The sequence below is a fragment of the Orcinus orca genome, chromosome 10 (assembly GCF_937001465.1).
Source record: "Orcinus orca chromosome 10, mOrcOrc1.1, whole genome shotgun sequence".
Classification (NCBI taxonomy): Eukaryota; Metazoa; Chordata; class Mammalia; order Artiodactyla; family Delphinidae; genus Orcinus; species Orcinus orca.
This window is the reverse complement of record NC_064568.1, coordinates 80,741,791-80,857,225: the sequence shown is the minus strand read 5'-3', so window position 1 is coordinate 80,857,225 and position 115,435 is coordinate 80,741,791. Positions and strand designations below refer to the sequence as shown.

The 115,435-nt window shown below is 44.9% G+C and overlaps 3 protein-coding genes and 1 long non-coding RNA gene across 4 annotated transcripts; 2 read left to right on the top strand and 2 right to left on the bottom strand.

Annotated features, from left to right (window-relative positions):
• Positions 1–46,289: 46,289 nt before the first annotated feature.
• Positions 46,290–52,550, bottom strand: LOC125965632 (basic proline-rich protein-like; the record flags this gene model as incomplete). Its single annotated transcript, XM_049716156.1, is given in 10 exon segments — positions 46,290–46,320; positions 46,464–46,639; positions 46,642–46,696; positions 46,756–46,978; positions 47,101–47,142; positions 47,310–47,366; positions 47,497–47,941; positions 48,492–48,746; positions 52,166–52,249; positions 52,500–52,550. Coding segments are annotated over 10 exon segments (1,419 nt in total), but the record flags the coding sequence as incomplete, so codon positions are not given.
• Positions 52,551–56,221: 3,671 nt separating this feature from the next.
• On the bottom strand, positions 56,222–70,342 carry LOC117198701 (uncharacterized). Its single transcript, XR_004479920.2, has 3 exons — positions 69,990–70,342; positions 58,004–58,699; positions 56,222–57,244 (listed from the first exon to the last, which is right to left on the bottom strand). It is a non-coding gene; the product is annotated as an uncharacterized LOC117198701 (long non-coding RNA).
• Positions 70,343–70,604: 262 nt separating this feature from the next.
• On the top strand, positions 70,605–88,303 carry MCM3 (minichromosome maintenance complex component 3). The gene is made up of 17 exons (XM_004285606.4): positions 70,605–70,853; positions 71,853–71,965; positions 72,391–72,599; positions 73,070–73,200; positions 75,383–75,621; positions 76,085–76,193; positions 76,881–77,034; positions 77,374–77,505; positions 78,108–78,316; positions 80,307–80,481; positions 80,823–80,949; positions 81,753–81,903; positions 84,341–84,481; positions 84,973–85,076; positions 85,583–85,668; positions 86,098–86,167; positions 87,550–88,303. The coding sequence occupies exons 1-17, from the start codon at positions 70,776–70,778 to the stop codon at positions 87,746–87,748; spliced, it is 2,427 nt and encodes an 808-aa protein (XP_004285654.1). The 5' UTR covers positions 70,605–70,775; the 3' UTR covers positions 87,749–88,303.
• A 4,341-nt stretch (positions 88,304–92,644) lies between these two features.
• IL17F (interleukin 17F) lies at positions 92,645–109,941 on the top strand. The gene is made up of 6 exons (XM_033416254.2): positions 92,645–97,821; positions 101,340–101,405; positions 103,057–103,159; positions 103,339–103,595; positions 107,729–107,934; positions 109,119–109,941. The coding sequence occupies exons 4-6, from the start codon at positions 103,569–103,571 to the stop codon at positions 109,381–109,383; spliced, it is 498 nt and encodes a 165-aa protein (XP_033272145.1). The 5' UTR covers positions 92,645–97,821; positions 101,340–101,405; positions 103,057–103,159; positions 103,339–103,568; the 3' UTR covers positions 109,384–109,941.
• Positions 109,942–115,435: the final 5,494 nt, after the last annotated feature.

Here is a 115,435-nt window from a genome sequence, read left to right as displayed (position 1 = left end):
ACTGGGATGGGACAGATAAGTGTTGGAATCTTCTCCAGTTCATATTTATGCCTCTCTGAATGAGCTCAGGGACTTGGGTGATGAGACATAGCATCTTTTTTTTTTTTTTTTGAGACATAGCATCCCGAGCTGACTTCTCTTACATCGTTACATCGTTTTGTAATTCCCCATTTACTTCTTTAGCTCCTCCATTGGACTGTACGCTTCTAGAGAGCAAGGTTTATGTACATGCTATTAATTGCCAAATCCATGTGACCTAACACATAGTACACGCTGGAAAAATATTGTTGAATGAATGAACCAAATAACATGAATGCTTAGCATATTTGGAATTCAGTTAGACGAGGAGTCCACGATCATTTACCCCAGAACTCTTAGAGGATGCTAGAACGATCTAGAAATGGACTAGAAGGGGATGTGTCCTAGGGGTGGAAACGACGACAAGAAAAACAATTGAGGTGAAATGCTTTCCCATCTGGGAGAAGGGGAGAGAGAAGGACAAGTAATGAACAGGGTTAATTCTGGGTCCCTAGTAGGATGTGCTGCAGAAAAGACCACTCAATTTTTTTTTTTTTTTAAAGTAACGAACTGAACTGAAGTAAACTGAGTTGTAGGCATGCAGCCTACAGAAGGGGCATCCAGAAGAGTTCCAACTAAAGCAAAAATCTCCTTCTTTGTCGAGTTGAATTTCTCTATTTCTCTGATTACCCTTCCCACTAAGCTGGGATCCTTCAGCCCTGAGGACAACAGGGAGGAACCTGAAAGCCACTCATGTGTGGGACCCAACTTCACTAGGTCTTTCTCCCCAGATGTTCCTGAGAGACTCCAAGAATGATGTGACAGCCTGGGGGTCTGTACCAGAGCCTTAGAATCCTGGCAATGCCAACCAAAATTTCTAGCAGGAAGCTTACAAGGCAAGTAGTCCCTGGGATAAGATATAACCACTGAGGGAGGCCTGACCAAATTAACTAGGGTCCGTGCATGAGACGGAATGCTGTACAGTCTTCAAAAATTGTAGGGACTATATGGCACAGAGAAACACGCTCCTGCAGTTCTGTGGTTTGGTAAAACAAAGCAGGTTATAGTGAAGTGTGATCCAATTTTTTTAAAGACATATATGCGCTACAAAAAAAAAAAAGAAAAAAGGTTGTATCCTCATAATGATTATTTCTAAATGGTGATATTCCCAGAAAACTTAATTTTCTTTTTTATAATTTTCAATATTTTTCAAAAATAGCCTTAATAAAATAATACACAAATGAATGGCTGTTGTTCATAGTTCTGTACCAAAGTATACTTCTCATGGACTATAATTAAGTGTAGATTATTACAGGACAGAAATATAATAAAGTTAATTATAGCAATTGTAGGGTGCTTTGTGGGCACTGTGCTTCTGAGCTCATAACAACAACAAACGAGAATCTTTATTCTCTTTTTTAAATAGATGTTAAAAGAGGTAACCTTCTCAAGGCAGCAATGAACTGTGTCAGTCACTTCATCATCAGTGGTACCACAGGAGCAGGTGGCAGGGAGGTCAGCCTCAGCGCGCTCAGATTCCAGGATCCCGAGGCTCTTGGAGGGGACATGCGTGCAATAGGCAATGTGTCCCTTCTCTTCACAGCCACTAATGGGCATGATTTTCTCCTTTGACCTGCTCCTTTGGATCCCTTCCTCCCACATACCCTGTTTTTGTTTTGTTTTGTTTGCGGTACGCGGGCCTTTCACTGTTGTGACCTCTCCCGTTGCGGAGCACAGGCTCCGGACGCACAGGCTCAGCGGCCATGGCTCACCGGCCCAGCCACTCCGCGGCATGTGGGATCTTCCCAGACCAGGGCACGAACCCGTGTCCCCTGCGTCGGCAGGCGGACTCTCAACCACTGCGCCATCAGGGAAGCCCCACATACCCTTTTAATGGTGCATTCAACACTCGTCCCTCTATTAAATCAGGGCTGGAGGACAACTGTGCCAGCTGATCCAATTTTATTGAGACTGAGTCCAGTAAACTCTGCAGCAAGATGAGGCTTGGCTGCTTTAAGTCTCTCCCCCTCATCATTCTCTTCCCTCTCTCTCTCTTTTTCCTCCTGTCTTCTGTTTAGACAAATCCAATTAGCCCTGACCCTTCTACATTTCTAATAAGGGGGTCAGCAAATTGTTTCGGTGAGAAGGGAAGCTCCTTATTAGGATGCTGTGAGGATACTAAATAAGATTTAGTCTGGTAACAAAGGGATATGTGGCAATCATTCAATATGCAGTATTCTGTTCTTAATTATTTCATCTCTTCAGAAACTATTTATTGAAAATGACCTAGGTTGCTAAGAGCACTTTGCTAAGACCTAAAGATAAAGAGATGAACATGATACAACCCCTCAACGTCCATCTAGTGGAGAGGACACACAAACGAATAATTACAATACAGTGTTACAAGGGCTGTAAGAGAGGCACACTGGATGTTACGGAAAAAGCAGAATAGGTGCTAGTCACCTAGCTTTTTAGTGTTAAGAGGGTCAGCAAAAGCTCCAAGGTGAGCCATGAAGGATGAGGTCGAATAAGCAGATAAGATGGGAGGGGAGCATTCCAAGCTGAGGGAACAGCTGGTGCGAGAGCACAGAGGCACACAACAGCCCGGTTTACAGGGAATGGCGATGACTAGAGTGTAGGCACATATGGGTGCAACCCCTGCTCACACCCCTCAATGGAAGGAATGTGATGGTACGTACTGTCCACAACCAAGTAGTTTTAGTGTTCCTAAAACACTAAACTAACACTATCAACACACATGGATCATAAAAGAAAGTCAAAGCAGTTCTTTGCTTTGGGCATGTTCCAACTTGTATAAAATCCTCAAGAGAAGAGATGTTTTGGGGGCAGCTCTTCTTACCCAACCAGTTCCTCTAAATTGCATCAGGACTCAGTGTCAACATGCCCAGTGGCCACACGGTCCACACCCAGAGGAAGCAAGGGCAGGGAGCCATCTCTCCTCTTCCGGTTCTCTCTGTCTCCTCTCTCCTGCCTCCTTTCCTTGGTCCATTTAAACTCTTTTGTTTCTTCCTCTCCCTGCACTGCCCAGTGTCCCTCCTCTTCTTGAGCTGAGTCTTACGGAGGTAGTCAATCACTCAGTCCCATCCACTTCTGCTGCTGGACTGGATGGGGGCTTCAATCAAGTGGATGGCGGATAGAGACCATGAACTGGTCCCAGGGTCAAATATCTGAAAGCTTTTCAGAATTTTAATGTGGCCTTAGTTCAGCTACCTGGCAACAAAGAATTGATGAATTTTTATAATAAGTCTATCAGTGTCTCTGCCTCAGGGAGCATTCTCAACTTGGTGATGAGTAGACTATGGGGATTGGGAGAAACTGGAGAAAGAAAATCCATCCTCCAACCACATGGGAGGAGCCATGGTAGTGAGATTGGAGAGATAAGCAAGAGTCACCTTATGAAGTACATGGCATGTCCTGGGAAGGAATCTGAACTACACAGTGATTCTCCACCAGAGTTGAGGAAGAGGGTCAACCCTCTTCATGTCATACGTCACTCTAGCCTTTGCTCTGATGGGAGCATTTTAGAGCCTTCAGGTGTGTTGGGTCACTATAGGAGATAGAATATTATAAATAAGGAAATTTCATGAGAAGGTGTTTTGTTTTTGAATGATCTTTCTGGCAGCAGGGCGGGAGAAGGATTTGAGACCAGCAAGGCTGGAGGCATGAGAAACTAGGACAAGGAGACCAGTTAGAAAGCAGCTGTGGTCATGTAGACCGCTGATGAGGCCTTGAAGGAAGGCAAGGCTGCTTTGAATGAGGAGCAAACACCAGATTCAAGAGGTACTTAGAAGGCAAAATCAATAGAATTTGGTGAGTAATTAGGGGTAGGAGTCAGCTCCCTGTACCCCCGGGCCATTGTTCTCATCTCACTGTGATTAGTCTCCCCAGGGTCCTCCACAAGGGCCAGAACTATGTGTGTCTCATTCCCAGCTATGTGTCCAGCACAGAGCCCTGTGCCTGATATGTGACAGGTCTTTTTAAAAGATTTGCTGAATTGATACACAAATGATTGAATAAGGAATGACTCACACATGGATGGCTTAAATGACAGGATGGTCAGGGGAGCTATCAACTGAGGGAGGAAATACAGGAGGAAAAGGAGGTTAGGGTCCAACACTGGAATTTTATTTTCATCAGGTTGGGTTTGAGGTGCCTATGGGATCGCTAGGAAGGTGTCAGCTGCAGCAGATTAGGGAGCTGTCAGTGAATAAACAGACATCCACACACAGGTGTAGGTAGGACAAGTATAGCAAATGAAGCAAAGAACAGAAAGAAGCTTTTTCTAATCAGAAGGCTGGTGTTTTTTAAAATTTGTCCTTGTATTGTTTTTGTTTTATTGAGATATAATTCACATACCATAAAATCCACCAATTTGAAGTATACAGTTAAATTTTTTTGTATGTTCGCAAGGTTGTACAATAGTCACGACTAATTCCAGAACATTTTCATCATCCTCAAAAGAAATCCTGTACCTGTTAGGAGTTACTCCCCGTTCCCTGTTCCCTCCAGCCCCTGGCAACCACAAATTATCCTTCTGTTTCTATGGATTTGCCTATCATGGTTATTTCATGTTAGTGGAAACATACAGTATGTGGCTTTTGTGCCTAGCTTCTTTCATGCAGCATAATGTTTTCAAGGTTCATCCACGTTGTAGCATGCATCAGTACTTCATTCTGAAGGCTGGTGTTTCATCTTGAGAAAGGTTCCAGCGCAGTCCCACCTTTCACTTACAAAAAGCTCTCTCGGACCTTTTGAATATAACCTTCAAAGTCCAGATGGGGGGACTTCCCTGGTGGCGCGGTCGTTAAGAATCCGCCTGCCAATGCAGGGGACACAGTGTCAAGCCCTGGTCCAGGAAGATCCCACATGCCGCGGAACAACTAAGCCTGTGCACCACAACTACTGAAGTCTGCGCCCCATGGAACCTGTGCTCTGCAACAAGAGAAGCCACTGCAATGAGAAGCCCGCGCACCGCAACAAAGAGTAGCTCCCATTTGCCACAACTAGAGGAAGCCCATGCGCAGCAACGAAGACACAACGCAGCCAAAAAAATGGGGTCCCTTCATTAATCTATAGAATCTGGAAAATCTTTGTGCTGAAAGGTGACATCGAAAGCATCCTCAGCAACTCCCCGATGGTGTCCCTGACTCTCTGGTCCACAGGGAGCTCTCCTCTCTCTGATTCCCAGGGCGCTCACTGTGCGCCCTGTACAATTAATGCCTGGTTCTGTAAATTTTTCGTGTCTAGAATGAAAGCTCCTGAAGGCAAGAGGGTAGGGAGTGTCCTGTGCTGTATTTTTCCTTCATTGTTTGCAACACTTCGCACACCGTTGTGCTAAATGGCACTTAAATAATCCCTCTACTTGCTAAAAAAAAAAAAAAAAAAATTCCAGGAACACTATTACTTTGTTTTTAACATGGGCTTGAATATTTTTTTCATAGACTCTGGACAGACCACTCTTGGATTAACAGCCCAGTTCATGATTATTTTTCATTTGCTGGGAACTTGTCCTCTTCTTTCCCCATCCCAGGCTAGACTGGTCCAGCTGCACTGACTCTTTATGGCTGGTGTCCATTCTCAATGACTGAAGCCCATCTCACACCAATTGTTAAGTATTTTCAATATTGTTCCTGTGCTATCATCCACATTGTAAGAGCAACAGGCTCCCAGTGGCTATTTTTTTCCCAATATGATGAAACCATCCTGGTCACAGGTATATAGTCCAGGAAAAGGAACCCGACCCAAGCTTTGCCAGTTAGACCCCTTTCAAGAGGAATTTGGATTTGGTTCATCCCTAGTCTACGTGATATTTAGAACATATTTATTTGTTGGGTCTTCGCTGCTACATGCGGGCTTTCTCTAGTTGCTGCGAGTGGGGGCTACTCTTCGTTGCGGTGCCCGGGCTTCTCATTGCGGTGGCTTCTCTCGTCGTGGAGCATGGGCTTTAGGAGCGCGGGCTTCAGTAGCTGTGGCTCACGGGCTCTAGAGTGCAGGCTCAGTAGCTGTGGCGCACAGGCTTAGTTGCTCCACAACATGTGGGATCTTCCCGGACCAGGGCTCGAACCCGTGTCCCCTGCATTGGCAGGCGGATTCTTAACCACCGCGCCACCAAGGAGGCCTCTGTACATTTCTTAAAGGCAAATACTATCAAATATATACTGTATACTATATATACTGTGTATCAAATATATTTCTGTATACTGCCAGGATAAAAGCATTTAAAAATCCATTAAAACCTTGAGTAGAACTTCTTAATGATACCTCAATTCAATTTAGCAGCAGTGTACCAACTCCCTTCTGTAGTGGTGGTAGGTTTCTACTTGGCATCTTTTCCTTTAGAAGCTCAACCTCCCTCGCATGGCAGTGCTGACAACCACATTCTCCACTTTCCCTGGCCTGTGGGTCAGGAACGGATCCGGGCTGGCCAGAGTTTCCTAACCCTTGGCAGCAGGGATGAATACGGAACCCAAACTGGACCATTTGGTGTTTTCTCTGGGACTAGCAGGACTCACTAGTAAAGAGACACACTTTTTCTCTGCATCATCTGCTTAGCAAGGACCATGTAAACTCAATGCTGCCTTTGGGATAATGACTGCCATTTTGAGAGAATCTGCCTGAGAATGAAACCATGTACCTCGTTCTGGCCTATGCAACTTAAAGAAAATCTGCTAGACTTGGCTCTGGAAAAATTTCTGTTAGTAAAGGAGACGGTCATGGTCCCTTTTAGTTTTCTCTTCTGACCTGAATGCATATGTTATGACTGGAGCTGAAGCAGCCACCTTGAGACCATGAGGGAAAGACAAAGGTCATCACAATGACATCAGTCCTGACATCTTCAAGCCACCCAAACAGTAACTAGCAACTACCTTACTCTAGTCAGGGGTTGGCAGACTACAGCCCTCAGGCCAACTTTGTGTTCCTATGCCTCAGAGGTACCGTAAGCTGTGGAGACCAAGTCGGGGCCTCGTCCTCTGCCCCTACTCCCCCATCTGCCCTCCTCACGGCACAGAACATCTTGAACCCCCTGTATCTACAGCGACTGCAGCTCAGAGCGGCAAAGCAATCTCATTTCTCACTCTTGTGAAGAGAGAAGCTTTTTGACTACAACCAGCATTTTTTAAAAGAATGAATGTTGTAAATCAACTATATGCCAGTAAAGATTTAAAATGAAATAAAATAAAATAAAAAGAATGAATGGAACAAAAAAAAGATAGCGTATTACACATAGTAAGGGTACGTATTGTTTTGTAAAACTTATCTTCTAGTTTTATGTGTGTATGTACATATATATAGGGTCATAATGTAAAAAATACACATATATTACATATATACATTTTAATTATAAATTATATATATATTACTTTATACATATAATATATATTTTATAATATATAGTGTATAATTTTATAGTGCATATATATTAGATATAATATATAGTTAAACATTATATGATATATAAATATATGCATATTATGTGCATTTTTAACATTTTGACTATATATATAAACACACATGTAACTAAAACAAATGATTTACAAAGCAATGTTTACCCTTACTATATATAATACACAATCTTTTATCCTTTTTATATATTCTATATTTTATATATAATTTATAGTATTATATATTATGTTATAATATTTCTTATTGTGGGTTATGATAAAGTGAAGAGTTTCAGAAACTCTGTAATAGAAGATGGTGAAAAGGTAGACTGGGGCTAGATTGTAAATGTGAGTCTGAGGAGTTCTGGCTTAAAGCTGCCTTCCATGAGGTGCCCTGGGGGCTTTTCAGGAAGGAGATGGTGTAACCAGATACACAGAAGCAAGAGATTGAGGGGGAGAGAGACCTACTAGTGGGCAGTAAATTCCGCAAGGGTACTGCAGGTACTAGAGGGCTGAAAAGAGAGTGTAGAATTTGAGGTTCTTTCTGTGAAAGTGATAGAAATTCAACTCAGACCCAGGGAAGCAAGAGTTGATTTATTGCTGGCACAGCTGAGAAGAACATGCTGGTATTCCAGAGAATCAGATGGTATGAGCTGCAGGAAAGCAGAGCTTTGGTGACAGTATGGGGACTCCTTGCTGCTGAGTCTCTCCTTCTCTCTCTGAGTTTGGCCTTGCTCTTTCCTCATTCTCCTTTTCTCTATGAGTTTGGTACAGAAGCCCTCCGAATGTGGTGGTAAAGACTGTTTCCCCGGCTTAGCAAGCCTACAGGACTTTGTCCAGAATCGGGACGTCAATCCCAGTAAATGACTCTGAGAGGCCCTGCTTTGGTCGCATGCCCATCCCTTGTTCTGAACGTTTTACAAGGTTTCAGTTAGAGTGTTTTGGGCTGGAAGCTGTAGAACATCCATTTTAAAGTGATTTAAATATGAGGATAACATCATTATTTTACTTACAAGAAATTCTGAGGCAGGTTACTGTTTGTTAAAATAGCGGTTCTATGATGTCAGGGTCCCAGGTGGGCTTCTCTGCTGTTCTTTTGACTTTCCCTCGAGGGCAAGACAGGTTGCTGCATTTCCAAGAATCATCTCCTTGTATAACAGGTCCAGGGCAGGAAGAAGCAAGTCCTTGACTTGCATCTATATTTAGGATGAAGAAAGCTTCCCAGGAAGAACCCTCTTCAGTTTTGTTTGTTAGAATTGTGTCATAGACCCGTGTTAAACCAATCAATCATTGGTGAGGCAAATGGAATAAATGAGACCGGTTTAGACCAATCAACCTATACCCCATAGGGTTGGAGAGGGACCCATAAAGCACATGGTGCTCAAACCCGAAACACAGTTAGTGTCTGACAGAAAGAACATAGGGGAAAAGGGCTGATAACCAACTCACATATTTGCCATGCAACAGGGAACGGGATACTGCATTAGTTTTCTATGGCTGCATAAAAATTTACCACCCATTTAGTGGCTTAAAACAAGACACATGTCTTATCTCGCAGTTTCTATAGGTCAAGAATTTGGGCAAAACATCACTGGGTTCTTTGCGAAGCTGCAGTCAAGGGGTCAGACAGCACTAGGTTTTCATCTAGAGCCTAAACTTGGGCAAGGTCTGCTTCACTCAGGTAGTTGGCAGAATTAACCATCTTGCTACTGTGGGATTGAGGTCCCCGGTTTCTGGCTGGCTATTGGCTGGAGGCCACCCTAAGCTCCTAGAGGCCACCCACAATTCCCTGTCACTGGGCTTCCCCAACACGGCCACTTACTCATCAAACCTGCCAGAAGAATCTCTACAGCAAGTCTTCTAGCAAGACAAGTCTTATATAACACAATGTAAACATGGGAGTGACAGCTCATAGCCTTTTGCCATAGTCTGTTGGGTAAAAGCAAGTCACAGGTTCCACCCACACTCAAAGAGAGGAGAACACACAGGGGCATGAGCCCAAAGAAGTGGAGACCATGAGGGGTCACGCTAGCATCTGTCTGCCACAGACATCATGAGTAGCCATGCCTGGGTCATATACCCGCTCAGTTACCAGAAGAAGACGGATGGGAAAGCTTTCTGGGAAATAAAAAAATATGGCTCCTTCAGTTCACATGACAATGAATGAGATATTCTGAAAATGGAATTGCTGAGACTTGGCAACCATCGAGTATGGCACAGTGGTGTAGGAAATGGAAGACAGAAAGGTGACTCAGGGCTTTAGAGCCCGTGACTGGAAAGAGGACAGCGCTATGACTGAACCTGGGGATTCGAGCAGAACGAGAGAGAAGGAAGATGAAGAGATTCATCTGATGTTCCCATAGGATATCCCCATGGAGTTGTGTATCTGGAGCTCAGGACAGAGGCCTGAGACTTAGATTTGGATATCATCAACCTAGAAGAAGAAGACATGTACAGTTGTGGGAATGGATGAGACATTTGTGTACACAGCAGTGGGTGACCATGTCCACACACTCCCCTGCTAAAAGCCTTTCATATTTCCACTCACACTCCTTAAGCTTGCAAGATCCTTCGTGGTTTAGCTCTTGCTTATCTCTCTCCACTTTTTTTTTTTTTTTTTTCTGCGGTACGCGGGCCTCTCACTGTTGTGGCCTCTCCCGTCGCGGAGCACAGGCTCCGGATGCGCAGGCTCAGCGGCCATGGCTCACGGGCCCAGCCGCTCCGCGGTATGTGGGACCTTCCCGGACCGGGGCACGAACCCGTGTCCCCTGCATCGGCAGACGGACTGTCAACCACTGCGCCAACAGGGAAGCCCCCTCTCTCCACTTTTGATAGACCCTCTCCCTAGAACTCTATTGCACTCCCTACAAGTCTCCAAAATGGCCTGCTACTTTCCCTGAGCTTTGCTTACCATTTTCCCACTGCAGGAAATACTCTTCATCCCTCCCCCCTCTCATTGCCTCGCTATGTATCCTTTGAGTCTCCATGTAGATTATACCCCCAGAAAGCCTCCCATGATTCCCTGAGGCAGTTTACCTGTTCCCTCTTTGTGCTTCCATAACATGCTGTACAAACCCCTTCTGGAGTACTAATGGCAACTATCTTGTCATTATCTATTTACTTGTCTCTTACTAGCTTCCAGGCTTCTTGAAAGCAGAGATAGGGTGTAGCTTACAATGGCCTCCAGGTCCTAGCTCAGTCCTTAGCACAAAGAAGATACTTGATGAGTATTTGTGGTTGACCGGGAAGTGAACGTTAATGTACCTCTCTCTCAGTTAAAATTCATTTGCTTCTATGTATCAGAAAACTCAATCCAAAAGGGGATTAATGCTTAAGCAGAAAGGGGACTTAATGGCTCATGGAAGCAAGGAAGTTCAAGAGTTATGTTGCTTTCAGGTGTGAGCTGATGCAGAGGCCCAAATAATGCCACCAGAACCCAGGTTTTCTTTCACTATATTTTGGCTCTGCTTTCTCTGGTTATAGCTCCATTCATTGGCTAGGTCTCCCTCTTGGGAGCAGGATGGCTGCATTTGTATCTGGTCTTAAATCTTCAGGCTTTCAAGCCCAGTGGGAAAAAAGGGCCTCACTCCCAGAAGTCTCAGTAGATATCTCAAGGACTGCAATGATGCTGTGGAGTCTCCAGGCCATTTCTGAACCAAACACTATTTGTCCAGGAAGCTGCAAGACTCAACTTGCCATGCCCAGATCTGCTCCATCAAAACTCGCAAGGGCTTCCCTGGTGGCGCAGCGGTTGAGAGTCTGCCTGCCGATGCAGGGGATGCAGGTTCGTGCCCCGGTCCGGGAGGATCCCACATGCCGCGGAGAGGCTGGGCCCGTAAGCCATGGCCACTGAGCCTGTGCGTCCGGAGCCTGTGCTCCGCAACTGGAGAGGACACAACAGTGAGAGGCCCGTGTACCACAAAAAACAAAACAAAACAAAAAAAACACAACCACTCACAAAAGAGTGGGGGATAGGAGGAGGTCAGGCAGGGGGGAGGTTGGCAAGGGAGAGACTCTCCAGGCAGAAATCTTGGACTTGCCCTGGATTTTTGGTGAGGGGACCCCCCCCCAAAAGCTAATTTCCACTAAGCAATGCCTGCAATTCAGGAGGATTGGGAGGATAAAGATCCTGCAAAGAAATTCTAAGAGAGATTAAAAAAAAAAAACTAAGAAGACTGTGTAGTGTCATCAAAGGAAAAGAGACTAATATTTGTTTAGCATCTACCATGTGACAGGAACTTTTCACACAATATCTCATTTAATCCTCACAATAACCCTGATGCATAGAATTTTCAAATTCCCAGTCAACAGAGTCTCAGGGTAAACATCCCACAAGAGGGCTGGGACAAGTGAGCACAAAGGTGAGGACTGGACATTTGGAAATAGGAAGTCCCAGCTGATGTTCCCGATGGTTATTTCTGAAGAGCTAGGAGGGGGCCACAGGGCGTGAGTAATGAACAGGTGGTTATTCTTCCAGGGAGTTCGACAATGAAAAGAAGGATAAAGATGGCACCAAAATACACAGGTTTAGATGTGCTTCCTTGGGGCTTCCCTGGTGGTGCAGTGGTTAAGAATCCGCCTGCCATTGCAGGGGACACGGCAGGGGACAAGCCTGTGCACCACAACTACTGAGCCTGCGCTCTAGAGCCCTAGAGCCACAACTGCTGAGCCCGCGTGCCACAGCTACTGAAGCCCATGCACTTAGAGCCCGCGTTCTGCAACAAGAGAAGCCACCACGAGAAGCCCACGCACTGCAAGGAAGAGTAGCCCCCGCTCGCTGCGACTAGAGAAAGCCCATGTACAGCAATGAAGACCCAATGCAGACAAAAATAAGTTAAAATAAATAAATAAATAAATAAATAAATAAATGTGTCTCCTCGACCACAAAGTGGGCTTCTTAAAAGTCAAGGGCCTTGGGCTTCCCTGGTGGCGCACTGGTTGAGAGTCCGCCTGCCGATGGGATCCCACGTGCCGTGAAGCGGCTGAGCCCGTGAGCCATGGCCGCTGAGCCTGCGCGTCCGGAGTCTATTGTCAGCAATGGGAGAGGCCGCAACAGTGAGAGCCCAGCGTACTGCAAAAAAAAAAAAAAAAAAAAGGACCTTATCTGTTCCTATGTCTCCAGTCTAGGAGAGGGCCTTGCCCACAGTGTCCATCACTATGTATTTGTTAAATTAATGAATAAATGAGTGAATGAATGGAAGAAGAAAAACAGTATCCCAAGAGGAAAGGAAGAAAGAGAAAGAAATGTAGAGATAGGTTAGATTTAAACATGTTTCTAGAGCAAGTGCAAAGAGGTTGACAATGAAAGAGAAAGTGGATGAATGAAGCAAAATCCCCTGTGAGGTTCAAATCCCATGGAGGCATAATTCTCAGATAAAGATTTCCATTTTCTTCCCCCAAGGCAAGAGGGAGGGCTATGATCTTCAGAAAGTCTAGGGTGGAGGGGACAAAACCCAAATGTACTTGTGTCTACTGCCCTCAGTCTTCACTGTGAAATAGTAAAGGTGCTTATTTTTCTAACTCTGTTGAAGGTACTTTCAAGGCAGCCCTAATATTTTAATTCATGTCTCACTCCCACAGTGCCGGGCATAGAATAGATGCTACAATAAATGTATCAACTCAGTGAGTTGAGTTGAATAAAACTAAATTATCTTTTATAAAAGTTTGAATAGAGCCTGCAGACAGGACAGCCACAATATAATCTTGATTTGGTGGCTTGTAGGGACTTTGTAGATGTGGGAAGAGGGAGGCAGGCAGCGCAACGTGTACATGTGATCTGCTCTCCAGAATGTCTCTGATGGGCAAATAGCTCCTTATCGTTGTGTTTTTTGTTTTTTTTTAGTACAAGCTTACACCCCATTTCTTCAGAACATTTGGGCTTTAGCTGTGATTATGAGGTTGAACATTTGTAATCACAGGTCTGTCTTGGGAAATTATAGGATGTGAGATCTCAGAGGTTCGCAATCAGGCGGGATTTACTAAGCTTCTTCTGGGACAATGCCAGGGCCATCCCTCTTAACAGACTGACTCAGCCATCATTGCCACCTATTCAGCAGGTGGCAGAGTTGGTCACACCGCCCACATGCCCATTCTGCTCATCCCCTCAGGGTCTCCGACACCAGCCAAGTGAGTAAAGCCTAGGGCTGCAGGGTACCTCCAGCCGCAGGGGGCAGCTTCACCTTGAACTCTAACACAGCTTTAAATGTTTCACCTCATACAATGAGGTGACCGGGAAGATGGATGATTGCTGATTAAAACAATAGTGAATTGAAAAAATAAAATAATCCACAGTGAAAAATTCACTCTCCCGGCTGTATTTAGTCTCTAACAGGTACAAGGATAAAGTAAATGGATGGAGTGGGGGTGGGCTACAAGGTGGGGTGGTGACATCAGGAGGCCCCCTTTGGTGTGGGCGCCTTTATGGATGTGTTCCTGGGAGGAGAAACAAGGAAAGGAGGCTGAAGAGAGTGGAGCTTAAGTCCACCCCTTTGCGGTCGTGAATGGTCAAGAACAGGCTGGGCTGGGCAGGGAAGCAGGAAGTCTCTTGCCCACCTCCAGGGATTTCTGCTCTTCTCTGTACGAGCAGGTGGTTTACTTCCATGTAAGCTATTTTGAATTTTTACTTTGTACAGAGTTGGTGTGTCTTTTCTGCAGAGGCCCAGAAAGAGGCAGGGAGGGGAGGGAAGTCTGGCATTGAACCCAACCAGGATGGGGTTCTGGATGTATGACTCTTTCACCTAATTTCAAGTAAATATATCTGCTCCCTTTACTGTTCCACTTACCCAGCTCTACCAGGCAGGGTTCCCATCTGTACCAACAGGTGTACGTTCATCAGTTGCCCATTTATGGGGGAGAGTCTATTATCAAAACAGGGGCCAGTCCTCGGAAAAACTGTACAATGATTGAAATCCACCTCAGTTCCTCCCTCTCCTGGCCCTGCCCTCCCCACCAACGCCCTAGCACAGTCTAGTTGTCAAGGAACTCAGTCAATTCCTGGTTGAAGAGGTGACCTTTCTCATTGTCTATATTCGTTCTAATAATAGACCTTATACTTTGCTTTCCTGTACATTATCTCATTTGGCAGCAACCCTGTGAGGAAGGCAGTCATGGTCATTATTTCCCACAAGGTATTTCTGACCACTTATGAAATGAACTGTCATTTACTCAGTACTTTTTGCTCGCCAGACCCTGTGCCAAATGCCTTACATACCTCGATTAACCATCATAACCGCTCTCGGAGGTTGACAATATTATCCCTATTTTACAGAGGAGAAAGCTAAGGATAAGCAACTTGCCAAAGGCCATGAAGCCAACTAGTGGCAAAACCAGGATTAAGGCCTGAGTCTGGCCAAGTCCGAATCCTGTGCTTTTATCTCCTATGCCATTCTGCCTGTGCAGGAGGCAGGCTAGATATTAGTACATCCCATTTTAAGGGATCTTTTTCTCTTTTAAAAATGGAAGTTCAGAGAATTGTTTTATAGAACCTGGTAGAGCTGGGGCTAGAGCCCCCTCGAATAAATGATACCAGAAGACAAATTACTCCATCTAGAGGGATTGGACTGCCGTGTTGGATTTCACAGTAATAAGCAAGGAATAGGGACTTCCCTGGTGGCACAGTGGTTAAGAATCCACCTGCCAATACAGGGGACACGGGTTTGAGCCCTAGTCCGGGAAGATCCCGCATGCCGCGGAGCAACTAAGCCCGTGCACCACAACTACTGAGCCCGCGCTCTAGAGTCGCGAGTCACAACTACTGAGCCCGCGTGCCACAGCTACTGAAGCCCTCGCACTTAGAGCCCGTGCTCTGCAACAAGAGAAGCCTCCGCAGTGAGAAGCCCACGCATCGCAACGAAAACCCCGCTTGCCGCAACTAGAGAAAGCTTGCACGCAGCAACGAAGACCCAACACAGCCAAAAATAAATAAATAAATAAATTTATACGAAAAAAATAAGCAAGGAATAATCTTCCTTGTACCTCTCAAATCATACAGTAATGCCTGACTATAATACCTTCCTCTTGCTTCGTAAGTTGAGTCCAAATAAAATAGAAGAATTTCCTAAACCTCCTGCAACTGGCTTCCTTCCCTACTATGCTCCACTGAAATTGCTCCTGTCAGGATCACCTGTGACCATCTGGCTGTGTTATTCTACCTCACATGTGTATCTCTCTTGGCCTCTCTGCAGCATCTAACTGCTGACCACTTATTGAAATTCTCCTCTCCCTTGATTTGGGGGCAGCAGTCTGTTCTGGTTTTAGTGCTATTTCTCCGGCCTTTCCTTCTCAGCCCCTTTCAAAGGCTAAGGTTTCTGTGACCATACCCGTGATGGTTTAGGTGCAAAGGGCAGAACCCACCCTGGCTAGTTTAAGCTGAAAGGGATCATTACAAGGTATTCATTGGCTTATAGAATCCATGGGCGGCTGAAGACCCTAAGTTGAGTTACTAGGAACAAAGATGTTAGGACCGAGTTGCCAAGGGAATTGCAGCTCCTGGCACAACTGGGAAGTGCCTGCTGAACCAGGAGACTGCTGGGATGGTCGCCCACCTGAGAACTAGGGCCGCGCCCCCAGCACCAGCAAAACGGGTGCCTCTGCCCTGCCTGGCCCCACTCATTCCACTTGGCAGTTGGAGTCTTACATGAGGGCGTCTAATTGGCAGAACCTAAATCACATCCTTGGAAACCCTAGCTGCCAGGAGTCTGGGAAATAACGTTTTAAGCTTTCCAACTTTGCTGTACAGGAAGGCACGCTAAAAGGAGATCCAAATAGGCATTGAGTCACATAGTCCCTTATATTTTGGTATTCTTCAGACTTATGTTCTTGTCCTTTTCTTTTCTGGTGCTGAGACGTGTCAATTCATGGCGTCAACCACCAGCTGGGTTATCTCTAACCCTGGGCTCCAGATCTGAATGTGTAGCTGGCTACCAGATAGCTCCTCTTCCTCTGAAGTCAGTGTTTTCCATCTCAACAAGTGGTACCACCATCTATACAGTAATCCAAGCTAGAAACTGGGGACTTTGCTCTGCCTCTCTGCCTTGTGAAAAAGGTTTTTGGGGTATGCAGTTGGTCTGTGTTTTCCAGTCTTCCTGCAGTTAGGTGGAGCCATGTGTCTGCATCCTGGCCAATGTAGTCTGCACATAGGTAGTCTGAGCAAAGTCCAGGTGAAACCCATGGAAAGCTTTCACGCAGTATCTGCCAACTGAATGGAGAGATCTTTAGAAACCCGGAGGAGGGCAGAGCCATACAAATAAGGAGCCTGGGTCCCTGAATGACTTGATGGAAATCTGCAACTCCCAGAACTGATCCACATGAGACCAATGATGAGGTGGGTGTGGGGTCATGAAAGCATGCTGTTCAGATCTCCTGCTGGGGGGAACAAGATGTACTATGGCTTCAGCTCTGCCCCACTGGATCTATCACTGTGTTTGTGCCAAGCCTATACTTTCCGTGGGCTGGTCTCTGCCAATGACAGCCTAGTAGGAGTACAGATTTGGACCCATTCCTGCAAGACCTGGGATCCTCCAGCAGGTGACTTTGACTATGGATTCTCCATCAGCCTGGCTGAGTCTTTCTTGGGACTACACTGAAGTCCAGAACACTTCCTACCCATCCTCCTTTCTTGGCTTTCTCCTTCGCAGGTGTCAGAGCTTCACTGTGGTTTGAAAGCTCTCCTTGCCTCCCCTGGCATCCTCCTATTTATCCTTCACAGGCATTTCCCCCAGTAAATCTCTTGCATGTCTAATCTCATCCTGGCATCTGCTCTCAGAAGATCCGAACTAACACAGAGTGAGAAATAAAAACTTTATTATATTATACGATAGAGATTTGGGGGTTGACAATAGTTAGGTTACCCTAATGTAATCACCAAGTTTTGAATATTTCTAAAAGGTATTCTCTTTCCTCTTTGCAACTGCCTCCTGAGCTAACTGCTCCTATTATTAGTAAGTCTTCTGTATCTAATCTTGGTAAGCAACCCAACTTCAGAATCCACATCCGAATCACCTTCACAGTGATCTTTCTATTAACCACCCCTTTTTTGTTTGCTTATTTGTTTTCTCTTTTTTTTGTTTTGTTTGTTGTTTTTAAATTATTTATTTATTATTAATTTTTACTTATTTCTTTTTAGTTTTTTCTGTGTTTGTTTGTTTAACCGCTACTTTTGGAACACCTATACAAGGCTCTGAATACATGTTCTTTCACTTACCTCAACAATCTTGCAAGGAAATTATTATTAGCTCTATTTTACATAAAGGGAACAAAGATTTAGAGAGGTTAAGTATCTTGCCCGATGTTATATCTCTGGTAACTAACAGAATTGGTTCTTGAACCCAAATCTGTCTGTTGCCAAAATTTGTCTTTTTCTTACTACCCCATCAGTGCTTGGATTTAAATGTTTTTTCCTGTTGCAATATACCATAACAAATGACATTCGCAGGCATTATCTACTCCTTTGAGTTGACCTAAATTCTGACGCAAATTTAGCTGGAAAGTAAAGCAAATAGACCACAGGCTAATCAGGGAAGGGGCATTATATTCATAAAAGCATATTATAAATACGTGAGTAAATAAAGTATCCATTTAAGGATATTGATGCTCTAGGCGTGTTTTCTTCATTAAAATTTTCTCTCTGTTTTAAACTAAAAATATAATCATTAATAAAACTAAAAAGAAAGTGGGAAAAATGTAAAATGAAAAACAATCCCAATATTTGAATCTCCGCTGGTATTAGGGGTTGCATTAGGTGCCAACTTGAAACATTGATAAGCTGGATGTGAGGTATGCATGCTACACCCACGGCTCTGGAGTTCTTTTGAACTCCATTCAAAAGAACATTTAAAAGCAAGCAGCTCAGAGTGCTGTTATGTAAAGGTACAACCAAGTACCTATTTGAATGCATTAAAAGCAAGTCATTTATCATTTCCATTCATTATTATTGTTTTCAGGGTTTAAAAGCGTCTGATAGAGAAGCAATCTCTACGCATAGGCGTGAGTACTAAAACACACTGCCAAGCCACATGCAAATTTGATGACAACATGCCCTGATAAATAGCTTTCAGAGGCTCCACATCCCACTGAGCTTAAGGAGTAAATTCCTGAGACCAGCACTGCAGGCCCTCTGCGAACTGACCCTTACTTCACCTCTCGCGACAGTCTCCATGGCCACGCTCCACTCCAGCCCAAACACAGCAGTGACAAGCTCTCCTGTGCTTCCTCCTGCCTCTGGGTCTTTGAGAATGCTATCCCCTCTGGAGGGAAGATCCTTCTCCCACTCTTGTCATCTGAAAACTCCAACAATTCCCTAAGATACAGTTCATGTGCCTCCTTGTCCAAAAAGCTCTCCCTGAAACCACTCTCAGCCATATCCAACTCCCAGGCTGAATTCGGTGCCCTCGCCACCGACACCTCCCCTCACCCCTTTCTTTCCTGCTCCTCCAGGGTCCCTGTCACAGCATACAATTGTAATTGTCTATTCAAACATCAGTCCTACCCATTAACTGCCTTGATTCTTGAAGTTGGAGATTGATTTTACATAAAGGTGTTACTCCAAAATGGTAAGTGCTTAGCAAGCAAATGTTTGTGAAATGAATGAGTGACTAACAGAGGGAGGAAGGAAGGAATAGAAATGTTGGCTTCTTTGGTACACAATTCATATATGCTTTATGCAATGTATAAGGGCAATTCATTTGCCAATAACCAAAAAGAATGGATCTTTTATCTTGTCGTGGGCATCCAACTGTATTTTAGTTTGGCTAAAATTTGGGGATCAGAATTTTAGGAACTGAGAGTTCGGCAAAGAAAGTAATTAAGTGGTTATTAACAGGGATTTATTCAGGGGTCCTGAACTCACTGAAGTTATATGAAAAATTGTGTTTGTGTGTATATGCATGATGGAATAAAAATTCATATTTTAAGACAAGAAAATTTTGTTTATTTATTTATTTATTCTGGCTGCACTGGGTCTTAGCTGCCGTACGCGGGATCTTCGTTGCAGCATGCGGGATCTTTTAGTTGCGGCATGCGAACTCTTAGTTGCGGCATGAATGCGGGATCTAGTTCCCCGACCAGGGATTGAACCTGGGCCGCCTGCACTGAGAGCATGGAGTCTTACCCACTGGACCACGAGGCAAGTCCCAAGACAGGAAAAATTTAAACATAAACTTTTCTTTGCTCTTTGGCCTCCTCCCTCCCCTCTACCATGCATTGTACATCTGCATTATGCATTAACCAGACTCCCCAATGGCAGAAATACCTGCTCAAACATAAAGATCGGTTGTTCTTCTGACGCTAGCCACATAATTCCTCAGAAGATAACATTCACTTGTCAATTCTTAAGGGGTCACCATGACCCACCACTCACCTTGTACCTGCAGACTTCCTGGGTGAACTTTATGTACAATAACAATGTATCATTTCCCTTAAAGATAGCAATTGGTGCAAAACAGATAGGTCAGATGACCTGGGGAGATACTGGGCCACACCTAATGGAAGCTCTTCACTTAAATACTTACTTATGACCTTGTGAATGCTACTAGCTATATTACTTGTATTCTGCCTATTGTACAAGATTATTGTTTCTTGCATTATCAAATGTGTGACTGGCCTCCGATAAAATTAATGATGATTGGGCGACTTGAAATGATTTACCAAATATATGGTTCTATAAGATCAATGATTGTCATAGTGTAACTCCAGGTATGGGAAGAAACGACAAGAGGGAACCATTTCCTGGACCATAACGGAATGTAAGACAGGTGATCCAGAGGCTTTTGGCCACTGGTAACAGGGCCTAGTCCAGTAATAGCACACTGAGTAGCTTATCAACCAAATCCTCGCCTGACCTGGGAATGAGCATTCCTAGCGCTGTGGGACAAAGTGCTCACGAAATGCCTCCTAAACCTTGGTCAAAATTAAGACTAAAAGGGAAGGGAGCGTAAGACGAAGAATGTTGCCCACCATCCATTTCTACAAGGAACAAGTCATTGGCCACTGCAGTCGCTGACCTATGCAGAACACTCTGAAAGGAATTCAGGGCGAAGATCAGGATGAAGCCTTTTGTGCTGAGGGAAAACTGACAGAACTGGCCCTCAGGTAGTTAGATATTTTCGGGAGAAAATTTTATGAATCCAGTGTTTTGCATCTTCCCATACTTAGAGGAGCACTAAAACCATTAACTAAGGTACCTGTTCCTCGCAAATAGCAGTCACCTCTACCAAGATGCGTGCTTGGTTGCACGTACCCCCTTCTCCAAAATCACACCTATACTGGCCTCCCCCTTTACCTCTTTGGAACAGTCATCAGAGCTCTCTGAGAGACTGTCTCTGGCTTATAATCCTCAGGTTGGCTCAAATAAAGATTTCCATTTCTTTCTTAGATTGACTATGGATTAATTTTTTTTGTAGACAGTGCTGTTGAAACAGGATTTTTAGGAACTATAATTTTTTAAGGAAGTATGATAAAACGTCCTTGCACACTTTCACCAGGCTTCAGTGAAGACATAAATAATTTTTCAAGGTCTAGCGTGTCAGATTTATGCTTCTTTTATTGTGGGTGCCACTTCTCCTTCTCCAAGCAGAAGCTCTCAGGCCTCCATGTGTCTGTTCTGGTCACACAGGTTTGCCTGCTTGTCCAGCTACGGAGCAGCCTGGTGTCCACGCCCAATGCACCTGTTTCGGGTCTGGGTTGGGTAGATTAGGGGCAGGTGAGTCATGCCAGGCTAACTGACCCCTTATCACAGTTTCACTGACCAGGCCTCTCCCAAGTTTCTATTTATTTTATGGGACGTCTGGACCATTCTTTAGGTGGGGAAACTTCCCCAGGACAAACCATGAAGTCTCTGTGGACAAAATAACTCAAAGGATGTCACCATTTTTCTCCTGAGCATTTTTTTATGACTTGATTTTTTTTTTTTACTACTAAAAGACAATTATAACAACTTAAAAAAATGTAGTAGTGGACACTGTAGTGTGCTGCCCAAATCCAGCTCCTCCTTTCACACCTCTTCCTCCAGCTGCTTGGAGGCGGAGGGTAGATGGCTGGCAGATCCCATCGAAGCCCCCCCCAACCCCGATCATCCTCTGCTGAAGTGAGCAGCTTCATCCACATCTATTTCTTCTTCCCAGGGACAGCCCATATCCAAAGCCTGGTCCACGTCCCCAGTTTGAGGACAGCTCTGTAGGACCCTCACAGAATCTGCTGAGCCCTCTGCAGTGACAGACTCACAGGTTTCCTTCTCTGCTCAATCCTGCTTCTTCACACCCCTACAGATGTTGCTCCCAGAGCACCCCCCAGATAAATCTCCTGCGTGCTGATCTCCACTACAGAGTCTGCCTCTCAGGAAACCTAGCTCGTGGCGGCAGGATTGCATGCAAGAAAGCAGATGCTAAAGCTGGGTCACCCACCAGATGGCTGGAAATAAGGATCCCGTGGTGGGCGGGTGGCAGAGCGTGGGTAAAGCCAGGCACGCAGCAGCAGTGAGATTGGTGGCGCTTTCTGGGAGGACATGCCTTTGGAAGGGCATGTTTCGGCTGGGGCAATGGAACCAGTATTTGAGAAGCGTGAGCAAGTTAGTAATTATAAGGATAATGGTATGGGATAGCTGTTGCTGGGGGCAAAAGAAATTTTGGAGAAAGACAAGGAAAGGCCGAGGATCGTGAATGAGCAATTAAAGGCCAAGATAAAAGCCAGAGGGCCTCCTTGGCAGACTGCAGTGGGACTGGCGTCTCATATAGCTGGAGGGCAGATGAAGCAGAAGCTCAGGCTCAGGATTCAAGCATAAAAGTAGCAGGCTCCAGAAAAGACTGGATTCCCCTTGGCAAGCCTGCTACACCTAAATCCAAGCTCTCATTGGGCAAGAGTGAGGCCCTGATTCAAGGGATGTGGATGTTTGGGTGGATGCAATGAAAGTCTTCAATTTGCATATTCCCTGAAGCCTCTTGGCCTCCAGAAACAGCCCACTTCTTCCTGTCAGAGGCTTGTGCTCCTCACTCACCTGAGAATGGTCTGGAGGTCTCTACACTGGAAGACAACATGTGGCCCCATCAGGATCTGCCACATTTCCCTTCCTGACACGAGACCCATCCTAACCCATCATAGCCAATAGCATAACCCTCTATTCAGAACGAATGCCATCAGGGATATACTGGGTCTGCTGAGGAGAAAAGGGACTGTTCCTTGAAGGAGCGGCAGGACATGGTCGATATGTACCAGCAGAGATAAGAGAGCAAGTGTGGGGTAAAGGGGAGGCAGAATATAAAGTTGGCTATGAGAGTGTTAATTGATATGGGAGCATTCTTTTAGGCGATGGGATTCTTCTTTTTTTCTTTTCTTGGCTACTCCGCACAGCTTGCGGGATCTTAGTTCCCCAATCAGGGATTGAACCCGGGTCCTCGGCAGTGACATCATGGAAAGCTAACCACTGGACCGCCAGAAGACTCCCTAGGTGATAGTATTATTAGAACCTGGCAGGACCCCAGCACACACTGCTAAGATGGCTCCTTGACACTTGGAGAAAATGATGCCCACACTCAATGAGTAATAAATGCCAAACTTCTCTTGCAGACAGTGGAAAAAGGAACCAAATGTCTCATAGGAGGGGGTATGCTTGTGTGGATTTATTAGTTGAGGCTGGAAAAAATTTTAAATTAATTAATTAATTAATTAGTTGAGGCTGCGTTGGGTCTTCGTTGCTGCGTGCGGGCTTTCTCTATTTGCGGTGAGTGGGGGTTACTCTTCCTTGCGGTGCATGGGCTTCTCGTTGCGGTGGCTTCTCTTGTTGCGGAGAACGGGCTCTAGGCGCGCGGGCGTCAGTAGTTGTGGCTCGTGGGCTCTAGAGCACAGGCTCAGGAGTTGCGGCGCAGGGGCTTAGTTGCTCCGTGGCATGTGGGATCTTCCCGGACCAGGACTCGAACCCGTGACCCTGCATTGGCAGGCGGATTCTTAACCACGTTGCCACCAGGGAAGCCCGAGGCTGGAAATTGAACCAGATGACTATTTACCATGTGAGGGCTAAGAGGACCCTCCATTTACCAAAGCATCAAGGCAGGATCTGGTAAGAGGGATATCAGATTCACTGAGAAACGTACTGGTGGCTCTCCTTTATAGTCCAGAGCTCATGGTAAGCGATGGCATTATAGAACTGGGCTCTTTGATGGGAATAATAATAGCCTGAGATATTAGAGATCACAGGAGTGCTTTAACCATTGGAAGCAAAGTGCGTTCAGTTGTTGCAGTGAGAGGCAAGGCTGGAGAGGCAGCAAGAAGGGCCTGACCCACAGAAAGCTGTGGAAATGGTTAATAGAACAGAGCATGCTTATGGGCAAGACAGATGGGCAGCCAACAAAAGTATTGTTCAATATTCCCAATCACAATAATCAAGGATGAATGATCAAGAGGCTAAGGGCAGCTGCCCCAATACAAACTCATAATCCCTCACAGTTTCCATATCTGAGTCAGTTTTCACACCCAGAACTCTTAACTAAACTACAAAAGAGCCTAAGCATTAAGTAGACAGAATGACTCAGCCAATTGACATCAGCCAGCCTCTTTGTTGAGCCTCATCTGTTGGCACAACAAAGTAGCCACAGTTTTAGGCTCAATAGCACCAGCTCCACTCAGCAAACCTGCTCTAGCTGCAGCTGCTACCAAAGTTCCAACCTGCCAGGGTAAAGACCAGCTCTATGTCCCTGATATAGTACCACCTCTTGGAGAAGACCTACCTGCCATTTAGTGGCAAATTAACTTCACTAAACTCCTACTCTGGAAGGGGCAATAATTCGTCTTGACTGGAATCAACAAATATTCCTTGGGGGGAGGGATGGATTTGGCGTCTGGGGTTAGCAGATATAAGCTATTATATATAGAATGGATAATAAACAAGTAAACAAAAACAATGGGTAAACAACAAGGTCCTACTGTACAGCACAGGGAACTATATTCAATATCCTGTGATAAACCATAATGGAAAAGAATATTAAAAAAGAATGTAGGGTTTCCCTGGTGGCGCAGTGGTTGAGAGTCCGCCTGCCGATGCAGGGGACACGGGTTCGTGCCCCGGTCCGGGAGGATCCCACATGCCACAGAGCAGCTGCGCCCGTGGGCCATGGTCGCTGAGCCTGCGCGTCTGGAGCCATTGCTCCGCAATGGGAGAGGCCGCAACAGTGAGAGGCCCACGTACCACCAAAAAAAAAAAAAAAAAAGAATGTATATATATGTATAACTGAATCACTTTGCTGTACAGCAGAAATTAACACAACATTGTAGACAACTATACTTCAATTAAAACATTTTTTTTTAAAACCTAAATATTACAGCTCTGAGTTTGCCTTTCCTATTTATAGGGCCTGTTGCCCTGAAACAAACAGACTGCCAGATATTTCTCCAGCAGATGTGTTGATTCAGATCAGCAGAGAACTGCACTTTGGGGTCCACATGGCAAGACACATGCAAGTCCCAGCACAGCAAGGGAAGGAGACCCCTTTTATAGATGGGGAAAAGGAAGTAAGGAGGGCTGTAGTAAACAAAGAGTCTGAGGCTTTTCATTGGCTGAGTCCTTGCCAGGAAAGAAGAGGAGTCTTGTCTTCTTCCTGTTGGGCTCTGCTATCATAGCAGGGTGTGAGAGCTCCCCCTTCTGGTCTCCCAACTCTACTTCACTGAGGTTTCTGTTTATTAAATTTTTACAGGCCTCAGCACTATTATCCAAGGGCTTACAGAATGTTTGATCTACTAAGAGGAGATCCCACAAAAGATCACATTTGAATAAGGGACACACTTTGTAGCAAACAAGGTGTGGTAGTGGATGCATGACCATGGGATCCGTGGCCCTATCCCGAACTGCACCACACAGAGCAATGGAATGGCTTGTTGAGATGCAACTGAGAGGCCAGCTGGGAGGTGGTACCTTAGAGTACATTCCCTAGATCAACCACCATTCAATGGTGCAGTGTCCCTAATAGTTAGAATACACGGGTCTGAGAACCAAGGGGTAGAGAGGAGTGGCCCTGCCTCCCCAAACTACCAGAGACCGACTGGGAGTACTTTTTCTCCTGTTCCTGAAACTCTGGGCTCTGAGAGTTTACAGATCTTGGGTCCCAGGAAGAGGATGTTCCACTAGGGTGCAGCGCACGAACCCCATTCAAGTTTTGTTTGATGCCCAGTCACTTCAGCTTCCTCATATCAAGAAATCATCAGGCTGGGAAAGAAATCACCTGCTGAAACAGGACCCTGTTCTGGAAGGACCCTGTTGTTTATCCATTTTTTTGTTTATTTGTTGATCCATTCTATATATAATAGCTTATATCTGCTCACCCCAGACTCCAAATCCATCCCTCCCCCAAGGAATATTTGCTGATTCCAGTCAAGACGAATTATTGCCCCTTCCAGAGTAGGACTTGGACCCTAATCGTCCGGAGGTAGGCACGTTGCTAGACTACATTTGACCTTAGATGATCCACTTGATGCTCCCTTGCAGCAGCCTTAGCCTGAGAAGGGCAAGGTGATCAGGAGCTCAGGCCCTGAAGGAACAAGAGTTCTGGTCAGCCCACTTAGGAAAGCCACCTAGACCCGCGAAAGTGCTAGCTGGCGGGGAGGGGACTCCATCATGGATAGAAGAAGAGGGACATAATTGACTACGACGTGGGTCTCGAGACCAGCTGCAGCGGTGGAGACTCTAGTTTTTCCCATTAACCTTCCTCTTAGAAGTTTCCCCCAAGGAAAGATGCCCACTGGGCTGGAGAGAGCTGCCTCACCCAAAGCCACTGCTGCTTCCCAGGGCCAGCCCAGCTTCTGAGCTCCTCCTGGAATTCCACTGCAGTCCAACTTCCCCTCCACCCTCTTCTGCTGCCATCATTCCCCCTCAGGTGCTGATCCTAAGGGATCAAGAGGTAAAAAACCTCTTGCATTAAAATTTCCATCTCTTCTTTCTCTCTCTCTCTCTCTCTCTATATATATATATATACACACACACATATATATATATATTTGGTTGTTTGTTATCTTTGTGTACATATACTTTTGTGTTTATTTCTTATTTTCTAACTTAACACTATGTCATAAAGCACTCTTTTCACATATTATTACATAGTATTTCTAATTACAACTTTAATGTTCATATAACATTCCTTCATTTGCTGTAGCACAATTTTTTAAAACCATCTTTCTATTGTTGGGCATTTAGGTTTATTTTTATTATAGAGTACATCTTACATAAAGTTAATATCTTCCTTAAGATGGCTATCTTCTTCAAATGACTTAACTCCTTATATAAATTCTGCATACTCAAGTGATCCAGTGGAAGGGTGTGAACCACCTATCGAGGCCCCGTGGTATCTGGTACCAAAGTGCTTTCCCCCAAAATGATAGCAATTTATCTTGCTGTCTCAAGGAGGATTTTGGCATAATCTTCCCATCATTAGAAATGATCACTATAGAATTTGCTGCTGGTTTCATAAATGTAAAATAGTACCTCATTATTGTATTACTTTGTTCTTGGTATCTTTTTGGCAAATTGTGGCTGAGATTATGTTTGCTGTTATTTGAATTTCCTCTTGTGTATTACTGTTCCCGGGAATACTGACATTTTTATAAATTGGAAGGCACACTGTCACCTCCATCGCCAACTTAGTGAAAGGGTTTCTGATGAGTAAAATTCAAGTAGAAGCAAATTCCCAATCGCCACATCGCCAACTTAGTGAAAGGGTTTCTGATGAGTAAAATTCAAGTAGAAGCAAATTCCCAATCTATTGGAAAGAGTGCTGGCCTTGGAGTCAGAGGATGTAGCCTCGAGTTCTGGCTGAGTCAGTTACTACTTGTGTTAATTTGAGAATGTTTTAGACCACCAATAAAATGGAGAGACCTCAAAGTAGGCCAGGCCCTATTTTGATTCCTTTTTTTTTCAAAGAAGGTTGGGAATGACAGAAAACAAAAATAGAAGCTGTTCAGAAGGATTTCAGTCTCCCTTTTTGCTCTGCAAAATGCTGTATCAAGCAATACCCAGAAGTACCCTCATTATTTCTGCCCCCTACCTGGAGGTTGGAGTTTTCAACTTTCCATGTTGTCCAGGGCCCTGGGGCTGACCAGCACAGCTCACTCAGTCTTAGGCAGATAGCGTTTGGTGATGGAGGGGTTGGTGGACACTTTGTTGGCAAAACAGAGGACTAAGCTAAGATGGGAAGGTGTTCTGACCTAAAAACATTATTTTATATTCCACGGTCTCAAAACATTTAAGAGAAATAGGGCTGGTTGACATTAATGTCAGTTGACATTAACAGATTTTGCAAATGACAGTTATTTTAGCCTACTTAGGATTAGAGTATTGGTTTTTAAAAAGTTTTCAACAAACATTTATTGAGGCACTAAGCTAAGTGCTAGCAATATAAAAAGGAATAAAACAGTCCTCTCCTCAAAGAGGATCATTAAGTAAACAGTGGAGACTACCACTCGAAAGATTATAACTACAGAGAACTCCCTGGCGGTCCCGTGATTAGGACCAGGCGCTTTCACTGCCGTGGCCCCGGGTTCAATCCCTGATCAAGGAACTAAGATCCCACAGGCTGAGCAGTGTGGCCAAAAAAAAAAAAAGATTATAACTACTACATGTAATTATAACTATAAGACAGTGTAGTAACCACAGCTGTCAAAGTATACTCAATGACTTTCTTGTTGTGAATTATATAGAGTTCTAGTGTTCTAAAATATCTTGTACTTTGGATTGTTAATCAAAATAAAGAAATCTGAGGCTGAAAAATTGGAAAAGAGGCCAAGATGTCGTGATCCGAAAGTGATAAAACTGCATATCTGAAAACCCTGAGAATCAACTAAAAAACTATTATAAGCAATAAGAGAATATAATAAGGTGGTTGCATTTAAAATTAATATACAGAAATAATTAACCTTCACATACACAAACAACCAGTCAGAAATACCCAGAAGAGACCCCACTTACAAAAAAAAATTTTTTTAAGATAAAATAGCTAGGTATAAATTTAACTATAGTTACATAAAACCTACATAAAGAAAACTTTAGAACACCACTGAGGAACACAAAAGATAATTTGAACAAATGGAAAGTCAAAGCACATTCTTGGAGAGGACGATGACTCTACATCATAAATATGTCTGTTCTCTCTAAATTAATCTCTGAATTTAATCCAGTCACCACCACCCCGATTTAATTAGCAAGCTGATCTACTAATGACATATGCCATTGGGAGACAAACTCAGAGTAGGTGGGGTGGGAGATGCATAGAGGCCCCTAAGATAGTGCTCAGTTTGTTAATTTCATTACAGTTGACCCTTGAACAATGTGGGCACCTACCCTACTGCAGTCAAAAATCTGCATGTAATTTATAGTTGACTCTCTACATCCATGGGTTCCACCAACCTCAGATTGTGTAGCACGGTAGCATTTACTATTGAAAAAAATCCATGTATACGTGGACCCACACATGGGTTCAAACCCATGTTGTTCAAGGGTCAACTGTATTCTGTGGCTGGTTCTGCGACGTGCTAGTAAGAACATAGAGGCTTGGCAGAGATCCACACTGATAACTATACTCCAAGGGCATTGCCATGGGACTAAGGTAAGAGAGAGAGGCATACAAGGGATTGGAGGGCATTGAGAGACTGAAGTCCTTTTTAGTAAAAGTGCTAAGAAGGAAAGAAAAGCCAGAATCCCACAGGAAAGGAGCAACGCAAGGCAGGCGGCTCCATCACAGGCTGGATTCTAAGCCCAGGCTCGCTCGCTCTCTATTCGTGTGTTTGTCCTTGAAGAAGTTGCACAAACTTTCAGATCTTCAGTTTCCTCATTTGTAAAACAGAGATGTAGCAGTGCCTTCTGCACAGAATTCTCACTGGGATGAAAGGTTATAAAGCATCTAAGTGTCTGGCCCAATCCCAGGCACATAGTGTCTGCTCAATAAGCGCTGGGATTTTGTATTACTATTACTTTTCTCTCTTGTTTTAAAAGTAGCGTGATGGTGCAATGGGGGACATTGGTGTCCTCTCTCACAAGCAGCAAATAACAGTGAAACCACACTTCAGGGGTAGACATTCCTCGCAGATATCCTGAGAAAATGGAAGTTAGACCCCAAGGCCGTGACCGAAACCAAGACTTGGGTGTCTGAAGACCATCTATTTCGCACCCTGTCTCTCTAATCTGAAGCCAGCAGAAGTGAAGGTATCTTAGTGACTTATAACAACCATCTGCATGGGGGACAAAGGTGCTTTCTGCTCTGGTGGGAGGAAGAATTAGTGAGCTATTTTGTATTGCAAACCTCGCAGTCAGAATGTCAGAACTGGCTCCTTGCCTTGTGCCTGAATGGCCACCAATAACCCATTTTAATGGATTAAATCCATTATATTTAATCCCCTTTAAATTCTTAAAAGCTGCTTCAATGCCGGTGAGGGTTTGGGGGGCAACTTTTGAGCCTTAAATATGCACAAATAAATTAGGTGGCTATTTAACATTGGGCTTGTTAGTCTGTATTTATAATACAACTGATAGAATAGATACATTATTTACAGTGTCCTGTGGATTCAATTTTGTAAGATTTATGAGATGGTGGATGTGTCTGTACTTGAGTTAAATTAGAAATAGTGGTCATCATCTATCATGTAAACGTAACTTAAATCTCAAGGCTGTGCTTTCCCATTTTTTATAGCCAAGTATGCCTTTATCCCTCAAGATTATGCCAAGGTCACCAAATTATGTCCTGGTTCAGCCAGGATATTTCACTTCCACTAGGTGGTCCACATGGTAGACTACTGAATCTAAATGTCATCAGGGATGTCTGTTCTGCAGTGTGGTTTCTTAGCCTGGTTTTTGTACTCTGGAAAATTCTATGAATTTCCCAATATTAAAAAAAATAAATCCCTTTTGTGCTTAAATTAGCCAGAGTTGGCTACTGTTGCTTACTACAGAGAATCCTGATACATAACTTCTCATCCATCAGGTTTTTTTCATGTAGAATGTGGGTAGTGTTAATTAAACATTACTAACCCTAAATTGGGTATTCAAATGTTAAGTAGGTTGTCTAATTATCTTTCTTGCAAATAATTACCAAGAAAATTACTGCACATTTAAAAATGAAATCAGGCCACTTTGCTTCTTTCTTCTTCTATTTTCTTTCAAAGAAATCTATAGGTATTAAAATAGGAAAAACTAATGTCTTTTTTTTTTTTTTTTGGCCGTGCCACGCGGCTTATGAGATCTTAGTTTCCCCAACCGGTGATTGAACCCAGGCCCTCCACAGTTAAAGTGCTGAGTCCTAACCACTGAACCAACCACTGGACCACCAGGGAATTCCCAAAATAATGTCTCTGAGTGAGCTGGAAAGTCACTGGTTTTTTACAAACAACTGTAAAGTATTTTGGTAATAAAAATATTACAATATCTTGAACACCATGGATGCTGAAATTCTGATTAATGAAAGAGGTATTATTTTTAAAAAACTTTTAAGAAGCTTTGATTTTCTAGGAAAAAGATGATAAAAAATATAAGCTATTCTTATGTAAAGATGTTACAATAGACATATAAAGGACTTAGACACATATCCGTACCCAGCTGCAAGAGAGAGCATGAAAAGCAGTCTTTATTCCTAGTGGCCATGTAATCAGTGATCACTGAGGGTTTGCTATATGGACCAAGGGGAGGATAGACATGTGGGTCTCTGCCGCATGGGTTTCTTCCACATCAAAAAATACAAACAACATTGTCATTTTTAACAAATGCATGGACATTGATATTTCACATTCTCCTTTAATTCAATGTCATTTTAGTATCAGCTTTATGTTTTACATGGAGTGAGAATTTTTCTCACCTCATTAAAGCTTTGTTTCAAAGAGAAACTTTTAAGGAACTAGACAAGATGAGGAAATATATGGAGATGCTCAGTCACAGAGGCCAGTGGTCAATCCAGCGGCTGCCAGAGCCTCTCTATAATTAGTGATTAGTGTCCAGTGGGCAGGTGATGCTGTATCAGGCAGCATGAGGCACGTGGCAGCAATATTTGGGCAAGAAACACAAAATACAGTCCTGACTCTCTCCCTTTATTTTCCATCTATGCAACAAGGATTGAGAAATTATCTCTTGATTTAGAGAGAAAAAATGTAAACTCATGCTCTAATTACCTCAGACACTTGATGATAAAAAAGATAAATCCATGGTTCAAATTGTGCTGAAGTTTCAAAGGAAATATGTGCTTGTTTTTTCACATTTTTTCCAGTTAAAGATTATTTAGTGTATTTATGTCAGAGTATCTGTGCTTTCTCATCTATGTCCGCTATGGTTCAAACCTTGAATGCTTAGAATTTAATAAGGTGTAGTGGTGGCTATAAAGGAATAAAAAATAGGATCCCTGCTGTTGAGGAGCCCTTAGAATGTCAGCCATGGAAAAGGGGTCTGTTAGCTGATCTCCTCAAACCTTGTCTCTGTTCTTTGCCCAGTTCACCATCGACCTTGCACTGCATCTCCCACTGCTTTCATCATGTTTTCTCTTAGAATGGCTTTCAAGCCCCTCCACAGTATGGTCTAAACCTTCCTACCCAAGTTGGCCTTTCACCATTTCCAAGGGAGAAACAGGCAGGCAGGCTAGTGTTTCAACTGTTCTGAGACCAGCAAACCTATCTTTACAGCCCAGGCTTCTCATGGTGCTGCCCCAACTCAGAATGCAGCCCCCTCCTCCATCTACCCAAATCCTGTCCATCTCTCCTCTTCCTTGAAACTCTCTCAACTCCTCCCTTATATATACATGTCTCTTTTCTGGTTTCCTTTTTTTTTTTTAAGACTTTAATTTTTTAGAACAGTTTCAGGTTCACAGCAAAATTGAGAAGAAGGTACAGAGATTTCTCATATACCTCCTACCTCCACTCATGCATAGCCTCCTCCATTACCAACATCCCCCACCAGAGTGGTACCTTTGTTACAAGTGATGAACTTATGTTGACACATCATAATCACATCATTCACAGTTTACATTAGGGTTCACTCCTGGTGTTGTACATTCTATGGGTTTAGAAAAAAATACAATGACATGCGTCCACCATTATAGTACCATACAGACTATATACAGAGTCTTGTTAGTTCCTTTTAATTCTAGGCATTTTTGCATTACCATTTAACTGCTTTAGGAGTATATGCCTTTCCACTCTCATTTATTAAACAAATGCTTAATGAACACTTATTGTCTGCCAGACACCATGACTGGAACTGGACATACAACAGTGAACAAAAGAGGGCCAGTCTCTACCCTCCTAGAGGTTAAAAGTCAATGAGGCAAGATAGACTATAAGTAAACAAGCAAACAAACAAAGATAAAGTAATTTCAAATAATAAGTGCTGCAAAGGCAAAACAAAAAATCCCCCAAACTTTAGGAAGTTATGAAAGAGTAATTGTGGGGGTGGGACCTAAATTAGATGGTGTGGAGGGTGAAGGCAGGGTGTGGCCAGAGAAGTTCTCTGAGGAAGTGACAGTTAAACAGGTAACTGAAGGGTGGATAGGAGTCAGGCAGCCAGAAGAAAGATGGCAGGAAGACTATTCTAAGGAACAGAATCTGCAAAGGTCCTAAGGTAGGAAAGAAGGAGCTCAGGGAATTTGAGGAACTGAAAGACGCTGGGGAGGCAAAGGAAAGATGGGAAAGATAAAGCCCACTTCCTACCAACTAGACCTTGAACACCATAAGCCAGGGGACCCCTTTTTATCTTTTGTCTATCACCCTTCACTCCACCCTGAGTACTGAGCACAGTACTTATCACACAGTAGGTACATCAACACATTGAAGGATTGGACTACCTATTGATTTATAGTCTTACTGAGACATCGAGAGTGACATAGGAAATTATAATAAAGTATGAACTAATGCATAATCAAGCAGAGTTGTTTTAAGACTCTGGTAGGTCCCAGGCACTCTTATTCTCAGAGGCCCTACTACCCTACATCACTCAAAACATGTTAAAATGAACCTACAATTTACATCAAACATTATTTATATGTTACCACCTAAGACTAGAGTTGAATTGAAGTTGCTTTTCATAATGTTAAATTTGTGGACATTTAAAGACACATATATTGATTTTGATTTTGCAAGTTTTTTTAAGTCAACTTTTTCCTGGTCTCAAACATTTCTTTAGACCCTAGAAAGAACTGCAGGTCTTGAGCACTTTGTGTAATAGGTTCCAGACCCTGTGATCAAGGGGTAGAACAAACAACAAATGCTACAGGGATTCAGGGAAAGGAGACATCAGTAGGAGCAGGAAGGCTCACATGCCGTAGGAGTGGGAGCAAAACAGGCTCATTACCTGTTTTGTTTCACTTTGATACATTTATATCTTGTAATTTGGTGGTTGTTGTAACGATATTTATCATATTATGTATTTATAGTATAATATTATTATCTATATTCAATACATTAGAGCTCTATGGCTTATTTAGGACTTGTTACACGTTTGTACCCTTAAACACCATCAATCTTATCTCCCCAACCCCCATTCCCTGATTACCACCATTTTATTCTGTTTTTGTTTCTGTTTTTACAGGTGTGACTTTTTTAGATTCCACATATAAGTGGTGTCATACTTGTTCTCTGTCTGACTTGTCACTTAGAACCATGCGCTCAGGGTCCCTATGCTGTCACAAACAGCAGGTAACCTGTGACTTGCCTCACTTACAGCTGTAGCTCCCAGGAGACAGAGGAAGTAAGAGGCACTGCTCATCTGGGCCCAACTTGGACCCCAAAGCAGATAAGTAGGTCAACTGGAAGCACTCAGAGTCTTGGTAAAAAGTAACCATGTCTTTTTAAAGTTTGAAGTACCCAAGAACAGACACAGATTTTTTTTTTTTTTTTGGCGGTACGCGGGCCTCTCACTGCTTTGGCCCCTCCCGCCGCGGAGCACAGGCTCCGGACGCGCAGGCCCAGCGGCCATGGCCCACGGGCCCAGCCGCTCCGCGGCACGCGGGATCCCCCCGGACCGGGGCACGAACACGCATCCCCTGCATCGGCAGGCGGACCCCCAACCACTGCGCCACCAGGGAAGGCCCAGACACAGATTTTATAAAGGCAAACGTCAAACCATTCAGGAAAAAAAACAAAGGTCTGATTAGCTGGCCAGAGACACTAAACAGGAGGATGTGTCCAGAGGGTAAGAGAACAGTCACAACCCAACATGAAGATACAGTGGACAATGGGAAGGACAGGAAGCTGCGAGCCGAGAGACTGACAGGCTGAAATGCAAGCTCTTGATTGAGGTCAGGTTTGAAAAAGGAGGGCATGAATGCAGCAAAAGTGTCTGAGTCTGTCTGGACTGTTCAGACTGTGCCAGAACAAAATACACAGACTGAGTGACTTAAACAACAGATATTTATCTCTTACATTCTGGACACTGAGAAGTCCAAGATCAGGGTGTCAGCAAAGGTAAGCTTCATTCTGAGACCTCCTTTCTTGACTTTTGACTTGTAGGTGAGCACCATCTCGCTGAGTGTTCACAGGACCTCTTCTTTGTGGACACGGGGCGGGGGGGAGGGGGAGGGGAGGGAGAGGGAGAGCTCTTTTGTGCCTCTCCTTTTTTTTTTGAATTTTATTTATTTTTTTATACAGCAGGTTCTTATTAGTCATCAATTTTATACACATCACTGTATACATATCAATTCCAATCTCCCAATTCATCACACCACCCCACCCCGCCCCCCGCCACTCTCCCTCCTTGGTGTCCATACGTTTGTTCTCTACATCTGTGTCTCTTATTTCTGCCCTGCAAACTGGCTCATCTGTACCATTTTTCTAGGTTCCACATATATGCGTTAATATATGATATTTGTTTTTCTCCTTCTGACTTACTTCACTCTGTATAAGTCTCTAGAACCATCCACATCTCTACAAATGACCCAATTTTATTCCTTTTTATGGCTGAGTAATATTCCATTGTATATATGTACCACATCTTCTTTATCTATTCATCTGTCAGTGGGCATTTAGGTTGCTTCCATAACCTGACTACTGTAAATATTGCTGCAGTGAACACTGGGGTGCATGTGTCTTTTTGAATTATGGTTTTCTCTGGGTATATGTCCAGTAGTGGGATTGCTGGGTCATAGAATAATTCTATTTTTAGTTTTTTAAGTAATCTCCATACTGTTCTCCACAGAGGCTGTATCAATTTACATTCCCACCAACAGTGCAAGAGGGTTTGCTTTTCTCCACACTCTCTCCAGCATTTGTTGTTTGTAGATTTTCTGATGATGGCCATTCTGACTGGTGTGAGGTGATACCTCATTGCAGTTTTGATTTGCATTTCTCTAATGATTAATGATGCTGAGCATCCTTTCATGTGTTTGTTGGCAATCTGTATATCTTCTTTGGAGAAATGTCTATTTAGGTCTTCTGCCCATCTTTGGATTGGGTTGTTTGTTTTTTTAATATTGAGCTGCATGAGCTGTTTATATATTTTGGAGATTAATCCTTTATCCGTTGATTCATTTGCAAATATTTTCTCCCCTTCTGAGGGTTGTCTTTTCATCTTGTTTGTAGTTTGCTTTGCAAAAGCTTTTAAGTTTCATTAGGTCCCATTTGTTTATTTTTGTTTTTATTTCCATTACTCTAGGAGGTGGATCAAAAAAGATCTTGCTGTGATTTATGTCAAAGAGTGTTCTTCCTCTGTTTTTCTCTGAGAGTTTTATAGTGTCCGGTCTTACATTTAGGTCTCTAATCCATTTTGAGTTTATTTTTGTGTATGGTGTTAGGGAGTAGTCTAATTTCATTCTTTTTTTTTTTTTTTTTTTTGCGGTACGTGGGCCTCTCACTGTTGTGGCCTCTCCCGTTGCGGAGCACAGGCTCTGGACGCGCAGGCCCAGCGGCCATGGCTCATAGGCCCAGCCGCTCCGCGGCATGTGGGATCTTCCTGGACTGGGGCACGAACCCGTGTCCCCTGCATCAGCAGGCGGACTCTCAACCGCTGTGCCACCAGGGAAGCCCTAATTTCATTCTTTTACATGTAGCTGTCCAGTTCCCCCAGCACCACTTATTGAAGAGACTGTCTTTTCTCTATTGTATATCCTTGCCTCCTTTGTCATAGATTAGTTGACCATAGGTTCATGGCTTTATCTCTGGGCTTTCTATCCTGTTCCATAGATCTATATTTCTGTTTTTGTGCCAGTACCATATTGTCTTGATTACTGTAGCTTTGTAGTATAGTCTGAAGTCAGGGTGTCTCCATTTTTTTCCCTCAAGACTGCTTTGGCTATTTGGGGTCTTTTGTGTCTCCATACAAATTTTAAGATTTTTTATTCTAGTTCTGTAAAAAATGCCATTGGTAATTTGATAGGGATTTCATTGAATCTGTAGATTGATTTGGGTAGTATAGTCATTTTCACAATATTGATTCTTCCAATCCAAGAACATTCTTCCAATCCGTTTATTTCTCCTCTGATCTTTATGATTTCTTTCCTTCTACTAACTTTAGGTTTTGTTTGTTCTTCTTTCCTTAGTTCCTTTAGGTGTAAGGTTAGATTGTTTATTTGAGATTTTTCTTGTTTCTTGAGGTAGGCTTGTATTGCTATAAATCTCCCTCTTAGAACTGCTTTTGCTGCATCCCATAGGTTTTGGATCATTGTGTTTCGTTGTCATTTGTCTCTAGGTATTTTTTGATTTCCTCTTTGATTTCTTCAGTGATCTCTTGGTTATTTAGTAATGTATTGTTTAGCCTCCATGTGTTTGTGTTTTTTACGTTTTTTTCCCTGTAATTGATTTCTAATCTCATAGCGTTGTGGTCAGAAAAGATGCTTGATATGATTTCAATTTTCTTAAATTTACTGAGGCTTGCTTTGTGACCCAAGAAGTGATCTTCTTGGGTCACAAAGAAGAATATTCTGGAGAATATTCTGTGTGCACTTGAGAAGAAAGTGTAATCTGCTGTTTTTGGATGGAATGTCCTATAAATATCAATTAAATCTATCTGGTCTACTGTGTTATTTAAAGCTTGTGTTTCCTTATTAATTTTCTGTTTGGATGATATGTCCATTTGTGTAAATGAGGTGTTAAAGTCCCCCACTATTATTGTGTTACTGTCAGTTTCCTCTTTTATAGCTGTTAGCAGTTGCCTTATATATTGGGGTGCTCCTGTGTTGGGTGCATATATATTTATAATTGTTATATCTTCTTCTTGGATTGATCCCTAGATCATTATATAGTGTCCTTCCTTGTCTCTTGTAACATTCTTTATTTTAAAGTCTATTTTACCTGATATGAGTATTGCTACTCCAGCTTTCTTTTGATTTCCATTTGCATGGAATCTCTTTTTCCATCCCCTCACTTTCAGTCTGTATGTGTCCCTAGGTCTGAAGTGGGTCTCTTGTAGACAGCATATGTATGGGTCTTGTTTTTGTATCCATTCAGCGAACCTGTGTCTTTTGGTTGGAGCATTTAATCCATTCACGTTTAAGGTAATTATTGATATATATGTTCCTATGACCATTTTCTTAATTGTTTTGGGTTTGTTTTTGTAGGTCCTTTTCTTCTCTTGTGTTTCCCACTTAGAGAAGTTCCTTTAGCATTTGTTGTAGAGCTGGTTTGGTGGTGCTGAGTTCTCTTAACTTTTGCTTGTCTGTAAAGCTTTTGATTTCCCAATCGAATCTGAATGAGATCCTTGCCTGGTAGAATAATCTTGGTTGTAGTTTCTTCCCTTTCATCACTTTAAGTATATCATGCCACTCCCTTCTGGCTTATAGAATTTCTGCTGAGAAATCAGCTGTTAACCTTATGGGAGTTCCCTTGTATGTTATTTGTCGTTTTTCCCTTGTTGCTTTCAATAATTCTTCTTTGTCTTTAATTTTTCTCAATTTGATTACTATGTGTCTCAGCGTGTTTCTCCTTGGGTTTATCCTGCCTGGGACTCTCTGCACTTCCTGGACTTGGGTGGCTATTTCCTTGCCCATGTTAGGGAAGTTTTCAACTATAATCACTTCAAATATTTTCTTGGGTACTTTCTCTCTCTCTTCTCCTTCTGGGACCCCTATAATGTGAATGTTGTTGTGTTTAATGTTGTCCCAGAGGTCTCTTAGGCTGTCTTCATTAGTTTTCATTCTTTTTTCTTTGTTCTGAAGCAGTGAATTCCACCATTCTGTCTTCCAGGTCACTTATCCGTTCTTCTGCCTCAGTTATTCTGCTATTGATTCCTTCTAGTGTAGTTTTCATTTCAGTTATTGTATTGTTTATCTGTTTGTTTGTTCTTTAATTCTTCTAGGTGTTTGTTCTTTAATTCTTTTGGGCCTGTGTTAAACATTTATTGCATCTTCTTGATCTTTGCCTCCATTCTTTTTTGAAGGTCCTGGATCATCTTCACTATCATTATTCTGAATACTTTTTCTGGAAGGTTTCCTATCTCCACTCATTTAGTTGTTTTTGTGGAGTTTTATCTTGTTCCTTCATCTGGTACACAGCCCTCTGCCTTTTCATCTTGTCTACCTTCCTGTGAATATGGTTTTTGTTTCACAGGCTGCAGGACTGCAGTTCTTCTTGCTTCTGCTGTCTGCCCTCTGGTGGATGAGGCTATCTTAAGAGGCTTGTGCAAGTTTCCTGATGGGAGGGACTGGTGGTGGGTAGAGCTGGGTGTTGCTCTGGTGGGCAGAGCTCAGTAAAACTTTAATCTGCTTGTCTGCTGATGGGTGGGGCTGGGTTCCCTCCCTGTTGGTTGTTTGGCCTGAAGCGACCCAACACTGGAGCCTACCTGGCTCTTTGGTGGGGCTAATGGCGGACTCTGGGAGGGCTCACGCCAAGGAGTACTTCCCAGAACTTCTGCTGCCAGTGTCCTTGTCCTCATGATGAGCCACAGCCACCCCCTGCCTCTGCAGCAGACCCTCCAACACTAGCAGGTAGGTCTGGTTCTGTCTCCTATGGGGTCACTGCTCCTTACCCTGGGTCCCGATGCTTTGTGTGTGCCCTCCAAGAGTGGAGTCTCTGTTTCCCCCAATCCTGTCAAAGTCCTACAATCAAGTCCCACTAGCCTTCAAAGTCTGATTCTCTAGGAATTCCTCCTCCCGTTGCCGGACCCCCAGGTTGGGAAGCCTGACGTGGGGCTCAGAACCTGCATTCCAGTGGGTGGACTTCTGTGGTACAATTGTTCTCCAGTTTGTGAGCCACCCACCCAGCAGTTATGGGATTTGATTTTATTGTGATTTTGCCCCTCCTACCGTCTCATGGTAGCTTCTCCTTTGTCTTTGGATGTGGGGTATCTTTTTTGGTGAGTTCCAGTGTCTTCCTATCAATGGTTGTTCATCAGTTAGTTGTGATTCTGGTGCTCTTGCAAGAGGGAGTGAGCGCACTTCCTTCTACTCCGCCATCTTGAAGCAATCTCTGTGCCTCTTCTGATAAGGGCACTAATCCTATTGTGAGGGCCCCACCCTCATGACCTCATCTAACCCTAAATACCACCCAAAGGCCCATCTCTATATACTATCATATTGTGGATTAAAGCTTCAACAAAAGAATTTGGGGGGGACATCATCCAGTTTATAGCAAAAGTATATACCTAAAAGAGGGATAAGACTTGAAAAAAATGTGTTGTTTTTTTTTTATCTCCTAAAGCAGTGTAATAGTGCAGAAAAGGGCAAGGGCTTCAGAGTCAGACAGACCTGGACTGAATCCCATTTACTAACCATGTAACCTTGGAGAAGTTACCTAACATCTCTAGGCCTCAGTTTCCATGGCTGTAAAATGGAGATAAGTGGGCATGCATTATAGGATTGTTGTAAGAATTAACGAGGTAGAGAATTTAGAGTACTTGGACCAGAGAAAAGGGCTTTTCCAGGTTTTGATGGAGCACGGAAGGTACAGATATGTTGCTCAAGTGCATAAGTTGTGATGGTAATGGGTGATGGAAAGCAGCCGTTTAATGCTGAAATGTTTCATGAATACTGGTCTCACTGAGTGGGAGGAAGGTCTGGGCAACTTCTCCAGAACCTTCCAGCTCTGAAGTCCCATGAATTCACATAAATTCACACATTGATGAGGAAGCAGATATATTCACCTCATCTGCTTTGTTGTTGCTATCCATTCTTACAAATACTTTCTCATTCATTCTTCACTGTTATCTGACAACCTAATAATAATAGCAGCTATTATTAGTTCTATTTTACAAATGGGCAAACTGAAGCTCAGAGAATTGGATCACTTAGCCCAAGATCGTATTGCTAGAAAATGACGGGATATGGATTTGCATCCAGCACCTCCTGGCTCCCACCTCAGAACACCAGCTTACCTGCTCTAACTTTTGTGATGTTGGATACACATCATACAGATATCAGTAGGAAGATACTGAAGCACGAAATGAATGGGATATTGTAAGAGAATGCATGCCTGCCTTTAAATGAGCTGTCTCCAAGCTTGGACCAATTTCAGCTGGGGTACCAATAGAATTTATATATGAGAAGATTGTTGGCAGGTGTCCAGGGACTATGGAGCCAGGGAGGGGTGCCAGAGGACTGTTGATGGGTACACACTGTTCCAGTTTGGGAAAAGGGGAAGAAAGTTGATTCTTCAGACTGTAGGAGCCAGTCCTGGCCAAAGTTCTTGAAGGGCAATATGTGGACATTAAAAGGGGGAAGGAAATCATTACTAGGTGCCAGCAAGTTTTCCCTGAGAAGACATTATTCCAGATGAATCTTGCTGGAATAGTTTTTTGATAGGGTAAAAGACTGGTATGTTTTTATTTAGACAATGCCTTTTGCTTATTATAATCAGCAAGTTAGAAATGTGTAGACTGGAGGACATGGATTCATAGCAAATTGAAAATCGATATTTTTCTAATTAATAAAGAATTTAAAATTTCCTCATTTCCAGGAAAAATATATTTTTTTTGGTTATCTACTTTAAAAAATTGAGACAATTGTAGATTTACATGCAGTTGTAAGAAATAAAACAGAGAGCTCCTCTGTACACTGTCCAATTTCCCCCAGTAGTTAAATTTTGCAAAATTATAGTACTATTTTACAATCAGATTATTGACACCGCTGATCTGATTCTGATTTCCCCAGTTTTACTTGTACTCATTTGTGTGTGTGTGTGTGTATTAAAATCTATACAATTTTATCACCCATGCAGTATTGCCTATCCACCACCACAATCAAGGTACTGAATAGCTCCATGTGAAAAATAATTTTTAATGGAGGAGATGGAATTTTAAGTAAGCCTTGAAGGACAAAGGAGAGAAAAGAATATTTCAGAAGAAAGAAGAGTGAAAAAAAAATCAGAGACATGGATGAATTTTGGATGTGGGGGAGGGCACTAGGTCTTTTAAAGGGAGGAATGGCTAATGAGAGAAGAGATAACCAGGTTAGTTACATAAGATGCATAGCTACATTATAAATGGCCTGAATATCAGGGATCATATCGCTTGTATTTAAAAACAGGGAATTCCCTGTTGTTCCAGTGGTTAGGACTTGGTGCTTTCAATGCCATGGTCTGGCTTCAATCCCTGGTCAGGGAACTAAGATCTTGCAAGCCACGTGGCGTGGCCCCAAAAAGTAAAAATAAAAATAGTATACCTGCTAATCAGTGTTTTTGCACTTGCTGTTCCCTTTGCACAAAACACTCTTCTCCACAGATACTCAGGTCTGGCTCCACCTCATTATTCAGGTCTCAGCTTAAAGGTCACCTCCACAGGGGAGGCTTCCCTGATCACCCATCCTAGAGTGCCCAGCCTGCTCACTCTGCTCCACCTCCCTGCTTTATTTCTTTCATAGAACCTACTATTTTAAAAAAATCTTATGTATGTGTTTAATTACTTGTTTATTATTTCTTTTCCCCCCATAGCATTTATGCTTTATGAGAGAAGAAATCTTGACTGTTTTGCTTACAGCTGTATCTGACTGCCAAGCACAGCATCACCACACAGTAGGTGCTTAATAGTTGTGGAATGAATAAACAGGCTGCCTGTAGAAGTTGTGGCATATACAGCTTTGAAGCTTCCTTGGCCTTGCATCCCTCTTCCTATTTTTCCTTCCTATTCTCTCTGACTTCGTGGGTTCTGAATGCACAAATATAAAATGGAGGCGACCATCATTACTCCTCTGTAGGCTTCCCAAATTTCACTTCAAACCATACAAAAAGCAGGTGCTGAGTAGTAAGAGGATAGAAGGGTGTTATTTGTTAATATGTGATCATGCCCCATAAAAGGCCATTCATTGATTTACAGATTTTGTGCCCATACTAAGTACTAGGCAGCAGCCAGAGAGACCCTACCTTCAAAGAGCTCAGAGCCTAGCATGGGAGAGAGGTGTGGAAAGGGAATGTTACCTGCCATTCCAGTAAACAATGAATGTTGCCCACAATCAAGCCATCAGCCACTGCAGCTGACCCTGAGGGTGTGTCCTTTAGGGATTTCAGCATGGAGAAAAACAGGATACTGGCCCTACAAAGTTAAGATGCATATCAAAGGAATAATTTCAATGAGCCCAGACTCTTGCATCTTCCCATATGTAGAAAAGCACTAAAATCATTAATTTGAGATTTCTGTTTTTCTGTATTTAGCAGTGATCTTTTGATGCTTTTTTTTTTTTTCAACAAAAACTATATATCCAGGCTCCTCCCTCACCTCTTTGGAGCAGATCCTCAGAGTATCTGAGAGGCTGTCTCCCAGGCTATAGTCCTCAGTCAGGTCCCTGAATAAAACTTAACTTGAAACTCTTAGGTTGTGTTTTTCTTCAGTCAACACAGGTATGTAAATTTACAGTAATCACGAAAAGTGCAACAATGGAGGCATGAACTAGGTGCAGCGCTGCAGCCACTTAACATCTGAGTCAGAAAAGGATTCATAGAGGAGGAACCACTGAGATTAGGACCGGAAATAAGAGTAGGTATTTACCAGGTAATCAATCAGAATGAGGGCAGCTTTACATATTCCTAAAGATAACTCTATCCCTCTCACCACCATTTTTCTTTTCTTTCTTTCTCCTTTTCTCTCCCCCCCACCCCCATTTCTCCTTTCCTTACTTCCTATCATTTAATAGTTTCTGAGCATCTATATCTCTCTGGAGAGATACAAACAGGCAGACTCAGTTCCCTGACCTCAGGATGTTCCAAGGCACAGACACTAGAGCTCCCAATCTGGAATCACACCCCAGGTTCAAATCCCAGCTCCACCAGTGCTCACTAGCTTTGTGACATATGAAAGGAACTTGACCTCTCTAGGCATCAGCTTCCTCATCCACAAAATGGGGATATTAACAGTACTAACCTCACTGTTCCTTGTGTATGGTAAATATTCAATAAATAGAGCTGTAATTATTATTATTATTTTCAATAAACTATTAAAAGTCATGGGACTAGAAGAGGGAAAGAATGAAGCACAGGATACCAATGTTAATCACAACCATATCCTCTCATATGTCTTCTGATAGTCTTTTATCAACTCCTTTTCGTCTATGTTGATGAAGTAAAATTTGTTTAACTGTCTATGACCATATTCACTTCCTTTTCTCATCACTCAGTTTCCATACATTTTATATCAACTGATGGCTTCAACCTGGCTTCCCAAAATATTTTCTCATGATTTGGGAGAGGCAGGTCAAGGTACCAAAGAGTCCCTGGGAGGTATGAGAGTAGGCTAAGTGCAGAAGATGAAGGTCAGCCTTCTGGGGAGGAGTGTTCCCAGGGAGCAAAGGAGTAGGGCAGAGGCCCACACTCAAATGCTCGCAGAGACCTGGCAGGAAGCAATGTGTGCATCTGGCTGCAGATGCAGTAAGGACTGCATCTAACGTATCTAATAACTGTCTTTTGCTAATATGTGGGGAATAAAGGTCCAGTGTTGATGGAAAGAATGAATCTTTCTTTCCCCCCAAAGTTGAACATCTAGATTTTTATAAGAAATCTAATATTTTAAGGTTAGCAACTAATTTTTAAAAATTAAAAGATGGGCTTCCCTGGTGGCGCAGTGGTTGAGAGTCCGCCTGCCGATGCAGGGGACACGGGTTCATGCCCTGGTCTGGGAAGATCCCACATGCCGCGGAGCGGCTGGGCCCGTGAGCCATGGCCACTGAGCCTGCGCGTCCAGAGCCTGTGCTCTGCAACGGGAGAGGCCACAACAGTGAGAGGCCCGCGTACCGCAAAAAAAAAAAAAAAAAGATTAAAAGAAAACAAGTCTACAGGCATGTTGGAGACAGGAGGTAAGAGGGCAGGGCACAACCTTTAAAAGAATGACATAGCTATTGAGGATATGACATAAAGTGGTTCGAACCCATTAGGCCCAAGATGGTGGCAAGATTCAACTTCCAGTAGACCTTGAGCCTCATTATACACTCGTAATATATTAACATGCTAAATGACACACCCACAGGCACCACGATGGTTCTGAGGCCAACCATAAAAGGCCAAAAAGTGGGTGGTGATCCAGTTCCTAGAAATCTCTACCCCTCCCTCCCAAATAGTTAGAATAATCCTCCTACTCATTAGCCTATGGACTAACTATCCTGTATTTCTTTGGGGTCGCTCTCGCCTTCTGAGAAGGACCACATTCTGTCTATAGAATGTGTATCTCTGATTTCACTTTACTGTGGCTCTGCTCTTGAATTCTTTCCTGCCTGAAGCCAAGGACCTCACTTGACGGCCTGTTCCAGGGACTCATCTGAGACCTGGGGCATGACCATCCTCTTGCACCCTATTTTCCTGCAACCTCTTTACAAAGGTTATTAATAAATTTATTTCTTACCTATCACTTTGCCTCTCACTGAATTCCTTCTGTGCCGAGACATGAAGAACCTGAGCTTCATTAAGTCCTGAGACAAGTTGTGTGGTTTCAGTTGGAAGACTGTGGGTTCGATTCCCAACCGAGGTGTGCGGTTTCAGGCTGAGCCCACCGGCCCATGAGCCTGGACTCTGAGACTGTTCAACGTCCCAGGTGCAGACAGCCTCCCAGTCGTCTACACTGGACTCTGGAAGCCACACAGCTGGTTGTAGAAGCAACAGAACTAGGACAGCGCTGACAAAGCCTGAGTAATTTTGTCGTTGCAGGTTGAATTTAAGCCTATGTTTCTCCGACAGTCTACGTCCCCCTGGTGGCCGACTTCTTGCACCAAGGACTATCACTTACGTGAATTTTGTTTAGTAGTCGCTCGCTCAGGGAAACCTTTACTGCAAAGATAGGAAGTGGGAAGCCAGAACGTGTAGGTTTTGGTTTTGTTTAGGTCTTGGTTTGTTCTTTCCTTGGAGAACTTATTTCTTTCTCTCTTCTCTCCCTGTTCTCTACTTTTTTCATTCTAGCTTTCCCTTGGTGAGCGCCAAGTTCCCAAACTGCAGAAGCCAATTCAGGTGGGTCCCTGACGGGCGACACCCTCGCCCTGGACCTGTCTCTGAGGATCAACTCTTCTTTGCACGAGGATCTGCTTTCAGCTAAGAGTCTGACTGGAGAAAAGCTGATAAACTCACTTCAAGTGTGAATAGCGGCAAAGTCAGCGGCCCAGGGTTTCGAGGTCTAAGAAGGTACTCGAAGTCATCTGTCCCCTCCTGAGGAGGATTTTGCTGTTCTTTAACTTCTTTAACGTCAAAGTCAACTTCCCATCCCTGGAATTGCAGGGCCCTCAGTGGGTGGCAGGGACAGACCTCCAGGTGGCCTGGTCAGGGAGAGAGGGCCCCTACTACTGAGGGTAAAGGCCAGCAAATGGGGCAAAAGGAGACAATTGGCGAATTTAGATAAACGGCAGGAGGGGGTTCCTCTGACTCCTTTTGAAACCTTCCCGTTAACTGGAAATTAAAAAAAGAAAAAAAGGTACTTTAAAAAAGTGACTCAGGTAGGCCTGGAGGAAGCGAGGAGGAGGGAAACAAAGAATGAGAGGGAGAGAAAAGAACCTGAGGAGGGTCGGAGATAGCGAGGCGGGGGGTGGGGGGGCTGGAGGGGGAGGGAGGAGGAGCGGGGGATGGGGGCGGGGGGAGGAGCGGGAGGGGATGGGGGCGGGGGGAGGAGGACGAGCGGTTGGTGGGGGGGTGGGGGAGGGGGGCGGGGAGAAGGGGTGGGGTGTGGGGGGGCAGGGGAGGAGGAGGACGAGGGGGCTGGGGGAGGAGGAGGAGCGGGGGGTGGGGGGTGGGGGAGGAGGAGAAGCAGGGGACGGGGCGGGGGGGAAGAGGAGTGGAGGTGGGGGGGTGGGGGGAGGAGGAGGAGTGGGGGGTGGGGGGCGGGGTGGGAGTTGGAGGAGCGGGGGTGGGGGTGCGGGGGGAGGAGGAGGAGCGGGGGGTGGGGGGGCGGGGTAGCGGGGGGGGTGGGGGTTGGGGGAGGAGGAGGAGTGGGGGGTGGGGGGCAGGGTGGGGGGTGGGGGCAGGGTGGGAGGTGGAGGAGCGGGAGTGGGGGATGGGGGAGGAGCAGAGGGCGGGGTGCGGGGGAGGAGGAGCGGGGTGCGGGGCTGCGGGTAGCGGGGGGGGTGGGGGGCTGGTGGGAGGAGGAGGAGGAGTGGGGTTGGGGGGCCGGGTGGGAGGTGGAGGAGCTGAGGGTGGGGGGCGGGGGGAGGAGGAGGAGCAGGGGTGGGGGCCGGGGGGAGGAGGAGGAGTGGAGGGTGGGGGGGCGGGATTAGGAGGAGCGGGAGGGCGGGGGGAGGAGGAGCGTAGGGCGGGGGCGCCGGGGGAGGACGTGGATCAGGGTGTGGGGGGGTGGGGGGCGGTGGGAGGAGGAGGGGGTTGCGGGGTGGGGGGTGGCGGGAGGAGGAGGGAGTTGGGGGGTGAGGGGTGGGGGGAGGAGGAGGGGGTTGGGGTGGGGGCGGGGGTAGGAGTAGGAGTGGAGGGTGGGGGGCGGGGGAGGAGGAGGAGCAGGGGGGCTGGGGGAGGAGGAGGAGCGCGGGTAGGTGGCGGGGAGGGAGGAGGAGCGGGGTTGGGGGCGGGGGGAGGAGGAGCGGGGGGGTGGAGGGCGGGATTAGGAGGAGGAGCAAGGGGTGGGGGGCGGGGGAGGAGGAGGAGCGGGGGTGGGGGGAGGAGGAGGAGGAGCGGGGGTCAGAGGAGGAGTGTGGGTAGGGGGCGGGGGGAGGAGGAGCGTGGGGGTGGGGGCGCGGGGGGGAGGACGTAGATCGGGGCGTGGGGGGTGGGGGGCGGTGGGAGGAGGAGGAGGGGGTTGGGGTGGTGGGAGGAGGAGGAGGGGGTTGGGGGTGGGGGGTGGGGGGAGGAGGAGGGGGTTGGGGGGCAGGGGGATGAGGAGGAGCGGGAGCGGGAGTGGGGGAAGGAGGAGGAGTGGGGGCGGTGGGAGGAGGAGGGGTTTGGGGGGTGGGAGGAGGAGGAGGAGCGGGATGTGGGGGGGCTGGGGGGAGGAGGAGGAGCGGGGGGTGGGGGCGGGGGGAGGAGGAGCGGGGGGTGGGGGCGGGGGGAGGAGGAGCGGGGGGCGGGGGGAGGAGGAGGAGCGTGGGTAGGTGGCGGGGGGAGGAGGAGCGTGGGGGTGGGGGCGCAGGGGGAGGACGTGGGTCAGGGCGTGGGGGGGTGGGGGCGGGGGGAGGAGGAGCGGGTTGGGGGGCGGGGGGAGGAGGAGCGGGAGTGGGGGGAGGAGGAGGAGCGGGAGCGGGGGCGGGGGGTGAGGGCTGGGGGAGAAGGAGGAGGAGTGGGGGGTGGAGGGCAGGGTGGGAAGTGGAGGAGCGGAAGGTGGGGGGCGGGGGGGAGGAGGAGTGGGGGGTGGGGGGTGGAGGAGGAGTGGAGGACGGGGGTGGGGGAGGAGGAGGAGTGGAGGACGGGGGTGGGGGGAGGAGGAGGAGCGGGGGGTGGGGGGCAGAGGGAGGAGGAGGAGCAGGGGTGGGGGGCAGAGGGAGGAGGAGTGGGGGTGGGGCCGGGGGGAGGAGAAGGAGCGGGGGGGCGGGGGAGGAGGAGGAACGGGAGTGGGGGGCGGGGGGAGGAGAAAGAGCAGGGGGTCGGGGGTCGGGGGAGGAGGAGCAGAGGGCGGGGGGCGGGGGGAGGAGGAGGTGCAGGGGGCTGGGGGGCTGGGGGAGGGGAAGGAGCGGGGGGGGGTGGGGGGTGAGGGGAAGAGTTGGAACGGCGGGGGGGGGGGTGGGGGAATAGGAGGAGCATGGGGCGGGGTAGTAGGGGTGTGGGAGGCTGGGGTAGTTGGAGGGGTGGGGAGGAGGCAAGGGGAGGAGCAAGGGGAGGAGAAGGAGCGGGGGGTGGGGGTGGAGAGGGAGGAGGAGGGGCGGAGGGTGGGGGGAGGAGGAGGAGCAGGGCAGTGGGGGGCCGGGGGAGTAGGAGGAGCACGTGGCGGGGGGCGGGGTGAGGAGGATGGGGGGGTGGGGTGGGAGGTGGAGGAGCGGAGGGTGGGGGGGCAAGGGGAGGAGGAGGAGCAGGGGGTGGGGGTGGAGGAGGAGAGGGAGGAGGAGGAGCGGGAGGTGGGGGCACGGGGGGAGGACGTGGATGGGGGGTTGGGGGGCGGGGGGAGGAGGAGGGGATTGGGGGTTGGGGGCAGGGGGAGGAGGATTGGCGGAGGGCGGGGGGTGGGGGGAGGAGGAGGAGTGGGGGTGGGGGGGCGGGATTAGGAGGAGGAGCGGGGGGGGTGGGGGGCTGTGGGAGGAGGAGCTGAGGGCGGGGGCGCGGGGGGGAGGACGTCGATCAGGGCGTGGGGGGGTGGGGAGCGGTGGGAGGAGGAGGGGGTTGGGGGGAGGAGGAGGAGTGGGGGCGGGGGTCGGGGGGAGGAGGAGCAGCAGGGGAAGGGGGTGGGGGGAGGAGGAGGAGTGGGGGTTGGGGGGTGGGATTAGGAGGAGGAGTGGGGGGTGGGATTAGGAGGAGGAGTGGGGGGTGGGGGGCGGGGGGAGGAGGAGGGGGTGGGGGGCGGGAGGTGGAGGAGCAGGGGGGTGTCGGGGGCTGGGGCAGGAGGAGGAGCGGAAGTCGGGGGGGTGGGGGGAGGAGGTGGATTGGGGCGTGGGGGGTGGGGGGTGGAGAAGGAGCGGGGGGTGGGGGGCGGGGGGCGGGGGGAGGAAGAGGAGCGGGATGTGGGGGGCTGGGGGAGGAGGAGGAGCGGGGGGGCATGGGGAGGAGGAGGAGCGGGGGGCATGGGGAGGAGGAGGAGGGGGTGGGGGGAGGAGGAGGAGCGGGGGGGCGGGGGAGGGGCGGGGGGAGGAGGAGCGGGGGGTGGGGGGCGGGATTAGGAGGAGGAGCGAGGGGTGGGGGGCGGGATTAGGAGGAGGAGCGAGGGGTGGGGGGCTAGGGGAGGAGAAGGAGCGGGGTTGGGGGGCGGGGGGAGGAGGAGGAGCGTGGGTGGGGGGAGGAGCGTGGGTAGGGGTGGGGGGAGGAGGAGGAGCGGGGGGTGGGAGTCGGGGGGAGGAGGAGGAGCAGAGGGCGGGGGGGGGAGTCGGGGGGAGGAGGAGGAGCGGAGGGCGGCGGGGCGGGGGTAGGAGTAGGAGTGGGGGGCGTGGGTTCGAGCCGAGGAGGAGGAGCGGGGTGAGGGGTACGGTGGGGGCGGGGAGGAAGAGGAGCGGGTGGTGGGCAGTTTGGGCTGCAGGGTGGGTGCGGGCTGCGGGTGGACACCTCTCGGACCACTGGCTTCCAGTGCCTTGGGGATGGGGGCGCTGTGGGCGGGGCGAGGACCGCGGGTTCTTACCTGCCTCCGCTTGGAGGCTGAAGCTCAAGTTCGGTGAACATTAAGTCCCTCTCGAGGTGAACCAGGGAGGAGGGAAAGCGAGGCATTTTAGGTCAGTCTTTTCTGTTCATCGGTGGCACCTGCATTGCAAAGACGTAGTGCAGGTTTTCAAGTTTAATAAAACACCTTTTCCTTTAGAAACTGTGGGCGGCGGGGTATGGGGAGGGAAAGGAAACCTTTGGCAGAACGGAGGGATTTGAGAAAGGGGATCTGGGGACCAGCTTCTGTGAGAGAAGTTTCAAACCTAAATGGGAAAATAAAGTTCTTAAACCGTCTTCATCCTTTTTTTTTTTTTTAAGGTGTGGGGCGGGGCCAGGTAGGAACCTTCATTTTCCTTTCTCTTTTCACCAACCAATTAGTAGAAAGCGGCTTATTAGCAGCTGCAGCAGAAGCACTTGCTTCGTATGTAGGCAATGGGATAGGGAGAAAATTAGCTGGAAACTCCCCTTCACCTACATCTCTCCTCATAGGGTCTAGTGAGATCAGTCTGGGACTGCTCAGAGGAAGTTTAAATGATTTGTGAAAAGCCCTGACATCTAGGATAATAAGGTGTTAGTAGTAAGTAAGGAGGAAGCCCGGAGTTGTGAACACGTTAGGAGCAGGTATTGCGGAAGATGGGTCATGAGGACGTCTCACACCAAAGGAAATCATAAGGCAAAGAAAGCGGAAGAGAAACTCACGTTTCCTCTTGATCAGTGGGGGTTAGGTACATTGTCATTTCCAAGTGGAAGATGCCAAAAGTTTAGTGAGAATAATTTTCCTGACAGTTGGGCAGGGAATATGCTATTACAATGAGACTACAGTCAGCTCCAAGGTTGTGACAGTGACCAATAAACTCTTCCCCAGATAGAGTTTTAGGAAATATGTTTAATTACTCCATAAAAGGAATCATCTAAATCATTAAAGACTTAAGTGCCAGAATATTCAGTCCTGCCCAAGTCAAAAATTAACAGCAAGCGACTTTTCAGTTACAAACAGCTACATAGAAGAGGATGACTAAATACTGCATATTCCTTCTCCAAGCTGCTGATCCAATAACCAACATGAAATTTAGTATCTATGATGGCTATTTCACTTTATCCTCTGTGCCTATTGTAATTTCTTAAACATAATAAGGCTCAGTAAATATTTGTGGAATGCACTGTTCAGTTAATCATGTTTACCATATTATATTTATTAAGCTACCTGGAGACAAGCTCTGAGATGTAGAATTTCAGCCACCTTCTCAGCTGACATCGTGTGGGATCTGGACTTTGAAACGAACCTGAGGATGTTAGCGCAGCAAGGAACTTTAGGGTTAGGTGAGTTAACCTATTTGTTTTCACTTGAAAAACAGAGAGGGATGGTAACTTTCCTAAGATCACACAGCCTGTAGAGCTAGGATACAAATGCATCATCTTCTGACTCCTAGTCCTGTCTAGGATGGACACTAGCTCTTAGAGAAAGAGCAGCCTAAAAGACACATAATATTATGGAAGTCGATTTTCATTAGGAGGAAAAGTATCAGGAGAGGCACTGCAGTGGTGTGAGCAGAAGTCCTTTGCAGCCTCTTAGCTCCAGCTCTAGGAGCTCATAAGGGCATTCCATGTGAGTTGGCAATGCCAGAACTCTCAGATCTAGAAATAGCCAGTGCTAATATTAAAGTCTGTTCTTCCTTGTGGTTGTTCATCCTGAAGGCTCTAAGGAATAATTCATCTGTCCTTTTTCTGCATTCCTGTGAAGCAGGCCCTTCTTCATAATAATGAAGTCAAAATCCAGAGTTAAAATTTTAACTAAAAGCCAGGAACCTGAGATTGAAAATGATCTTGTCTTTTTGTCCAAAAAAATACTATCTTTTCATGTGTTTCCTTGTGGGAGCACTGCATGATCAGGGCAAGTAAAACCTGTGAAATAGTCTGGTTTTTCAGGGCACTGTTTGATTTTAGTGTGTGGGAGGGGGCTTTCCATAGAATTTCACCAATGTGTTTGCTTGGAGAAGAGAGTCAGAAGGCCTGGTGAAATTTAAAGTCCTTTAGAAGGAGTCATTAAGGAGAGGAAGTCTGTGAAGAAAAGAAGACAGTCTGAAATCCCCACTAAGAACCTAGTTTTATTTGCTCTGAGCCATTTTATCCTGGCTCTTGTATTGCTGAGTCTGTAAGAAAATGGGCAGAGGATGCAGATGTGTGCTTTACACAGATGTAGTTACTTTCACACCCTTAGCAGGTTCATAATGGCAGGCCTGATATTCATCAGCTAACTCAGCCTTGAGCTTCCTGGTGCCCACACCCACCTGGGGGAGAAGAATGTCACTGACCATCATGAGGAAAAGCATACACACCCACACACCGCTGCTCAGCTCAGCTCAGCGATGGCCATAACTCCCAAGCACACTCGGTGATCCAGCTGGGGAGTGGCCGCATGGCTGCCACACTGTGGCTGACAGTGGGGAGGCTGACAGGTGGCTGCTCTGACCCAACTGAATCAAGCCATCCTCCATCCGTGGTCATCCACACCCTGCTCATAGAGCCACTGTATCCTACCTCCTTGGAAGAAGAGCCCCCAGGACCAGGGCTCTCTCCACACTGCCTCATCTTTGGCAGGGCCTCTGAGTGTGTAGACTAAGCCCCACAGATGGAAGCAAGCCTTCCGGATGTCTCAGGAGACATTTTACCGCATCTGCAAAAAGCTGGCCCCCCAGCTTCAAATGGAGCCCGCCCACATGAAATTGTCGCTCTCTGTGCCGCAGAAAGCAGCTATTGGACCGTATTGGCTGGCTTCCCCGGTGCCTCTGACCGTGTGGGTAGATCTAGGGCTTGGTGTGCCTTCCACAAAATCAGGGTTGCCATCTGTGCTACCTTTTGGCACCTCCAGAGAAGGTGGCTTGACCAAGGAGGTCATGGAGAGGTCCCGATGTGTGCTGGGGCTACTGGAAGCACATGTAAAAGAACCATCTGAACAGCTGTCAGTGCCTTTCAGTAATTCTTTATGTCGTGCTGGTCCTGACCTTCATTTCAGCCAAGTGTTTGTCAGCTGCCCGTGATCCAGCCATAATTCACATGTGTTGGAAGCAAGTCAGCTTTGCCATAGGGGAGATGCAGGCACTCTCTTATCCACTGTCCAAAAAAAGAAACGGGGGCGCCGCAAGGCTTGTCCCAGTGGGTGGTGGAGCGTGCCCTCTCCATCAGGGGCTGACAGCCTGGTTCCAGCAACCCATCACCCCCGAGGACCTGTGTTCCAACAGGCGCTCTTGGCTGGCTGGGGCACTGTGGAGCAGTGTGGCCAGGGTAAGGCATGGGGAAGCAGCGTGTTTCTGTGAGGTGGTCACTGGCTGCTCCTGGCTCCACAATCTGTGTATTGTCTGAGGAGAGGTCCAATGCCCAGAGCTGGACCAGAGCCTCCACCCTCACTATGGCATGGAGCAGAACCAGCCTGCAGAGTGGCAAAGGATGAGGCACAAAGGCAGCTCAGGTTCCAGGTGCATCAAGCCATCAGCTGGCACCTGGCATTCCAGGCCAGGCCAACTCGGGGTGATGACTATCCATCCTGCTTTTTCACTTGAATTCCACCTTCAGAACCTCTTTCTTCTTTCCATGTTAACCCTCCCTCCCTTTTCCATTCCTAAGAATTATTCTGTTGTTGATGTTTGTAACGCTCCAAGGTGTTGTATCTTTTTATAAAGTACCTGGAGAGGGCATGCAGGCTGGTCAGGGGCATGGCTGCTTTATAGCCCAAGCAGTTGATAGTGGCCCATCTATCAACTTTAACTTTCCTGAGCACTGCTTTTATCACCCATAAAGCCATAAACGTTTATCTATCATCTATCTATCTATCTATCTATCTACACTTACACTTGTGCATACAAACCTGCTCTTCTCTGAACCAACTCTGTTCAAAGAATAATCTTTATTGGTTTCCTGCTGCTGCTATGACAAATTGCCACAAACTTAGCCACTTAAAACACAAGTGGGACTTGCAGAAGGCACAGGGGTAACACACTGTGGTCCTCTGGGAGAATGGCAGTTCTGCAGGCTGGAGGGCATGGTGGGAGTGGGAGGGGACGTATGGGGCTGCAGGGGCAGGCAGGGGCCACAGGCCAAGCTAAGGAGGTAGAACGTATTCCTAAGAGCCAAAGGGAATCACTGATGGAATTTAATCAGGGGATGACCTGATCACTTTGGCCTTTAAAAAAGATAACCCTTAGTAGTAAAGAGGGATGAACTGGAGAGGAAGGAGAGGCAGCTGGGGGCAGCAGGACCAGCTAGGAGGTGAGCAGGAATATGCAGGAGGGCTGGAGACTCAACTGTACGGCCATGTGTGCAGAGGGTACTCGATCAGAACACACAGAAACTTCTTCCTTGTTAAGCACCCACCCTCTTCTGGTGGTGACTGGACATGAAATTGCCTCCCTCTGTGCCGCAGAAAGCAGCTGTTGGACCGTATTGGCTGGCTTCCCCGGTGCCTCTGACCATGTGGGCAGATCTAGGGCTTGGTGTGCCTTCCATGACATCGGGGTTTCCATCTGTGCTACCTTTTGGCACCTCCAGAAAAGGTGGCTTGACCTAGAGGAGGTCATGGAGAGGTCCCGATGTGTGCTGGGGCTACTGGAAGCACACGTAAAAGAACTATCTGAACAGCTGTCAGTGCCTTTCAGTAATTTTTTTTTTTTTTTTTTTTTTTTGCGGTACGCGGGCCCCCCACTGTTGTGGCCTCTCCGGTTGCGGAGCGCAGGCTCAGCGGCCATGGCTCACGGGCCCAGCCGCTCCGCGGCATGTGGGATCTTCCCAGACGGGGGCACGAAGCCGTGTCCCCTGCATCAGCAGGTGGACTCTCAACCACTGCGCCACCAGGGAAGCCCCTTTCAGTAATTCTTTATGTCGTGCTGGTCCTAGGACTGCAGCCCAGTAGTTCATTGGACGATGGGGCTGCCCGTTCTCCAGGTTGGGTTAACCTGAGGGATTACAGGGAGAGGTAGTTTCTGCGGCTGCCCTGCCCTTTCCAGCAGTTTTCAGAAGGCAGCCCTCCTCCTGGCCCACTGTCGCCCACCCAGTTGATGCTGAGCTGCAAGAATGAGAGGCAAACCGCGGGCTGGAGTTCTGCAGAGCTGGACAGGAGCCTCGGCTTCCCCATCTTCAGAAATGGAGCTGGACAACCCCCAGACGCAGCTGTAATTTGATTTTGCTGTGTTTACCGCGTGCCCCTCCCCTTTTCCAGTTTTCTCCTTTCCTCACACAACGTCCTAGAAGTGAAAAACCTCACTGGAGGGTGGGTGTGTGTGGAGGGAGGGTGGGAAAGTGGGTGGTGGGGTGTGGGGAGGATTACAGGGTGAAGACTATACCACAGTGAGAAAGCTCTAGGAGTTAAAAAGTGTAACTTAAAAAGAGTTTTCTTACTCTTTTTACCTCCTTTAAGGTTTATCGGTTGGGAGCGGTGGTGGTATGGTAATAGGTGGTTTTTAATATTAACAATGAAAATAAGGCAGAGAAGGAAGCCTTTGTTTTGCTTAGGGGACACTGCTGAGATGCGGCAGGTGTTTATTTACTAATCTGGGGCTCAGAAGGAAGAGGAACAAGCCTAGGCCTGAGCTGTTTCAGGCTTGAAGTGAGAGGAGGGCTGGTCTTGGGGCCCCAGAACCCTAAACAGCTGGAATCAGTGACCAGTGGGGAAGGGTGGCGCTCAAAGCTTGGATCGGGAGAGTAGAAGCACACCTCAGGCCCATGTTTCACTTGCACCTGCCCTCTGCCGAGAGAATACTGCTGGGAACATAGTAGTTGGGGGTCTGTTGAGATTAAGGTAAGCTTTGGGTGGACCCTCAACTTGGACAAGTTCTGAACTGGGAAGCCCATCTCCTAGGACCCCAAGGTCCTGGAATCTCTCCAGGCCTCGACTTCTCTCTCCGTAACATGAGGGAGCCCCACTGAGATCAGGGAGCTCTGGCACCGCCCCACTTCCCGTGTGAAAATGATGTCACTGTGCTTGCTCACTGCAGACCCAGCAGCGTTCTCTGGAGCCTCAGAGAGTCTGGCTGATGATCAGAATCAGTCCCAGGTCCTGGGTGGAGCTGGGTGGCAGGAGAAGGGAAGAGGGAAGGGGCCCTCCTTCTCCTGTCCCTGCCATTCTCAACCTTCTGGAACCACAGAAGGCAGGTGCCTACCTAGAGGTCTGGTCATGACCTCAGTGAGGCCTGGGCTGAGGGGGGAGTTGAACAATGGAGCCAGAGGTTGAGACAGTCAAAGGCACAGAAAGAGAGAAACTCTCCCATGGCTTTACCATCATTTGGTGATAGAGCATCACAGGTAACTGTCTTCCCTTCAGGGAGTTTGAAAATATCCACTAAAACACCTATCCCCATGGATTAGTAGTTGGAGGTGAGCATTATGAGTTATCTGTGTATTCTACTCTCTTTACTATATCACCCTAAATAAGACACCAAGGATGCTTTGAGACCTTAAGGCCTAAAATAGGCTGTATCTGTGCTTACAAAGACTAAAAAAGTTCATACACAAAATGCTTACCATAATATCACACAATTAAGAATGTTCTGGACTTCCCTGGTGGCACAGTGGATAAGAATCCACCTGCCAATGCAGAGGACATGGGTTCGATCCCCGGTCCGGGAAGATCCCACATGTGCGGAGCAACTAAGCCCATGCGCCACAACTACTGAGCCCACGCTCTACAGCACGCATGTCACAACTACTGAGCCCGCACGCCACAACTACGGAAGCCCACATGCCTAGAGCCTGTGCTCGGCAACAAGAGAAGCCACTGCAATGAGAAGCCCATGCACCGCAACAAAGAGTAGCCACCGCTCGCCACAACTAGAGAAAGCCCGCGTGCAGCAACGAAGACCCAACACAGCCAAAAATAAATAAAAATTATATCTTTTAAGAAAAAAAGAAAAGAGAGAATGTTCCAGTGTAGGTTCAGACAGTTAGTTGTCACCCTCAGCCCATTCTGTCCTGAAGAATGGCTACTGCCTCCTGGGGCTGGGTGTAGGTGGACCATTTGGACCAGGACGGCCATGTGGGAATTGTGCTGGTCTCAGTGGCCCTGCAGCCGGGCAGCTGATTCCCAGGCCAGTTCACTGGCCAGGCGCCTGTTCGCTGCCATATCAGTGGCAATCATGGCAACAACAGTCAGGTGGCACCTGAGGGTCAGGCTCTGGGCTGGAGCTGGCGCACTGGCTTACCTGTGCTCTAGGGGGCACTGTAGACACCCCAGGAGCTGATGACGAAGTTTCTCTCTGAGGCTGTTCTCTGTCTGGAGACTGGTCCCCTCTGGACTTCTGTTGGAGGAGAGAGAGAAATACTAGCTGTTCTCCTTATTCCATTTTTTCCAAGCCCCAGTTTTAAGACTGGAAGAGATTACCATGATGCCCCATTATAAAGTACATTGAAGGCAAGAGTCAGTTATAAGCCAGTGGAAGGATCATTGTACTGGGGTTCTAGTGTCAGCCTTAGCATTAACTTGTAGTGTCTGTCACCTTCTGCAAATTACTTTCCCCTGGCTTAGTTTTCTCATCTGTAAAATGTAAGAGTCAAAGATGGTCTCCCAGGGCTTCCCTGGTGGTACAGTGGTTGAGAAGCTGCCTGCTAATGCAGGGGACACGGGTTCGAGCCCTGGTTTGGGAGGATCCCACATGCCGCGGAGTAACTAGGCCCGTGAGCCACAACTACTGAGCCTGCGCGTCTGGAGCCTGTGCTCCGCAACAAGAGAGGCCGCAATAGTGAGAGGCCCCCGCTTGCCGCAACTGGAGAAAGCCCTCGCACAGAAACAAAGACCCAACACAGCAAAAATAAATTAATAAATTAATAAACTCCTACCCCCAACATCTAAAAAAAAAAAAAAAAAAGATGGTCTCCCAGTGTCCTTTCCAGCTTTAACAAGTAGGCTCCAACACCAGCAGTGAAACCATGCTTTCTTAAATTTTTAGGAGCTCCAGGTCCTTTGAGGGGATCTCAACCTGGGTTTTATCACTTGTGACTTCCCTCTCCACCCAGTCCCATGGCATTAGGGCTTTGGTAGAACCCACTTGGCCACTTACCTGGCCCAGTTTCTTAGGCATCCTGGCTAATCTCCATCTCGGTTGTCTTGTTGGTCTGGGTACCAGCCGGGCTTTCAAGTCGGAGGTCATGGGCAGCTCCAACACTTCCATTTCTAGCTTAAACTGATGCTCTGTCTCCATCTTCCACCTCTGGTTCTGGTGCCTCTGCTGCTGCTGCTGCTGAGGAGAGCACTCTTCTGGCCCATCTTTCTGCTAATGACTTTTTTTTTCTTTGCTGGGTCAGCTGGTTGTGGTGGTCAAGATCCCATGGCCGGGTCTGCTCCCTGAGGTGGGCTGGGCTGGTGCACCCAATCCATCTCTTGATCTGCAGCACCCAATCCATCTCTTCATGGAAGGGGCAGTCCTGAGGGGCTGGCCCAGAGCACAGAATAGCCATGTGGGCCTTCTTGTAGGCACCCTGAGGGCCTTGAACTTGATATGACAGTGGTGTGTATACGAGACATATTCCTGCACCGGAAGACACCCGGCCACATCTTCATAGACTGAAGTGTTGAGTTGAATCATCTTCAGGCGCCTCTTGACGGCAGGCTCCTCCATGATGGCAAGCAGGTGTCAGCTCTCTGCTGGGGCCCAGTGGACCCCAGATGGATCGTGCTGTGGTGCCTGGGATGTCCTGCTGGCTCCTGGCCTGGGGGTGTGAGGGCTGAAGCCATCAGTGGAAGTCCTGGACTGGCCCTGTTAAAGAGAAACAGCACCAGACACTTGTTGAAGGCGTAAGACAGATTTTATTCAGACTACTGCAGTAGGGAAGAGAGACCCAAAATAAACTGGGCTCAACTCCAACTAAGACAAAGGTGGCTGAAGTTTTAAAAGGGAGAACAGAGGTAACTAAATGCAGCTATAGGGAAGTGAAAGTGGAGAACAAAAAGAGGCTAGGGAAAACTGTGGGAGCTAAAAAGGGGGCTATGGGGAAATGGAAAATTACAGAAGGGGGTGTGAATGGAAAATAACTGAAAACAGTTTGGCAATGTAGGTTGGGACTATATATATCTTGTGGTTTGGCAGCACTGTATTTTCTTGAGCAAAGACAGCAAGAGGCTGGGGTCCCCTTTAGGGACACAGCCTAGTGCAGGCAGAAGCCAGGCTAAAATTGGTCAATTGCTGGCTGGCCAATGAGGAAGCAGGTGGGGCCAGTCACCCTCCATCACACCGTTTGCACAAACATCTTTGTTGGAAAATCCCTTCAATGGAAATCAAACAGAACAGATCAGCTCCCGCAGCACAGCTAACAGAAATATCTTGCTGGGCCAGACTGCTGTCTCTGCTAAGATACCTCCCACAGCTGTAAGCACCAGCTGACTCCTCTTGAAAAGAGAGGACTGTTAGGGCTGGCTTTGGAAGGCCAAGGCTGGGTGTGCGAAGGCTGTTGGGGGCTCCACACTTCAAGCGGGGACACAGGGGAGGAGGAGCATGAACCCTAGGTGTCAGGAACTGCCACATCCTTTTCTGCTAGCCTCTTGACCATGGCTCCCTGCCGTGGCTCCCACAGTGAGACAAGTCAGTTGCAGGATTCTGTGGTGCTTCTGGGGTCCCCCAAAAAGTTCCCATTTCCAGACTTTGTCCTTAGTCTGTCTCCCTTGTTTTCCTGACAAAGCTCCCCCAGAAGTTAGTTTGAGTGTCCCAGCTTAGGGCTGGAGGAAGAAAAGGCTTCAAGGTTTCAACTTTTTTTTTTTTGCCATTCCTCGCGGCATGCGGGCTCTTAGTTCCCCGACTAGGGATCGAACAGAGCCCCCTGCAGTGGAAGCGCGGAGTCCTAACCCTGACCGCCAGGGAAGTCCCCAAGGTTTCAATTTTTGAACGTCTCAGAGAGGACCCATGAAGGTGGTGAAGCAAGAGGGAAAGGCTTGGAGGGCTTAAACGAGAGGCCAGGAGATAATTTATATAAAAGGTACTGTACGTATCTTTCGCTACCTGAGTTTTTCACTCGGCATTCTCTTGATTAAACTTCTGTATTCCATTATAAGAATAAACCAATTCATTTCTTATTTATTCTATAATAGTTCTTATTCTTTCTATTTACCCAGCTTTTCTTTTTTCCCCCACCTCTTTTCCTGTCTTCTGTGTATCAACAGTGTTTTCTTTATTCCTCTTTTCCTTTTATTGCTTTGGCAGTGATAAATTTTATTTCAATTTTTCTAGTCTTTACCCTTAAATTTTTAACCTAACTGCTTTCAAAATGTCATTCTCCTTCCAAATAAATAAAGACCTTAAAATATTTAACTTTGATCAGCTCTAGCAATTTACCATGTTACTATACCTAAAGTTGTGCTGTATAATATGGTAACCACTAGCTACATGTGGCTACTTAAATTTAAATTAATTGGTGTTAAGTAAAGTTAACAATTCAGTTCCTTGGTTACATAGCCACATTTTAAGTGCTCAGTAGCCACATGTGGCTAATGGCTACCAAACTGAAGTGAGCAGATATAGAATATTTACATCATTGTAGAAGGTCCTATTGGACAATGCTAGTTATTTCCATCTAGTTTTTGCCCCCCTCCAAATTAGTCATTATTATCAGTATTGCTTTTATTTTTTTGTTTTTTTTAATGTATTTATTTTCAAAATTTTTATTGGAGTCTAGTTGATTTACAATGTTGTGTTAGTTTCAGGTGTACAGCAAAGTGAATCAGTTATACATATACATATACCCACTCTTTTTAGATTCTTTGCCCATATAGGCCATTACAGAGTACTGAGTAGAGTTCCCTGTGCTATACAGTAGGTCCTTATTAGTTATCTATTTTATATATAGTAGTGTGTATGTCAATCCCAATATCCCAATTTATCCCTCTCCCCAATACCCCCTGGTAACCATAAGCTTGTTTCCTACATCTGCAACTCTATTTCTATTTTGTAGATAAGTTCATTTGTACCCTTATTGCTTTTTAGATTTGACTTATTTAGATTTGTATTGACTTCTTTAGATTTACTTTTATGTTTACCAGTTTCTTCGCTCACTGTTGTTTTTGCATCCCATTCCTTACTTCTGTATTCAATTTCTTTCTTCCTGAAATGTATCCTTTGGAAGTTGGCTGTGGGCTGAACTGTGTCCCTCCAAAATTCATATCTTGAAGCCCTTGTCCCCAGTTTGACTGTATTTAAAGATAGGGTCTTTAGGAGATAATTATGGTTAAATGAGGTCATATGGGTGAGGCCCTAATCCACTAGGACTTGTGGCCTTATGAGAAGTGTAAGACAGAGAGCTCTTTCTCTCTCTGCACATGCTCAAAGGAAAGGCTATGTGAGGACTCAGCAAGAAGGTGGACATGTGCAAGAAGGTGGAATAGAAAGAATAGAGCTCTCACCAGAAAGCAAACCCTTCCAGATCTTGATCTGGGACTTCCAGCCTCCAGAACTGTGAGAATAAATTTCTGTTGTTTAAGGCATCCAGCCAGTGGTATTTTGCCATGGCAGTCCTAGCAGACAAATACACAGTCCATTCAACAAGGGCCCAAAGTGTTATTCTGAAAGTATTTTGCCTCTTTAGTAATAGTTTAACAAGGTATAGGGACTTCCCTGGTGGCGCAGTGGTTAAGAATCCACCTGCCAATGCAGGGGACACAGGTTCGAGCCCTGGTCTGGGAAGATCCCACATGCCGTGGAGCAACTAAGCCCGTGAGCCATAACTACCGAACCTGCGCTCTAGAGCCCGCACACCTAGAGCCTGTGCTTCATAACAAGAGAAGCCAATACAATTAGAAGCCTGCACACTGCAACAAAGAGTAGCCCCTGCTTGTTGCAACTAGAGAAAAGCCTGCGTGCAGCAACAAAGACACAATGCAGCCAAAAATAAATTAATTAATTAAAAAAAATTGTTTAACAAGGTATAGAATTCTAGGGTTTTTTTGGTTTTTTGTGTTTGGACCTTTGAAAATATTATTCCATTGTTTCTGGCCTTTGTTATTAAAGTTGAGAAATCTGCTGTCAGTCTAAAATGTTCCTCTTTTCTTTGAGATTGCTTTTAATATTTTCCCCATATTTCTGGGTTTCATTACAGTGTGTCTAAGTGAAGGTTTAATTTAATATTCCTTGCTTAGGATCCATTGTGATTTTTTAACCTGAGGATTCTTTGATCAATGTTGGAAAAATTTTAGCTATTATTTCCTTTGTTCTTCTCCATCTGAAATCCCCACTAGATATATTTGAACCTTTTCCTTCTATCATTCATTTCCCTTAACTTCTCTAATATTTTTCATTTTCCCCATTCTGCTGCATATGGCAATTTTCTTAGCTCCGTCTTCTAGTTTACTATTTCTCTTTTCGATGTGTCTCTTCTTTTAACCAGTCTTGATTTATTCTTTCAGTAACTATACTGTTCAATTCTAAATGTTTGATTTGCTCAAATCTACCTTTCCTTCAGGGTCTTGTTGTCTCCTGAGTATTTCTTTACCTTTAAAAAAAATCTCTACTTAATATATTGATTTTAGAATCTAACTGGATTTCTTTGGACTTCAGCTGTCTAGATTATAAAATGAGGCTTTAGACTAAATGACCTCTAAGTTGACTTCCTGCTCTGCAATTCTAGCATACACCCTGATATTCATTTATTTTTAATGAACATTGTTGGCACACTTTGCATTTCCATTAATGAAGGTGGCATTGGAAAGTGGCAGTGAATAAAGGATAATTATTTTAAAAGCCACCTTCCCCAGACCTCTACGGCTCCAAGCCAACACCTTCCATTTTCTCATATCCCCTTCCTGTATTAGCACAGAGAGAAACAGGTGGCTAACCAGATGAACACAGGCCAGGAAGAATATCCATCTGGGTTTGGTTTCAGATCAGAGATATTTTTTGGAGGCTTATCAAAGAATCCAATGAAAGGCTTGGGAAAGAAGTTAACACTAAACCTCTCACCTTCTCATAAATTTTTGTTTTGAGCATTGTAGCACTTAACATATAAAATTAGAGTGTTAATGGTTTTTCTACACTCCTAAAACCAACAGAATAGTGCACGGCTGGAAAAAGGATAACTAACGCTTGTATTTCTTTTTATCTAAAGATTCCCACAACTGAGCTAGAAGAATGTAGGAAGGTACTGGAAGTGAACTGTGGGTATGAGTTGGGGGATGGGGCATGGAGGAGGCGATCTTAGTATATTTCTGTAAAGGGCAGATGAGTGATCAGAACAACCATTTTTGAAGCTTGTATACCAGGGTGCTTCACAAACAGCTTTCAAATTCTGCTCCTATGTTGTCGAATGTTCAGTGAGTAGAGGATGCAATGAGATTCAGTCTTTCCAAACCCTGGCCTCTGGTCTATCAAACTGATTCTAAATGCTGTGGACTGGAACTGTGGGTTTTTAGGCAAATGGCATGGAGCCAATTAAAAGTAATACTTAGCTTGCTTCAAAGAGCACCGGCCCTTCTCCTGCCCACTAGCTGACCACACGCAGTCATGGTGCTTTAATGATTTATTTTCTTTGTTTAGATTTTTAGAATAAACTTGCTTGAGGCATAATTTATATATATTTCACTTTACTAAGGTATAGTTTATATATATCTTGTTTTAAAATTCAACAAGATATAAATTTCCTTCCTTTTCCATACTGTCCTAGAAAACGTTGTGGAACTAAATGTCAGTTGTATTCCTCTCCCAACTACTGGTGTTTTAAGGATACCTGCTTGTCTCTTAAGTTGGTTTTTCTGTGTCTTAACTGCAAAATAATTATTCACTCTAAATAAAGATCATTAGCAACTATATGCTTTTTGTAAGCCCTTGAGGCACTATGTGTGAGGCCTGTGTATGAGAATGTATTTATTCTACATATATGTAATTTCTCACTCTCTCTCCCCGTCATTCCCACTTCCATCCAAATAGCTTTTAGATCTGTCCATTTTTACTCTGGAATGTCTCACTCTCATCCTCTTCTTTCTGTCCCTTCTTTGAATACGCTTTCCAGGCCTCCTTTCTTTTTATCTTATTAAAATAATCATTTCTACACATTCTCTGTCTATAATCTTCCTGATGCACGACTTTAATATTGTCTCTCCTTTGCTCAAAAGCCATCCATGGCTCCCTTTTGCCTACTAGCTCCAGCACAGTCCTTTTACTCTGCTGGTGAGTGTCTTCTACCGTCAGGCCCGATACACCTGATTGCTTCCAGTGCTACCTTGCACCCACCTGTCCCACTGACCCTTCATTCCAGCCACCTCAGTCTCTCCCAAGGAGTTGGTCATTGTTGCCTTTACATTTTGCTTAGAATGTCACTGCTGTCACATTTCCCTAGAGGAAATACTGCCCACCTTTTTTTTTTTTTTTTGCGGTGCGCGGGCCTCTCACTGTTGTGGCCTCTCCCGTTGCGGAGCACAGGCTCCGGACACACAGACTCAGCGGCCATGGCTCACAGGCCCAGCCGCTCCGCGGCATGTGGGATCTTCCCGGACCGGGGCACGAACCCGTGTCCCCTACATCGGCAGGTGGACTCTCAACCACTGCGCTACCAGGGAAGCCCTTGCCCACCTTTTGATCCTCAAATCAAATACTACCCCCTTTCTTTAGCTTCCCCTCATCACTCCTGTGCAAATTTATGCCTGCAGCTTGTACCCCAAGGTGCCTCACAAACATACGCATAAAAATCTGCCATTTTTAATGCATATGGCACCTTGTACCACGCCTAGAACACATGTGCCTTTCCTCATGGTTATTTATGTTTGTGCCTTATTTTCCATACTGGATTGTAAACTTTTCATCTTATTCATCTCCGTATCCCCCTAAGTATCTTGCATACAATAAAATACCAGTAATATTATTTATAGTATGAATAAGTATCAGCATCTCAAAGCTCTGTTGGATGAATAAAGACAGGCATTTTAAATATTTTGAAACTTCAAAATAATGATGTACAGTTTAGTTGAAGGATAAGATAGAATACAAACTGATTATAAATAATATCTAATTCACTGTCTCATACATAGCTCACACATAATTGATTAAATGAATGAATAAACAAATGTTACAAGACACATACAGATGCTAGCCCAACTTTTTTTTTAAATTGAAGTATAGTTGATTTACAATGTAGTGTAATGCTATGCCATCTTAAACTATCCATCGTGTCCAGAGAAAGGTCCCTCTACACCTTAAACGGTAAAACGAAAAAGAAAAACTATAATGTACTAAGGTAAAAATAAAATCCACTGTCTTTTTAACTCAAGTAAAGTATTTTAAAATATAAAATATCTGTTTGCTTAATATTTAAGTAAATTCTACTGAGTCTTTTGGGTTAGATTCTGCATTTGGATCTTAACATACTCATTTGTTCTTAAATGCTATTTGATAAAGACATATAGATTGGGGCCAAATCCTGCCTCTGTCCATTACTGGTATGGGATTCTGGGATCTTCTAAGCTGTAGTCTCCTCACCTGTAAAATGAGGATTAAAAATAACCACATCACAAGGTATTGAAAAGATTAAATAAGATTACATAGTAAAGTACTTAGCATAGTGTCTGGCATAGAGTATATGTTCAATAAATTATTGCTATTATTTCAAGCTAAATCATAAGCTATTTTAAGAGATAGATTTTTATACTCTAAAGCTGTGCTGTCTGATATGGTAGCCACTAGCCACACGTGGTGATCGAGCCCTTGAAATGTAATCAATCTGAATTGGGATGTGGGTAAGTATAAAAATCACACTGAATTTTTAAAAGTCAGTATAAAAAATGCAAAACACCTTATTAATACTTTTAAAACATTGATTACATGTTAAAATGATATTTTAGGTATATTGGGTTAAATAACATATTGCCAAATTAATCTCACCTGTTTCTTTTTACTTTTTAAAATGCAGGTACTAGAAAATTTTAAATTATATATGTGTCTTGCATTATATTTCTGTTGGGCAGTGCTGACCTGAAGTCTCTGGTCAAGGACAGAATTAGGTATATAGGTGCTCAACTAATATTTGATTGGTTGATTTACATGGCTAAATCTCTTCATTTCATCACACTGGCACAGTTAAAAGCTTAAAGGACTATTTTTTTTAAAAACTGCACACAAATCTAGACAGATTTACAGAGTGGAGTTATTAATAGAGAATCTCATATGCTGTATTCACTCAGCAAGTTTTTGGTAATTTCTCCCTGTAAGTCTTTAAGGACTGAAGCAAACCTCTTCAAACAGAGCTTCTGTGAAATTTGTGCAATTAAGAATGGGGATGACCTTTTATTTCTCAATTATACCTCAATAAAACTGAAAAAAGAAAACCCCAAAAGAACGAAGATGACTTTTCAGGGACTAAGAAACCTGGCTGCTGAAATTAACCTTGGCAAATGACAATGAATCAACTATGTTGATTGGCAGGTCAACTATGTTGTCAAATCTAACGGGCAAATCGGATCACTGATGCTCTCTGGTTCCTGGCTTTTCCTGCTCTTTGTAGCATATCTAATCCAAAAGATTACAGGAAGCAAAAGATGGGGCAGAGGCTATGGGGCTCTCCTGTCTTTACCAGACACGCTGGCTAACTCCAGGGACCATTTGGTCTTCTTCCATAATGTTCCTTAAGCATGAAGTAAACGCCTCTGATGGCTTTCAACACTGGCAGAACCTGAGCCAACCAATACTCTATGAATACTCCTTTAGCCAATTTGCAGCAAAGACGGTCTCACTCAAAGAAGTGTGTGAACTGGTTCCGCTGTAAACTTTGGGTGGGAGTCGGAAGGGGGCTTGAATTTGGCTGTTTGAATTGTTCCAGAATGTGCTGGTGTGCTTCCCTCCTTTCTCCCCAACATCTCTTGACCCCTCTCCAAACACTAATTACCACCAACACCACCACTATCACCACCACCAATGGTTAACATTTATTTAGTGCTTACTATATGCCAGACATTTTTCTCAATATTTTCCATCTGCTATGACTTCACTGAATATTCAAACCATTCTTTGAGCTGGATGCTACTTCTGTTCTAATTTTGAAGGTGAGAAAACCGAGGTACAGAGTGGTTAAGAGGGCTTCCACAGTCACACAGCTAGTAAGTAGAGCAGTCAGAAAAAGAAATGGGTCTGCTTGTCTTGGTGCTGTTGACCCTAGCTACAGCATCGGGAGAAGCTTCTGATTGGTCCATATCACAGAAGAAAACAGATCTGCTTGGTCAGGGAAAGCCTGGACCTGTAGGTTATTCCTTAAGCTGCTCTGAAACCTAGAGGTGTAGTTTTTGACCTTCAAAATTTTGTGGTCTTTGAGTTTAATGTCAAAAAGCTATAATGGATTATGGCACTTCCGGAGTGCCTAAAGCTCGGGTTTTGTGTGTTCCAGATATTCCTTTTATTTTTACTTTTATTTATTTTTAAAATTGAAGTATAATTGACTTACAATATTATATTAGTTCAGGTGTACCCCATAGTGATCTGATCATTTTATACATTACAAAATGATCCCCAGGATAAGTCTAGTTACCATCTGTCACCATACAAAGTTATTACAGTATTATTGACTATATTCCCTGTGCTGTTAATACTAGTTATTAATCACAGGTGTTGTGTGAAAAGTTCTGCAACTTACAATATTGTTCATTGGTTTGAACAAAGATATATATCATTTGGTAAGTATAAATAATATTTATTATGGGTTTGTTCTGTGCCTTTGGGACTTTTTGGTCCTTGAGGACATGGAAAACTGTAAGTATTACATATACTCTGCAATCTGTTTTTCACCAGCTTCCTGCATACTTTTGCTCTACAAGGAGTGAGACTGGTTTAGGTCTAGGGTGGAATGAAAAGGGATGCAGAGGAAAAGCAAGAATGTAAGCAGATATGGAAACCATAGATGCCGTGCTTCATCAGGTGACACCTGCTTCTTCATTCTGGTAGAGGAGGGCATTGGCTCCACCGGACTCTATGACATACATATGAATGCCCCTAACTTTTTTCTTTTAGCAACCTGATTGATTGTCCTTTCTGAGCAGTTTTGAGGAGCAGGGAATAACGAAGGAAACACTTTCTCTGCTCAAAGATCTTACGCCCTAATGAAAGGGAGAAATACCAATTAAATATCTGAGTGTCACCAACAAGGACCTACTGTATAGCACAGGGAACTGTGCTCAGTACTCTGTAATAAGCTAAATGGGAAAAGAATTTGAAAAAGAATAGAAACATGTGTATGTATAACTGAATCACTTTGCTGTATACCTGAAACTAACACAACATTGTTAATCAACTATACTCCAATATAAAATAAAAATTTAAAATAAATCTGAATGTCCTTCACAGATGAAGATAAAGACATTAAGGGAAATCAAGTCTTTATCCAGAACCACGGCAGGATGGTTCCATGTGCTGAACTCCACAATTCTAAAAGGAATTGTTGGGAATTCCCTGGCCGTCCAGTGGTTAGGACTCTGTGATTTCACTGCCGGGGGGCCCGGGTTCAATCCCTGATCGGGGAACTAAGATCCTACAAGCCCCATGGCACGGGGTGGGGGGGGGAAGGAATTGTCTTTACAGTTTCCAAATTTGCCATAGGTTCATGGAATGTTACAGATTTTCTAATTTCCTCATCTTTTATATGAGAAAACTAAAGCCCACAGAAAAGTGTGTTAGAGTCAAAGGTTTGGTTTTTATATTTCTACTCCTTTGGACTTTCCATTGGAAATAATTTGATTTCTTGTTTGAACTAAGCTTCCAGGTTCTTTTAGTGTTAATTTCAAGTTGTTTTCAGAGAAGAGAATATTGTCAGCATTACCTTCAATATAGTCACAAAATGACAGTATGATCAAGTGATAATGGTACTCTCAAGTTAATGAGTAATTATCTCTTACTACATAATTGCAAACAGAATCTTCATCTAGAATTCCTTTCTTTCTTTTTTCTTTTTTTTGCCTGTTTATATATATATATATATATATATATATATATATATATATAAAGCAAGCAGGCAGATGACAGCCTTTTTCCTTTGACTAAGGATTGATGTATCTGCCCGCTAGGATGACACACAAAAAATGCTAACTATAAACTGTATAATAACTAAATATATATATACACATACAAATAGAAGGCATATATATTGATATTGTTTAGGCAGCTTATACTTAAAATACTTATCAGGGCACAATGAGTCCTGGAGACCCTCAAACATAATTTAATAATTAGTTGGCCTAAATTTCAAATATAGAATTACCAGGTGTCTAGTCCTGTTCAGTAAAATTAAAAATACATGCAGGGGGCTTCCCTGGTGGCGCAGTGGTTGAGAGTCCGCCTGCCGATGCAGGGGACGTGGGTTCGTGCCCCGGTCCGGGAAGATCCCACATGCCGCGGAGCGGCTGGGCCCGTGAGCCATGGCCGCTGAGGCTGCGCGTCCGGAGCCTGTGCTCCACAACGGGAGAGGCCACAGCAGTGAGAGGCCCGCGTACCGCAAAAAACCAAACAAACAAACAAAAAAACCATTTAGGGACGATGGGACTGCTCCTTACTGTGCACTGGGTGGTTACGGGGGCGTATACATAATAAAAATTCATTGAGCTGTATATGTAAGATTTGTGAATCTTACTGTATATAAATTACACCTCAAAAACAAAGCTAAAAAATCGAAACAGGGCTTCCCTGGTGGCGCAGTGGTTGAGAGTCCGCCTGCCGATGCAGGGGACACGGGTTCGTGCCCCGGTCCGGGAAGATCCCACATGCCGCGGAGCGGCTAGGCCCGTGAGCCAAGGCCTCTGAGCCTGCGCGTCCGGAGCCTGTGCTCCGCAATGGGAGAGGCCGCCAACAGTGTGAGGCCCGCGTACCGTACCGCAAAAAAAAAAAAAAAAGAAAAGAAAAGAAAAGAAAAAAATCGCAATATGCAATTGGTCTTTTATTTATCATTTCAGATTTGCTATATTTTAATTACTAATCGATACTTAAGAGTGGCTTGAAACACCTTTTTTGTTTCTCCTTGTGTTTAAATATCTTTCAATAAACTAAGTTTTTCAAAATGAACTTGTGATCTTCTCATAAGGCGAGAAAACCTTTAACTTACCCGTTGGCAAGTAGGATGGTGTAGTAATTACGTCCAGATTTTCGTTTTTTATGGGGTACTTCAAGCCACGGTATTCAGATGGCAAACGGGTCTCACTGAACCAAAGAACCTCTCCCAAAGATGCTGTGATTCTATTTTCCACCCACAGATTCTCGAAATTCACTTTTTCCCCCTGGATGCCACTAGAGGTTGGTGGTTTGAAAAACATACCTGATTTGAATATATTTTTAAAACGATTTGCCTTTATGTTTTTATTTCCCTGCGTTCTAAACCTCCATGCTCTGACTTCTAGTCTACTTTCAGCCCAATGTCCGGGCTGAGTTTCTTTACTCTGCAGCAGGTCAGGAAACCACAACTTGGAAAAAAAAAACCCTTATAAAACATCCGGAAATAAGGGGGAAGACTATGACTCCCAGAATGCAGTGCTCCCAGGTCTCGCCGGCCCTCCGGTTGCCCAATGAACGGGCTCCGCTAGCATCCTCTCGTCCTATTGGTCAGCTTTCCCGTCAGTAAGGGCGGAGCGGAGAGGGCCCCGGATGGCACTTTTCCCGCCACAGCGAGGCGCCGCGCGGAAAACTTGGAGAAGAAGCAGCTCTCGATTGGATACTCTCTATTCTTGCGTAAGAGGATTCAGCCAATCAGAATGTAAATACCCTACAAGCTACCCCGCCCCTTCCTTAAGGTTACTTTTGTTGGCGGGAAAAGTTGGGAAGTTTTAGCGCTGGGGCAGGGTCAGCCAGGGGCCCTCAGCACGGCTCCGGTGGCAGAAGTTTCCGTGCGGCGAGCATGGCGGGGACCGTGGTGCTGGACGATGTGGAGCTGAGAGAGGCGCAGAGAGACTACCTGGACTTCCTGGACGACGAGGTGAGAGAGGCGCCGGGTCGCGAGACTAGGGCGCTGGGAGCCTTAGGGCCGCGCACGGGCCGAGGGAGGCCGCGGGCCTCCAGGCGGCGGCTGCGGGGCAGCGGCTTGGGACCTTCCGCCCTTATCTCGTAGCTTTCCTAGAGGCGGAGTCAGTGGTTAAAAGCGATCCTGTGACTTTTTCCCAGGTACAAATGGTGGCCGTTCTCGCGAAAGGCAACAGGTTTCCTCCAAGTGCAAACCAGCTGCAAAGACCACGTTGATCACTCCCTGCTCTCTTAACTTGAGGGGAGGGTGAGGGGAAGGACGGCAGGAAAACGGTAGTGACCCGCCGCATTTTAGGGTCCCCAGGTTTTAGTGACCGACTTCCTAACCGGAGATTTGGCCGCAATCTTTTTCCATATCTAGTAGGTTGCGGAGAAAGAGTATTGGTATGCAGATAAAGGGGGTTTTACATGCAATTTAAGACTGACAGCCGTGGAACGTTGGTAAAAACATCTTGAAGTGTTGATAGTGCTGTTTGTAAATGTAGCTAAGGCTCCCTACTCCTAGGTCCGGATGTAGGAACTCTTTGTATATTATACAGATGATAGGGAAATGAAATATTTTCATTCCATACAAAATTCTGCAAGGAAAAGTCACTTTGATATGCATATTAAAAGTCCGTTTAATTTACACTTTGACAAAATTTTTATTTGTTGTCCTCGTAGACTTACGAGCTCGTTTTAATTCCCCATTAAAGGTTGAGAAATGACTGCACACAGAAGAGCTGTTGGTGATAATAGGAATAATATGGACCTTGAGGAAGTCATTATAATTCATACACTGGCCTCTTAGGGCGTATTTGGAATCCGAGGCTAGTGAGTGAAAACGTGGGAGAAATTGGGGTTCAGATGTGCCGCAGAGATGGATATATTTTTCTTGCTGTGAGAGCTGCCTCTGTTTAAAAACATCTGATTTTTGAATTTGTGGCTGCTGTGGCATGCGGTGGCTATTTTGCAGGAAGACCAGGGAATTTATCAAAGCAAAGTTCGGGAGCTGATCAGTGACAACCAGTACCGGTTGATTGTCAACGTGAATGACCTGCGTAGGAAAAACGAGAAAAGGGCTAACCGGTGAGTGGTTGGGGGTCTCCAAGGGCACATCCTGGCCCTGAGTGAGAATGGCTCCCCTCTCTTCCCTGGATTGGAGCAGGCTTCACAGGAGAGGACCTGGATGAAATGTTTTTGACCCTGAAGCCCTTAGTGTCTCACCAGCTCCTATGTTTTTTACCTCTCTTCCCAAAGTAGGTGGTGGACATTTTCTTCTCAAGAGCTCCTTGTTCCATGTTTAACTGAGTATCATTTCTCCATCGTTGAATTAGAAGTTGGCCCTCAGTTCTGATGTATTGTACTGGGCCTTGTAGGATGGCAGGAGAAAGTAGAAGCTAGATTTTGCCGTCAAAGCTTTGATGATCTAAGAATGTCCACTTCTGTTTTGTGGGTCATTTTTTGAGTTCTGCCCTGTCTGCCTAATGATTCTTTCTCTCGCCCGTCTGCAGCCTCCTGAGCAATGCCTTTGAGGAGCTGGTTGCCTTCCAGCGGGCACTGAAGGATTTTGTGGCCTCCATTGATGCTACATATGCCAAGCAGTATGAAGAGTTCTATATAGGCTTGGAGGGCAGCTTTGGCTCCAAGCATGTCTCTCCCCGGACTCTTACCTCCTGCTTCCTTAGCTGTGTCGTCTGTGTGGAGGGCATTGTCACTAAATGTGAGTGGGCTAAAGTGGGGGACTAACGGAATGGAGTTGGCATAGGCTTGGGGGGCTGGAAGGCAGGAGAGGTGGAGTAGAGTTGGGGAGCTAATGGCTTCAGAAAGGTGGAGCACTGAAATTACGGGGTGAAACTTGGAGGAGCTCAAGTATTGCACAGTAACTAGGGGGACTTTGAGTGACCACCTGTGCCAGCAGAATGATGAAGTTGGCTGAGAGTGGAGGAGTCGTGGCTCTTGGCAGTCTCCTCATTCTGACCGTGAACTCCTACTACTTCTCAGTCAGGATCAGCTGTACTTGAAGTTTTACTTGGATTATGGTGTTGTTCTAGGTATAAAGGTGAATTAATGACAAGTAGTATTGAAATTGCTCAACTAGTTGGAAGAACACAGTATTTGGAGTCATCGTGGGCTTGCCGGGGTTACATCCTCCTTCTCACTGTCTAGTTGGGTGACTTTCCATTCCTATAGGCTCTCTAGTTCGTCCCAAAGTCGTCCGCAGTGTTCACTACTGTCCTGCTACCAAGAAGACCATAGAGCGACATTATTCTGATCTCACCACCCTGGTGGCCTTTCCATCCAGCTCTGTCTATCCTACCAAGGTGAGGAGAATGAATTGATTGGACCTCTTTAGAGGTTGGGCTCAAAGATGTCTGTTTTAATGCAAGTAATTGGGTAATATCTGAAGTCTTTCTTCTAGATGTGAATAAGATGAAAAGTAAGGGTTAATTTGAAGGAAAGATTGATTGCTAGTCAGAGTTTAATATGGAAAGTCCACAATTCTTTTTTTTTTTTTAAAGAAAAAATATTCTCTTTAGAAAACTTGGAAAATTATGGAAGAATTGAAAGAAGGAACAAAAGTCATCTAATGTACGTTGATCTTTTAGCAAAGTTATAATATCATATGATTTTGTAATCTACTTAGAGTAATATGGAAAAATACTTATGCAGTAATGTTACTCTGAAATCTCTGCAAATATTTTACTGTGGATTTGAGAGAAGGTTGACATGGAGAATGGCTTTAGTCTTGGTGTTCAGATTGGTCTGCATTGAGGATGGTGCGAAGTCTTCTTACTTAGAGACAAGAGAAGATGACTAATACTGATTACTTGATGTCTGAACACATTTTATCTCTGCGTGTCCCTGCCGTCAAATTTTTTTTTTTTTTTTTTTTGCGGTACGCGGGCCTCTCACTGTTGTGGCCTCTCCCGTTGCGGAGCACAGGCTCCGGATGCGCAGGCTCAGTGGCCATGGCTCACGGGCCCAGCCGCTCCGCGGCATGTGGGATCCTCCCGGACCGGGGCACGAACCCGTGTCCCCTGCATCGGCAGGTGGACTCTCAACCACTGCGCCACCAGGAAGCCCCTGCCATCAAATTTTAATTGAGAGCGACTGTATCCAAAGGATTGTCAGGCACTGAGGAGGACACAGATGTAAAGAAGACCCAGTCCTTGTCTACAGTTTTATCAACTGGTGGAGGAATCGTAACATAAACAAGACTGAGTTTCTTAGAATTGTAACTGAGTCATACTTGAGAACCATTTAGTCTATCTCAGGTGAAATGTGAAGCTCAGCGAGCCTCCAGTTAGAACTACTTATGTTCCAGTTAGTGATGGCCCTGAGGACAGGAGCCTGTCTTTTTACTCTCAGGCCAGTTGCATTTCCTCAGTCACCTGGCTCTCTTGTTCATTAAGATCGCTACTTTCTAGAATTTATTCTCCAGGAATTACTCAGGGGTACTCTGCTGATTGCTGTGGCCAAGCTTCTTTGCTCAGGACCTGAAATACACCAGACCAGGTCTCCTGGAGGTTGTCTAGTGTGGTTCTTAAGAGCATGGGCTTTGGTGGACCGTGGAGAACTTCTTTATCCTCTCCCAGCCTCAGTTTCCTTGTTTGTAAAATGTGGAAAATACCAGCTTTTGGGACTGAGTTGTGATGATTACATGAGATAATTTTGTGAAGTTACAGCACAGTGCCTTGCACATAGTAGGCACTCCACAAGTGATAGCTGCTGTGTTTCTAGAAAATTCAAATGGCAAGGAAGTAAAACTTTGAAATGTTTTTATTGAAGTTTAATATACAGAAAAGCTTACATAAGTGTACAGCTCAGTGAAATTTTACAAGCTCTGTATAAAGTCAGCATCCAAACCAGGAAACGGCACCTTACTAGTGCTCAGAAGTCCCTCTTGAAGCCACACTGCTCTCGAGATCCTGACATCTAGCAGCTTCGAGTACTTTTCCCTGTTTTTATATTTTATCTAAATGCTCATCTGTGTTGGGCTTCTTTTGTTCAACATACGTTTTTGAGTTTCATCCATGTGTATAGGTGTACTCCATATATTTTCACTGCTGTGTAGTATTCACTCGTGTGGCTATACCACACTTATTTAACCGTTCTGTTGATGGCATTAGGATATTTTCTAGATTTTGGCTATTTGGAATAGTGCTGCTGTGAACATTGTAGTGTGTGGCTTTGGGTGAACGTTGGTGTTGGGTATTACCTAGGAGTAGAAATACCGAGTCATAGCATAGGGGAAGTAAGGATCTCAGTATAGATGTTAATGCAGCCATGGTCCCTTCTGGCTGTAGATCACCCCTTCCATTAGATGGTTTGTAACTAGAACAGACAGGAATGGAAAAAACTGGAGAAGATATTTGGCGTTTATTGTTCCTGGATACTAATCTCGTGCGGTTTATCTACAAATTATATTTGTTTCCTACAACAAACGAGTGTGGCATTCTAAGACATGGTCGAGATGACTGCCTCTCTGTGTGACTTTTCCAGGATGAGGAAAACAATCCCCTTGAGACAGAATATGGCCTTTCTGTCTACAAAGACCACCAGATCATCACCATCCAGGAGATGCCAGAGAAGGCTCCCGCTGGCCAGCTTCCCCGCTCCGTGGACGTCATACTGGATAATGACTTGGTGGACAGAGTGAAGCCCGGTGACCGGGTCCAGGTGGTGGGGACCTACCGCTGCCTTCCTGGAAAGAAGGGAGGCTACACCTCAGGGACCTTCAGGTAGATGGTTCGTCCTGAGGTGTTTGGAATGCTGCTGGCAGAGTACATTCTGGTAGCAGTCTTTCTACAGTTTGCCATCTTCCCCAGAGTTACATTGGACTGGTGAAACACTCTACCTGCCTGGGAGATAAAACTCGCCATACTGTCTTATGCTAGAAGTGGGAGTTACTGGTCACATATTACAGCCTCCTGGCTTACCTGGGGGTTTCTTGCATGTTCCCACCTCCCTCCCATACACTGTCCCAAGCTCTGTGGGTCAGCAGGAGGTAAATTCCCAGGGTGAGGCACCATCAACATATTTGTGTCATAGATGAAGAGAATCAGTGGTTGAATTCGGAACAGCTTTGCTTCTCTGTTTTTTCTTTTCTTTATTTTTTTCTGATTTGCTGTTCTAGGTTAGGAGCCTAAGAAGGCTTTGGTGTTAGGAATTGAAAATAGCCTGTTACTGTCCTCTCTGTCCCAGGACTGTCCTGATTGCCTGTAACGTGAAGCAGATGAGCAAGGACGTTCAGCCTTCCTTCTCTGCTGAGGACATAGCCAAGATCAAGAAGTTCAGTAAAACCCGTTCCAAGGTGTGGCGTCCTTTGAGGATTTGAGGGTGGAGATGAATTTGTTAGGGTTGTATTTGGGCATGGCCATCTTTGTACTGCATCAGGAGGAAGGTCAAGGCTTTTTCTCGGAAGTATTTGGTGCCAGCTTCTAGTTTTGAGTCAGTAAGCAAAAGGGTGTTTTTGCTGTTTTTCTTTAATATTTCTGTTGTGCTACCTGCTAAGTGAACCTAATACAAATATTAGGAGTTAGAATGTTAGTGTACCAAGGAGTCTATACGGAATACACCAGTGATACATGGTTACTTAAAGATAAAATATGTTATTTTTGTTTTAGTTCTCTAATTTATTTTTCTTTAAAAAATTTCTCCTTTTAAAGACAGAATGTTCTCATTCAGAATTGAACAAAATCTATGCATGTGTGACAGAGGTTACTGCTGAAGCACAATACATAGTCTTATTAAAACTAAAATGTTTTGAGCCTGGAAGCACTTTTTTTCCTAAAGATTAAAGCTCTGAGCAGGTTTTGGAATCCAGGCTTCCTCTGTGTCTGTTCTGATAATGCTCTGATCGGTGTGAAAGTCTTAGAGAAGAAGCTTTTACAGTTAAGAACAGTGTATTTCTTCAACCATCTTCTGTGGGCTGAAGTGAGTTCATCCAACCCCATGGAGGCTCCTTAGGCTTTTCACTCCGTGTTTGTTCTTCCTCCAGGATATCTTTGACCAGCTGGCCAGGTCGCTGGCCCCCAGCATCCATGGGCATGACTATGTCAAAAAGGCAATCCTCTGCTTGCTCTTGGGAGGAGTGGAACGAGACCTAGAGAATGGCAGCCACATCCGTGGGGACATCAATATCCTTCTAATAGGTACGGTGTTGGTTTAGTCTCCTGGTCTCCCCCTGTGGGGTGTGGTTGCAGGAATCTATCATCTGTCAAATTGTGTGTCTGTACCTGGCTGTGTTTCAGTCCCATCAAAGGGCAAAAGTCTAAAATGAATTTTTAAAATTATTTTTATTATTTCTGGGGTTCCTGATTTATAATGTCTAAAATATATTCTTCTGTGAATGGGAAAGGGAAAGGGAAAGAAATAATATTAACAACCTGTTACTATACATTTCTATTGTGTCAAGAGCTGTGCTAGAAAAGCAGCACTTGCTGGGGGGCAAGGGAGTTTCCAAGAGTCACTGCTGCCCCGTCCCATTACAGGAGACCCATCGGTCGCCAAGTCCCAGCTTCTGCGGTACGTACTGTGTACCGCACCTCGGGCCATCCCCACCACCGGCCGGGGCTCGTCTGGAGTGGGTCTCACGGCCGCTGTCACCACAGACCAGGAAACAGGTATGGGTGGAAGGGTCCTTGGCAGAGGTCCAGCAGTGAGATGAGCATAGATGGTTTGAGCTTGCTCCAGGCGCTGGCCTGTATTGGGAAGATACACTTGAGAGGTTAGTGTGGGCCAGATTGGAGAGGACCAAGTATCTGGCAACAATGGGTGAATTATTGAAATGTTTGGGTGGCCCTCTAGTGACAAGAATGTCTCCTGGAAGGCTGTTGGAAAGAGCTGTGAAGGAGCAACTTTTGACATTTGAAGGGAAATAAAAAAGAAGATTGTACTGCTTTCTACGTTAGAGGAAGGGATTTGAAGACCAGTGAAAAGAGAACAGAGATCTAGTTGGGAAATGGCTTGAAGATGAGGATAAAGAGAGGAAATCTGTGAAGGAAGTGTGTTGGAGGCTAGCTGCTTAGATATCAAAGTGGGACAAGGAATACTGTTCAGATACAAGCTTCCTCAGGGTTTCCTCTGAGTCTAGGTGCTGACACCTCTTAACTACACTCTCGTTCTCATGTATGGCAGTGCGAGGTGCTTAGGAAGGAGACTGACATCTAGTCCCGTCCCCTACAACCTGGATGGTAGTGTGTGTTTTTCCCTCCCCACCTCCCAGGGGAGCGGCGTCTGGAGGCGGGGGCCATGGTCCTGGCTGACCGAGGTGTGGTTTGCATCGATGAGTTTGACAAGATGTCTGACATGGACCGCACGGCCATCCATGAGGTGATGGAGCAGGGCCGAGTCACCATCGCCAAGGCCGGCATCCACGCTCGGCTCAATGCCCGCTGCAGTGTTCTGGCAGCCGCCAACCCTGTCTACGGCAGGGTGAGTGGAATCAGGCACTCAACTGTTGTCCTCACCTTCATTTGGTTTTGCTGAGTGACTAGGCTGCAAAGTTTATTCCAGGTGACCTGGGGAGCAACAGGCCACAGACCAAAGTAAGCTTGTCATCTTGTTACTGTCCCTGGTTTAGGGCAGTGGTTCCTCACCCGTTCATCCATGTCAGAATCCCCTGGAAAGTTATTTATTTAAAATAAGTTTTTAAAAATACAAAGAAGAAAACAAAAGTGACCTGCAGCCTCACAACCCAGGTAACCTACACTGACACTGAAATAAAAGTACTGCATGCAGATGGTCGGAGGATTTATGAACAGAGCAGAGAGATATAATAAGGAAATGAATAGCCTGCCTTCTCTCTCCTGTTCCTTTCCCAAGAGATGACCACTGACGGCTCTTGAGTGTTTCAGGAAACAAAAACTTTAGCATGAAAAGAAAAACAAAAAAACAAAACTTAGCATGTGCCAGTAAATACACTATCTCCTTGTTAAGAATTAATCTATTTATCTTTGTTTTTTAGTATGACTATGATGTGCTTAGGTGTAATCTTTTATATTTATCCAGCTTCGGGTTTGCTGAGTTTAGGGGTTTTGTTTTTGTTTTCTTTTAAGCAGCTGTCTAGTATTCCATTGTATGGACTTATAATAATTTGTTTAACCAGTCTCCAAATGATAGGCATTTGGTGTTTTCCCTTTCCCCTCTGCTATTATGAATGAAACTGTAGTGAACATCCCTTTATGTGCATTTTGTTAAGCATTTGGGAATGAATACTTAGCAATGGAATCATTGGATTAACAGTTACATGCATTTTTATGGTAGAGATTGCCAAATTGCCCTTTTAAAGATTGTACCATTATAATACTATTAACTAATACTTACAGATGCTTTATATTTATTAACTCCTTTCACTCTCACAATAACCTTGTGAGGTAGGTATTATCCTCATTTTACAGATGAGAAAATGAAGGCATAAAAGGTTAAGTAACTCGCTCAAGAGTCACAAGCTAGAAAATGGCAGAGAGGATTCGAACCCAGAGCCCGTGCTGTGCTCTGACAACTTATGATCCCGCAGTGAATGAGAATACCTGTTTTGCTGGCATTTTTTAAACATACGGGTGCCTAGTCCCCAGCCCAGAGTTTCTGAATCCAAATCTCTGGGTTGGGGCTCTTGGTAGCTATGGTTTAGAAAGGCTCCGTAGGTTAGTTCTAATGCATAGTGTGGGTTGAGAACCATACAGTTTTAGATTAATGGTAACACGTGTTACGTCATTCTGAAGAATTTCTCTGGGGAACATAGGGAGAAGATGGCAGGTCCTGGAATGTGAACGTGGCCAGAATCGTTAATGTTACCTACGAGGTTGTCAGGCCTCTGACTGACGTGGGGAGGCGTCAGCTCGTAGGCCTGGGAGTTGAAAGATAAGAGTATAGGCGTTCTTGAGTCCCAGGAAAACCTCCCTTGATCCTTAAGACATTATAGTTTATAGATTATCACGCGTTTTTGTTGAGACTTTACCCAGTACCTTCTGAGTAAGGAAGCCAGAGGCTCCAGGTGTTTCTGGCTTAGCCAGCTTGTCATGTCTTCATAATAAGTAGGGAAGAGGGACTCATCTTCCAGAGCTAGTCCTGCCTCTGATTGAGGAGCAGAGTGAAGCTTGGGGAGGAGAAGGCTGGTTTTGAGACCCACAGTCAGTTTGCTAGAGGCAATGGAGCGAGGAGGTGGGGCTCTGTTTACCTGGAAGGAAGGGCGTGGGGCTCTGAGCTTGCTCAGGTCAGCTGAGCATCAGAGGAGGGCTGCACATAGAGGAAATGAATTCAGTTTCTTAGTAGCCTAGAAATGCTTTACATCTTCACTGCTTATTCGCTTTGCGTTTGAAGGTCTGGTCTTCTGTTCTCACTCACCTAACCGATCCGGCCTCCTTGTTCTTTCTTCGCATTGATGTTGTCTCCACTCTCCTTTTTTCTCGTGTTCCCCACCCAGTACGATCAGTACAAGACCCCCATGGAGAACATCGGGCTGCAGGACTCACTGCTGTCCCGATTCGACCTCCTCTTCATCATGCTGGATCAGATGGATCCCGAGCACGATAGGGAGATCTCAGACCACGTCCTCAGAATGCACCGCTACCGGGCACCTGGCGAGCAGGACGGTGACGGTGAGGCCGGGGGAAGAGGAAACCTGACTGAGGGGAGGGCACCTAGACACAGGCCGCACTCTCAGACCCAGCCTGGCGTTGGTGGGCGTGGTAGCATCTGGGGTGATGTGGAAGGTGCCCTCGCCTCCCTGGTTCCTACGGTGTGTCTCTTGTCCATTTCAGGGTCTGGGAACACCTTTGAGCCTCTTCTGTGGGCCAGGTGGTTCTGCCTCCTTATTTGTGGGGCTCACGTGTCTGCTTCCTTCTGGGTCCTTGCTTTGAGAGTCTTGTATCTCTTCAGAAGAAGCGATTTCCCCTGGGTTCAGCTCTTTCTTATTCTTTCTCCTGACTTGATTTTCCAGCTATGCCTCTAGGGAGTGCCGTGGATATCCTGGCCACGGAGGATCCCAACTTTAGCCAGGAAGACCAGCAGGACACCCAGATCTACGAGAAGCATGATAGCCTTCTGCATGGGGCCAAGAAAAAGAAGTGAGCGTTCTTCACACCTCTTCCTGGAGGGAACCTGAGATTTGTGTAGAGCATGTTTATATGTGCTGCCCAGGCCAAGATCATGCTTGGGGTCGTAATCATGGGGGCCTGTTTTCTCTTCTGGATCCACAGATGCACCCTTTTTCATGGCCACTTGCCGTGTGAATGTTCGTGGGTGATCAAGCTTAGGTTCTGGTCTTTTCCTAAAATGGAAGGCTTTGACGCCCACCTAACTGATGGTGGGTGTGTCATGTTACCCGTGTACATGAAGTGTTGCACAAGTCTCGTGGCCATTCGTGGTGAGCTTTTGTTGAAGGGGCGGTAGATCGCAAGCACTGGAAATGTTGCAAGTGGATTTGGATAAAGGAGACTTGTGCTCAGTGCCTGACATGTGAGATCCCATTCCTCTATTTTTGGCCTTGGTGCAGTTGGAAGCATAGTGTAATCTTCAAACCTGTTGGTTTAAGAATGTGGAATTTGGAGTCAGAAAATGAAATTTGAGTCCACTTAAGATTCTCTGAGCCATAGTTTTCCCACTGATAAAATAGGACAGATAACACCTACACTTTGTACCTAAACTACCTACTTCACAAGTAATACCTAAGTAACACCATAGAATTAAATAAAAGTATGTGAGAGGGTCTTGTACATGCTGTGTATGAATGGGGTTTGTGACACTGGGTTCCAGGCTGTAGCTCTGCTCTGTCACGTGACCTTGACTTCCCTGAGGAGGGGCAAGGCTACGACCCCAGGCAGGTGCTGGGCTGTGGCAGGGGAGTGAAATTTGCCGTGTGCGGGTCCAGGGAGAAGATGGTGAGTGCAGCTTTCATGAGGAAATACATCCACGTTGCCAAAATCATCAAGCCCATCCTGACGCAGGAGTCGGCCGCCTACATCGCAGAGGAGTACTCATGCCTGCGCAGCCAGGACAGCATGAGCTCGGACACCGCCAGGGTGAGCCTGCCTGTGGGACAGTGACCGGAGGGTGACCGGAGCCCCTCAGGATGAGGCTGGGGAGGGAGTCCCTGCTCCCTGGGAGCACTGGAAGCATTTTAACTGAGTGATTTCTTACCTTTTTCTTTGTGGCCTGAAGGGCTTCCTGTTACACTACTGTAATCATTTCCTTTTACAAAGGAAAATGCAATGTGAACCCCAGAGCTAATGTGTTTCTCATGAGTTCAGATGACATTGGCCTCCAGAAGCTGTGATTTATTCAGCAAACATGTGGGACTTCCCTGGTGGTCCAGTGGTTAAGACTCCGCGCTTCCACTGCAGGGGGTACGGGTTCGATCCCTGGTTGGGGAACTAAGATCCTGCGAGCCGTGCCACACGGCCAAAAAAAGAAAAAAACATTCAGCAAACGTGAGCGACTTCTGGGAACTGAATGAGTCTCTGTTCTTACGTGCAGTCCCCCAAGAGCTCAGTCCTGGGCCCGGGAGGCAGAAAGTAGATGAAAAGGTCATATATACCTATAATTATATACCACAGTGTAGTACCCAAAGGGGAATGAATGTGAAAGACAGTTGGAGTGTAGATGCAGAAGCTGTTAATTTTTCCTTTAGACTTTCCAGAAGGGATATGAATGTCAGGGAAGGATTCCCAAAGGGTATGATATTTGGGCTGGACTTAGAAAAAAAATTAGGAGTTGCGTAGCCATGATGATCATCCAAGGCTATTTCTAGAAACCTAATACACCTGCCCGTGAATTTATCGAAGTCTTTTGGGGCAGTGTAGTTTATATAGGTAGGATTTCACAGCAGAAAGACCCAAGTCCCAAACCATCATGATGTGATAGAGACATAGACTCTTGGATTCAGACATGACCCCAGATCATCTATTCCAGACTTACACCCAGACAAGAATTCCATCTTCTGGAATTCCTGCTGGGACTTCCTTGACACCTCCAGTGACAGCATGCCTGCATTGAAATCACTGCATTGAATCACTACATTGAATCACTGCATTGAAATGTTAGAATATTCTTCTATTTATTGAGCTTAAACCTGCTTCTCCATGACTTCTACCCATGGGCCTTAATTTTGTTTTCTGGAGACTGTGTATGACTTATTTTCTTCAGATTGAACAGCCCCCTGTCTTTTTAATTGTTTTTCTTGTCACATGAACATGTTCCAGTGTGTCAAAGGCCCTCTCACTGAATACAATACACTATCTTAGTTGTGGTCTTAGTGGGATTGGTAAATCTCTCAGTTTGGACTCTGTAGTTCTGCTCGTGTAGGCTAGGATTTCATCAGCTTTAGGTTATTCAAGAATTGGAGTTTACGATGGAATGTATAAGCTACATACTCTGGTAGCTTTCTAAATCATTAAAAAAATTGGTGAATTTATTTAAATATGAATGTATTTGTTTTTGAATGTCAGATTGGCTGTAAGTGATCATTTAGAAAACTAGAAAGCAGAAGTGACCAGATACATCCCTGAAGCATCATAGGATGGGGGACGGGAGGTGTGGTGGAAAGACCAGCCCTGGGCTCTGACCCCAGGGCTTCAGTAACGTTTGCAACTTGTGCACATCCTTTCACCTCCCAGGTCGCAGTTTTTCAACCCATAAAATGAGAAGGTTGGATAATGTCAGGGCTGCTTACCTAGGAGGGCACATCAGAATCATCTGAAACTTTTTTTATTTTGGCTGCACTGCACGGCTTGTGGGATCTTAGTTCCCCGACCAGAGATTGAATCCGTGCCCTAGGCAGTGGAAGTGTGGAGTCCTAACCACTGTACCAACAGGGAATGAATTCTTAAACCAGACATTCTGATCCATTAGACCAGGGATGCCATTCAGACAATAGCATTTTAAAAAGATGAACCCTCCACCACCCCCCACCCCCCCATTTGGGATAACACCCACCCCTTTGGGAACCACTTGATAAGAACATGTCAGAATTGTGCTTCTCCTCTGGACCTAAGTGGGTTTACCCAACTTTAGAAAGTTTGTCCTCAGATAACCTCTCTCACACCCCCATGTAGTATGACATTAGACAAATTATTGGAAGCTCTTTGAGTCCCATTTTCCTCATCTCTAAAGCTGCTCCAGGTTATTAAGGCTGTTGACTGACACAGTGAACATAAAAGCAGGATCCTGGCACGTTGCAGGCCTGCGGCAAAGGTTCTTCCTCACTTTCCTCTCCAGCTGTAAGATGCTGGATGGTTTTCTTCCCTGTTCACCTCGTTCTCCCTCCCTCAGCCCTCAGTCATGTTTCCTTGGTTGTTTTTATCTTTCTGAATTTTACGTACTTTTTTCTGGCTCCATGGCTTGGTTTTTCCAGAGCTTTTCTGGTGGAGTCTTTCCCTCTCTGTGCGGTGGGAGTGACGGGCATGACCGGCATGCCGTGGGGGGACTTGGATGAGTGGGCCCCCTTGTCTTCTCCCCCAGACGTCTCCAGTGACAGCCCGGACACTGGAAACTCTGATTCGATTGGCCACGGCCCACGCCAAGGCCCGCATGAGCAAGACCGTGGACATGCAGGATGCAGAAGAGGCTGTGGAGCTGGTCCAGTACGCTTACTTCAAGAAGGTGAGCATCCAGGTGCTGGGCCTGAGGCTCCTCTGAATGAATTGTCGGAGCTCGTGCCTCACAGCTGTGCACGGTTGACACCTGTATCTGGGTTGTTGGCGGAAAGCAGCGTCTTTCCACTGGCCTTCCCCTGACTTAATCTCTTTGCTAGCATGGGGGTTGTCTTAAATTTAAACTAAACACCTGATCTATAAAGAAATGAATTGTTTTTCACTTAACCATTACGGGATAGACTTTTTTCCATTCATTTCTGTATTCAGTGAACGCTCCTTGAGCACATACTGTGAGAAGGGTATGGCACCCAGCTTCCAGCAGCTTCAAGCATGGGTCGCAGCCAACCCCTGCCCCTAGTCCTGGACTCAGGAATGAGAGAGTCCAGGTCATCAGACCCAGGGAGTCACTGCTATCGATGGTGCAGGAGGGACTGTTCTTTACTCAGTCCCTGGCATCTGTGACCCTCCTGCACACCCACGTGTGGCTTGGTGTCCTAGGTTCTCGAGAAGGAGAAGAAACGTAAGAAGCAAAGTGAGGATGAATCGGAGACAGAAGATGAAGTGGAGAAAAGCCAGGAGGACCAAGAGCAGAAGAGGAAGAGGTCGGATGAGGCACCGAGGAAGGAGATGAAAGACTTAGATTAGGGCTGGGGAGGGGCGGAGGGGGTCAAGGCTGCGGGGAGGGGTGACCAGACCTGTGCTGCAGTGAGTCAGAGTGTGAAGGTGACTCGAGCAGAGAGGGTGACAGCCCCTTTGTCCTCGGTGTGAAGCTTTTGGCCTCTTTCCTGCTAGGGAAGGGCTAAGTAGAGGAGCAGTAACCCGCGCGGAGGCTGTTGAGTCCACATTTCAGAAGTCTTTCCTCCAGGTTATCTTTTCCTCTCACACCTGTGGTTGAATTTATGAGGGTGGGCGACAGAGAAGAGCGTTGGGAAGCAGGGCCTGCTCGTGCTCTAGTCCAGAGACGTTTGGTCTCTTTCAGAAAAGGCAGCAGTTTGTACAGGCCTGGGCCTAGTGTTCCATTTGGACTGTATGTAGATGGTTCTCTGTGGTCAGAGGTGCAGGACGGAGCTCACCAAAGCCCGTCCCTTAACTGCTGTGGGCACTTTAGGAGGAAGACCCATCACTCGGATGCCAAGGATGGGGACTCCTATGACCCCTACGACTTCAGCGACACAGAGGAGGAGATGCCTCAGGGTAAGCGAGCAGCCCCTAGTGGTACGAGGTGGTCGCTGACTGCTGACCCTTCAGTGCTCTGCCTGTTGCGTTTGCTGGTGGGCTCCCAGTGGGCTCCCCACTTGGGACCCTGTGTCTAAGAGGTCTGTCCACGAGAATCCCAGGAAACTCAGTCAGAACTTTGGAAATAAGCTTTGCCCCCTTGTCTGCTTCCTCCCCGGTGAACTGTGCTCCTTGCCAAGCCTGGTGTGAGCGTCCCAGATCCCGTGTGCTGAGGGTCCCCCGTCTGACTTGAGGCCTTTCTCCCTGCCTGCCCTGGCTGGCCCCCGAGGGCCCCAGGAGTGAGTGTTGCAGGCTCATGAGGGCGGGGTTGGAGAGGGGCCTCTGGGCTCTGTGGACATGGCTTCACCTTGTCGTCCTCCCACTCTCTGCCACCCTTTCCCCCTCAAGTGCACACTCCAAAGGCGACAGACTCACAGGAGACCAAGGAGTCCCAGAAGGCGGAGTTGAGTGAATCCAGGTGAGGAGGGAAGACCTCTCCCCGGGATGGTAGGAAAAAAAGCTGTTATCAACGGAGCTCAGAACTAGAGGCCCGAGGGTTTTTAGAACAGTTTCTACTCTGATGACAATTTCAAACTTGAAAAAAGTTGCAAAAATAGTGTAAAGAATTCTTTACACTCTTTACTCAGAATCCCCAGTTGTTTATGTTTTACCATTTGCTTTATAAATAATTCTCTCTGGGAATTTTAAATCAATACCCTTGTGAGTTCAGGAAGAAGGGTTGTAGAGCAAGGACAAGTTGTGTCTCACTGTAACCTTGGGTTCCTCTCAGTAGGAGATATATATATATATATATTTTTTTTTTTTTTCTCCTCACTGAACTGTTGTCATTTGTTTTGAGATAAAGAATTTTTACCACTAGAGGTTCAGAAAGTTTTATCTATAAATTTTATGTTTCCTGGATTTCAAAGTAAGTCCACGGCTAAGGTTTGCTGTTTTCTTTTAATACCTTAACAGACTCAAACAGTGTCTTCACTGAAAAAAGTTTGAACAAATTGAAAAGTATTTAGGAAAAAACATTAAGATCAAGTATAATTCCATCCCCCAGGACAACCATTGAACTACATTTTTTTTTTTTCCTTTTTTTTTTTTGCGGTAAGCGGGCCCCTCACTGTTGTGGCCTCTCCCGTTGCGGAGCACAGGCTCCGGACGCGCAGGCTTAGCCGCCATGGCTCACGGGCCCAGCCGCTCCGCGGCATGTGGGATCTTCCCGGACTGGGGCACGAACCCGTGTCCCCTGCATCAGCAGGCGGACTCTCAACCACTGCGCCACCAGGGAAGCCCCATTGAACTATATCTTAAAGCACTTTCTGAATCAGCACATGGAGATCTCTTTTCAATGACTGCAGGGTTTCCATAGTATGGATGTGTAAATTTTTATTTTTGTTTTCTAATGGTGGACATTTACCCTTCATAAGACTGCTGTTGACAGTAAAACATTCTTAACATTTATCACTGTGCAGTGGTGGGGGAAGAGCTGTGGGGTTAGCTTCTAGGAATGGATTCCTGGGGTCAAAGGAGATGCACTTTAAAATTGTAGTACATGTGACTAACTCGCCTCCCAAAGATGCCATCCAAGTTTGCGTTTCTGCCGATGGTATATGGATGCCAGTTTCGCACATGCTCAGAGGCCTCTGGTTTTTAAAATGCTGTTATTTCTCACTGTGCAGGAAGCTCTGTACTACAACAGCTTAGCTTTAAGGGGGAAGCTTGGGCGTGGAGCAGCCGGGGCAGGCTGTGCAGTTGGAGGATGCCTGTGCTGATGGACCGCAGCATCGATCTGGCCTGAGAGCACGTGGGCCTCTTCCTGCTCCTTCACCCTGTCTCTCCTGTCCTGGGCAGGTTGAAGGCCTTCAAGGCAGCCCTCCTGGAGGTGTTCCAGGAAGCTCACGCACAGTCGGTGGGCATGAGTCGCCTCACAGAATCCATCAATCGGGACAACGAAGAGCCCTTCTCCTCTGCGGAGATCCAGGCTGCGCTGAGCAGGATGCAGGATGACAACCAGGTCATGGTCTCCGAGGGCATCGTCTTCCTCATCTGAGGGCCCTTGTCTGTGTACGGTGGGGTTCGGCCAAGAAAGTTTCTTCCCATTTCCTCCTCCCCCTCCCCCCAGCCTATGCGTTCATTCCCTGAATGTCAGTGTTGAATTGAACTGAAGTGGAGGACGGATGACCAAGCGGAGGCAGTGCTTGGTGGAAGCCTGGGGATGGGTCATGAAAGCTGCTTCAGGGTTAAGAGAAGCAGAAGGTGCGCAGGATGAAGACGATGCATCTTCACTGCAAAAGACTGGACCACACTCCTCACGGCCCCTCCCCAAACAAGCCACACCATTGTTAGCTGTAGGTAACATGACTTCTGAGTATTTTGGGGGGCACAGCTGGTTTCTGTTCATCCTTTCTGTGTTGGCTTTTTATCCCCCCACCCCCGAGCACTTTGGTCTAGAACAGACTTTGGGTGTTTCTGTGCTGATGGAGAGAAGCTCTGAGGCAAGTCCTAAGGCCAAGAAAGCTTGCTTTGCAGTAGCACTAGTTGACTTATACGTACTTTAGACTCAAATATCCAAGACGTTGAATAAACTTACCCATTGTGACCTTAATACTGTGTGATTTTATGGACATATTTAATTGTGGTTTTTTTCCTTGAAAGCTCCGCCCTGCGGGATGGGCTGCCCGCGTTTGGCCTGAGTCACCACAAGGTGGCAGCAGGCAACTGCACTCTGGGAGCTAGGCCTTCTCTGGGCAGATTTCTTCCTCAGGGATGCCAGCATTTATTGGTTAAAGCTGCAAACCCAAACAGCCGCAGGAGGCCAGTGAGTGAAAGTCCGGGAGAGTTGACCCTTTGCCAGGCTTTTCTGAGCAGGAATCAAAGCCCCTTCATGGAGAAATAATACCCAATACATCAGATGCCTCAAAATCATGTGAATTCTTGCCCGTTAAGAGATCCCCTTACAGGAGCGTTATGAAACGTTTCTGTTTTTAAAGGTTTTTTTTTGATGTGGACCATTTTTAAAGTCTTTATTGAATCTGTTACAGTGTTGCTTCAGTTTTATGTTTTGTTTTTTTGGCTGAGAGGCAGCTGGGATCTTAGCTCCCTGACCAGGGATGGAACCTGTACCCCCTGCCTTGGAAGGCGAAGTCTTAACCCCCAGACCGCCAAGGAAGTCCCTTTATGAAACCTCTTAACACCTGTTGTCCAGCCCTTAGGGTTTGTTAGTTTGTTTGCACAGAAGTTTGTGGAGGGGCCAGGGCGGGACTTCTATCCTCTGTATGGTTTAGGTAGCTTCTGAAGAACTTTTGAGGTTACTTAAATAAAAAGAAAAAAAAAGTGTGACTTGATGACGGGCCTGGGTCACCTGGATTGGAACTGCTCTGAGGAGAGGCTGTGCAGGTTCCCAGCCATAAGATCCGGGAGCTGCTTCCTTGTTGCTGAGGGCAGCCTGTTACCCTGAGGCCATGAGGCAGTAGGTGAGAGTTCAGGGTCATCTTCCTGGTTTTTCCACAGATGTGAAATCCAAGTCCTGTTGGGAGAGCTCTAGAGAGTACAGTCCAAGGAGCGGGCAGTGGTGCCAGCGGAGGAACTGGACGCAATTGCACACCGGCAGCGAGTCCTGCATTGTGCTGGGTGCAAATGGAGGATCTGATGCTCTGGAGACCTCCAGGCTGGGGGTATATATACGTCTAATGTGTCAGTGAAAAGTTGAAAACTACAAAATATGATTTATATGCCAAAGGAGAGTGCACACAGTGAGAGCAGAAGGAACTGAGGGGCCATGAGGGAGGCTATCAAGAAGAGGCGGGAGCTTCCGATGGGGTGCTGTAGGAAGAAGAGCTAGGGGCTTTTAAGGTCCCCTCAGATGAGCATTTCCTTATTGAAAGGCTAAACGCTTTGTCAATAGGACTTTTGTCCTCTCTCCTTCACACCTGAAGAAACTGAGGCACAGGGTGGGAGAGTAATTAGGTGCATACCGGATTCAGCAACAGCTGTAATGCCACGTTTAGCCACAAGAACGGAAGGTAGCACACTGTATTCAGTCGTCAAAAGGGATGTCAATTGTACTAAATAACCTGACTCTTAGGAACTCAGTGAATCTTCACGTTGACCTTCTAAAAACTTGTGTGTGTTGTTTCCCAACTTAAGCAACATAAGAAGGTTGCTAAGCATTTAAAGGAAATATTCCTACTCATTGTCCAGAGGCCCCATCTTCCTGCTGCAGGGACATGAACGAGGCTGCTGGGCAGGGGTGAACTGGTCTGCGGGTCAGTGCCCCCTGAGGGCATCACTGTGGCTTCGCAGAGATCACGGTGGTGGCCCCGATTCACCGGGTGGGGGGGGGGGGAATACACGCTTCCTTATCCACGTGCTTCCTTCCAAAGGAGAAGTCTGTTTCCATTTAGGTTTGCCATCTGAAAGAGTTCAAATAATTTGTGGGGCTTTGAGAAATCAGTTGTATCTTGAAAAATTTTATCCTTATTCTTTAACCCTCCTGGATAAATGAAGTGTCAGTATGAGAGAGTTGTCAAAACAGACTATTGGTAAGTGTGGCAGGAATCTAGTCCTCTGCCGCTTACCGAATAACTTCAAGTGTTGAACTGCTGGTTAATTCATCTGTAAAATGGGGATAATTCCTGCCTTTGCAGGGTGCTTGTGAGGTGACTGAGGGCAGCTGGTAGGTGCTAGCCGGCAGGGAAATACTCCATGGTACTGCCATTATCACCTCAAATTCCTGGTTCCACTAAAACAAAGTGATTCTTTTTTTTTTTTTTTCAAAGTGATTCATTTTGATGTGTTTTAAAAAGCCCACAATCCTTTGATCAAAACCATTTAAAACGATTTCCCTGTGTTGAATCCCCGAGCTCGGTCCCTTTCCCTGCCTTTCCACGCTTTCCTCGATGGTCCCTGTGGCTCTGACTCAGGCCCGTATTGCAGGGAGGACCCCTGCCTCGGCTTGTGACAATGGGCTCTTGAGCCGTCTCCCAGGGACAGAAGCCTGCCCCGGGTGGGCAGTGTCACCTCAGGCCTCAGAAGAGCCCTGCAAGGTGGGGTCATCAGGACAACAAGGAGGAGGAAGAAAAAGAGGAGAAGGGGGGCTTCCCTGGTGGTGCAGTGGTTGAGAGTCCGCCTGCCAATGCAGGGGACACGGGTTCGTGCCCCGGTCCGGGAAGATCCCACATGCCACGGAGCATGTGGGTCCGTGAGCCATGGCCGCTGAGCCTGCACGTCCGGAGCCTGTGCTCCGCAATGGGAGAGGCCACAACAGTGAGAGGTCTGCGTACCACAAAAAAAAAAAAGGAGGAGAAGGGCTCCCCGAAACCAAAGAATCAATAGGTTGTCCTCATTTTCCCTGAGTTTTCAAACTACACCAGCTGTCCTACTGACTCCAGACTTTTTCTGGGGTGAAGTTTCCCCAAAGGGTGTAGTTCGTGGAATCAGGCAGGTGCCAGGGTCACCTGTGTGCTGGCTGCCCGGCTGTTCCATCCTCACACCAGCTCTGAGTCCTTCCCTCCCCGCATCTTCTCCCCGCCCTCCCCAGGAGCCACGTGCCACCACTTCTGCTCCCCAGGAGGGGAGAGGGGAGGTGGGGCGTTTTGCCCTGGTTCTGTATGCGCAGGAAATCTCGCCAGAGAGCCTAACGCTGGCAGAGGAAGTGAGCCCTGCGCTGGGCAGCAGGGGCCCTGCATTTGCGTTCCTTTCTGGCAGTAAGTGGCTGATTAACGTGCCAGGCTGGCCAAGCTGCTTCCTTATTGGTTTCTTTATCTGGAAAAGGAGGTGGTTGAACTAGGTGATTTCTGAGGTCCCTTCTGGTAATGCATGAGACACCCAGTGTCAGTTCTACCCAGAAGACATGTTAGCCCTGGCAGGCAGGTCAGAATGAGTCGACCATCCTGTTAAACACACTTTTTGAGGGTAGTAATATTTGTGCTTCTCGATTTTGTGGGTGGAACTCCAGTATGTTTCCAATTATCTCAAGGAATTGTATTTAATTCTTAGAAAAAATTCAGAATAAAATTAATTTTTGTTTAACCCCATTTTAATTTGCTGAAATATAAACCTAGTTCCTTTTCTTTTTTGGGTCTGCTGCCTCGGTGATGAATGCTGGTTTCTGCCTGGTCCATTATTAACCAGCATGGAATCCTACCTCATTCTCTTCAGTTATTCCTCAAGGGAGAGAATTAAGATTCTAAATTCTTTTCCTAAATATTTTTACTATGAAATTCTGAGTATGTTTCCATAGCCTGTAGGAGGATATTAGCCTCTGCTAAGAATTACCCTTCTGACAATAGTTCTCCCAGCAAGTACTTTTGTAGCAAGCTAAGCCTTCTTACATTTAAGTTTCCAACATTTAACCTTGACATAGAAAGGTCAGCTCGTGCTGCTATTCTACTAATTTAAGTAGATGGAGTCCTGAATGAGAGCGATGACAGAGCTGGTAAAATCTCCAAAAACATAGCCTAAAGTTGGAATTTAGAACTATGGGCATAGTTCTATTTTTAAAAACTATAATTATGACTAATAAAACAACATGGAGTATTTAGGAAAACAGAGAACAAAAAATTATCTTACCACCCTAATATAGCTACTATAATTTACTTTGGGTGAACTTTAAAACCAGTTTTAAAGGTGACACTTCACAACATATCCAGTGGTATCAGCAAGTTACAGATCAGGTGTTTTGAGACTGAGTTTCATATACCACAGGAATTTAGGGATTAGTAGTTTTAAAACTTTGAACTGAAAGTCAGATTTCTAAAAATCTTACTACAGAAGAAGTGCAAAAATTCAACCTGTCACGTTGAACTTTGTTGATAAAAAAAAAACTAAGCAAGTTAGAGTTAACCTAGGCATGCTGTTCCAAGCAAACTCTGACTCCCAGAAACAGCTTCTTTGTGCACTTGGTGATTGGGACAGGTGGGAAGGGGTTGGCCCTGCTAAAAACAACTATCATGGTTAAGGGCTTACTATAGACTAGGCACCACATAAATTATCTCAATAAATCTTCCCTGCAATCCTGTGAGGTGGGTTTTATGATCCGAATTTTACAGAGGAGGAAATAGGTTTAGAGTAAGATTACATAGTTTGCCCAGGGTCTCATGGCTAGTTGATGGTGGATTCTAGATCCAAACCCAGGGCCATTTGATTTTTGTTTTAAATTTTATTGAAGTATTGTTGATTTACAATGTTGTGTTAATTTCTGCTGTACAGCACAGTATTCAGTTATACATATATTTACATTCTTTTTCTTTTATTTTTTTGGCTGTGCCATGTGGCTTACAGGATCTTAGTTCCCTGACCAGAGATTGAACCCGTGCCCCCTGCAGTGGAAGCGTGGAGTCCTAACCACTGGACCACCAGGGAAGTCCCTATACACTCTTTTTCATATTCTTTTCCATTACAGTTTATTGGATATCATTTCCACTCCCACTCTTACCTTTTTAAAATTGCCAAATTTACTCTGGTTAGAATTTGAAATTAATTTTTATGATCTCGTACCATTCACTTCTCATATCATACCTTCAGTAACACTTGCAATTCAGTGATATGTAAGTGGCTTAGAAATTCTTCCTATCATTACACATAGCAAATGCAGAAAAGGCAACTTTCTACCACTATATAATCTTTGAGAACCAGAGGTAAAAAGTTGGTAGAGTGAGGCATCTTAAGAGCTGTCATTGAAACCATCTGGCTGCTTGTTCATTTATCTTGTTAAAACACCGATAAATGTGCGTAAGACAATGTGCAAAGGCTAAAAAGTGTTCAGGATCAAAAAAAAAAATAGAAGACTGGTTTCATTTCCCATCCTCTTCAAAGGATGGACAGAGTGGCTCAGGTGTCCTGACTCCAGGGCAGGCGTCGCTTGGAAGATGCTGCTCACCCTGCAAGTCTGGTCCTCTGACAACTCTTCACTCTCCACCATGGCCTGGGTGCCTGTGTTTCAAATTTTCTCCAGCCTGCATCTGGAGAAAGTTATTTATCCTTCTCTGGGCTCAGAATCAAAGCCCTGGGTTTGAATTTCAGCTCTGCTATTTAATCGCTGTGTGGCTTTGGACAGTTTCCATGCACTCTGTCTCAATTTCTTAACCTGTGAAATGGAGAGATTTATGGGTTTGTTGTGTGAATCAGATAAAATCGTGGACATGAAAATGCTTTGTAAGCTGTGTGGCTTTATCTACCATGTAAGGTAGATATTGATTTCCTTCTCCTCCACCTTCTCCTTCAGGCATCCTTCATCCCCTTGCCTCAGCAAGCAAGGATGAAGAACTGCCTCTCACGGGAAACCCATTTCATCCTGTCGTTCTACAGCGTTTCTAGGAACAGTAGGAGAACCCCGAGATTCATTCGTCCTTCTGAGTCAGTCCACGCAAGAGTGAAAGTGACACATTTCTCAGAAGTGTGGTTGTTTCAGTGCCTTTCTTTCTGGTCCTCCTCCCCTCCATTTTATTCTCTTCTTAGCCTGTATTTTCATGGGAAACATGCAGTGATGACACAGAATTATTCGAATTGAGTCATGCGACTGCTTTCCAGTAAAAGAGGAGAAAACTGAAGCTATGTTAGTCCCTATCTCCCACGGATATGCACACACAAAAACGGATATGCACACACACCTCTACTCCTAAGACTGAGATTGTGGGTGTGTTTAATTAAAATATCAATACATATTTTTTTGGTTTTCATAGGATCCCCAAATTGAAAGAGAAGTTGGAGATGGTCCCGTTCAAACAGAGCCCGCTGGTGTACCATTCCTCTCTGGAATGTCACTACCATATGTTTATCAAGCTTTAGGGTGACCTTCTGGTGACTGTCCAATCCCTCTCCCTTTTAAAAATTTTCTAAATACTTGAAAATAATATTCTGTGTCTGTAAGTTTTCTTTTCTCCAAAATATCCCCCTTTAAATAAGATTTTTTAAAAGTTATCTGATCTATTAGGAATTGAAAGTAATGAAGGAGGGGAAAAACTTTCTCCTCTACCCTCTTGGGTTTAGTCCCTGGGGTCCTGCAAATTAAACTGACAAAACCAGATCACCAGAGAAAGAATTTATTATGTGTGCATAAAGAGGCCTTTGTAGAAAAGAAGTAAAGATTCAAAGAAGCAGTTAGACCCAGCAGCTTAGATACCATTTTAACAAAGAGTCATAAACTGTGGATAGATAACTAGACAAAGGAAGGAGGGAGTGTTGAACTTCTAGGGGAAGTAGATTAAGGGAAGGTAAGTATATGGGGGAAGCTAATCAAAGATAAGGGTTATTTAGTAAGGTTTATTATGCAGACTCAAGTTAGTGCCTTTTCCATCCGTAAGAGTTGTCCCCCTCTTTCTAATATGTAAACTTCCTTTACAAATGGAAAGTTGTTACCTTTACAAAAGGAAATTTATGCCTGGTTTTTAGACAGAAAGGGGGACGGCCGAGAGCTTTTCCTGAGTCTGCTGTTTCTCAATTGCCTTCAGCTCAGATGAATCCTTATGCCAAAGTGGCGCCTTTTGTGGTGGCATATTCTGATCCCCCTCTTTAGCGAGAAAGTGGGTGGAAGAAGAAATTAATTAATGTTCATACTAAGAACTTAGTATGAACATTAAATTAAATCGGGTCAAGTGAGTAAGTCTTCACTGAGCACTAGCCATGAGTAGTGTACTTGCTGGGATGGGGGTGTGCAGAAGCCACGGGTGTCTCCTTTAAAGAGTTTAAGATCCAGAGAGCAGATTAGGAACAAGCATTTGAAAACGTAAAAAGCCAAAGCACATACAAATAGCTGTTCAAGTGGATGGTAGAAAAGTTGTCTCTAGTAATTGCTAAATGAAATTCCACGAGAGCAAGTGGAGAGTTCAGAAGAGGGACAGACACTAGTGGGTTTTGGGTCAGAGGACACAGACTTTGAGGAACAGTCCAGGAGTTTGGGTAGAGCCTAAATGAGCAGAAGAACTGAAATGAACTTTCCAGGAAAAAGGACCTGGCCTGCAGAGGATGAGGCCTCAGAAATACCACACATTTTGTGGAGCAGAAGCTGGAAAATGAGGTTCTTTCATGCGGAAGGTTTGGGAGGGTGACTTCCTTTAACAAACTGGGTTGGGGCCATGCATCAGATTTAGGCCAATGTCTAAGGAATTGGTCATCCAACCCAGAGGCAAGAGTAGAGTACAAGCTCATCTTTCTGGGGCAAGACCCTCCGTCCCAGTTCACCACCCCAGAACTTTGTGGGTTGTCAGCATGGGACTGGGGGAAAGTCCAGGAGCAAACGTTGCTGATCCCTGGTTCCTGTACAACCCTGGTGGAAACAGCTGAGGGTTTTCGTGGGAGGAAGCCAGTAACACGGGACAGCATTTGACAGACACCCACTTGGGCTTTCCCTGGGCATGACGCTCTGGTCGTCAGTTGACTAATTCCATTCACCTTGATGCAGGAAATTATTGAATAGCTTGGCTGATGAGTAAGTGAAAGTCTGCACGAAACCCTGAGTTGCCTGTAGCTCGCCTGTGGGTGGCTCAATCAGGTCAACCCAAAGCAGCTGCTGCTGAATTTCGACATGGAAAGACCTCAATTTCCTGGTCTCTCCATCCCCGCCCTTGCCAAAGAACCTTGCAGAGTAGAAGAGGTGTATGGTTCTTAGCTTCGAGGGAGTGCAGCTCTGAGATTTAAGGCTCTGATTTTCTTATCCCAATCACTTTTCAAGTGTACTTGACTCTCAATTTCTCAGCTTCGGAAAACGGAATGTGTCCAGTGAGCCCTGCTGTAATTCTATAGGAAATCCCGCACTTTCTTTAATGTTCCCTAAAGCAGCGCAGCCCAGACTTTCATGTGATGAGAATCACTTGGAAATCTTGTAAAAAGGCAGTCTGATTCAATAGGTTTGGGGTGAGGGCCCAAGATTCTGCATTTATTTTTTGCATATATTTTCAGGCTTTTTTCTGAGCGTACATTTATTTACACATATACACACACATACAAATATACATATACATGTACATAGTGTGTTTGTATCTACATCAAAGGAATGTCATGCTTTATATGAAGAACCGTATCTTAATATTTTCAAAAATTGTTACAAAAAAGGTATTTTTAAAGTTATTAAATTTTCTTGGAAAGCAATGTCTAGTGGCTACATAGGTTTTATCATATATACATGCTAACAATTCACTGAACTATCGACGTTATTCTACTGTTAGAAATCTAGGGTGTTTTCAATTTTCCCACACTGAATATCCTTGTATGTGGGTCTTTGGGTACTTCTCTATTTGTTTAGAACAATTCCCAGGGGTAGAACATTTTTTTTAGGTTTTTGCTTCATATTATTAAATACCCTACAAAAGTTGTACCAATACACTCCCAGCTGTAATACCTGAAAGTGCCCCTTTTTCCTATTCTCCTATTAATATTCATGGTTAAAAATCTATGCCAGTTTGATAGCCTAAATATGGAATTCTATTTTAGTTTGCATTACTTTGATTGCTTTTGAGGTTAAACTGGGTTTTTTTTCACATATTTATTATCCATTTTCTTCTAATGCAAACTTTGCTACTTTTTCTTTTTTCAAATTGAGGTGTAACCGACCTGTTATATTAGTTTCAGGTATAAAACAATGATTCTATATTTGTATATATTGTGAAATGATCACCACGATAAGTCTGGTTAACAACCGTCAACTGCGATTGTGCCTTTTTAACAAGCTCCCAGGTTCTGGCAAGCTAGATGGCAGGGGTGGGGCTGGTGCTTACTTTCTCATTCCAAATTCTTGTTGACCCATTTCTGCTGCTTCCTCTCCTGAGGCTGCCTTTTCTTTCCACATCTCTTTGCTGCTATGTGGACATCATAGGACTGTTTTGCATGTAAAGAATTTTATTTTAGATGTGGTAATAATGGAAGAGAATTAAGGCACAATGTAGACATGGAAACAATTTGAATACTAGGCTCATGACTCTTTAAAGTTCCCTTGCTGTGTCAGCTACTGAAGTTTCTAACTGGTATCTCTCTCCATTTCTCTTCTCTCTGGTGATAATTCAAGTTCTTGTTATTTGTATGTAGAGTGATTTCCTTCTCTGTTTCCACCGTGGAAGAATAGAACTTCCCTCTCTGTGTTTACCCTGGATAGAGATAGGCTCTATCTTTGTGCTTCCAAAAAGGCCTAAGGTAAGTTGTCTCCAAAACAGAAGTGTCATTTTGTCTAACATGAAGTTCACGGCACTGCTGGATGGAGGACACTGTCATGATGACTTTCTTCTTTTATGGATAGTACTTTTATTTTTCTTCTTCTTATCCATGTTAAGTACCCAGCATGGCGACTGGCGCAGAGTGGGCATTTAATAAATGGTGTTTTTGTTAATAAGGAGATAAAATTCTGGTGCACACAGCTCCACGGTTCATAGAATAGATTCAGAATTGAGGGGTTCTGCTTTTGATCTGGAACTTTCTCCAGTGACCTCAACCCTCTTCCATCCAGGGTTCTCACACAGCACTCTGGGAAACTGCTTTCCTAAGTCTTCCCCCAACCTGATAATTTTTTTCTTTTTCAGCTTTTGCCTCCAATCCCCTCCCTTCATTTCTGTTCCCTGTAACTCTTTCATAGATTCTTCACCTTTTCATCAGAAGATCAGGAATTACACTGTTTTTTAGACAATAGACAGATACACACACACACACCCCCACGGAGGGAGGGAGGGAGGGAGGGAAGGAGGGAGGATGGGAGGGAGAGAGAGAGAGAGAGAGAAGGTTTCTGTGTCTAAGCCCCAAATAATTCCTATGCCCACAAACGTCGGCATGTGAAGACCCTGGCGCAGCATTTTCATCTGAAAAATAATCATTGTAATGAACTCTGATTTTTAACCCAAAAGTAAAGCTGTTTTGTTTTTGAAAATCTTTTCACAGTGGAAATATGTTGACCTTTAAAAAAAGAATTGGTTGCTATGGAGTGTGATTTTATGGAGGTTCTATTAAGTACATAATGGGTTTGAATATTTGACTCAAACAAATAGGTAAACATGAAGTAATGGATGCAAAGAATCCTGAAACTGGAAACAGTCGTTTGTATTAAAAGGGGGGAAAAAAAAGAATTATGTGGATTTGTAGGGTCTGTGGCTTTATAGTTATAAGGATGCTCCATGTTTTTTCTTCAATAGGGGACGGAGAAGTAGAGTTATGAAAGGGAATGGGACATGGACTTTCTAAATGATTTAGGGACTGAAAAGGCAAATAAACCTTATATTTAATTAGTTTGAATAGCCTAAAAGGGGGAAGAATTTTTGTGCTTGATGACGAGGAGAGCTGCAAGAAGGTTGGGAATAAAAGCCATAATGCTTTGAGGCCATTCTGACCTAATGTTTTAACCCATATTCAGAAGGTCTGACTCTAACATAAATCAGTGCTTCAGGGAAATTAGAAAGGCGTGTTTTAATTTCATTTAGAAAAAAGACTGGAGTTAAAGTAAATTATATACTAATAGCTTTTGTTTGGTGAATAAGATAGTGAATGATAATAAGAATGATAATGATAATGAGATAGTGATAATTTATATTTTGCATTTAATTCTTTATCAATATTCTTTAAACCTGTTATATGATAACATTGTTTGACTGGCTATTTTAATAAGGAGTCAGAGCTCTGATAAACAGTGAGAATAAGCAGAAAATCCTGTAAAAATTTTAAGATCTCTCTCAGTCAGTTTAGACTAGGATGAAACACTTCCATTTAGAGAGAGAAAGAATGGGAGGTGTACGCAGTAGGTTTGATCTGTTACAACCTTGGAATCCTGTTTGGCTAACATTGTGGGGCTCCCTTAGCCAGGGCATGTGGGATGTGCTTTGATCAGACCCAGATTCTGCTTTGTGAGCAGGGCTCACCTCCTCAGTACTCTTTGTGGTTGCTGGCTCCACCCAGCTGGGAGGTTTCCCCCCCAATATGCTCTTTGGCTGCATCTGAAATAGTGATGGCAAGTATAACTCTCCCTGTCTTGATTTAATGGTAGATTACTAGAACTCTACCCTTACACTGTTTTTTCCTGAGTCCTCTTACCTACGTAAAGGGATTTCCAGATGCTTCATTTTGATTCCCGCTTGTAAGATATGTATTTGGTTGAAAGGTTTTACTGGGCACTTCTACCTCAGAGGCTTTTCCAATCGTATCTTTTGCTTTGGGGGAATAGAAATAGTTGGTTTTTTTCCAACCTTGCAAGGCTCTGAATTTCTGGACTCTCTTCATTCTCTTTCATTTTTGTTTGCAAACCTGCCTACTCTTTCCTGAGCTCATGTCTTTCTTGTGTTACCTCACCAAATGCAGACAATAACCTCCAACACACATGGCTGGCATTCTGTTCCCAGTGTCCTCCTTTAGAGCTCTTATTGGACCTCTAGGTACAATATCTGCCTCTCAAGTTACTGCAGGCAATAATTTTACCAAATGTTTTGCCATTCATAACATTGGTCATCATTTATCTAGCTTCCAATTTCATTGTCATCACAGCCTACCACCTGACCACCATGGACAATGCCACCATTTCAGCCTTTTGCTGTGGAAGCCCCTCATTTCTAGGCATTGATTTCTGTATCCACATGTATACTGCTAGGTTGTGCCAACACTTCTTGATTAGACTCCCTTTTCTTTCTTCCTTCCTTCCTTCCTTCCTTCCTTCCTTTCTTTCTTTCTTTCTTTCTTTCAAGTTGGTCCAATTTTAGTGAAATCTGTTACAGAAGACAATTCAAATAGGAAGCACTGTCTGTGGTTTTAAGGCCTATAGAAATCTGAATTATGTTTTACTGCAAAATAATATAAAATACATTAATTCAAACTACGGTGTAAAAAGATTTTAATTATGAATGTATGTCCTCATTCAATTAAATATTTGCAAATGTTTAGACTCCCCTTTCTTGAGTGAAGATGAAACCTCTTGAGGGTTGGATTTGTAAAACTAAATGTGTTCATTTAGCTCTCAATATATCCAACAATCCCGTGTCGTTATCTTATTGGTTAATATACGTGTGTTTGCTTTCGTTCCATAACTATATTTTAAACTCATTAAGGTAGAGACTCTACTAGTACAGTCTATTACCTATAATGCAGCACGGCTTCCAGAACATGGGAGGGCATACAAAAATCTTGCTTAATCGAATGTTTGAACAGCTGTAATATTTTACGACATGGAGGCTGTGTGTAACTCATTCATACCACTACAGAGCTTCCTGCTGTCTTTTTCTGTGGGCCCTTGGAATTGTGTGTAGAGTGCTGTAGCTGTTGGTGTGTTGAATGACAGCTCCACTTGGATTATTGAAACTCTTAAAGCCAGAAGCAGCTTGGGCCACAAGTGGTACAGGGCCAGTTAGTGAAGGGCTTCCACCATAATCAGCTGTGTGTTCATCATATATTTATTACTGGGTCCCCAAATAAGAAGGGTTTATTATTGTTAGAAGAAAGAATGATCTGGATCCACTGATGGAATTCAAACTTGGTGATGGTTGATTACTAGTTTGACATCCTGATAAGTTAGTTAGTTTTACCTTGATGGGGGAAAACTTTGTGACCACTGGGCACATAAAAATTCAATGTTGCTTCCTTCTTACATAAAAAAAAAATATTTAATTTTCTCTGCAACCAGCAAATCCTTCTGTATTGAATCAGGCATTCTTAATTCAAGGTGATTTCCTTGTTTCTTCTTTCAGGAGAGCTGCTGTGGTCTTCTCTGCATTGAGGTATGGCTCTGCATGGAGAAGAGACTGCTGCAGAAAGTGAGTGATTCAGCCCACTCAACTTAATATGCTTTTAAGGGTCTATTGCACATATTGCTTTGATAGCTTGTGTGATACAAGCAAATCTGAAAACATGACTCTTGATTTCACGGTGTCAGCTTCACGGAGTATATGGAAGAATGTATCCAGAGAGGCCTTGAAAATTCTCTATAAGATGGGCTCAGGGAAACCCCCTGAGGGGGTTGCCTAGGGGACTTGTCTTGAATTGGTGTATGCGTAGAAAATGTACTGTCTTAATTAATTAATTTTAAAATTAATTTTTATTGGGGTTTAGTTGATTTATAATGTTGTGTCAGTTTCTTCTGTACGGCAAAGTGAAACAGTTATACATATACATATATCCACTCTTTTTTAGATTCTGTTCCCATATAGGCCATTACAGAGTATTGAGTAGAGTTCCTTGTGCTATGCAATAGGTTCTTACCACTTATCTATTTTATATATAGTAGTGTATATACGTCAGTCCCAATCTCCCAATTTATCTCTCCTTCCCTTCCCCCTTGGTAACCATAAGTTTGTTTTCTACATCTGTGACTCTATTTCTGTTTTGTAAATAAGTTCATTTGTACCACTTTTTTTTGTTTTTTAGATTCCACATATAAGTGATATCATATATTTGTTTTTCTCTCTCTGACTTACTTCACTCAGTATGACAATCTCCAGGTCTATCCATGTTGCTGCAAATGGCATTATTTCATTCTTTGTTATGGCTGAGTAATATTCCATTGTATATATACACTGTCTTAATTTAGATTGTATACTTGGGGATATATATTTAGAGAAGGATGCTGGCAGAGATTACTGGGGGGAACTGAAGTTACCCCAAGTCCATGAAGACCCCAGAGAACCATCCTAAAACATATAAGCAAGTGTGAGGTAGACTAAAGATAAGCACAGAGTAATGAGGGAGGGAACGGTGATTCAAGGAGGTCTTCTTAGGGGGGTTACATTTCTGATTGTCCCAGAAGAGAGGTGTAGAGAAGAACGCACAGGCATGGGGAGGAGAAACACAGGTGAAAGACTCATGATCACAGAAGAATTTTGATCAATCTCGGAGGGGCTTCATGAGCCCAAGAGCTGTTTCCTCTTTATTTCCTACATTTAAAGAAAATGGGGCAAACTTGTTCAAACACGTGATGGAGGAGAGTAACCTCACCCTGCTAGAATGTGCCCTGCCTTATTAACAGAGCATGTGTAATTTTACCTGATCTTAATGGGCATTAAAAAGAGTAAGTTATTGTTATTTCAGAAATGTCTGTGTATCCCTAGGCTATAATGCCCAGCATACAGCAAGTGCTTAATAAATGTTGACCTGAACTGAACTAAGATAAATTAACATTTTTGCAAGTCATTTAAAATTACACATCAGAGCATTTAAAGGTTCTACTTGCTAATCCATTTAGTTTAAAAAATCAAACCATCTTCAGTCAGACACAGCCAAGATAATAGTTGTTTATATGTTGTATAAGTAATGATTATCAATCTATCAAACACTGGTAGGAGTCTAACCATGGGGTTAAAACAGAATTAGTTCAGGGAGACCATGAAACTAACTGCCTGGGATATATAATTTCTGAATCTCTCACTGATGCCATTCATTTCTCTGGTTTTGTTTTTTCCATTCATGAAGCGGAGCTAAAGATAGTCCTCTGTTTAATACCGAGCCTCCTCGAAGGATGACTTATCCACTTAAATCTCAGTTTACATTGCATGACTGGAAAGTAGAATGTAAGGTGCGTGACTAGAGTTCTTAGCCATTTTGTGGAAGAACATGAAAGATCATGACAGCAGTTTGTCACTTGGTTCATCTCTGTAGTACATAAGAAAATTTGCTGTAGTGTGAGGACAATGGGGGTGGGAGTGGGGAAGAAGAAGAGGAAGATTTGATTCTTTTTTCATCATCCCTTTTTAGGGTCCCCCTTCGATTCCCCTTCAGGAAGTGGAATAGAAAAAAAAAAAACACTACATTCGTCAGTAACTCTGGGGCAACCACAAGTTAGACAGTAAGCAGGTCAACTGAAACAAGGACAGAGATTGCTATAAAACCAACAGTGCTCTCGTTGACACCACACGGGCACACAGAAGGCAACACAGCACAGAAAGAGCTTCCTGCACGAAACAGGTGACCAGAGCAAAGTGACAATGACATTCCTGCGTGACGTGGCCGTGGTGAGTAGTCAGGATCATTCTTGTGTTGGTCATCCCTAGGATTTCAGGAAAGCAGATTTATAAGGAATGATGCTAGATTGGGGTCTTTTGGGGGGTCATTTCTTTAAAAAACAGAGCTGACTTTAACGCTGATCCTTGTCTGGTGGAGAAAAAGAAAAAATAACCAGAAATTATAATGGGGTGTAAAACCATAGCTCTTCACCGATGGCTCTGGCATAGTTGGTGTTAGCTTTTGAAGTTCTTGACATCACAAACTGGACATGGTCTCTCTTGTGGCCACCATTGTAGAGTTAAGTTGGCCCTCATCTCATGGGGGAGCTTAGCCAGACTTTTAGGATCTGTACATGTTGATTTTAACCAAGGAAGCTGGGGCCCCCAATAGGGGTAATGATTCCCCCAAGATGAGCAGATGACAAGGAGTGCCCTGGATGCAGGGAGTGAAACCACCAGGTGATGCACTTGGACAGCTCCTATGGGAGAGACATTCGACACATCTCTGAGAGCTGATCATTTTTGCATTGTCTCCTTCCTCCTGGAGGAGAGGAAGATGTTAATGTGATGGAAATCTGCATCCCCTGGGTCTAGAATCTCACCTGGCATTCGTCAGGTAAGACCTTCGAAGAATTTAAAATACAGCAGCATGAAAGCAGGGCTTGGGAAACCACTCACCATATTATTGGTTTAAATACTCCTTTTCTTCTCTCTTTTTACAAGCCATGCAACTTAAAAGAGATTGGATTTCATAAGAGGTCATGGCATATGGTGATGATAATACTATGTTATATTCATATATTATTTTAGAGATGGTAAGAAATGCAGCCAAGTGCAGTAGTTAGGGGGCATGGGCTTTGGAGTCAGACAGACCTGGCCTCACCACTTACCAAGTGTGGGATTTGGGGTAAGTTACTTAGCCTCTCTGTGCATTCTTATTCCTCTTATCTGTACAGAGGAATAATAACGGTATCTCCCTTATGGAAGGATTAATTGATATCATTGAGAATGACTAAACCTATTCTCTGAAATAGCAGATATATGCAGGCATGGCTTTTAGTTAACTTGGCCATTTTAATATAACAACCAATAAGGATAGAGAAAGCATTCAATAAATTTTTTTAAATTGAAGTAGAGTTGATTTACAATGTTGTATTAGCAACATTGGTATATAGCAAGTGATTCAGTTATATATAAGTGAATAAATAAACCATAATTTCCATTATGGTTTATTACAGGATATTGAATATAGTTCCCTGTGCTATACAGTAGGTCCTTGTTGATTATCTATTTTATATATAGTTGTGTCTATATGTTAATCCCAAACTCCTAATTTATCCCTCACCCACCCCCTTTCCCCTTTGGTAACCGTAAGTTTGTTCTCTATGTCAGTGAGTCTGTTTCTGTTCTGTAAATATGTCCATTTGTATCATATTTTAGATTCCACATATAAATGATATCATATGGTATTTGTCTTTCTCTTTCTGGTTTACTTCACTTAGTATGATAATCTCTAGGTCCATCCATTTTACTGCAAATAGCATTATTTCATTCTTTTTATGGCTTAGTAGTATTCCACTATATATACATGCATATATATATATATATATATATATACACACACACACACACACACACACACACACACACACACACACCCCTCATCTTCTTTATCCATTCATCTGCCCATGGACATTTAGGTTGCTTCTATGTCTCAGCTACTGTAAACAGTGCCACTGTGAACATTGGGGTGCATGTATCTTTTCGAATTAGAATGTTAAATATTAATATTAATGATGTCATTATTTTTACCTCTGAGTCTTGCACCAATCCAGGGGAGTGGATTGGGACGACTTTCCCCATTGTGCAGATGAACAACAGCTCAATGAATTTAAGTGATTTAACATCACTGGATACTGTATGCCCAAGAATGAGGACATGAATCTAGGTTTACTGGCTCCAAGTAATATTCTTTTCCTTGAATGGTTCAGAAGCAAGATTTCTGAATTTAAAGCCATTGTGTTTAAACAAATTTGTTGGATAGTTTTGTGTTCTAAAGCCACGTCTATTTTTGGTTTCTTTGAAGAAATCTGTTGTACTGTCAGCAAGAAACATGACAGGGCAAAGGACATTAGAATAGGATTAGAAATTGGAGGTGCAGGCACACAGGACCTCCTCAATACGGTGGTAAGGCAAACTCTTATGGGCTAGGAGCTGCCCGGGTTCTGGAGCATGTTCCTACATGGGGTGAGCATGAATCACAGGTGAGTTCAGGAGACAAGTGTTCAGATGTTCTCTTTACGGGAGTTCACAGTGCAGTAAGTAAAAGGTTGAGCTGAGCATGTTGGGAAGCTAAGGACTGTCTTGTCTAAGCAGGCATCCTTTTACTTTTTAAAATGTCATAGTGCTTTGTCTAGACAGAAGTTACGTGAGGGCAAATTCCACATCTTTCCCGTCCACTGTGTATCATTAGGACAATGTAGACTTAACAATAGTACCTATACTGAATACTCTCCACGTCCCAGCCCTGCTCTTCATGCTATATATGGGTCCTACCATTTAATCTCCACATTTGCTGGTGGAGGAAACTGAGTCACAGCTAGTAAGAGTCCTGGAACTGAGTTATGGACCCAGGACTTTTGACTCCAGAGACGGGAAAGAGTTGTTGAATGAATGAATGATTGCAAGAGACAAAAGTAGACACCTGCTGATTATCTGGAGGGAAATCAGCCTCTTTCAGGCTTATCTGGGTCAATCTTGCTTTCAGCTTCTTTTTAGTATCAGCTACATTAGTACAGCACTTGACACCATGACCTTTTTGTTTACTCTTATCATTTCTTGCCTCCAGCACTTGCAAAAGATAAAAAGAAGGTCCTTTAAATCAACATGTCTAAGCACCTTCCCAACCCTAACTCATGGAAGGTGTGAGCCTGAACGACACTGAGCCCTGAGGATGAAAGTAACTCACTTTCAGCCCTGGGTCTGCATTATGTTGAGTATTGGTGATGAGGCTTGTCCATCCCCAGAGAGGGTCGGTGGTCACCGTGGGGTGAGCAAAGCAGGTCGTGAGAAAGGGAAGCTGGAGAGATTTTTAGCTCTTCCTTTATTTTAGTTAGGTCTTCACTGAACGCTTTCTTTGTGTACTCCTGTAATACCAGATAAACGGATATTTCAATGTAAGTATAAAAAATATATTTTCTGGAGCTAAAGAGAAATAGTTTCCATTTCTCTCTTGCGCATCCCTAGTGCCTCTGCTTCCTTCAGTCAGCATGGGTCATTGGAACTCTGCTATAGTTGGTTTTGCATGGTGTTTTTCTTAATGCATTGAGCTTAACTGTGTTGTTAATTTAAATGGATTGTTTTGTTCATGCATTCACTCACCCGCTCTTTCATTCATCCAGAAAGTATTTTGGAACACCTGTTCTATGACATGTTCTCCTGCAGGAACTTACCATCTAATAGGTGTAGATCTGTATGAACACAAATACTGCATGTCCAGACAATAAAGAAGGGCTGCTTGAGTGCTAGATGGTAAAAGCTTTATGAATGAACTACTTTCAGGACAGTTCCTGGAGGAGACGGAGTCCTAGTGGGGCCCTGATGGAAGGGGAGGATTTGGATGGATAGGGGTGGGGCAGTGTATTTCAGGTGGAGGGATGGCTGGGACAAAGAGTTTTGTGGAGGATTCATGGATGTGAGGTTGGAAATTAAAAGCAAGAGTTATCATTTCTTAAGCCCCTATTTTTATTGTAGGTGCTTTACAAAGAACGTTTTATTTAATCTTGGGAATATTATTATGAAGCAAGTGTTATGCTCTGGCTGGAAAGAAGAGAAAGCAGAGGCTCAGTGAGGAGACCAGGTCAGGATTTAAACCCAGATCCCAGATCCTGACATCTGTCTTTCTCCCTGTTCAGGAGCTCTCGGACTGTGGAGGGCTCAATCACCAGGCTAATGAGTTTAGTTCTCAGGTTGGTACACTGGTATCTTATTATGACTGTTCCTGTTGCCAGGTGAGGATCTGAGGTTCAGAGAGGAGCCCTGATCCCATCCCAGGGATGCTGAATTCAGCTGAAGCATGACCTGTCTCTTGTCAGCAAGTGACACCAGAGTCCCTAACCAGTTCCATTCTCATCTATTTCCAGGTCAAGTCCCTGCTGCTGTTGACATTGGGGCTGACCCTCCTGGGGGAGGTGGCAGGTCGGAAAACCCCCAAAGCTGGGGATCCTGCCCTCTGCCCGCCTCCGGAGGACCACACTGTGAGGGTTGACATCCGCATCCTCAGGCAGAATCAGGGCATTCCCCTCTCACACGGCTTCCAGAACCGCTCCAGCACCCCCTGGGATTACAAGTATGTGCCAAGGAGACTGACCTCCACGTTCTTTTGAAAAACATGTTAATTTATTCTAACCATAAGTAGAAAATTTCAAAAATATAGAAAAAATAATAGTCCTTACATTCACTCTGAAAAATGGAAATTCCCCTTTCCCTGGGTGCTCACATTTTCTTGCTATTTTGGGCTAAGTCCTCCTATGTGGTCGAAGGTCTATTTTGCTTCCAAACTCTCATCAACGCTTTGCCCTTTTCTGCTTCATGCAGCCCTGGATTTGGAATTTACAAACTTTCTGTGCTGGAAGAGAGGACTCTTTAAAGCAGCCCACATAATGGTCTCTGCATGGAGATAAGTGGGAACCAGAAAAGTCAGTTCAGAGAGAGCCACTCAGATTGGATTTCAGTCTTCAAGGAGTGTGGAGGAGGCCAGAGTGGAGGAGAAAGGCCAGTTTGGGAAAGGGATGCTAGCTGAGGATGTTCAGGGTACAGACTCGGGATTTTGTCTCACATGGAGGTTCTCGGAATAGGAAGCACTCATTTATATGCTCTAAATATAAGTATGAAAACAGAGCCCGAGGGCCATTAGCAGTGCTTCCAGGGCTGCCCGCGCTGCTTGCCTTGGGAAGCCAGAGTGTACGCTTGCCAGCTGGCTTGATTGGCTTTGCTGCCTTTATTCCCCCCGGCAAGGGGGCTATTCAGGGAGAAATTGAAAGAAGGCGTTGGATTCACCAACCCCCCGGGGCTTTGGTTTTCTTTCCCAAGCAGCAGGCTTTGTAGACTGTGTACTGGGGGACCTCCTAGTGATGTTCAGCCTCTAACCAAAGGATGAATGATGATTATAATAATAAAAAGGAAAAGGAAAATGAACTAAAAGATCTAACATGTATGGAATGCCAACGTTTTACGGTGTGGCGTTTCATACGCATTTGTATCACCGAGTGTTGGTAACAATCCCACAGGAAACGAATTTGCGAACCCCCATTTTAAAGTTGAGGGAACTGAGGCCTAAGGAGTGTAGCACCCTCCACGGGCCTGCGTCTGAGTCCAGGTTGTCTGCTCCGCGCCTGCGCTGCCGCCCTGAGTTGCACGGCACCGCCTCCCTGCAAGTGGGCGCCCAGTGCCGCGGGGCCCCCATCCTTTGTGCATCTTTCCCCGCCTCCCACCCCCGGTCTCACCATCGGCTTCTCCCTGCTCCTCCTGCAGCGTCACCCGGGACCCCCACCGATACCCCTCCGAGATCGCAGAGGCCCGGTGCAGGCACACGGGCTGCATCAACGCCGAGGGGAAGGAAGACAGCTCCATGAACTCCGTCCCCATCCAGCAAGAGTTCCTGGTCCTCCGGAGGGAGTCCCAGGGTTGCTCTCGCTCCTTCCGGCTGGAGAAGGTGCGGGTGACTGTTGGTTGCACCTGTGTCACCCCCATCGTCCGCTACGTGCGTGGCTTGAGGGCGGCAGATCAGCTCAGCTGAAGAAGATGTAGAAACGCCCCTCTTTACCCAGCACTTTGCCATGAGTCCTGTGTGGTTCCCAATTCTCTCCACTTCCCAGGTCTCTTCATAAGATCTGCATGGGACTCTCAAAGCTCTGTATTAGATAGAGTAACTTTCTGGGGCTTCAGAATCTTTATACGGTCCTGAGATGTTCCAATGTCCCACCCCGCTGAAAATAGATGGAAGAGAATGCAGGACCCTCACCTACTCTGCTTATGTGCTATCATGACCACCTCCCAGCCATGCCGTCATTGGATGGGAGCCCTGTTGGTAAAATGGGCTTCTGCTCCACAAAAGGCAACAAATAAAATAAGCACAATGTAAGAGTGTGGGAGGGTCTGTGCAGGATGGGGTGGGCGGGAAGAATGGAGATAAGGATCCAGCACCTGTTTATTAAGCATTTGCTAAATATAGATGAGGTTGGCCTGATATTTATACCTCTAGGGAAACTGTTCATGTATTTATGATATATTGATTATATGAAATTGTAGGAGAAAAATTAATATATCAAGTACTAATATAATAAAGTATTGATGATTGAAAAATTAGTTGTTTGTTTCCAGTCTCAGCTTGTACTCACGAACCTTGTGGACCTGAAAACTATGAAATTCTATACACCTGTCATCTGTTTTTTCGTATTTCATCAGAGTGCTAGTGTCAGAATTATTATTATTATTATTTGTGTGTGATCTTGGTGATATTAGCTTTTCCCCCCAGCTTTCTTGAGACATAATTGATAAATAACGTGGTGTAAGTTTAAGTGATAACAATGTAATGATTTGATACATGTATATATGGTGAAATTATTACCACAATAAGGTTCCTTAACACCTCCATGCCTTCACATAATTCCTTTTTGTGTGTGTGTGATAAGAACATTCAAGATGTACCCTTTTAGCAGATTTCAAGAATACAATACAGTATTGTTAATTACAGTCACCAGGCTGTACGTTAGATCCCCAGAGCTTATTAATCTTATAAATGAAAGTGTGTCCCTTTCATCCAACATCTCCCCATTCCCCCACACCCTGCCCCTGGCAACCAGCAATCTCCTCTCTGTTTCCATGTCTTGGAGAGTTCCTCTATTATTAATGGTTCTTGGGGGTTAGGAGGAGAGTTTAAAGAAAATGGTGCAAACAGGGCTCGTGTTCCCTATGACTCTTTACTGCTCTGTCTTCCTGGCTATATTATTTTACAACGTGAACATCTACTGGCCACTGTGGTAGCTACTGGAGACACGAAGAAAAGTAACAAATGCACATGGCGGGGGCCATGGTCTTGGTAGTGGCCGCCTGCAGACCCCCTGGTCACTAGGGCCATGGCAGTCACTCTGCATCTGGAATCACTAGTGGACTTTCATGAATCTCTTGTGCTTCTTGAGGACACAGGGGCTTCCAGATTTTGGTCTCCCTACCACTCAGAGGCTCACTGGTCCCTCTCTCGCCCAGATGCACCACATTTTCTCCTTCACTGCTATACTACCGGCTCAAGGCACATCTGTGTTCTGCTGCCTTTCAGTTCCGGAGAGGGGATGGGGCATCAGTTCTCACTCCCACCTGCAACTTGGCTTGAGCATGGGCAGCGGGCAGGAGCCTGGCACCCATTTTTAACTCTTTAGTGGGGGCAACTTTTACCTAGTCTGTAGTTGAGGGTGGGGATGGAGGAGCTGGTAAGTGGGCTCTTCTCTTTGCTTCAGAGTCTTTCACTTATGGTATAAACATTGACGTTGGTACTTAAAATGCTCAGCCTCTTGGAATCTAAAAACCATTTTCTCTCATAGTTATCAGCTTTGTAAGTTGGCTGTGAATCCCATAAGTCCATACTGGTGCAGAAATCTGGGCAATGAATCTTCCTTTCCCTGTTCATTTTGGCAGTAATAGCTTTACCCTGAAGGTAGTACACACGGAAAGCCTCAATCTGAGTGGTGAGAGAAGTATAGAGGTGAAGGACATTGCAGAGGAAAAAAATTGTGCCTCTGAATGTATCAAGATATTATCTTGTTACATGTGGTCACATGTAATTTCAAAACGATGTGCTAAGTACTATGATCAAGGTCTGAGATTTAAAGAAGACGCAGCGGATGATAGCTCACCAGGCAATTTCAGAAAGGAGATGACTTTTGCACTGGATTAAATAAGAGTTGCTCTAGAGGAAAATGACGGAAGGACATTCCTAGCAAAGGGAACAGTATAAACAAAAGTGCAGAGGCACAAAAAAGCTTGGTGTGTTAAGGGAACAGCATATGCTTGGGATAATGTGGACACGGGGACACAGTGGAGGATACATAATAAATATTTCTTGAGAGAACGATTGAAAACATGAGTGAATGAATGAACATGGCAGTAGGCAAAGGACAGTAGGCAGAGGGCCCCCTCGTGGATGGTTTTGTATGCTCCATTACAGATGTTATAAGAGCACAGCTGTATTTCATAAGAGAATTTTGGTGGTAAGTGTATAAAAGGGATGGAAACCAGAAGGCCGGTTACAAGGTCAGAGGGAAGGCAATTTCTCCTGTGGTAGATACACGTAGTTAGAGCTGGAGGGGCGCCTGTAGATCACCTGTCAACCTTTTTTATTTGCAGATGAGGCCAGATGAATTAGATGGCTTGCTCAAGGTCACTTGGGTAGTTAGTGACATAAGCAGGTTCACTGACTCCAAGTTCGTGACTTTTCATGTTGGTTCTATAGCGTTTCCAATAAGGATTCTGGGAGCCCTGACGAAGGACCTCCCCAGCCCACATCTCCAGGTACATTGTACATGGCGCCCCCTGGAGCCTGGAGCCCTGAGTTACAGCTTCCCTCCACGGTTGGCTGCTGTTCAGGAAATTGCAGGTCTTCTCTCACTCACAGAGTGGCACACTGCACCAGTTTGTCCCCAGATTCCCTAAGCATAGGTGCCTAGGGAATGATGGCTCCCTCCTGGGGGACCTGGCAGCCACCTGAGACCCTCCTGTGCTCCTTAGCTTTGCGCCCAGCTTTCTGGGACTTGGAGGTGTCTTGTTTTGCCTGTAGGAGAAGTGGTCAAGTTGAATGGTTCAGGCGTCCAAATCCAATCACCATATAGTGTGTGGAGAGAGGAACTTTTCTTTCCACATGGCAACTTGAAAGCATATAGAATTTTCTTTTGATATCCAGTTCATACTTACGAAGTCTTGGCTGAGGGGAAAAACACGTTCTCAATCTCTCTCTTTCTCTCTCCCTCTCTCTTCCTCCCCAAACATGGATAGAAGTCACCTATATCTATGACGTCACATGGGAGAAGTTTCGCTTGTAATTTACAGTGAGGAAAACGGTTATGAAATTGGTTTGTCTTTTTTTCTAATAGGAGAGGTAGAAAAAATGCGTTTAATATTTAGACAGCTCTTGATTTTGAATCTTGGTTCTACTATTTTCTGGTTGTATAAATTTAGGCCAATTGGTGGTTCTGAGACTCAGTTTCCTCATATGTTAAGTGGGGATAATAGCTATTTTAAAGAGTAGTGTAATATAATCGAAACAAAAAACGTAAAAGACAATTGAGTACCCAGGAAATGGTAGGCACCTAGTTACCGGTAGTCATTACCCCAAGAGGCACAGAACTTATGTTTCCCATTTTGCTTGGCCCCAGGAAACTCACAACCAACTTTTATGCTTAAACACCACAGTTATAATATTCCTCGTGGTTATTAAATTTATACTATTTACTCTCTGTGTACACATGTATTCAATATATAATTTAAGGTAGTTTAAACAAATGATCTATATATTGTTAGTATGTTATTATAAAGATGGTTTGTTTAAACACCTTAAATTAAGTTGAAAAGAGTAGAGGAAGCTATAGATTTTTTCTTTCAGTTTTATTGCGATAGAATTGACATACAGCACTGTATAAGTTTAAGGTGTACAGCATAAAGATTTGATTTACATACACCACGAAGTGATTATCACAGTAAGTTTAGTGAACATCCATTATCTCAGATAGATACAAAGCTAAAGGAATAGAAAAATAATTGTGTGTGATAAAAAATTTTAGGATTTAAGGGCTTCCCTGGTGGCGCAGTGGTTAAGAATCCGCCTGCCAATGCAGGGGACACGGGTTCGAGCTCTGGACCAGGAAGATCCCACATGCCGCGGAGCAACTAAGCCCGTGCGCCACAACTACTGAGCCTGTGCTCTAGAGCCAGCGAGCCACATCTACTGAGCCTGTGTGCTGCAACTACTGAAGCCTGCATGCCTACAGCCCATGCTCTGCAACAAGAGAAGCCACAATGAGAAGCCCGCGCACTGCAACTAAGAGTAGCCCCCGCTCACCGCAACTAGAGAAAGCCCACACGCAGCAACAGAGACCCAACACAGCCAAAAAATAAATAAATAAAATAAATAATTTTTTTTTTAAAATTAGGATTTATTCTCTTAATAACTTTCATATATAGCATACAGCAGTGTTAATTATACTTATCACATTGTACATCACATCCCTAGTACTTATTTGTCTTATAACTGGAAGTTTATACCTTTTGACTACCATCCAGTTCCCACCCTCTCCCCCGCCTCCTGGTAACTGAAAATCTGATCTCTTTCTCCATGGAGGAAGCTATAGATTTAATACATTAAAAAAATTCCCCTTTGTCCCAAATGTACTTTGTAGCCTATTCCACAGATACAAAGCATTTTGGTTCAGTAAGTTGCAGAAAGGGTACCTGTTCAGCCTGACTCCCCTCAGGTTACAAAGGAGCACACATTTTCTCAAACACTGAGACATCATTTTTTTTTTTTTTTTTTTTTTTGGCACCCTCTTTGGTGCCAAGGAAAGAATCTTTGGAAAAAAGGTAGCTTCTGAAGCTGACGAGCTCTAAACCTTGCTTGTGCATCTCCAAGTGTCATAACAGACTACAAAAACATTCCTTCTTCCCTAAAGAGTACCCAGGAAAACAGAGTCCCTGCAGTCAGTGAGAGATCAGGTGTGGGGTAGTGGGGAGAAGCACTTATCCCTTATATCTGTGAATCTGAAAATCAGGGGGGTTGTACTTACCAAGTCATAATTCTGCATCTTCTTATGTTTGTGATAGGATTTAATGGTATTTGTAACGGAATCTTACTTTTCGTATCTGGAGTATTAATATGACCCAGGAAGCTAAACCCAATAACAATTCTATCGAGGGTAGTTAAAAAGAATGAAAATGATAACAATGACAGCAGCTTGTATACATTGAGTGTTGGCTGTGTGTGTCAGCCACTGTGCTGTTTTACACGCACCTTAGTCCTCACAACAGTGGTGTGAGTTTGGAAATATTATTATCCTCGTTTTACAGATGAGGGAACTGTGGAATTAAATACTTACCCAAGGTCACAAGAGCTAGTAAAATATTAGCCTCAAGGTTTAAACTCCGGTATCTTGGACAACAGATCGGATCTCCTATTGCCTGATCATCTAATCAGTTTATCTGGGTAAACTTGGATAAGTGTATTAATATTTCTTCACTGGAATCTTTTCCTATCTGGAAATGAAGACTGATTAACATGCTTCTTACATAGGTCACTGGAGGGTCTCAGGATTAACCCTTGATCTACAAATAGCACTTCTTGATGTCCTTCTAGAAACACACCTCTGTTTGCTAGTAGCAGGTGTGTGACCTTGGTCTTGTAATTTTATAACAGGGGCTGTGTGAAATGTATGCTTTAAAAATTGTGACCTACTGCTGGCACACTAGCAGCTACTTACCCGTGCTGATTTTGAGAATTTTGCTCAGTAGTGAAGAGAAAATATTTCAAAACTAAAAAGAAAAAAAAGAGCACGAAGACTTCTTACCTGCAAAATGTTCATCTCTTCTTTTAAGTTGTATGAGCATCATAGCAATATCGGAAACCACACCATAATGACTAAGCATGTAGGTGTTGGAGCCAAATGCCAGCTCTGACACTTACTGGCTGCACCAATTACTAATAATCTTGGGCAAGTCACCTAACCTCTCTGTGTTCCTCTTTTCTCAATTGTAAAATGGGGATGATCACCGTGCCTACTTCACAGGATTGTTGAGAGGCTAGAATAAGA

Coding starts and splice junctions, on each gene's coding strand:
- MCM3 (XM_004285606.4), top strand. CDS start 70,776: ATGGCGGGGACCGTGGTGCTGGACGATGTGGAGCTGAGAGAGGCGCAG. Junction 75,622..76,084: donor TACACCTCAGGGACCTTCAG/GTAGATGGTTCG, acceptor TCTCTGTCCCAG/GACTGTCCTGATTGCCTGTA. Junction 77,035..77,373: donor CATCAATATCCTTCTAATAG/GTACGGTGTTGG, acceptor GTCCCATTACAG/GAGACCCATCGGTCGCCAAG.
- IL17F (XM_033416254.2), top strand. CDS start 103,569: ATGACATTCCTGCGTGACGTGGCCGTG. Junction 103,596..107,728: donor TCCTGCGTGACGTGGCCGTG/GTGAGTAGTCAG, acceptor ATCTATTTCCAG/GTCAAGTCCCTGCTGCTGTT. Junction 107,935..109,118: donor AGCACCCCCTGGGATTACAA/GTATGTGCCAAG, acceptor CTCCTCCTGCAG/CGTCACCCGGGACCCCCACC.